Source organism: Haliotis asinina, chromosome 1 (genome assembly GCF_037392515.1).
Source record: "Haliotis asinina isolate JCU_RB_2024 chromosome 1, JCU_Hal_asi_v2, whole genome shotgun sequence".
In the NCBI taxonomy this organism is placed as follows: Eukaryota; Metazoa; Mollusca; class Gastropoda; order Lepetellida; family Haliotidae; genus Haliotis; species Haliotis asinina.
Window position 1 is genome coordinate 47,874,448 of NC_090280.1, and position 144,179 is coordinate 48,018,626.

At 39.6% G+C, this 144,179-nt stretch overlaps 4 protein-coding genes and 1 pseudogene across 6 annotated transcripts; 3 read left to right on the forward strand and 2 right to left on the reverse strand.

Moving 5' to 3' along the window:
• Window positions 1–19,418: 19,418 nt before the first annotated feature.
• On the reverse strand, window positions 19,419–23,214 carry LOC137279760 (uncharacterized). The gene is made up of 5 exons (XM_067811837.1): window positions 23,138–23,214; window positions 21,734–21,810; window positions 20,798–21,097; window positions 19,863–20,162; window positions 19,419–19,624 (listed from the first exon to the last, which is right to left on the reverse strand). Exons 2-5 carry the CDS (start codon window positions 21,798–21,800, stop codon window positions 19,497–19,499), a joined length of 795 nt encoding a protein of 264 aa, XP_067667938.1. The 5' UTR covers window positions 21,801–21,810; window positions 23,138–23,214; the 3' UTR covers window positions 19,419–19,496.
• Window positions 23,215–26,602: 3,388 nt separating this feature from the next.
• On the reverse strand, window positions 26,603–31,244 carry LOC137279777 (uncharacterized). The gene is made up of 5 exons (XM_067811838.1): window positions 31,186–31,244; window positions 29,181–29,257; window positions 28,249–28,548; window positions 27,322–27,621; window positions 26,603–27,082 (listed from the first exon to the last, which is right to left on the reverse strand). The coding sequence occupies exons 2-5, from the start codon at window positions 29,245–29,247 to the stop codon at window positions 26,955–26,957; spliced, it is 795 nt and encodes a 264-aa protein (XP_067667939.1). The 5' UTR covers window positions 29,248–29,257; window positions 31,186–31,244; the 3' UTR covers window positions 26,603–26,954.
• Window positions 31,245–60,199: 28,955 nt separating this feature from the next.
• Window positions 60,200–66,957, forward strand: LOC137279793 (uncharacterized). Its single transcript, XM_067811839.1, has 5 exons — window positions 60,200–60,255; window positions 62,185–62,261; window positions 62,898–63,197; window positions 63,951–64,250; window positions 64,492–66,957. The coding sequence occupies exons 2-5, from the start codon at window positions 62,195–62,197 to the stop codon at window positions 64,617–64,619; spliced, it is 795 nt and encodes a 264-aa protein (XP_067667940.1). The 5' UTR covers window positions 60,200–60,255; window positions 62,185–62,194; the 3' UTR covers window positions 64,620–66,957.
• Window positions 66,958–70,942: 3,985 nt separating this feature from the next.
• On the forward strand, window positions 70,943–116,383 carry LOC137292352 (uncharacterized). 3 transcript variants are annotated; one of them, XM_067823826.1, is made up of 14 exons: window positions 70,954–71,118; window positions 73,532–73,684; window positions 74,276–74,380; window positions 76,348–76,846; window positions 78,177–78,218; window positions 79,942–80,076; window positions 82,154–82,272; window positions 83,177–83,411; window positions 89,977–90,123; window positions 90,651–90,771; window positions 97,737–97,849; window positions 111,812–111,933; window positions 113,667–113,696; window positions 116,170–116,383. In XM_067823826.1, exons 1-13 carry the CDS (start codon window positions 71,072–71,074, stop codon window positions 113,668–113,670), a joined length of 1,842 nt encoding a protein of 613 aa, XP_067679927.1. In that variant the 5' UTR covers window positions 70,954–71,071; the 3' UTR covers window positions 113,671–113,696; window positions 116,170–116,383. The 3 variants fall into 3 exon arrangements, with proteins under 3 accessions (XP_067679928.1, XP_067679926.1, XP_067679927.1); XM_067823827.1 differs by lacking the exon at window positions 79,942–80,076 and having other exon boundaries at window positions 70,943–71,118; XM_067823825.1 differs by having other exon boundaries at window positions 70,952–71,118; window positions 113,667–116,383.
• On the forward strand, window positions 98,656–100,688 carry LOC137258305 (putative nuclease HARBI1; annotated as a pseudogene).
• Window positions 116,384–144,179: the final 27,796 nt, after the last annotated feature.

The window sequence follows — 144,179 nt, forward strand, 5'->3', positions numbered from 1 at the left end:
ACGTTTCAGTGTACCTACTATCATCTTTATCATCACTTGCTTGATAGCGATGTTATTGACTACACCGAAATGTCACTCATATTGCAATGAAAACGTTGTACATCGACAATAATATCCAACTTCCTCATTGAAGAAGTATGTTGTTCATGTTTACGAGTTGAATTCATGCTTGCATTATTACACAAACTAAGAAAACTGCAATGTTATTACAATATGCCAGAAGAACAAAAGCTTTGTACACTAGATCAATATTTGTCTCACAAACTAATATTATTGTTTCATCCATGCGTCCCAGCACTGATGTGGGATCTAAGAACCCATCTCACCTTTGGTGTGTCAGGTACATCATCAGATTTTGTACACGCAGCTCCTGAAATTGTTGTAGATACTCGTCTCATCAGTGAGGTCTTCAAAGGGTGTGTGCACCTGTGGCACAGCACACACCATGTTGGACATTTACTGAAGTGCCACTTGTCCCCAAAGACAGCAGAAAGTGGTCACATGAGCACAATAGAAAAGTATGGGTTTGAATCCCGATTCTAAGCGAACACATTCCCAGGTGGGTGTCGCAGAGTGGTAAAAGACTGAATCCTGCACTATTTTATTTCGTCAAACATTAAGCTGTCATGCTGTGTTATAACTGCTTTAAATCCGTGTTGAAGCTAATTGCCATTTTCCTGTATTTGTGAAAAATTACAATGCTTCCTCTCAATAAAACATATTCATAACCAACAGATGTTAAGTGTTGTGCTGGTTTTGAGATTCTGGAACAATAACTGAGTGAGTGAGTTAGTTTAGTTTTACGACGCACTCAGCAATATTTCATCTATATGGCGGCGGTCTGTAAATAATCGAGCCTGGCCCAGACATTCCAGTGATCAAGTGCATGAGCATCGATCTGCGCAATTGGGAACCGATGACACGTGTCAACCAAGTCTGACCACCCGATCCTGTTAGTCGCCTCTTACGACAAGTATAGTCACCTTTTAAGGCAAACATGGGGTGCTGAAGGCCTGGATAAGATGGTACAATGATACATGCCATTTTGTGAGAGGATGTGACATGATGTTATTTGTGACTCAATCACTCGGTGAATGTAGTACAATGCAGTAAAGTGACATGACGCGGTTTACATGCAAGATTTCCTTGTCAGTTGTTGGTGTCAACAATTAAAACACTTCGGATTTGGTTTTCTTGAAGGTCAATGTCGAGTGATTAGACTTGGATATGTTGATGTTGATAAGTATGACTACATATGGATTTACCATATCTAACTAACATAACTGTGTTCCACGGGAGATATTGCTTGTGTGAGATCAGTCGATAGCTTGTAGGAGACATCGTTTAGACATTAGATATTGTACAATATCCTGACAATGCTTTAATGTTATGAAGTTGATGACGTCACAATGCTATGACATCTCTGCACTGGAGGTACTGTGTTCAGTGTTGTACATTTTTTACTGATAGCTGATGAATAATGGTTTTGGATAATAAACAAAATCTCACCCTTGTGTCTATTGATATCAGTTAGATGACCTCGTGTTGATATGTTTGATGTCAGTAGAAACTTGGGTGAGATTCTCTTTGTGTTCGTATCAACTTGGTGTGAGGTGGTGTTAGGGGCAATAAATGGGTTAATGTCGATGCAGATGGGGTGAAAATGGCAATGGAGAGGTTGATGTAGATGAGGACGTGGTGTAAATCCCAATGGATGGATTGATATCGATGGAGTCGTGGTGTAAAGGACAATGGACGGTTTGATATCGCCATGATGTAGATGGGTTGATGTAGACGAGGCTTGGTAGGATATGGATTTGTTGAAAGGGGTAAGGATTGGTTTGTGTGATAAGGCGTGATGGGATGTGGATGTGATGATGTAGACGCGGTATAAAGGGATACAGATGGGTTGATATATGTCTGACATACAGTTGCATTTCAGTTGGCAGTGTCTCGCATGACGATCTTTGTCAACAAGCGATATAAACCAGTTGAACTTTCCTGGTGTGTTGTTCCATGTATTGCCGACATTGTTCGTATTTCCTACATCGTGTTCTGGCCCTGCTGTTTCCTCTGATGCTTTCATTTCAGGTCTGATGACCAGCTTTGATGACGACAATACAGGCGATACAGATATGCCACTTTCCATCGATGGTACAAATATTTTACCTTAAACAACCATAAACAAACAACTATCATTCACGTTTAATGGTGGCAGATCATGAAATAGTTCATAATATTGAGAGAACACATGTAGTCTCGTCTTGTATTTTTACCAAATGTGTTGGATTCTGGTCTGATTGCCATCAACTGTTTCTTTGATATAAACGTGTAACTTGTCCACTTCCCCTCTATGTCACTGGTTATGATATGAGTGTCAGTGTGAGATACTGTCAAAATCTGCTTACAAACGTATGGTTTATATTTGGTTTTCATTTGATGCCATGATGTTTTACCTAATATATGAAAGGAAAAAAGAAACACAAGCTAACCAGGTTATTTAATACATCCTCCATCTGGTGTATAATGTAAAAAATGACGGGAGTTATTTGAGTGGATCGATCACTAGACGAAAGTAATTGTGTAATGTGACATGACGTGATATGACGTGACGTGATATGACACATCGTGATTTGACGTGACATGATGTGATATGACGTGATGTGATAAGGGTGTAAATGCAAATACTCTTTACATTCATTTCAGTGTATGTACTGTTTGAATTGGGACTAGATTATGCGTTACAACATACTCTTAAAGAACATAGTGTAAAATAAGGTTTAACAGTTATTTAGGTGGATCACTGAAAATCAGTGATGACAGTGGATGTTTGCAAGTGTGTAAACACACGCCCTCCCACAGCTGAAATATACTGAACAGTAAAAGAAATTGTCAAACGTTGAAATAGAAGACATAAACACTTTTAGGAGCTTTCATTCGTTCGATAATTGCGTCTGTTTTGCTATTCAATATATTTTGTAACCAATTCTGTAGATATCTCTGACAGATGTTCATTGTTTCAGAGGATCATTGTCGCTCCACATCTGTCCTTGCCGGAAGTCTAGGTGTTGTCGTTATCCTCCTCAACGTTTTCACTGTCGTCATATGTCTTCGGAGGCATCACTTGTGTCTGAATAGACGAGTACCTGCAGGTTACCTTGGCGTCGTGTACGTAGAGGACGAGATTTTGGTGGTTGAGTGCAATGGGAGCCTGGAACCGTGTTCCTCTTACCAAACACACCACTTTGGTCCTGACTTCTTCTAGACAGATGCACGGAAAAATGGACCGATTCTATCAATCGGCTGGTCATGTCACGTTCTGCTTATTTGAAACTGCATTAAATATATCTTCGATTTAATCTTTGAGAGAGTGGGTGAGTTGACTTTTACGCCGAACTGACCAATATTCCAGCTATTTGGTGGTGGTCTGGAAATAATCGAGTCTGGACCAGACAATCCAGTGATGAACATCGATCTGCGCAATCGGGAACTTATGACATGTGTCAACCAAGTCAGCGAGCCTGAACACCCGATCCCTTTAGTCGCTTCTTAAGACAAATATAGCCACCTTTAAAGGCAAGCATGGTTGCTGAAGGTCTATCCTACCCCGTATCTTCACGGGTCAGAAACAAATACAGACAATTCTCTTTTTGACTAAAAGATTGCCCAGGTTTCCTCTCACAGCACATTGAAATTTAGCAGAAGTATTGTCCGTGATGCAATACGTTGCCACTCGGACATGACTGAAGCAGACACAACAAGGAGTCACTGATATAAAATGTGTTGCATTTAAAAGAAACAATGAAAATGTAAAATGCCCCTATTTCTTTACATTGGGTAAACTCCTAACTCGTCCAGAAATTGTCCCGTGTTAGGGGTTTCGACGATGTATGACAAAAACGTTATTTTTATTTTTGATATCATGTGATGTTTCGATTTGCCAGTATTTAGTGAAAAAGATATATTCATCTATTTCATACAACAAGATCCTGTGTTTTCTATACAAATATTGTTGATGACATCGTATCGGTGAAAGAGTATCAGGTTGCCACATCCGAGTATTTTGTATGTGTTTTTTTCAATGATGACTCATACTTTTCCCTCGGCATTGCGAGAGAGTGTCTTGATCACGTGGCAAAATAACGCCACTAATAAGATGCATGTGCAGCTATAAATGCCGTCTTAGTAGGAAAAGCCTTGAAATTCTGTACAAATCGTTCATTCTACCCGTATTTGATTACTGCGACCATATTTGGCACAATTGCACTAAAGACCAAGAATTAACATTAGAAAAATTGCATATGGATTCTTATAATCGGTGCAGTTCGGCGAACTACTTATGAAAAATTACTGAGAGAAATTGGATTAAGCTCCCCTGCTGAACGCCGATAGTGTCATCGTATGACTTTATTTTACAAAATGAAAAGCGTGATAACAACCTCATATCTATCACTGTTAGTACCCCTTTCCGTTGTAGAAAGAACTCGCTATAATATGCAGGACTCGACCCAAACCTGAGAGCAGATGGCTCAAGGTCAGTCAGCCTCGTCCGCTCCTTTATCCCCTCTGTTGTTCATGACTGGAATATTTTAAGTGACACAATAAAAAATGCACGAAATGTAAAACACTTTAATCTTCTTATGAACCAGGATAGACCTCTGACACAAGACTTCAAAAGGTATGCTAGCTATGGCCCACACCACTTACAATGTGCAGACAGACAGACAGACAGACAGACAGACATTCAGACATTAAGGCCTCATGGAGACCCCAGAGAACATCAGAGACATTATTCAGAATTTAAAGCCTCATGGCCCAGAGAACATCACAAAAGCACTACTGTGTCAATACGGTGTGTTACGTATACTTATTTAAATACTTGTGCTCTCTTTAAAAATATAGCAATATTTTTATCAATGATAGATCTTTACATTCTAGCAGCTTATAGAATTTCATCCTTGATGGGTTATTGGCATAAAAGGGAGGGACGTGCAACTTCCCAAGAGACTTACTAGATGGACAGATATTATTGCTCAATTTTGTGTGCTTCTGGATTTTTGAGATTATGAGACTGACATCTTAATTTAGCAAACAGCCTTGGGGTAAAATATCTGAGACATTATATGATTCAGCTTCAATAGTTTTAATGGATTTATAGAAAGAAAGATACTGTGACTTGTTTAATCTTGTATACCAGTCTTTGATATTTATTTCAATACAGCGCTTTTCGAATGCGGACGCAAGCAGAGAACAATCGTCAAACTCTTGATTTTCCACGCATATAAAAAACCTGCTGTACATAATATAATGTACGTACATAGGAGACCCAATTCTGGCTACCATTTCCTTCATGTTGCTCTAGCATTTGATAGCACGCTGCTGGATATCGTGAAGGGTGTAAGCGAATAAACCGACACCATCATCTAACACGATGACAATGCTATCTAACACACAGGTTGTATCTGTCAGTATCCACTAAAACAGCGATAAAATGATGGAGTTTGAACCTTTTCTACTTAATCTCTGAAACAATCACCCCAAATTTCACTGCCATATAAGGCTATAGGAGCCATTTTAGTATCACAAATATTGATAATAGTTTTAAAGCCAATATTTGGATAGTTATGAAGCCAACGGCAAAGCGGAAAACATGCACGCTGTGCTTGTAAAGCTCTTGTTTCACAATTTTTAGACCAGATTAAACGAGATGAAAAAATGACACCCAAGTATTTATAGTATGTTGTAGCAACTATTTCCTGTCCCGTAAAATATCATTTTTCTGAACTTCTTAAGTACCCTCCATTTCTATAAACTATAACATTTGATTTCTCAAGAATTAACTTCAAGACCCCACGTAATACAAAACTGCTCTAATATATCTAACTTTCTTTGTAAGTTGATTTGCGAGTCTGCAACTAGGACTACATCATTTGCAAACAGTCGTATTCTAATCACCTCAATGCAGTCATTTATAAATATACCATTACTATTACTTTCATCAAGTTCTTTAACGAGGTGATTTATGAAAAAGATAAACAGAAGCCGACTGAGCACACTGTCCTGTCTGACTCCAGCGGAAGTGTTGAACGACTGATTTCTGATTTGACGTGATCGAATACAGGACAACACGTTAGAATACATACTTTCCAACACCTCACAGAACTTACCATGGACGCCATTTTTCCACACAAAGTTCAGCAATTTCTTCCTGTTTACAAAATCAAAAGCCTTTTTGAAATCTATATAGAGAAGATGTTTTTCGGTTTTCTCAAGCACCTTTGCACAACAGCAGTCAGTTTAAGATATTATCAACAGTAGAATAGTTATTACGGAATCATGCTTGTCCTTCATCTAACACTTTATTGATTTCAACGAATTGTCGCAGTATGTATTCCAGAATGGATGTAAAAACTTTGCCTATTACACTTAAAGGAGAAATTCCTTTATAATTGTTTGGATTGGAAGAGTCACCGCTCTTATACAATGGCACCGAAAGACCAGTACTCCATGATTCCGGAAAGAGTCCGGTGTCCATGATAGTAACAAACAGAGTGTGTAGATAAGGAGCTATAAATGAGGAGTGTTTAGTAAATTCTGGTGGAATCGCATCCATTCCAGCGGCTTTACCTGCTTTTAACAGTAAACTAGCTTTATTTACTTCATCTAGAGTGATCTGATCAGATAACTTGTCAGCCTCAACACAATCCCTTCAGTCTGCTGGATCATGTTGCAATCTGGTATTATCATCGTCATCATACATAGCATCTGACGTCTCTGCATTAAGCAGATTAATAAAATGTTCATACCAGGTACATGGGCTAATTGTGTTTTTCACATTTTGAGACGAGATTTAATTGTTTTCCAAAACATTTTGCAATCTTTACCTGACACAGCTGTGTTAACAAGCTCGCAAGTCTTTGAATGGTATAAATCTTTCTTGGCTTGACAGGTCATACGAAATAATTTTTCTTAACTTTAAGGTAATTATCTATGTTTTGGGGGATTTGTAGAAACGTAGTTTAGAGTCCTACATTCAATATCAAACCAAGGCGGTTGTGAATCAGTCTTTGGTTTAGGACTAAAATTTTCCCTCAAATTAGAGCATACAGAAAAAATATCTCGCAGATCGTATCAGTGGTTCTGTTGACATCCAGTAATTCAATGACAAATATGTAACGAGATTTCAATTTATTAAAGTCACTTTACACCTTTCCATGAAAACACTATCAATATTATTTGGAATGTTAAAACGTGGTATGTTCATCATTGTAACATTTTATCATTTTCTATAAATCTAATATCGTTATTAAGATCACATTCACATTAAGATCACATCAGTCACACTGGCGCCTTGTTTGTTTACAAAAGTCATTGAACCACCACAGTTACAGAGGCTTAGTAGTGCGACACCGTATTTATTTAGCTAACAATCCGACGCGGTTCTTTTTTTGACAAAAGCTATCAACTTCGTACAGACACCCAAGGTTCAATAGATCAATATAATTTCATCTTCCATAAGAAAATCATTATATGATGCAGTCCTAGCATTAAAATCTCCCAGAAGGAATATTTCCGGTTTGAATCCAAGCCCTGTGACTATAGAGGCGATATTCTCCTCAAGTGTATCGATACCTTCTGAGTCAGTATGACAATAGTAACGACTCCCTTCTTGAGGGATATATAACCCAATAATCAGTACAGGTTTCTTTATGAAATTCCACAGCAGAACTTTGCAGTTTTCAAGTTCTGGTTCTATCCTGCTAACTAATTGTTCAAACTGTCTGAGTACATACAGTGCTACGCCAAATGAATACCGACCAACATTGGATTTTCTAGATGCTCTGGTAGCAAGAGATACATAATTGTGGAAAGCATGTTCAATCTTAGTACAATCAAGTTGCATGGTTTCAACTAGACAAAATAATTCAAACCTGTTTAAAAAGAATAGAAAGTCACAATTTCCAAGCTTCGACATCATTCCCTGGACATTCGAGGCGCACACGTGGAACTTCGACGAGACGCCATCTTTCCTAAGTACACGACTCGTACCCCGGGAGGGTGCCTATTCAGTGGAGTGGGAGTCGTGTGTGCCTGATCTCATTTCGGACGGGGTATTCCCCTCTTCTTCAGATTCCAGCCTACCTGCATGAGGAAACATCGTTTTCATCGTAGGAAAGGTAAGCTCTATGTCCCTCCTTCCGAGCGTTTAACATCATGAGGACAAGAGCTGCCCGCGTGCATCTCGTTGTTTCAGTGAAGTCGTCGCTGACCTTGAGTCTCTGTTGCCCTTCAACTCTGTCCTGGCAAGTTCCCGCACGTTTCTTTTATCCTTGAAGGTCGACAACTTCACTACCAGGGGTTTGGGACGTAACTTGGACGGCAGACGATGCGCACGTTCAATCGGTATTGTTTCTGCATCTATGTACCGCAGCTGGTCTTAAATTATAAAGTTCCAAACAGCCACTTCAGATTGCTCTCAAGATTCACGGGAGTTGCCATTAACTCCATATATTATTAGACTGTTCCACCTGCTTTGAGCTTGACTTTTATCCAACATTTCTTCCAGGAATTTCACCTTAGTTGACAGTTCAGTAATTTCGTCACGTAGTTTAGTTTGTTCAGCAGTGAAATTATCAAATTTAATGTTCATCGCTTTTATATCATTTTTAATGTGTCGAAACATTTCATGAATATTGGTCCATGCAGGTAGCAAAGGTACTGTAAGTCCCCATGGTCCCTAGTATGGTGATCTACCTTCAGTTGTTAGCAATCTATAGCCCATTTTTACATTGTATTGTCCTGTATAGATAAATTGTTTTAGGTATAGTTACTAGTTTTATATTCTACTCTGTGATATCCTAGTTGTTTTACTGTCCTTCGCTGACAGGTTTTATAATAGACATATATTTCATTTTAGTATTAAATGTTCTCGTCACGATATGGCTGAGATATTGCCGATGTGACGTTAAATATTAACTCACTCACTCACTCATGAATATTGTGTCGTCGTCATACTCGGCAAAGGGAAGTTTTGACTGCTTCTGCTGAACATTCCTTCTAGGTGGACCGGGGTTGAGTTCAAAGTCACAACACAACATTACCAGTCTTGCAATAAACGGGTAGGCGATGCACTCACTGTTGGGCAACATACTTACACATGCGCGATGGTTACTTATCACATGCGCTATATAGACGCAATCACAGCGGTCGCTGGTAAGAAGTGGCCACTCAGATACAAAACTAAATTAAAGCACATGAAGCACAACATCTGGCGTTTCAGTAGACTGCCAAGCAATGTCAAATGTCGTTGAGACTGCTTCTGTCGATGTGAAACAGCCATAGTGCTTTCAGTTTGTCGTTAGAGCCGATGCACAAAATACTTCTTTGATGAACATTTTGTCAAAACATATTGGTATTCTCCATAAACATTCACCTTTCAGTGTCCATATGCCATTTACGTTTAGCTGTACATGAGCTGGCCGGACAGTGCAGAGATGTACGGTTTCACTCACAGACACGAGAGCACTCGGAAACACGCCTTACCGGCTTGCACACCACACCTTTAATTCTACACTATGTGTAGACTAAGATTAGAAAGTAGTAACTTAAAGGCAGACATGCACAGAAGATTCTTAGTTGGAAACCCTTCGTGCCAGTGTGGCCATTCAACCGAAGATGTCTGTCACTACATCTTCGTCTGTCCAATATACCAACACATATGCAAAAATATATATTTCTTTGCTCATAACATAAGCATCATCGATATCCTACACGGGAGAGGTGCCCCTAAACAGGACTCTATACAAATTATTGACTCTGTTACTCAATACATTACAGCAACTAAACGATTTCCTGAATGACAAGATTCCGTTTTCATTTCTCGTCGGCACGTTTGTTACCAAGTTCCAAGTTTTACTCTTTCCTGTTACAACGATTAAAACAGAATACAAGGATACGTCAGCCGTCCATTTACCAAAATGTGTGCTCGTTACAACTTGTAACACTTCAGTTGATTCCGCTCATCTAATATCCACTATTGATAAAAAAGATCTTCCATATCTAGAATTCATGTGTATGTTTGTGGTGTATGTTTGTCTTATTACATTGTATATGTAGTGTACACACATTGCATATCCTGCATCACATGGAAAAGTATTGATATAAGCCTCTGGCTTATTTACCAATCCACTACATTTCAACACAGTATTATAAGCACTTGCTCTATTGCATGTTAAATATCGTTTAAAACACTTCCGGATTTCAACTGTCAATAAAATGTCTCAGAAAAGAAACTGCACATCCGCTCTATTGATGAAACTGTTTGTGCACTCCGATTGCGTACATACTTCCTCGATATAGGGCTAGCAATGCAGTCGTCGAAATCAACATAACGTCGAATGCTTGCCTGGGGATAGAATATGTATGAGATAATAGTTTTCCGGCATCTAGTAATAGACTCTGGATAATAGTACTAATACTAACGAGATGTTAATTTAATCTTGTAACATGTCATGAGTGATGCATTCTTCAAATCAAACGCTGCCGTCACACACAACAAACAAGTCAAGGTTAAACCTTCACTGTTACGAATAACATAACATTTCCCGAAAAGGTTATGATTATTTTTCATTTTTATGTTAATATTTGTCTTGGACCTAAAGTCAGCTCTGCTGCTCAACACGTTATGTCTTCCCCTCGATCTTTGGATGCCAGACTCAGATAAAGGTTTCAAGACATGGTATCTATTAACAGTTCAGTCATTATGAGCTGACTGACGCATAACGTTGAGTCAATATTCACAATCAAATGGAGAACGAACGAAACCTGGGGTGACTAAACACCCGTTAGGGAGAAGACGGAAATAAAAATGATGTTGATTTTTTATTTGTGGGTTGGAGAGTGCAGCCTAGTATTTAGTAGTTTCTATTTCAGACAGGACCCGACAAGCTTGAGGCCAGGGGAACACGGTTTGGTCTCTTGGGAAGAACAGCAATTGCATCCAGTTTCGCCGAATAAGTATGTATTTACACATTATTTACACATGCTACTGTTATTTAATGAAGAAATATGATAATATGTATATGCATATGGAATTAATTGAGCAACAGCGGAATCCAAGGGTAGGTTTTTCGTCCGGACATGCGATCACACTGTAAAGCACATGTAAAAAGGCTGTGTCATCCATTACCTCAAAGGCTGCATGCTGAAAACTGTCCACTACATTTTTTCTTAACTGACGCATAGCATGTACACACATGTTGTCATATAGACGTTTTGCTTTGAATGTTGGTTGTTGATTACAAGAGTATTTTTTACATACGACGATGTGGGTATAGGTGTGATAAAGTACTTCTCTGACGACAATTTCTCCGTACATCAGTAGTCTATTATATACGTACAAGCCTGTTGACTGAATGTGATTATATACAGCTTATTTACTGATAGAGGCACCTGCACCAGTGATGGATTTCATTATCCTGTTGCTTATGGTGACTTTAACAGCCAATGGTATGTTGTCAGTAAACATTCATGAACGTTGTACAGTGCAGATAATAAATGACCACGATTGAAATATGACATTGTACAAACACTATTTATGATCGATTACCCAGAAGTTAATTTCGAATTTATTTCTTACAAATGCTGCCAAGATGACTTCCTTAAATCAACATTTTTTAAAACATAGTCCTCATACAATGACAGTGCACAGGGAGAAGGATATTTCCTTTAGCCGATATATGTCTTTTTACTTTCAATAATACCTGAAGTGGCACTGGAGGAACGGATATTGTGTCCTGAAATCGGTCTTCTTGGGTCGCCAACAAACCTGACCTGCATTGAGGCTAATGGACACCATTCCTTCAAAACACCCAGCGGAACATCGACAGCAGCATGTGAAACATCAACTGGGAAATGTATATCCACTGGCAACTTTACAGCCTCTGTCATTAATACCACCGCCAGTGTTCTCACTATACCTGCCTTATTGAAATCACACGCTGGCATCTGGAAGTGTAGCAGTGATGGAGATAAGCCTGATTCACCTAGCTGTCAGATGACTGTGGCAAGTAAGTAGACATGAATGTGTCTTGATTTTCTACCAAGCAAACGACTCGTTGTCCAACCTCCATAAGCTGTATTCATATTACCGAATCCTGCCTGACGTACACAACCGTGGCATTTAATTTAACGTTATTTTATTTATATTCTTAAATTCGATGATTAAACTGTCTTTGCTTCACCTCACCATTCCAAATTTGAACATGAAATGTATGTAATCACACGCTCAGTGATAATATGAAAGGAAATTATCTCTGCAATTGTCTCGTGGCTAGGGGTCCAGATTACTGGTTCAATCAACAGCTGTGTTACGCTTCAGTATACTGGTATGCTAAATGGTGTGTATAAACTGTATAAAACCGTCTTTAGAGAAGGACTAATACAAACAATTGTACGTTAACGTGCATACAGTCAATGTGTAATATTAGGCATTTTGTAAACAGACTGAAATTTTCAGTCAATTTATAATTTGTCTGGGAAAAGGAGTTAGACTAATCGACAGACTGACTAAAAGTCAGTTATAATGTGGATTATTACTTGGCATCCCTATTTCCTCTTTTTCGCAAAACAGTGTGCGGAAAGGTTCTTACATTGTATCTGCCATGTGGGAACTTAGACATATGGTGGGTGTAAACTGAGATGTCTACTTGCACTGGTTTAGATTGCAAATTAATAACTTCAGAAGTGAGAGAACACAAGAGAATAAAGCAATCTGTTCCAATCACACAACCTTGGAGGTCATCAGACAATTTATAAACTGAAACGGCACATTTACAAATTGAATGGTTCTACACACTGACTGTTCCACATACATGTTGCTATATAAATGCAATACTCCCGATCAAGAAGCTGGACATTGTTCCCCATCGTTCAAACTTTGAACGTGTAAACTGAGGAAATGAATGTGGAGGAAGACAAAGCATATTCCTTGATGTGTTTTAGATTTGCCAACCTGCACCATAACAGGAAGGCAGTATGATGACAGTAACTTCACCGTGGACGAGGAAGTGGCTTTGAATGTGAACGTAACTGGATACTACTGTTCTGAGTCAGTCCAGTTTCAGTTGCAAACAGGAAACATTCAGACGGGGTTGGACCATTCACAATGGAACGCTACCAGATCTGTCATATTCAATCTGACTGAGTCTCACCTCGGGGAAGTGAACCTGGTCTTCAAGTGTGGTGGATACAGACAAGCGTTAACATGTGAAGGGATTCAACAGCTGGGTGAGTGTAGTACATTTTGAATGCTGAACACAGGATCAATTGAAGGATGATGATATTCGATAAGGTGGTAGAATGACGATACGTGTGATCTGGCGAGAGGACGTGATATGGTGTTATTTGTGACTGAATCACTCGATGAAAGTAGCACAATGCAGTAAAGTGACATGACGTGTTGCTCATGCAGGATTTCTTTGTCAATTGCTGGTGTCAATAACTAAAACATTTTGGATTTGGTTTTGTTGATGTCGACTTAGTGTGAAGGGATATGAATGTGTCGAGGTCAATGTCGAGTGATTATACTTGGACATGTTGATGTTGATAAGTATGACTAGATATAGATTTACCATTCCAAACTGTGTTCCACAGGAGATATCACTAGTGAGAGATCAGACGATACCTTCTGGGAGATATCGTTTAGACAGTAGATTTTGCACAATATCTTGACAATGCTGTGACGTCATGAAGTTGATGACGTCGCAATGCTATGACATCGCTGCACTGCAGATCTAATGTCAGTACTGTGTTCAGTGATGTACATTTTCCCCCTTGTGTCTACTGATATCAGTTATATCAACACAAGTCATCCGAGGATATTTCTACCTTTATCAACTCGATATGTTTGATATCAGTAGAAACTTGGGTGAGATTCTCTTTGTGTTCGTATTAACCCGGTGTAATGGGATATAGCTGTGTTTACAGACTGGTTCGAGGTGAATATGAACTAGTGGGCAGAAGAAAGTGAACACTTTTATTAATGATCGATAAAATCAAAGCAAATTATATGTTTTAAAGTGATAGTACATTTAGTGAAGCCATCATTTGGGACAATTCACCAACAGTGTCTATGAGAAACACATCACACATGAAGAGCACGTGTCATGTTATGGACAGAGGGGTAGGAATAGCACAGTTCTCAGATACAACAAGAGTCAATCATAGAATGTCTCAGTCATTTCAGGTCTCTGGTCAGGCATACGCACCCTTAGTTACGAGAGTGACCACCTCTAGCAGCACTCATCGTCTCGTCGATGTCGCCAGCCTACGAATGACGTCATTCGAAATCCTATTCCACTCGACCCCGATCGAGTCTGCAAGTTATTGTCAGCTAGCTTGGGGTCAGAGAAAATGAAGTGCAGTAGTTCAGTCTATCCTCAGTTTCGCATGTGAATAAGGTGTTCAGAATTCGAGTCTATGACGGCATATAGTTTCATGCAAATCATTTCATCCTTTGTGAGTGTGAGTGAGTGAGTTTAGTTTTACGTTATTTTTAGCAATATTCCAGCAAAATCACCGCAGGAAACTAGAAATAGTCTTCACGCATTGTAAACGTTATGCCCGCTTGTTTTGTCAGTCAAGACGTGATGAGGAAGTTTTACAACGATGTCGAATTGGCTATAGGCGTTATACACATGGCGGCTATCAGTTCAAAATGGGTGTAGACAGACCTCCTGTGTGTGTCTCTTCGATGAAGTGTTCACCATCAAGCATATTCTGCTTGACTGCATGGACTTTTCAGCCACATTTGAATCGCATTACGAAGCGACAAAAATGAAAGACCGGACACGTCATTGTCAGCTACCAGAGGGACGTCGACCTGTATTATAAACTGTCGCTTTGTCATGTGAATAACGGATAGCCTGCTTTTCAATTTGGTGCAGCGATATTGTCTGTTTTTAGATGATAATGTAATGAATATATATGTTTTCAAAATAAAACTCATTTGTACTTTGTACTTAAATGTGTATGCATTAACGCAGGCTTGATCTCGTCACTCTATGGCTGGAATAATGCCGATATGTGACGAATATTCCACCTCAACTCAACTATAAATCAGCAAATATGCGAATCAGGTAAGTAAACATATACAGTGGAAGCTGTCTAAACCGGCACTCATTGGGACTGAAGAAATAAATCCGGTTTACTTCCGAAGTAGCCTGTTGTTAGGTCAGTTAGTCAATTAATTTTCCAGCGACGGGGACAGGTGAGTCCATGACACAAGACGAGAAGAATATTTAGGTTAAGAGCGCATTCTCATTCTTCACTGTTTCTCTCCACGAATAGGGACGATGGGATAACGAAATGGTTAAAGCGTCAGCTCGTCACGCTGAAGACGCGGGTTCGATTCCCCGCATGGGTAACAATGTGTGAAGCCCATATTTGCTGTTCCCCACCGTGGTACTGCTGGAATACTACTAAAAGCGGCGTAAAAACGTACTCATTCTCTTTCATACTCATTCTCTTTTCACGAATAAAACCTTTAGCAACAATATTGATTATTCAGTTTCGGTTTTAATGTCAGTGTGACCGACCCGAATCATTTGTATACATCGTGACTTCACTTCCCCTGAATGCGGGATTTTACAAAGCATGTTTGTGCTAAAACCGCTATTGCCAATTTCAACAGATGACCCCCATGAAGGAAATGAAAACTAGAGACGGACTATTCATGTTTTAGTTTCGGCTAGATGTTTTTTGTTTCTGTTTTTATTTTCTGGGGTTTCTGAAGTGCATTTCGCGAGGTCATGAGTCTTACGAAAGCGTGCATAGAACTTTGACCCAGGATAACTACCGATACATTCCTCCTGTTGTCGCGTGATTGGCTGATGTGATGTGTGTTCTTGTGTATCCATTTTCCAGTTGAGTAAGTGAGTTTATCGCCGCACTCAGCAAATATTCCAGCTATACGGTGGCGGTCTGTAAATAATCGAGTCTGGACCAGACAATCCAGAGATCAACACCACGGGCATAGATCTTCGCCATTGGGAACTTACGGCAAGCAGAGTCGCCTTTTATGGCAAGCATGGGTTGCTGAAGGCCTATTCTACCCCGGACCTTTACGGGTCATTTCCCAGTTGAAAGACTACTTCAACTAAAAGTCTCCACAATAGCAATATGTTAACTCGATATGTATATTTAACCATGAAGATTCAGGTTAGAACTTGTCTTCATCGACCCATGCCGGGATTGGATGGTCATGCTGGGTGACTTGGTTGACACATGTCATCGGTTTCCAGTTGCGTAGACCGATGCTCATGCTGTTGGTCACTGAACTAGACATGACTCGATTATTTCCAGGCTGCCGCCATATAGCTGGAATATTGCTGAATGCGGCTTAAAACTAAGATTACTCACTCACTCAAAAAAATTAAACAGAAAAAAATCCACGTGGAACTATCAAACAATAAACTTTATACAGATAGCATATACATTTTTAAACTGAGTTTACATATCAATATAACGTTCCGCAAAAGCATTACTATGGTAGAACATAAGACGGCAATTCAAATACAAATGCAGGGTTAAATACACTCAGTAATTACAGCCATATCGAGACGAGAACAATACATGATTACAAAGTGTTTCAGGAAAATTAGAAACTAAAAACCTGTTGGCGAGAAACAGTAAAACCACTTGTATACAACAGATAAATACAATACAGGACAATACAATATAAAGAGGAGCCATATAGATTGCCAACAAGTGAGACAGTTAGTGAGAGTTTGGTGTGATGCCGCTTTAAGAGAGCATTATCACGCCCGAGACACCAGAAATAGGTACCTGTGAGGGGAATCGAACCCCGTGTCAGCGTAACGAACACAGACAGTGAATGTAATAATAAAAGTATTCACATCGCTGTCAAGCTTGGGGATCTAAGTGAAAAGGGATATTCATACAGTTGCTGTTCCATATTTGTGGAGTCTCCATAGTGATACTGCTGGAAAGTTGCTAATGGCGGCGTAAAACCATATCCACTTTCTGACTGATACACTCACTCACCCACTCTATTTACTCGAAAGAGCTTCCGGAAATTTCTTTTTATAACTGATATTCTCCACTCCTAGTCTAACATAATTTAGTAACTACACTCTCCAAAAAAGAGAAACGCAAAATAGAATTAAAAAATGATACTTAAAGGTTTGTACACATTCGTAAATTCATTTTTTTCTAGGACTGCGCATTGTTTCTGGAATGTTTTACAAGACCACGGTGTGCGTGGATGTCATGCAGCACGAATATCAGGCACAATGATTGTTTCTCACGTGGAAAGCATGAGTACAGCATGTGACTATAAAAAACCCAAATGAGATCTCATACACCCGCAGATTGGAACTTGCGCTTGCCCAAGGCAATCTGACGGCCAATCGATACATCGACCAGATTATCCGTCCGCGCGTCCTTCACCTTGTTGACCGTCGACGGCAGCTCTCCCAACAGGACAACGCCAGGCCCCACACAGCACGTGCCCCCGTGGACTACCTGTCCAATAATAACACCAATACCCTCCACTGGCCCCCCAGATCCCCTGATCTAAACCCTAAACACCTTTGGGATCAGAACAACAGACGGGTACGTCGACGTCGTAATCCACCACAGAATATCTTCAACAGTTGTTCCACATGCTGCAGGAGGAATGGAGGAGGAATCCACAACAAAATATCCAACGACTGATCCGATCTGTACCCGGGAGATGTCGGGCAGTGGTAGCAGCTGGAGGTGGTCATACGAGGTACTAACTTCAGCACAACTTGGTGGACAGCAGTGATGACTGTGATGACTGCTGTTCTCGTGAAATATGGACAAGATAGCAATGCATTGCTCCACAAAATTTCATTCATTTATCTTTATTTTCCGCTTCTTATCTACACGTCCTTGCAAAACACCTAATTTTCATTGATATTTGGGTTTTGCGTTTCTTGTTTTTCAAGAGTGTACACCCGATCTGAAGTCTGCTGAATCTTAACTTAAACTATGTAATGAAAACATACAACGATTTACACTTGCAATAGTCTTTCAAAGTTCATCTTAATATAGCTAATAGAGTTAATATTAACTCTGAGATTCTATTACACGACAATCAAAAAGATTTTCTTAATTATTGTAGTTGTTCCACTCTTTACCACCTTGTCTGTACTTCTTGCATTATGATTCTGAATACAATACTAAGGCTGGTCAAAAAGATCCAGGCCTACGTAACTTCTAGACTAATGTTAGGAGTGTGTTCTAACGGTGTTCTTCATCAACATTTCCAGTTTTGTTACTCAAATAGATCACCTAGTTCAAAAGCAACAGGTTCTTGAAACATACTGGGGTATACATACCAAGTACAGCAGATTAAACTCTTCATTATCAGCATAGCGTTTTCCACGGAGATGTCCCTTCAATGTTGGAAATAGGTGAAAGCTGCTCGGGGCCAGGTCATGTGAATATGGCGGATGAGGAAGTTCTTCAAAGCCACATTGATGTACTGCAGGCCTTGCCATGCGTGAGACGAGGTATGAGACGAAGCATTGCCATATAAAATCAGAACTCCAGCCCTCAACATCCCTCTCGTCGTATTATGTAAATACAACGGAGAAGGTGTTCTAAGTTGTAATGCTTGTACTCAATCCCTTTCTCATTAATAAAATGTGTTTAAAACTAAGTTCATCATTAAATGCTTTAACGACACATGCAGGTACGAAACACAGATTGGTCTTCAACCACCCGTGCTTGTCCTAAGAGGCGACGAACGGGATCGGGTAGTCAAAACTTGCCGACTTCGTTGACACATGTCATCATATTCCAGTAAGTCATGTTGCTGACCACTGCATTGTTTGGTCCAGATTCAGTTATTCACAGATCGTCGCCATATAGTTGAAATATTGCTGACTGCGGCGTTAAACACCCCACCAAGCGGGAAATTAGCGACATTAGCTATAGCTACAAACTATCTCATAAACAACACCAACATCGGGCCGACGGCTAGCTGAAGCAGTTTGTTGTTGGGCTTATGCTGATGAAAAGTACTGGCAGAAACTTATACGAGATGTATGACACAGTATTGTCTTGACGGAGCGGTGGGGTAGGACAGTGGTTAAATCGTCTACCAAAGTGAGTGAGTTTGATTTTACGTCGGTTCCAGCAGTATTCCCGCAAAGTCACAGGGGGGGGGGGGGGGAGGGGGGGAGGGAGGGGGGGGGAGGGAGGGTACACCAGAAATGGGCTTAATATATTGTACATATATGGGGAATCGAACCCGGATCTTCAGTTCAGTGTTGGATATCCTATTCCAAATGTACAAAGACCTGTTTCAGTGCTGCTACACCTGTGAATCAGACTCGGCCTGAGTATCAAGGAATCGATATGGGTGAAAGAGTGAATAATTCATTAGCTGACATGCTTTGACATGCACGTTGTTGTGGATATTTGTATTGGATCAAATATTCTGATTACGTGAGCGTAAGCAGGAAAGCAATGGAGATGGCGAGCGAGGACACTTCTCCCCTGGTGGCTGGTGTGTCGCTGCTGTCACATATCTGATTTGATGGTGGAGAAGATTCTCCTGTTCCTGTGGTTGCTGTAGAGAAAAGAACACAATTAGAAACCATTATATAATGCACTGCACAGTCTTAAACCTCTTCTAGCGTTAAAAGGGCGGGGAAACCAGCAACGGGCTTCACACATTGTACCCATGTGGGGAATCAAAACCGGATCTTCCGCGTGTCGAGCGAACGCTTTAACCACTAGACTACCCCACCACCTTTCTAGATATGTAGACTTGAGGTCAAAGAATCCACAGCAACAATATATCTCACCCGAAATAAGTTGGCCAAGGCTGCCGCATCCTTCACTGTGTTTCGTATCTGCGCTTTCGAAGACTATGGTCACATTTCCGGAATGCCCTTCACGTAGTTGCAGCGTTGTCACAAGTGTCTCCTTCGTCATTTCCCTAACGGATTTACTTATGGAGATGATCTGAATATTTCCAACAACCAGGGTAATCCTTGCAAGATCGGTGGAGAAGTAGTCTGTGATGTTTACCGTCAGCGTGATGACGTCATCAACTCGAAGTGTACTTGTATTCCTATTGACAGCCATGGTGCACGATGGTCTCTCTGAAATGAGTGGCATGTTACTTTGGGTACCACGATCACTTTATTTACGTGGATACAAGGGATTTGACAGTAAGAATTACACAGACTCGTAACACTGATACCCTTCTGTTGGGTGATGTATAATTAGGAGATAAACATGTGTTGGTCAATTTCCAGCAATTACTGAGTATTTGAAGGACGGAAATTCATTTTGAACCGACGGCAATAGCCGGAGGATTATTATTCAGATGAAGTATTCCCGTGCTTCAAATACTAAATTACACCTGGAAATTAGCCAACACATGTTAATGGACATTGTAAAGACAAAACTACAGGCCCACGAGGGTTTTACTGTGTGTACTCATGGACTTTGAGTATGGGTACAGCAGTGAAGTGTCATCAGCGGGTTCCCCTGGTGGCGCCAGAAACTGTTTATTTGTGACGTCAATCCGATCATACGTCACAATATGGCTTGAATGACATCACCACGCAACAATACAACTGTGCGCGATATTTGTTCGGTAATATCTGGGAATCGAATACCATCCCATCATTTTTTTAAACAAATATCAAATTAAAGAACACGTTGACTTTTGGTTACAATTATCTGTCAACAAAACGGGTTTTACGGGTTTCCCAGGGTAACTTATACGTACTTGCAATGACAACGTCACACGTTGTTGGCGTTGAGGAGTCTGCATCGCTGACACACTTCCACGCTCCTGCGTGTGTCCTAAGAGCATGGGGTATTGTGAGGACACTTTGACTGGCATTGAGGACAGTCGAGCTGAAGTTTCCAAAGTCTATACACAGTCTGCCAGTCAGATCGCACGAGGCAGCAGTGTTTCCATCAGGTGTCGAGTAGGCATGCGCTTTGGTCGCACCAGCTCCAATGCAAGTCAAAGTCACAGGCGACCCCAGCTCGCCGATTGGTGGACATATAAGTTCAGATGTACCTGAGATTTAATAATTGACAGTAACTGTACGAAGAGGTTGGAAAGCAAGTGTAAGGTAAAAGCTAGCCTCTTGTAAAGACAAATAAAACCGCAAACCATATGTTCATGTTTACATCTGTATGAGTGAGTGAGTGAGTTTAGTTTTACGCCGCACTCAGCAATATTACAGCTATATGGCGGCGGTCTATAAACAATCGAGTCTTGACCAGACAATCCAGTGAGTAACAGCATTATCATCGATAACACGTGTTATAGTTGAGCTTTTACAAGAAGCATTCGTTCCTGACGACTTATAATTATTCTAACCCGGTTTTCCAAAGGTGAAGGTTGCACTGTAGACAACATGACCATGGATATTGATAATGGCGTGCAAAAGCAATATAAATAGGCACGAAATACAATATTACTTTATTTTATTTGATACTTGATCACAAAACGAAAGCAGTTTCTTGGACCATTTTTCTGTCAAGGAAGGACGTTTGCTCTTCAGGATGGTAACCTAAATCTTGAAACTTAATGAAAGTATTTTTGTCTTCTCGTGAAAAGATATAATTATCATCTTTCTCCATGAAAGTAACCAGATATTATCGTAGCTGGATTGTCCGTTTTCTTTGAATACAAACGATTGGTGCTTACTGTAGACTGTGGCGACTGCCTTCAACATGAAGACGATTGTAAAGGGTCCACGTCTTTGTTCTTCCATGGATTATCAGCTGTGAAATAAGAACATCAGAATTATGTCTGTATGATTTTATCATAGTTAATGATGCTCATGGCCGGTGGGTGCGTGCGTGGGTGCGTGTGATGTGCGTGTGTACTGTGTCTCTTGACTTACGGTGAGAACAAACAACACGTGATCAAATGTGTACCAATAGTGTCAGATGTTCATCCGTACATTGCTGTATCAGTGGAGCTCAAGAACGCAGCTATTATATTCTAATCGTGCATTTTGACTCAGAATTAGGTAATTACTTTATGTGCTTCTCTTCTCGCACCTCAACCAATCAGAACAACGGAGAATATATATATTAATACAGAAACGTTTTTTCACAAAATGTGTAATATATGTAGTGACGAACAGTAGCTGTTAACAGCAAGTATTTATTTGTAATAATGACATTTTAAAATTTAGATCACTAAACAGGTACTAGTGTATGATCAGTGCATGACAAAGTGAATCCAGTTCATGTCGTCTCTCATGATAACACCCGTAGGTGTATCTCCACTTCGCAAAAAACATCACGATTGCAGGATGAATGCTCGAAATACCGATCAAGACATTCAGCATATCCTGGTCTGGTTTCTGTATATCCAGGTACTAGAGACTATAGTTAATCTCGGTGATCCATTACCGGATGGTAAATATTTTAGTAAAATCTTTGAATTTGCCTAGTTTCTGTTTCATCGAGTGCTAGATAAAATACCTGTGTTGGCTGCATGATGACAGACAAAACTAAATCTGCGATGGTGGTTTGAAAGCACTCAGTAAACCCTTCGTCGTTGGTGTACTAGACCAGACACACGATGTGATTATCACGTCCGAAAATAATTATTGTCTGCAGTGTTAATGCAGAGCTTCTACTGCACGTAAAAGCAGCAAGGAAGGCGATATTTATGGAGCCTCTAATAACCCTCACCATTTCGCCTCTCATACCATTTTCAAATAGAACAAAGACTTCCGTTCTCCCCATGTACATGATGGCTACTTTGTAGGAGAGTTTCTTATGTGCCATGTTTGTACAATACCAATGGGTATCAGCACCTTCAGTATTTCACCTCTTGATTAATTTCCTGAAGCGGTATCTTACTAATATAATAAACAGATACACAACAGTAATCGTCACCATTTCATGCTTTGTTTTACTACGTTCCGCCATTACCAAGGCATATATGCATGCGACTTGCACTGCAGTGGTGACTGAGCTGGTGTCTAGGTTCAGATAGCTAATGAATTATGTAATTAGATTGTAGATTAGGCCATGATGTATGCTTTCACACGCCGCACTCAGTTATAAACTGATGTGATAACAACGTACTCACCTCTATGACGCCACGACGCTCGTTTCATACAGTGCAGTCAAGGTAGAACTTGCTGTCAGGGAAACACTGGACGTAATCAATATATAACCGCTGCTGTAATTCCAGGAACCCCGACTTGCCAGGAAAGCGTTATGCCACAATGACTGTGAAAAGCATGAATATTTCATCCAAATCATTAAAGATCAATTGTGCATATGGAGGCAATGTGGAGCGGACCACCCGATCCCGTTAGTCGCCTCTTGCCGCAAACATTTGTTCCTGAAGACCAATTCTAACCTGGGTCTCCAAGGGTAAAATTGTACTGGAGGCAACATGATCATATTTATTGTTAATGACGTGCAAACAAGTAATATATACATATGGAAATTAATTAAGCAACACCAAATTCAAAGACACATAAAAACTTAACAAAGTTTAACGAAGTAATTTTGATGATTGATTATTCAATTTTGATGTATTGACATACAGCATGAGCTTTTCATGGGTTGATATGACGTGCGTGAAGCTTGCACAGCGCACGTGCATTGCTTTAACCTCAACTTTCGAAAAATGCACTTTTTCCCTGGGGTGTTTACAAGCGCAGGTTGTCGATTGCATTCGGTTTTTCATTCATTTCAATGTCATGGCACGTAGGAAATTATCAGAGGCCACTCGTTGGCAAATAATCGGCATGAGGAATGCTGGTATGTCTCTAAGACAAATCGGGACTCAAATCGGACGACATCATTCCATAATTTCAAAACTTTTGAAAAAATACCGGGCCACTAATGAAGTTAAAGACCTGCCTAGACCAGGAAGACCCAGGAAGACCACAGTCCGGGAGGACAGAGCTTTACTGAGACTTGTACGGCGCAGGTCCTTCGACTCGAGCTCTCGGTTGAGACAGGAGTGGCTTCCAGGGAGACCCATCTCGAACAGGACTGTTCGGAATCGTCTGAAAGCTGCAGGATACCGGGCAAGGAGGCCAATCAAGCGACCCAGACTGTCTCCAGCCCATAAGGCAGCCCGACTGGCCTGGTGTAATGACCGTTTGCACTGGAACATTGCCTCTTGGAGGAAGGTCCATTTCTCAGATGAGAGCCGGTTCTTGCTGCACATGGTGGACGGTCGTACTCGGGTCTGGAGGCAGAGGAACACAGCAATGGCTCCACGGAACATCCAGGAGACTGTGGCCTTTGGGGGAGGTTCCGTTATGGTATGGGGGTGCATTTCCATGAAATGCAAGTTGGATATCATTACCATCCGTGGCAACCTTAACGGTGTTCGTTACCAACAGGAGGTTCTTGACAGGGCTGTGGTACCTCATTTTGAGAACCATCCTCTGGCAACGAGACCCATATTTATGGACGACAATGCTAGACCTCACAGGGCGCATGCTGTAAATGATTTTTTGCGGCAAAATGCAATTGACAGAATTCCATGGCCTGCCATGAGCCCTGACCTCAACCCCATTGAACATTTGTGGGACTTTATTGGCCGTCGTGTGAGGCAGAGAGACCCACCAGTCCATAATCTCAACGAATTGACGGCTGCCCTGCATGAGGAGTGGAACAGGATCCCCCAGAATCAGATCCGGAGACTCATCCAAGGAATGAGGAGGCGTCTGGAATCGGTGGTGCGTGCGCAGGGAGGACACACTAGATATTGATGAAAGTCGGTGTCAAACTATATCAACCCGGCATATTTTGATTGTCAGAACACTTCAAAGTTGCTCCAATAGAAAAAATTGGGGTGTTGCTTGATTAATTTCCAGGTGTATAGATAGACCTGAAATACAACATCATTTTATTTTATTCGACACATAATCGTAAACCTAAAGCCCTTTCTTATGCCATTTTTTTCTCTCAAGGAAGGAAGTTTATTCTTCAAGACGATAACATAAATCATGAAACTAATTAAATTAAAGTATTTAGTCATTCGCGTAAAATGATATAATAAATATATTTCTTCCGGTGGATTACCCGCGCACTCTCCTGATTTGCGCCAGGAGAACAGGGTGTAACAAACCAAAAGCACCGAGAATAATGAGGACTTTGACGACGGTGTACTTGGGATACAAACGAAACATTTCAAAGTCGAAGTCATTTTTTGTGACGTGTGATGTTGAAAAGGATGTATTTTTCAGCTTTTCGAAAAGTGGCTATGAAATAGAAATGTCATGAAATTCGAATACCATGTTGATTTGGGGTAAAGCTCATCAGGTTTATTCTACCTTACCTATTGACAGGAGTTGTCGTTATCAGATTGTCCGAAAGTACGCAGTTTGGAGTCTCATAGGATGGTTCCGCAAGCCCACAGGCACAAGTTTAGGTGTGCTGAGGAGAGGGATATTGTGCTTTACTGAGTTTGGTAGGGAGATGGAAATTATTTGATACTATCAAATTGATCCAACTGAGCGTTATATTTAGACTTCACAATTGTTGTTTGAACATTACATTATATCTTATCGCAAGCTCAAAAAACATCATTACAATTACCTCTAAAAGGTTCTAACTAAACAGTGAGTTATTTTCTTTGGATTGTCTGGTCTGCTTAAATCCATTTGGGGCCTGATGTCTGGCAAGACTTCTGGCTTACTAGTATTTCATACAATGTTAATAGCTGGTATGAATGAAGTCAGTTGTAAATGAGACAGTCTGAGGCACTTCGGCTTGAAGATTTCAGGTAGTGTGTGTCAGAAGACATCATGGTGAACAGAAGGTTGACCACATCCCCCAGGATGCGACATTAGTCAAAGATTATTCGAAAGTGATATAGTTAGTTTTAGGCAATGTGCGGTTTAGTTAGTACTTACCAGTACCTGGTAAAGTGCCAGGCTTGTGATCCAGTGAGATTGAAGTGTGTCGTGATCGAGCCCAACTGTGTCAGGGTGTGAAAATCTTGGAGTCAGCATTATGTGCAGACTCTTTACGTGTTGTCACAACCCCTAATGTACAGTACACAACCCTTTTGCACTTAAGAGAACCCACGAATCTGCTGGTATATGGCTAGATGGTGGCCACATAAATACGTACACACATGCATCTAGTTGCCGGTACACCAACGTGCAGTAAATTTGCACAAAGTACTATGACTTAGTGTCCCAGTCAATCCTACGGAAACGTCCTATTGCCTACAGCCCGATTTTTTTTATCTCCTAATTAGGACTTAATATTTCCTAATTATTACTTAATATCTCCTAATTAGTACATAGTATCTACTAATTAGAACTGAATATTTCCTAATTGGTACTTAATATCTCCTAATTAGTACATAGTATCTCCTAATTAGGACTTAGTATCTACTAATTAGGACTTAGTAGAGTGTAGAGGTTTGTACTGGATCGGAGCAAGATGGTTGCCTTTGTTGTTTCAACATTGATTGGAACAGAGTTTTTAATTGGAATTGGTTTTCATTTGTCCGCGCTTCACTGTATTGGGATTCTTGAGAGGCATTTAGAAGCTGCTGAATATAATAAGACGAGTATACTGATGACAACTTCCTTTTATTGTCTCACACGACGTCTCGGTTCTATTTCTTGCCCCTTCTTCAAGTGATAGAGACAGGAGTACGAGGCACATTATATATAACAGTACTTACAAGAAGAAGACAAGTACACGTATATACAAACAAATCACACAGGACAGATCAAATGCAGTTATAAAAAACAATGATAACATTGATTAAGTGAAGCCAGTTAACAGATGTGTACACAGCAGAGTCATATACAGCCTGAGTATCAAGGAATCGATATGGGTGAAAGAGTGAATAATTCATTAGCTGACATGCTTTGACATGCACGTTGTTGTGGATATTTGTATTGGATCAAATATTCTGATTACGTGAGCGTAAGCAGGAAAGCAATGGAGATGGCGAGCGAGGACACTTCTTCCCTGGTGGCTGGTGTGTCGCTGCTGTCACATATCTGATTTGATGGTGGAGAAGATTCTCCTGTTCCTGTGGTTGCTGTAGAGAAAAGAGCACAATTAGAAACCATTTATATAATGCACTGCACAGTCTTAAACCTCTTCTAGCGTTAAAAGGGCGGGGAAACCAGCAACGGGCTTCACACATTGTACCCATGTGGGGAATCAAAACCGGATCTTCCGCGTGTCGAGCGAACGCTTTAACCACTAGACTACCCCACCACCTTTCTAGATATGTAGAATTGAGGTCAAAGAATCCACAGCAACAATATATCTCACCCGAAATAAGTTGGCCAAGGCTGCCGCATCCTTCACTGTGTTTCGTATCTGCGCTTTCGAAGACTATGGTCACATTTCCGGAATGCCCTTCACGTAGTTGCAGCGTTGTCACAAGTGTCTCCTTCGTCATTTCCCTAACGGATTTACTTATGGAGATGATCTGAATATTTCCAACAACCAGGGTAATCCTTGCAAGATCGGTGGAGAAGTAGTCTGTGATGTTTACCGTCAGCGTGATGACGTCATCAACTCGAAGTGTACTTGTATTCCTATTGACAGCCATGGTGCACGATGGTCTCTCTGAAATGAGTGGCATGTTACTTTGGGTACCACGATCACTTTATTTACGTGGATACAAGGAATTTGACAGTAAGAATTACACAGACTCGTAACACTGATACCCTTCTGTTGGGTGATGTATAATTAGGAGATAAACATGTGTTGGTCAATTTCCAGCGATTACTGAGTATTTGAAGGACGGAAATTCATTTTGAACCGACGGCAATAGCCGGAGGATTATTATTCAGATGAAGTATTCCCGTGCTTCAAATACTAAATTACACCTGGAAATTAGCCAACACATGTTAATGGACATTGTAAACACAAAACTACAGGCCCACGAGGGTTTTACTGTGTGTACTCATGGACTTCGAGTATGGGTACAGCAGTGAAGTGTCATCAGCGGGTTCCCCTGGTGGCGCCAGAAACTGTTTATTTGTGACGTCAATCCGATCATACGTCACAATATGGCTTGAATGACGTTACCACGCAACAATACAACTGTGCGGGATATTTGTTCGGTAATTTCTGGGAATCGAATATCATCCCATCATTTGTTTATCAGATTAAAGAGCACGTTGACTTTTGGTTACAATTATTTGTCAACAAAACGGGTTTTACGGGTTTCCCAGGGTAACTTATACGTACTTGCAATGACGACGTCACACGTTGTTGGCGGTGAGGAGTCTGCATCGCTGACACACTTCCACGCTCCTGCGTGTGTCCTAAGAGCATGGGGTATTGTGAGGACACTTTGACTGGCATTGAGGACAGTCGAGCTGAAGTTTCCAAAGTTTATACACAGTCTGTCAGTCAGATCGCACGAGGCAGCAGTGTTTCCATCAGGTGTCGAGTAGGCATGCGCTTTGGTCGCACCAGCTCCAATGCAAGTCAAAGTCACAGGCGACCCCAGCTCGCCGATTGGTGGACATATAAGTTCAGATGTACCTGAGATTTAATAATTGACAGTAACTGTACGAAGAGGTTGGAAAGCAAGTGTAAGGTAAAAGCTAGCCTCTTGTAAAGACAAATAAAACCGCAAACCATATGTTCATGTTTACATCTGTATGAGTGAGTGAGTTTAGTTTTACGCCGCACTCAGCAATATTACAGCTATATGGCGGCGGTCTATAAACAATCGAGTCTTGACCAGACAATCCAGTGAGTAACAGCATTAGCATCGATAACACGTGTTATAGTTGAGCTTTTACGACAAGCATTCGTTCCTGACGACTTATAATTAATCTAACCCGGGTTTCCAAAGGTGAAGGTTGCACTGTAGACAACATGACCATGGATATTGATAATGGCGTGCAAAAGCAATATAAATAGGCACGAAATACAATATTACTTTATTTTATTTGATACTTGATCACAAAACGAAAGCAGTTTGTTGGACCATTTTTCTGTCAAGGAAGGACGTTTGCTCTTCAGGATGGTAACCTAAATCTTGAAACTTAATGAAAGTATTTTTGTCTTCGCGTAAAAAGATATAATTATCATCTTTCTCCATGTAGGAAAGCACATATTATCGTAGCTGGATTGTCCGTTTTCTTTGAATACAAACGATTGGTGCTTACTGTAGACTGTGGCGACTATCTTCAACATGAAGACGATTGTAAAGGGTCCACGTCTTTGTTCTGCCATGGATTATCAGCTGTGAAATAGGAACATCAGAATTATGACTGTATGATTTTATCATAGTTAATGATGCTCGTGGCCGGTGCGTGCGTGGGTGCGTGTGATGTGCGTGAGTACTGTGTCTGCTATCTAAGGGTGCGAACAAACAACACGTGATTAAATGTCTGCCAATACTGTCAGATGTTCATTCGTACATTGCTCTATCAGTGGCGCTGAAGAACGTACCTATTATATTCTAATCGTGCATTTTGACTCAGAATTAGGTAATTCCTTTATGTGCTTCTTTTCTCCCACCTCAACCAATCAGAACAACGGAGAAGATATATATGAATACAGAAACGTTTCTTCACAAAATGTGTAATATATGTACTGACGAACAGGCATAGTAGGCATAGTTTATTTCGAACTTCTTTAGTTGGTTTCACAAGACATGACAAACAAGTACACAAGAATGAGGTGAGCGGACTTCCAGTTCAACCCCAGGGCCTTTCCTACGAGAGGCATAATCCTGCTCGCGGTCGTCCCTCTCGCTCGTGACTCCACTCACACCTTCAGTATAGATGTGAGCATACATATATATGCAGTTTTTAACAACAATAGACAGGCAAAGATTCAACAATGGACAGATAGAGAAAAATAGTACTTCCTTCTACAGTTGATGTGGTGACAGACAGAGCCAAGGGGGATGGCCAATAAAGGCCATAAATGTCCTACACAGTAATTAATGGAAGTGACAAAGAGGAACAGGGTAGCTGACAAAACAAAGTATTCTGCCGTAATGATAAAGATTAAGAATGCAGATTGAATAACAATAACTACATCTAGTTACATAGGTTTTGGTCTTTAGAAATATTTGGTCCTGAAGTAAACACTATAACAAAGACATTCAGCATATCTGGTCTGGTTTCAGTATATCCTGGTACCAGAGACTATAGTTAATCTCTATGATCCATTACTGGATGGTAAATATTTTAGCAGCATCTTTGAATTTGCCTAGTCTCTGTCTCACCGAGTGCTACTTAAAATACATGTGTTGGCTGCCTGATGACAGTCATAATTAAATGTTTGAAAGCACTCAGTAAACCTTTCGTCATTGGTGTACTAGACCAGACACACGATCTGATTATCACGTCTGAAAATAATTATTGTCTGCAATGTTAATGCAGAGCTTCTACTGCACGTAAAAGCAGAAAGGAAGGTGATATTTATGGAGCATCGATAACTAATTACCCTCACCATTTCGTCTCACATACCATTTTCAAATAGAACAAAGAGTTCCGTTCTCCCCATGTATATGATGGCTGCTTTGTAGAAGAGTTCCCTCTGTGCCATGTTTGTACAATACCAATGACTATATAAGCACCTTATGTATTTCACCTCTTGATTAATTTCCTGAAGCGGTACCTTACTAATATAGTAAACAGATACACAACAGTAATCGCCACCATTTCATGCTTTGTTTCACTACATTCCGCCATTACCAAGGCATATATGCATGCGACTTGCACTGCAGTGGTGACTGAGCTGGTGTCTAGGTTCAGGTAGCTAATGAATTATGTAATTAGATTGTAGATTGGGCCATGATGTATGCTTTCACACGCCGCACTCAGTAATATTTCAGCTATATAGCGACGGTCTGTAAATGTCCGATGTCATGTGTCAGGCAAGACAGCGAGCCAAAGCACCCGGTCCCGTTAGTCGCCTTTTACGACAATCATAGTCTCCTTTTGTTACTGAAGGCCTATTCTATCTCATATCTTCACTGGTCTGATATGCAGAGATCGATGAGGCAGTTGTTTCGTACCACGAGAATCACTTCTCAAACTGCCTTTACTATCTATAGCGTTTACACCCGGATGCCTCATATAAACATAGATACACTGAAGTATGGTTGTACTCGAACCTCCAAATATCTCACAACTGATGTAATAACATCTTACTCACCTCTATGACGCCATAACACTCGTTTTATACAGTATAGTCAAGGTAGAACATGCTGTCAGGGAAACTATGGACGTAATCAATCGATAACCGTTGCTGTGAACACACGAATACCCGACTTGCCAAGAAAGCGTTATACCACAATGCCTGAAAAGCATGAAGGCTGAGTTGATCCGAATCATTAGAGATGAATTGCCCATATGGAGGCAATGCGGAACGGACCACCCGATCCCGTTAGTCGTCTCTTGCGACAAGCACTGGTTACTGCAAACCAATTCTAAACCGGGTCTCCAAGGGTAAAAGTTGTACTATAGACAACATGACCATGGATATGGTTAGTGACTTGTAAAATATAGATAGACCAGAAATACAATACAATTTTATTTTATTTGACACATAATCGTAAACCTAAAACCCTTTCTTATGCCATTTTTCTGTCAAGGAAGGAAGTTTATTCTCCAAACCGATAACATAAATCATGAAACTAAATTATAGTACTTTTGCCCTTCGCGTAAAATGATATAATAAATATATTTCCACGATGGATTATCCAGGCACTCTCCTGATTTGCGCCAAGAGAACGGGCTGTACAAACCAAAAGCACGGACAACAATGGGGACTTTTACGACAGTGTTCTTGGGATACAAGCAAGACATTTCAAAGGCGAAGTCATTTTTATGACGTGTGACGTTGAAAAGAATTGTACTTTTTTCAGCATTTCAAAAGAATTTTAAATGTCCTGGAATCCATGTTGTTTGGGGGTAAAGCTCAGCAGGTTTATTCTACCTTGATAGGAGTTGTAGTTATCAGATTATCCGAAGTTATCGGAGTCTCATGGGCTGTTTTCTCAAGCCCACAAGCACATGGTGTGCTAATCAGCGGGATTGTACTATGATTATGGTAGGAATTAGGACATTATTTCATACTATCAAACTGACCTATTTGAGCGGTACCTTTAGACTTCACAATTGCGTGGATATGTGCGCTATATAAATATCCTACATATACATTATGTGCCAGCTGAAGTGACACTTTCCCTGTTACCAGTTTAACGGACACTAGCGCTCTTCAACTCTTTGGCATAGTGTTCTGCCACTCCTCTGAGGAGTCCACTTTCATGTATGTTAGAGGGATTATGGACTTTACACAAGTGCACATTTCCATTTCTTGAAACTGAAGATTGTTTTGATGTCTAGATTCAGGTGGGGGCTATATAAGCTCTCCATATCAAAGAAGAAAACCTGCTTATTGGGAATAATTTGGTAGGGCAGAAATAATTGTCTGATCAGATTATGAGCCTAGCTCTTCTGAAAACTACTGAAAATCTTGAACAGGAAATTCCGGATATCTTGTGTTGGTACTTAAACAAAGTACAAGTTTGGAGAATATTTTGATTCCAGATAGCACTTGGTTGGCACTTTCGCGGTTCAGATGAAGGCATTCATATACTGTGTTGTTCTTGGTTGTGTTTGAAGTTTCACAGTGTGTTTTGTCCATACGTGAGCCTTTAATGCAACAGAAATGTTTTGTACACTACTCATCCTACCTCATGTGATTGTTCTTTCTAAAGTTTGATGGCACTGCTGACAAGTTACGTAGTTCTGAATTTTCAACTAAGTTATATTTGGCAAACGACTTATTTCAAGAGGATCATATGTTTAATTTGTATACAGATTTAAGTGACACTGTCCCAATGAAGCAGTATCCATGACAGATGAATCCAACCAAGCTCGAAGACTTGAAGAATGAGGTACACTACAGGCTTGAGAATAACACTAATAAACAATATCAAAGAGCCTGGACTTCAAAATGCATTCTTCATGCTGCACTGATATGAAAAGTAAGAGACTTGTTTCTGAAAGTGGCTTTATCCCAAACAATTAACAATTAAGTTCCATGTTTCCCCGAACTAAAAGGAATCGAAAAGGAAAAGATCTTATGGTAGCCGCAACAAATATTGAAGACAATGTCCAGCAGATAACAGAGGCCCTCAGCTATCGAATGGTTTATATCTAATAATGTTAACTGTGAGTGAGTGAGTGAGTGAGTGAGTTAAAAGTTATCGTCACATCGGCAATATTCTAGCCATATCGTGACGAGAACGATTAATTACAAAACTATACATTAATCATTGGCACATTATAAAAACCTGTCAACGAAGGGCGGTAAAACCAACTAGAATATCACAGAGAATGTAAAACTAGTATTTAGGTCTATAACATTTCAACTACGGAGGACAATACAGTATAAAAATGGGCTATAGATTGCCAACAACTGAAGGTAGATCACCATACTAAGGACCATGGGGACTTACATTACTTCTGCTACCTACGTGGACCTTAGTTGGATTTACACCATCTCTTCAACCATTGGCTTTTATGCGGTGAATCGGCCATACATTAAAATGACAAAAATAGTACGATTAAAAACCCTGGAAAACGTAAATTTACATCAAGTGTTACGGGACGTATGCACCCTCTGAGGAGGGCAATAATTTTAGAGTACTTTAACCCCCTTTGAGGATACAGCCACTAACAAATTGAGTTACTAATTTAAACTTCCAATCAGAAAATACCTAATATCTATTTACAAATCAGTTAACAGATCTAATTCTTTTTGAAATGCAATAGTTAAATGAGAACTAGTATTGTTTAAAGGGTTCTTCATAGTCCTTGATTTGAAATAGTTTTCGCTCGTGATGGAATACTCAACACAGTCAAGTAAGATATACTTGACTGTGATTCAAATCTGGACTGACATCCCAAGTAGGTGTAACCAATATACCGTTTTATTTCATGTAATTTATTTATACCTACTTGGGTGTCCCACTTCTTTTGCCTCAGATCACGGATATACGACCTAACTGTAGCTTTATAATCAGGTTATGGAATAAGAAGTGGAGTCACAGATTTGTTGAGTGCTGCCTTGGCAGCAAGATCAGCCAGTGTATTCCCTGAAATGCCTACGTGGCTGGGTAACCAACAAAAGACGATGTCGCACTGGTCAGTACCAAGATCATTATACAGTTCAATAATCTCAATCAAAAGTGGATGTTTACAAGAAATACGTTTTATAGCCTGAAGGCAAGAAAGAGGGTCAGAAGAGGTTATATACTGGTTATGTTTAGGGTGTCTTTCAATATATTTAAGAGCCTTTAATATGGCACAGACCACTGCGCCACCGTTCTTGGACCCATCTGTAAATAAGGAGTTATAATTACTATATTTGTGTTTTAATTGATTATATTCTTGTTCATATTGTAATTCATTAGTTTCTGATTTTTTAAAAGATGTTAATGTTAGGTCAACTTTTGGCCTAACCAACTGCCAAGGCGGAGACGAAAGACCGAAAGAGCTATATTTTCAAGCTCAATGCCGGCAGCAGAAATAAATGGTTTAATGCTGTGCCTGAGAGGCAGAACAAGAGACGATTTCTTGTTGTATAAATCCTCATAAAGAGGATTGAAAACACAATTGTAGGCAGGGTTAGATTCATTAGAGTGTAATTTAGTAACGTACTGTAAAGCTAATTTTACACGGCGCTGATGAAGAGATGGTTCGTCAGTCTCAATGTAGAGACTTTCAATAAGTGAAGTTCTGAAAGACCCAAGACGAAGTCTTAAACCTTGGTGATCAATCAATCAGAATCAGAAGTTTAAGGTTGCTTTTGCAGGCTCCTCCATATACGATGGAGCCATTATCAAGGTTTTAACGGATCAGTGATCGATATATGTGTAAGAGGGTAGCTTGATCCCCTCCCCACCTTGAGTTGGAAACAACTTTCAATAAGTCAAGAGCCTTCAGGCATTTAGCTTCAAGGGATCTAATATGAGACCGAAATGTTAAGTGTGAGTCAACGATTAGGCCCAAGTGATAGTTCAGGGTCTTTATGTGGTTTATATTTTTTTGTATAAATGTATACAATTAGTTTTGGATTTAGGAAATTTAATGCCGTTTTCAAGACACCATTTATTTATTTTGTTTAAGCACAGCTGCAGTTGCCGTTCAATAGTATGCATATTTTTACCATGACATGAAATATTAAAATCATATGCAAATAGTGATCCATCAATTGAGTCACTTAAAACCTTCGATAGACTGTTGATCTTGATACTAAAAGCGTGACAGACAAAATACTGCCTTGCGGAACACCCTGATCCTGATTCTAATGGTCAGACAGGGTTGAACCCACTCAGACTTGAAATTGTCTGTCTTGTAAAAACTGTGATAAAAAATGAGGCAAACAGCCTCTTAAACCAAAAGCATGCAGGCCTTTCAAAATGCCATGCTTCCAGGTTGTATCGTAAGTTTTCTCGAGATCAAAGAAAATTGATACTGCATGTTGTTTACTCACCATGGCATTTTTAACAAAGGATTCCAAACTTACCAAATGATCAATGGTACTACGATTTTTCCTGAAACCACACTGTATATTTGTTATCAGGTTGTTGGTTCAAGATACCATGTTAATCTATTATTCACCATTCGTTCCATGGTTTTACAGACACTACTCGTTAATGAGATTGGTCTGTAATTAGAAGGATCAGTATGATCCCGGTCAGGTTCGGGAATAGGGACTACAATGGCATTAAGCCACGAAGCTGGGAAATTCCCGGTGGTCCATATGGTATCAAATATATTTAGCAGAGTTTCCAAAGACGATTTGGGCCAATGTTTCAAGAGCTGATAGTGGATATTATCATCCCCTGTTGCTGTATCATGAGCCTACTGAAGGGCAGTATGGAGTTCATTCATTATAATCTTCACCATTGTCTGAGGTAAAATTGATCTTTTTCTTTTCCTGTTGTTTCTGATACTTTTGAAACTCAGGGACATAATTTGATGAAGATGAATGCTTGGCTAAAATTTCGCCAAGTTTGTTTGCAATGTCAGCTTTATTAGTTAAAAGATTTTCACCATCCTCCAGGTGGTGTACAGTAGATTTGGAACCTTTGCCCTGAATATTCAGGTGTTGTGAAATTTTCATTTACGCTAAATTGATGCCAGACAGGTGCGCATGTTGCTCACAATAAGATACCTAGTAAACCGTCTAATTGTTGATATATTCAGGTTACTATTTCAGTGGTAAAGCCATTCATTTTATGTTTTGTCTAAAAGGTGTTGCATTCTGACACAGAAGCCGAGATCTTTTACACATTGAGTAGGAATTAGGTTAGATATATACTACTCAGCAAACCAGTGTCCTCTTTTTCCGACATCACAAAATGCACAAAAATGCCATGACGTCAACTGAAATGTCACATTATTTTCGGTTATTTCATTACATTTGAAAATGTTTCTGTTACTCCGTAAATAATGATGTAAAATTAATCAAAATACATTTACACAAACAGGAGAATATGGGAATCTAAGAACATAATAATGATATGGTAAGATCATCCAAATCGATATTACCTGCTTTCTCATGTTGTACATAGGCATCTTTTCTTACAAATTGTGAAACTAACAAAAGGAGAATATGGGAATCTAAGAACAAAATAATGATATGGTAAGATCATCCAAATCGATATTACCTGCTTTCTCATGTTGTACATAGGCATCTTTTCTTACAAATTGTGAAACTACCAAAAGGTATCCTCTCATATTGGGGAACTTTGTATTGGGATAGTTCGGTTCACTGTGAACAAAGCATAACGAAAGTATACTGTCCGTATCCACAGCAAATTCACTCCATGTGATCTGAGTTACATTGACCTAATCTAAGCATAGAGGAGTTATGGCCGCTTATCATTATATGTGTGCATGACTGCTTTGTCGACGTTTCACGTCATAAAAGAAAATCGATTTTTGACATTTATGGCGGGTCATTTTTTATTTTATGCGTATGACGTTATGCATTAGCACATAAATCCATTTCATGTACACCTATGTCGTTCAGATATCAAGTTGTATTTTCTTTGCTCACACTTTCCGTAAAGATGACAAATTTTAAAAACTCGTAGCAGAGTGCTTTTATTGATGCACGCAAAACAAACCCGGAGAAACTTTTCACACAGTTTTTGGACAATATTTTGGACAACATTTAGCAGTGTCTATTTCTCAACCCCCTGAGGTAGTCGCAGTTGTATTTATATCAACGGATAGGAAATTAAATATTCTACATTTCCGTGTGATTTTATACCCGTACGCAGATCAAGGACCACTCGACCGCAATTCTCGCACAACGTTCACTTTTCAAACCTTACGAAAATGTGGCCCTGAAAAAAACCTCGATATCTAGTGGGTTGACGGTAACCCTTTTGTCACTCGGTGGAACGTGTCTTGCCATTATGAATCGTTATATGAAGGGGATTGGGTCCAGCTCTGGTGGGCGTATCAGTGGAAGTAATCAGGAACAGTACTGGCGATGGCAATATCAGTAACAAGAGCTGTGACAGTTAGGACTGGGCTGAATTCTTCATACTATTGCACGAAATCTCCTTTATTGTCAGGCCCTTGAAGATCCGGGGTAGAATAGACCTTCAGCAACCCATGCTCTCCATAAAAGGTGACTATATGCGTAAAAGGCTGCTAACGGGATCGGGTGGTCAGACTCGCTGACTTGGTTGACACGTGTCATCGGTTCCCGATTGCGCAGATCGGTGCTCATGCTGTTGGTCACTGGATTATCTGATCAAGGTTCGATTATTTACAGATCGCAGCCATATAGCTGGAACATTGCTGAGTGCGGCGTAAAACTAAACTCACTCACTCACTCCTTTATAGTCACAGACCTCAAAACCAGCACAACACCTAACATCTACTGTTTGTGAATGTGTTTTATTGTGAGGAAGCATTGCATTTTTTATACAAATACAGGAAAATGGCAGTTGGGTTCAACGTGGCTTTAAAACAGCTATAACACAGTATGAAAGCTTAATGTGGGAGGAAAGCAAAAGAAATGCAGGTTTGAGTCTTTGACCACTCTGCGATACCCACGAGTGTGATGCTCCCATCCCGGGAGCGTGCTCAGGGAGAATCGGGATCCAAACCCATACTTTTCTATTGTGCTCATGTGACCACTTTACACAGAGAATTCTGCTGTCTTTGAGGGCAAGTGACTCTGTACTAAATGTCCAACATGGTGTCTGCTGGACCAAAGGTACATGCACCCTTTACAGACAGCACTAATGAGACTAGTATCTACAACAATTTCAAGAACTGCATGTACCAAAACTGATGATGTACCTGACACACCACAGCTGAGATGGGCTCTTAGATCCAACATCAGTGCTGGAAGGCATGGATGAAACAACACTAGTAGCTTATGAGACAGATATACGCAGGGTCACGTGTACAAAGCATTTGTTCCTTTTACATATTGTAATAACATTGCACTTTTCCTAGTTTACGTAATAATGCAAGCATGAATTCGACATGAACAACATAGTTCTTTAATGACGAAGTTGGTGTGAAGAACAACTAGATTATTATGACTGAAACGTCTCTCATAATAATATTAAAGTCGTTGTATGCTCATAGAGCTCTCCTCGTTGTTTGTGGTTTATTAAGGCCTGGAGGTATATGTCCGGTAGGTCCACTGCATCTTACACTAGTCTAGAACAACAACTGAAACGCCAGACTCATCCGGTTCTGCTGTGTCTCGTGTCTTAACCGCCTTCGCATACAGCTCAGAAACATCTGGTGTAGTACCATTGCACTCATTCACGTGAGTGTCCTCATGAATTACAACTGGGCTGGTTCCTCCTGTGCAAGAAGCCCTTGCAGAGGTTGACCTTGACCTTGTCACAATAACATCTCCGACCGAGGAGTAGCCTGAATCCTGAAACGGAATGGACTGACTCTGAGACTCAGAGTTCAACCCTTTGTTATCAGACGTTTGTTTCCCTTCAGTGTCAAATTCAAATAGAGGAGTTGACCTAGAATCCTCAATGGGAGTTGACAGGCCTGGTTTAACGTTCAGGAGCTTGCTAAGGGGATTAACACTCGGGCTTGATCCTTCAGCACAGCATCTATCCGTTGTCAGTGGCTTTGGATTGCTGGCAGCGCCTACTGCCATGGTGGCGTATCCAGGATCGATGATGGTATCTTGAACTTCCGGTGTAGGTGAAAGTAACCTGTTCGTGATGTGAGCCCAAGAAACTGCTCCATCCACGACACAGATGGTGGAATATCCCGCGTCACCAGACATGTGACTATTTGCTGTCTTTGACGCACGATGTCTGTGGTGTCGCCTATACAAAAAAAAAACTAAATTCGAGACGACGGTAATCAAGGCAAGGAGGACGCTGACACTGCATACAAGGACTGTATAAACTGACGATGTCCATAAGTGATTCCCATCCGTAGAAGAGGAAGCAATTCCTGGAACATGAGAAGAAGCTTATTGCTTCTAGTAATGGGCATTTCGTAACGAAATAAATACAGCAACTCAGTCAGAGCAGTTTTAATAGCGTCCATGATTTACACTTAAAAGCAAGGCCAAACTTTAAATACTATACTTCCTTGTACAGACTAGACTTATTATTGTAAATACAGCCATTTACTTCCGAGAACTATTTTACTAAATTTTGCTGAACATTTACATGTGAACCGATGTATTGTAAAACAAATTCGTAAAGCTGAAAAGATTCAATGAATGACGAAAGTCAGTAAAACTTGGCGAAGTCTTAACAAAACTTTATAGCTAAATATATGCACTCAGCTTGCTGCATGATCATGCATTTCATCTGCATAGGGTTTGCGGTTGCTTCCCCAAGTTGGTGAAATTCATCTTTGATGCAGTCAATATTATGAAGTTTCTTAAATATTCAAAATGCACCAGACTCACTCAGCTGTTGAATCCCTTCACATGTTACCGCTTGCCTGTATCGACCACACTTGAAGACCAGTTTCACTTCCCCGAGGTGAGGTTCAGTCAGAATAAATATGACAGGTGTGATATCGTTCCATTGTGAATGGTCCAAATCCGTCTGAATGTTTCCTGTTTGCAACTGGAACTGGACTGACTCAGAACAGTAGTATCCAGTTACGTTCACATTCAAAGTCACTTCCTCGTCCACGGGGAAGTCACTGTCATTATACCGCCTTCCTGTTATGGTGCATGTTGGCAAATCTAAAACACATCAAGGAATATGCTTGTTTTCCTCCGCATTTATTTCCTCAGTTTACACGTTCAAAGTTTGAACGATGGGGAACTATGTCCAACTTATTGATCGGGAGTATTGCATTTATATAGCAACATGTATGTGGAACAGTCAGTGTGTAGAACCATTCAATTTGTAAATGTACCGTTTCAGTTTATAAATTGTCTGATAATCTCTGAGGTTGTGTGACTGGAATAGATTGGTTTTATTCTCTTGTGTTCTCTCACTTCTGAAGTTATTACTTTGCAATCTAAACCGGTCTAAGTAGACATTCCAGTTTACATCCATCACTTGTCCAAGTTCCCACATGGCAGATACAATGTAAGAACCTTTCCACACACTGTTTTTGAAAAAAGAGGAAATACGGATGCCAAGTAATAATACACATTATAACTGACTTTTAGTCAGTCTGTCGAATAGCCTAACTCCTTTTCCCGGACAAATTATAAATTGACTGAAAATTTCAGTCTGTTTAGAAAGTGTCCAATATTACACACTGACTGTACTAATTCTTCTCTAGAGACGGTTTTATGCAGCTTATACACACAATTTAGCATACCAGTATACTGAAGCGTAACACAGCTGTCGATTGAACTAGTAATCTGGCCCCCTAGCCACGAGACAATTGCAGAGATAATTTCCTTTCTTATTATCACTGAGCGTGTGATTACATACATTTCATCTTCAAATTTGGAATGGTGATGTGAAGCAAAAAGAGTTTATTCATCGAATATAAGAATATAAATTTTTCCTGGACTAATGGCGGTTTTGTAACGCTGATCAAACAAGGTGTCGTTTAAAGGTGTTACTGACTCCCTGTTGCAGCTTGACAATTTTTAGTTTGTCTTCCACTCTGCAGGCAAGTAATCTTTCATCTAGACCACGAAAGAGATATTTTTCTCACAAACACTCTTTCTCCATAACATTAAATAAAATGCCACTGTTGTGTTCGTCAGGCAGGATTCGGTAATATGAATACAGCTTATGGAGGTTGTACAACGAGTCGTTTGCTTGGTAGAAAATCAAGACACATTCATGTCTACTTACTTGCCACGGTCATCTGACAGCTTGGTGCATCAGACACATCTCCATCACTGCCACACTTCCAGATGCCAGCGTGTGATTTCAATAAGGCAGATATGGTGAGAACAATGGAGGTGGTATTAATGACAGAGGCTGTAAAGTTGCCAGTGGGTATACATTTCCCAGTTGATGTTTCACATGCTGCTGCCGATGTCCCTCTGGGTGTAGAGAAGAAGTGGCGTCCATTAGCGTCAATGCAGGTCAGGTTTGTTGGCGACCCAAGAAGACCGATTTGAGGACACAATAGCCTTCCCTCAGTTTCAACTTTTGGTGTCACTGAAAGTAAAGAGGCATATATCGGTTAAAGGAAATATCCATCTCCCTCTGCACTTTCACTGTATCAGGATTATGTTTCAAAAAATAAATGTTGATTTAAGGAAGTCATCTTGGCAGCATTTGTAAGAAGTAAATTCGAAATTAACTTCTGTTAAATCGGTCATAAATAGTGTTCGTACAATGTCGTATTTCAATCGTGGTCATTTATTATCTGCACTGTACAACGTTCATGAATGTTTATTGACAACATACCAGTGGCTGCTAAAGTCACCATAAGCAACGGGATAATGGAATCCATCACTGGTCCAGGTGCCCTTATCAGTCAATAAGCTGCATATAATCACATTCAGTCAACAGGCTTGTACATATATAATAGACTTTTAATGTACGGAGAAAATGTCGTCAGAGAAGTACTTTATCACAGCTAAACCCACATCGTCGTATGTAAAAAAATACTCTTGTAATCAACAACCAACATTCAAAGCAAAACGTCTACACGACAACATGTGTGTACATGCTATAAAAATGTACTGGACAGTTTTCAGCATGTAGCCTTTGAGATAATGGATGACAGCCTTTTTACATGTGCTTTACAGTATGATCGCATGTTCGGATGAAACGTACTTTTAAAAACCTGTCCTTGGATTCGGGTGATGTCGGCTTGTCGGGTCCTGTCTGAAATAGAAACTACTAAATACTAGGCTGCACTCTCAAACCCACAAATAAAAAATCAACATCACTAATTTTTTATTTCCGTCTTCTCCCTATAACGGTGTTCAGTCACCTCAGGTTTCGTTCGTTCTCCATTTGATTGTGAATATTGACTCAACGTTATGGGTCAGTCAGTTCATAATGACTGAACTGATAATAGTTACCATGCCTTGAAACCTTTATCTGAGTCTGCCATCCAAAGATCGAGGGGAAGACAAAACGTGTTGAGCAGCAGAGCTGACTATAGACCCAAGACAAATATTAGCATAATAATGAAAAATAATAACAACCTTTTCGGGAAATGTCATGTTATTCGTAACAGTAAAGGTTTAACCTTGACTTGTTTGTTGTGTGTGACGGCAGCGTTTGCTTTAAATAATGCATCACTCATGACATGTAACAAGATTAAATTAACAGCTCGTTAGTATTAGTACTATTATCCAGAGTCTATTACTAGATGGCGGACAACTATTATCTCATACATATTCTATCCTCAGGCAAGCATTCGACGTTATGGTGATTTCGACGACTGCATTGCTAGCCCTATATCGAGGAAGTATGTACGCAATCGGAGTTCACAAACAGTTTCATCAATAGGGCGGATGTCCAGTTTCTTTTCTGAGACGTTTTATTGACAATTGAAATCCGGAAGTGTTTTAAACGATATTTATCATTCAATAGAGCAAGTACTTATAATATTGAGTCTAAATATAGTGGATTGGTAAGTAAGTCAGAGGCTTATATCAATATCTTTCCACGTGATGCAGGATATGCAATATGTGTACAATTACATAATACAATGTAATAAGACAAATATACACCACAAACATACACATGAAGTCTAGATCATGGAAGATCAATTTTATCAATAGTGGATATTAGATGTGCGGAATCAACTGAAGTGTTTAATGAACACATATTTTGGTAAAAGGACGGCTGACGTATCTTTGTATTCTGTTTTAAAATTTAATCATCGTAACAGGAAAGAGTAAAACTTGGAACTTGGTAAGAAACGTGCCGACGAGAAATGAATTAAAAGGGAATCTTTTAATTTAGGCAATCGTTAAGTTGTTGAGCAACTGAGTCAATAATTTGTATAGAGTCCTGTTTAGGTGCACCTCTCCCGTGAAGGATATCTATGATGCTTATGCTATGAGTAAAGAAATATATATTTTTGCATGTGTGTCGGTATATTGGACAGACGAAGATGTAGTGACAGACATCTTCGGTTGAATGGCCACATTGGCATGAAGGGTTTTCAACTAAGAATCTTCTGTGCATGTCTGCCTTTAGGTTACTACATTGTAATCCTAGTCAACACACAGTGTAGAATTAAAGGTGTGGTGTGCAAGCTGGTAAGGCGTGTTTCCGAGTGCTCTCGTGTCTGTGAGTGAAACCGTACATCTCTGCATTGTCCGGCCAACTCATGTACAGCTAAACTTAAATGGCATATGGACACTGAAAGGTGAATATTTATGGAGAATACCAATATGTTTTCACAAAGTATTCATCAAAGCAGTATTTTGTGCATCGGCTCTAACGACAAACTAAAAGCACGTGGGTTGTTTCACACCGGGAGAAGCAGTCTCAACGACATTTAACATTGCTTGGCAGTCTACCGAAACGCCAGATGTTGTGCTTCATGTGCTTTAATTTAGTTTTGTATCTGAGTGGCCACTTCTTACCAGCGACCGCAAGTGCAGACACATTTGGTACAAGTCGTGTACTTAGTAAAGATGGCTTCTCGTCGAAGTTCCACGTGTGCGCCTCGAATGTCCAGGGAATAATGTCGAAACATGGAAATTGTGACTTTCTATATTTTTTAAACAGGTTTGAATTATTTTGCCTAGTTGAAACCATGCAACTTGATTGTACTAAGATTGAACATGCTTTCCACAGTTATGTATGTCTTGCTACCAGAGCATCTAGAAAATCCAATGTTGGTCGGTATTCATTTGGCGTAGCACTGTATGTACTCAGACAGTTTGAAAATTTAGTTAGCAGGATAGAACCAGAACTTGAGAACTGCATTGTTCTGCTGTTGAATTTCATAAAGAAACCTGTATTGATTATTGGGTTATATATCCCTCAAGAAGGGAGTCCTTACTATTGTCATAGTGACTCAGATGGTATCGATACACTTGAGGAGAATATCGCCTCTATAGTCACATGGCTTGGATTCAAACCGGAAATATTCCTTCTGGGAGATTTTAATGCTAGGACTGCATCAAATAATGATTTTCTTATGGAAGATGAAATTATATTGATCTTTTGAACCTTGGGTATCTGTACGAAGTTGATAGCTTTTGTCAAAAAAGAACCGCGTCGGATTGTTAGCTAAGTAAATACGGTGTCGCACTACTAACCCTCTGTAACTGTGGTGGATCAATGACTTTTGTAAACACACAAGGCGCCAGTGTGACTGATGTGATCTTAATGTGAATGTGATCTTAATAACGATATTAGATTTATAGAAGGTGATAAAAATGTTACAATGTTGAACATACCACGCTTTAACATTCCAAATAATATTGATAATATTTTCATGGAAAGGTGTAAAGTGACTTTAATAAATTGAAATCTCGTTTTATATTTTTCATTGAATTACTGGATGTCAACAGAACCACTGATACGATCTGCGAGATATTTTATTTGTATGCTCTAATTTGAGGAACAATTTTAGTCGTAAACCAAAGACTGATTCACAACCGCCTTGGTTTGATTTTGAATGTGAAACGCTAAACTACGTTTCTACAAATCCCCCAAAACATAGATAATTACCTTAAAGCTAAGAAAAATTATTTCGTATGACCTGTCAAGCCAAGAAAGATTTATCCCATTCAAAGACTTGCGAACTTGTTAACACAGCTGTGTCAGGTAAAGATTGCAAAATGTTTTGGAAAACAATTAAATCTCGTCTCAAAATGTGAGAAACACAATTAGCCCAGGTAGCTGGTATGAACATTTTATTAATCTGCTTAATGCAGAGACGTCAGATGCTATGTATGATGACGATGATAATACCAGATTGCAACATGATCCAGCAGACTGAAGGCATTGTGTTGAGGCTGACAAGTTATCTGATCAGATCACTCTAGATGAAGTAACTAAAAATATTTTACTGTTAGAAGCAGGTGAAGCCGCTGGAATGGATGCGATTCCACCAGAATTTACTAAACACTCCTCATTTATAGCTCATTATCTACACACTCTGTTTGTTACTATCATGGACACCGGACTCTTTCCGGATTCATGGAGTACTGGTCTATCGGTGCCATTGTATAAGAGCGGTGACTCTTTCAATCCAAACAATTATATAGGAATTTCTCCTTTAAGTGTAATAGGCAAAGTTTTTACATCCATTCTGGAATACAGACTGCGACAATTCGTTGAAATCAATAAAGTGTTAAATGAAGGACAAGCATGATTCCGTAATAACTATTCTACTGTTGATAATATCTTTAAACTGACTGCTGTTGTGCAAAGGTGCTTGAGAAAACCGAAAAACATCTTCTTTATATAGATTTCAAAAAGGCTTTTGATTTTGTAAACAGGAAGAAATTGCTGCACCTTGTGTGGAAAAATGGCGTCCATGGTAAGTTCTGAGAGGTGTTGGAAAGTATGTATTCTAACGTGTTGTCCTGTGTTCGATCACGTCAAATCAGAAATCAGTCGTTCAACACTTCCGCTGGAGTCAGACAGGACAGTGTGCTCAGTCGGCTTCCGTTTATCTTTTTCATAAATCACCTTGTTAAAGAACTTGATGAAAGTAATAGTAATGGTATATCTGTAAATGACTGCATTGAGGTGATTAGAATAATACTGTTCGCAAATAATGTAGTCCTGGTTGCAGACTCGCAAATCGACTTACAAAGAAAGTTAGATATATTAGAGCAGCTAATTGTGTTTCTCACATTTTGAGACGAGATTTAATTGTTTTCCAAAACATTTTGCAATCTTTACCTGACACAGCTGTGTTAACAAGTTCGCAAGTCTTTGAATGGGATAAATCTTTCTTGGCTTGACAGGTCATACGAAATAATTTTTCTTAGCTTTAAGGTAATTATCTATGTTTTTGGGGATTTGTAGAAACGTAGTTTAGCGTTTCACATTCAAAATCAAACCAAGGCGGTTGTGAATCAGTCTTTGGTTTACGACTAAAATTGTTCCTCAAATTAGAGCATACAAATAAAATATCTCGCAGATCGTATCAGTGGTTCTGTTGACATCCAGTAATTCAATGAAAAATATAAAACGAGATTTCAATTTATTAAAGTCACTTTACACCTTTCCATGAAAATATTATCAATATTATTTGGAATGTTAAAGCGTGGTATGTTCAACATTGTAACATTTTTATCACCTTCTATAAATCTAATATCGTTATTAAGATCACATTCACATTAAGATCACATCAGTCACACTGGCGCCTTGTTTGTTTACAAAAGTCATTGATCCACCACAGTTACAGAGGGTTAGTAGTGCGACACCGTATTTACTTAGCTAACAATCCGACGCGGTTCTTTTTTGACAAAAGCTATCAACTTCGTACAGATACCCAAGGTTCAAAAGATCAATATAATTTCATCTTCCATAAGAAAATCATTATTTGATGCAGTCCTAGCATTAAAATCTCCCAGAAGGAATATTTCCGGTTTGAATCCAAGCCATGTGACTATAGAGGCGATATTCTCCTCAAGTGTATCGATACCATCTGAGTCACTATGACAATAGTAAGGACTCCCTTCTTGAGGGATATATAACCCAATAATCAATACAGGTTTCTTTATGAAATTCAACAGCAGAACAATGCAGTTCTCAAGTTCTGGTTCTATCCTGCTAACTAAATTTTCAAACTGTCTGAGTACATACAGTGCTACGCCAAATGAATACCGACCAACATTGGGTTTTCTAGATGCTCTGCTAGCAAGACATACATAACTGTGGAAAGCATGTTCAATCTTAGTACAATCAAGTTGCATGGTTTCAACTAGACAAAATAATTCAAACCTGTTTAAAAAATATAGAAAGTCACAATTTCCATGTTTCGACATTATTCCCTGGACATTCGAGGCGCACACGTGGAACTTCGACGAGAAGCCATCTTTACTAAGTACACGACTTGTACCAAATGTGTCTGCACTTGCGGTCGCTGGTAAGAAGTGGCCACTCAGATACAAAACTAAATTAAAGCACATGAAGCACAACATCTGGCGTTTCGGTAGACTGCCAAGCAATGTTAAATGTCGTTGAGACTGCTTCTCCCGGTGTGAAACAACCCACGTGCTTTTAGTTTGTCGTTAGAGCCGATGCACAAAATACTGCTTTGATGAATACTTTGTGAAAACATATTGGTATTCTCCATAAATATTCACCTTTCAGTGTCCATATGCCATTTAAGTTTAGCTGTACATGAGTTGGCCGGACAATGCAGAGATGTACGGTTTCACTCACAGACACGAGAGCACTCGGAAACACGCCTTACCAGCTTGCACACCACACCTTTAATTCTACACTGTGTGTTGACTAGGATTACAATGTAGTAACCTAAAGGCAGACATGCACAGAAGATTCTTAGTTGAAAACCCTTCATGCCAATGTGGCCATTCAACCGAAGATGTCTGTCACTACATCTTCGTCTGTCCAATATACCGACACACATGCAAAAATATATATTTCTTTACTCATAGCATAAGCATCATAGATATCCTTCACGGGAGAGGTGCACCTAAACAGGACACTATACAAAGTTTTGACTCAGTTGCTCAATAACTAAACGATTGCCTAAATTAAAAGATTCCCTTTTAATTCATTTCTCGTCGGCACGTTTCTTACCAAGTTCCAAGTTTTACTCTTTCCTGTTACGATGATTAAATTTTAAAACAGAATACAAAGATACGTCAGCCGTCCTTTTACCAAAATATGTGTTCATTAAACACTTCAGTTGATTCCGCACATCTAATATCCACTATTGATAAAATTGATCTTCCATGATCTAGACTTCATGTGTATGTTTGTGGTGTATATTTGTCTTATTACATTGTATTATGTAATTGTACACATATTGCATATCCTGCATCACGTGGAAAGATATTGATATAAGCCTCTGACTTACTTACCAATCCACTATATTTAGACTCAATATTATAAGTACTTGCTCTATTGAATGATAAATATCGTTTAAAACACTTCCGGATTTCAATTGTCAATAAAACGTCTCAGAAAAGAAACTGGACATCCGCCCTATTGATGAAACTGTTTGTGAACTCCGATTGCGTACATACTTCCTCGATATAGGGCTAGCAATGCAGTCGTCGAAATCACCATAACGTCGAATGCTTGCCTGAGGATAGAATATGTATGAGATAATAGTTGTCCGCCATCTAGTAATAGACTCTGGATAATAGTACTAATACTAACGAGCTGTTAATTTAATCTTGTTACATGTCATGAGTGATGCATTATTTAAAGCAAACGCTGCCGTCACACACAACAAACAAGTCAAGGTTAAACCTTTACTGTTACGAATAACATGACATTTCCCGAAAAGGTTGTTATTATTTTTCATTATTATGCTAATATTTGTCTTGGGTCTATAGTCAGCTCTGCTGCTCAACACGTTTTGTCTTCCCCTCGATCTTTGGATGGCAGACTCAGATAAAGGTTTCAAGGCATGGTAACTATTATCAGTTCAGTCATTATGAACTGACTGACCCATAACGTTGAGTCAATATTCACAATCAAATGGAGAACGAACGAAACCTGAGGTGACTGAACACCGTTATAGGGAGAAGACGGAAATAAAAAATTAGTGATGTTGATTTTTTATTTGTGGGTTTGAGAGTGCAGCCTAGTATTTAGTAGTTTCTATTTCAGACAGGACCCGACAAGCCGACATCACCCGAATCCAAGGACAGGTTTTTAAAAGTACGTTTCATCCGAACATGCGATCATACTGTAAAGCACATGTAAAAAGGCTGTCATCCATTATCTCAAAGGCTACATGCTGAAAACTGTCCAGTACATTTTTATAGCATGTACACACATGTTGTCGTGTAGACGTTTTGCTTTGAATGTTGGTTGTTGATTACAAGAGTATTTTTTTACATACGACGATGTGGGTTTAGCTGTGATAAAGTACTTCTCTGACGACATTTTCTCCGTACATTAAAAGTCTATTATATATGTACAAGCCTGTTGACTGAATGTGATTATATGCAGCTTATTGACTGATAAGGGCACCTGGACCAGTGATGGATTCCATTATCCCGTTGCTTATGGTGACTTTAGCAGCCACTGGTATGTTGTCAATAAACATTCATGAACGTTGTACAGTGCAGATAATAAATGACCACGATTGAAATACGACATTGTACGAACACTATTTATGACCGATTTAACAGAAGTTAATTTCGAATTTACTTCTTACAAATGCTGCCAAGATGACTTCCTTAAATCAACATTTATTTTTTGAAACATAATCCTGATACAGTGAAAGTGCAGAGGGAGATGGATATTTCCTTTAACCGATATATTTTACTTTCAGTGACACCAAAAGTTGAAACTGAGGGAAGGCTATTGTGTCCTCAAATCGGTCTTCTTGGGTCGCCAACAAACCTGACCTGCATTGACGCTAATGGACGCCACTTCTTCTCTACACCCAGAGGGACATCGGCAGCAGCATGTGAAACATCAACTGGGAAATGTATACCCACTGGCAACTTTACAGCCTCTGTCATTAATACCACCTCCATTGTTCTCACCATATCTGCCTTATTGAAATCACACGCTGGCATCTGGAAGTGTGGCAGTGATGGAGATGTGTCTGATGCACCAAGCTGTCAGATGACCGTGGCAAGTAAGTAGACATGAATGTGTCTTGATTTTCTACCAAGCAAACGACTCGTTGTACAACCTCCATAAGCTGTATTCATATTACCGAATCCTGCCTGACGAACACAACAGTGGCATTTTATTTAATGTTATGGAGAAAGAGTGTTTGTGAGAAAAATATCTCTTTCGTGGTCTAGATGAAAGATTACTTGCCTGCAGAGTGGAAGACAAACTAAAAATTGTCAAGCTGCAACAGGGAGTCAGTAACACCTTTAAACGACACCTTGTTTGATCAGCGTTACAAAACCGCCATTAGTCCAGGAAAAATTTATATTCTTATATTCGATGAATAAACTCTTTTTGCTTCACATCACCATTCCAAATTTGAAGATGAAATGTATGTAATCACACGCTCAGTGATAATAAGAAAGGAAATTATCTCTGCAATTGTCTCGTGGCTAGGGGGCCAGATTACTAGTTCAATCGACAGCTGTGTTACGCTTCAGTATACTGGTATGCTAAATTGTGTGTATAAGCTGCATAAAACCGTCTCTAGAGAAGAATTAGTACAGTCAGTGTGTAATATTGGACACTTTCTAAACAGACTGAAATTTTCAGTCAATTTATAATTTGTCCGGGAAAAGGAGTTAGGCTATTCGACAGACTGACTAAAAGTCAGTTATAATGTGTATTATTACTTGGCATCCGTATTTCCTCTTTTTTCAAAAACAGTGTGTGGAAAGGTTCTTACATTGTATCTGCCATGTGGGAACTTGGACAAGTGATGGATGTAAACTGGAATGTCTACTTAGACCGGTTTAGATTGCAAAGTAATAACTTCAGAAGTGAGAGAACACAAGAGAATAAAACCAATCTATTCCAGTCACACAACCTCAGAGATTATCAGACAATTTATAAACTGAAACGGTACATTTACAAATTGAATGGTTCTACACACTGACTGTTCCACATACATGTTGCTATATAAATGCAATACTCCCGATCAATAAGTTGGACATAGTTCCCCATCGTTCAAACTTTGAACGTGTAAACTGAGGAAATAAATGCGGAGGAAAACAAGCATATTCCTTGATGTGTTTTAGATTTGCCAACATGCACCATAACAGGAAGGCGGTATAATGACAGTGACTTCCCCGTGGACGAGGAAGTGACTTTGAATGTGAACGTAACTGGATACTACTGTTCTGAGTCAGTCCAGTTCCAGTTGCAAACAGGAAACATTCAGACGGATTTGGACCATTCACAATGGAACGATATCACACCTGTCATATTTATTCTGACTGAACCTCACCTCGGGGAAGTGAAACTGGTCTTCAAGTGTGGTCGATACAGGCAAGCGGTAACATGTGAAGGGATTCAACAGCTGAGTGAGTCTGGTGCATTTTGAATATTTAAGAAACTTCATAATATTGACTGCATCAAAGATGAATTTCACCAACTTGGGGAAGCAACCGCAAACCCTATGCAGATGAAATGCATGATCATGCAGCAAGCTGAGTGCATATATTTAGCTATAAAGTTTTGTTAAGACTTCGCCAAGTTTTACTGACTTTCGTCATTCATTGAATCTTTTCAGCTTTACGAATTTGTTTTACAATACATCGGTTCACATGTAAATGTTCAGCAAAATTTAGTAAAATAGTTCTCGGAAGTAAATGGCTGTATTTACAATAATAAGTCTAGTCTGTACAAGGAAGTATAGTATTTAAAGTTTGGCCTTGCTTTTAAGTGTAAATCATGGACGCTATTAAAACTGCTCTGACTGAGTTGCTGTATTTATTTCGTTACGAAATGCACATTACTAGAATAAGCTTCTTCTCATGTTCCAGGAATTGCTTCCTCTTCTACGGATGGGAATCACTTATGGACATCGTCAGTTTATACAGTCCTTGTATGCAGTGTCAGCGTCCTCCTTGCCTTGATTACCGTCGTCTCGAATATAGTTTTTTTTTGTATAGGCGACACCACAGACATCGTGCGTCAAAGACAGCAAATAGTCACATGTCTGGTGACGCGGGATATTCCACCATCTGTGTCGTGGATGGAGCAGTTTCTTGGGCTCACATCACGAACAGGTTACTTTCACCTACACCGGAAGTTCAAGATACCATCATCGATCCTGGATACGCCACCATGGCAGTAGGCGCTGCCAGCAATCCAAAGCCACTGACAACGGATAGATGCTGTGCTGAAGGATCAAGCCCGAGTGTTAATCCCCTTAGCAAGCTCCTGAACGTTAAACCAGGCCTGTCAACTCCCATTGAGGATTCTAGGTCAACTCCTCTATTTGAATTTGACACTGAAGGGAAACAAACGTCTGATAACAAAGGGTTGAACTCTGAGTCTCAGAGTCAGTCCATTCCGTTTCAGGATTCAGGCTACTCCTCGGTCGGAGATGTTATTGTGACAAGGTCAAGGTCAGCCTCTGCAAGGGCTTCTTGCACAGGAGGAACCAGCCCAGTTGTAATTCATGAGGACACTCACGTGAATGAGTGCAATGGTACTACACCAGATGTTTCTGAGCTGTATGCGAAGGCGGTTAAGACACGAGACACAGCAGAACCGGATGAGTCTGGCGTTTCAGTTGTTGTTCTAGACTAGTGTAAGATGCAGTGGACCTACCGGACATATACCTCCAGGCCTTAATAAACCACAAACAACGAGGAGAGCTCTATGAGCATACAACGACTTTAATATTATTATGAGAGACGTTTCAGTCATAATATCCTAGTTGTTCATCACACCAACTTCGTCATTAAAGAACTATGTTGTTCATGTCGAATTCATGCTTGCATTATTACGTAAACTAGGAAAAGTGCAATGTTATTACAATATGTAAAAGGAACAAATGCTTTGTACACGTGACCCTGCGTATATCTGTCTCATAAGCTACTAGTGTTGTTTCATCCATGCCTTCCAGCACTGATGTTGGATCTAAGAGCCCATCTCAGCTGTGGTGTGTCAGGTACATCATCAGTTTTGGTACATGCAGTTCTTGAAATTGTTGTAGATACTAGTCTCATTAGTGCTGTCTGTAAAGGGTGCATGTACCTTTGGTCCAGCAGACACCATGTTGGACATTTAGTACAGAGTCACTTGCCCTCAAAGACAGCAGAATTCTCTGTGTAAAGTGGTCACATGAGCACAATAGAAAAGTATGGGTTTGGATCCCGATTCTCCCTGAGCACGCTCCCGGGATGGGAGCATCACACTCGTGGGTATCGCAGAGTGGTCAAAGACTCAAACCTGCATTTCTTTTGCTTTCCTCCCACATTAAGCTTTCATACTGTGTTATAGCTGTTTTAAAGCCACGTTGAACCCAACTGCCATTTTCCTGTATTTGTAAAAAAATGCAATGCTTCCTCACAATAAAACACATTCACAAACAGTAGATGTTAGGTGTTGTGCTGGTTTTGAGGTCTGTGACTATAAAGGAGTGAGTGAGTGAGTTTAGTTTTACGCCGCACTCAGCAATGTTCCAGCTATATGGCTGCGATCTGTAAATAATCGAACCTTGATCAGATAATCCAGTGACCAACAGCATGAGCACCGATCTGCGCAATCGGGAACCGATGACACGTGTCAACCAAGTCAGCGAGTCTGACCACCCGATCCCGTTAGCAGCCTTTTACGCGTATAGTCACCTTTTATGGAGAGCATGGGTTGCTGAAGGTCTATTCTACCCCGGATCTTCAAGGGCCTGACAATAAAGGAGATTTCGTGCAATAGTATGAAGAATTCAGCCCAGTCCTAACTGTCACAGCTCTTGTTACTGATATTGCCATCGCCAGTACTGTTCCTGATTACTTCCACTGATACGCCCACCAGAGCTGGACCCAATCCCCTTCATATAACGATTCATAATGGCAAGACACGTTCCACCGAGTGACAAAAGGGTTACCGTCAACCCACTAGATATCGAGGTTTTTTTCAGGGCCACATTTTCGTAAGGTTTGAAAAGTGAAAGTTGTGCGAGAATTGCGGTCGAGTGGTCCTTGATCTGCGTACGGGTATAAAATCACACGGAAATGTAGAATATTTAATTTCCTATCCGTTGATATAAATACAACTGCGACTACCTCAGGGGGTTGAGAAATAGACACTGCTAAATGTTGTCCAAAATATTGTCCAAAAACTGTGTGAAAAGTTTCTCCGGGTTTGTTTTGCGTGCATCAATAAAAGCACTCTGCTACGAGTTTTTAAAATTTGTCATCTTTACGGAAAGTGTGAGCAAAGAAAATACAACTTGATATCTGAACGACATAGGTGTACATGAAATGGATTTATGTGCTAATGCATAACGTCATACGCATAAAATAAAAAATGACCCGCCATAAAAGTCAAAAATCGATTTTCTTTTATGACGTGAAACGTCGACAAAGCAGTCATGCACACATATAATGATAAGCGGCCATAACTCCTCTATGCTTAGATTAGGTCAATGTAACTCAGATCACATGGAGTGAATTTGCTGTGGATACGGACAGTATACTTTCGTTATGCTTTGTTCACAGTGAACCGAACTATCCCAATACAAAGTTCCCCAATATGAGAGGATACCTTTTGGTAGTTTCACAATTTGTAAGAAAAGATGCCTATGTACAACATGAGAAAGCAGGTAATATCGATTTGGATGATCTTACCATATCATTATTATGTTCTTAGATTCCCATATTCTCCTGTTTGTGTAAATGTATTTTGATTAATTTTACATCATTATTTACGGAGTAACAGAAACATTTTCAAATGTAATGAAATAACCGAAAATAATGTGACATTTCAGTTGACGTCATGGCATTTTTGTGCATTTTGTGATGTCGGAAAAAGAGGACACTGGTTTGCTGAGTAGTATATATCTAACCTAATTCCTACTCAATGTGTAAAAGATCTCGGCTTCTGTGTCAGAATGCAACACCTTTTAGACAAAACATAAAATGAATGGCTTTACCACTGAAATAGTAACCTGAATATATCAACAATTAGACGGTTTACTAGGTATCTTATTGTGAGCAACATGCGCACCTGTCTGGCATCAATTTAGCGTAAATGAAAATTTCACAACACCTGAATATTCAGGGCAAAGGTTCCAAATCTACTGTACACCACCTGGAGGATGGTGAAAATCTTTTAACTAATAAAGCTGACATTGCAAACAAACTTGGCGAAATTTTAGCCAAGCATTCATCTTCATCAAATTATGTCCCTGAGTTTCAAAAGTATCAGAAACAACAGGAAAAGAAAAAGATCAATTTTACCTCAGACAATGGTGAAGATTATAATGAATGAACTCCATACTGCCCTTCAGTAGGCTCATGATACAGCAACAGGGGATGATAATATCCACTATCAGCTCTTGAAACATTGGCCCAAATCGTCTTTGGAAACTCTGCTAAATATATTTGATACCATATGGACCACCGGGAATTTCCCAGCTTCGTGGCTTAATGCCATTGTAGTCCCTATTCCCGAACCTGACCGGGATCATACTGATCCTTCTAATTACAGACCAATCTCATTAACGAGTAGTGTCTGTAAAACCATGGAACGAATGGTGAATAATAGATTAACATGGTATCTTGAACCAACAACCTGATAACAAATATACAGTGTGGTTTCAGGAAAAATCGTAGTACCATTGATCATTTGGTAAGTTTGGAATCCTTTGTTAAAAATGCCATGGTGAGTAAACAACATGCAGTATCAATTTTCTTTGATCTCGAGAAAACTTACGATACAACCTGGAAGCATGGCATTTTGAAAGGCCTGCATGCTTTTGGTTTAAGAGGCTGTTTGCCTCTTTTTTTATCACAGTTTTTACAAGACAGACAATTTCAAGTCCGAGTGGGTTCAACCCTGTCTGACCATTAGAATCAGGATCAGGGTGTTCCGCAAGGCAGTATTTTGTCTGTCACGCTTTTAGTATCACGATCAACAGTCTATCGAAGGTTTTAAGTGACTCAATTGATGGATCACTATTTGCATATGATTTTAATATTTCATGTCGTGGTAAAGATATGCATACTATTGAACGGCAACTGCAGCTGTGCTTAAACAAAATAAATAAATGGTGTCTTGAAAACGGCATTAAATTTTCTAAATCCAAAACTAATTGTATACATTTATACAAAAAAATATAAACCACATAAAGACCCTGAACTATCACTTGGGCCTAATCTTTGACTCACACTTAACATCTCGGTCTCATATTAGATCCCTTGAAGCTAAATGCCTGAAGGCTCTTGACTTATTGAAAGTTGTTTCCAACTCAAGGTGGGGAGGGGATCAAGCTACCCTCTTACACATATATCGATCACTGATCCGTTAAAACCTTGACAATGGCTCCATCGTATATGGAGGAGCCTGCAAAAGCAACCTTAAACTTCTGATTCTGATTGATTGATCACCAAGGTTTAAGACTTCGTCTTGGGTCTTTCAGAACTTCACTTATTGAAAGTCTCTACATTGAGACTGACGAACCATCTCTTCATCAGCGCCGTGTAAAATTAGCTTTACAGTACGTTACTAAATTACACTCTAATGAATCTAACCCTGCCTACAATTGTGTTTTCAATCCTCTTTATGAGGATTTATACAACAAGAAATCGTCTCTTGTTCTGCCTCTCAGGCACAGCATTAAACCATTTATTTCTGCTGCCGGCATTGAGCTTGAAAATATAGCTCTTTCGGTCTTTCGTCTCCGCCTTGGCAGTTGGTTAGGCCAAAAGTTGACCTAACATTAACATCTTTTAAAAAATCAGAAACTAATGAATTACAATATGAACAAGAATATAATCAATTAAAACACAAATATAGTAATTATAACTCCTTATTTACAGATGGGTCCAAGGACGGTGGCGCAGTGGTCTGTGCCATATTAAAGGCTCTTAAATATATTGAAAGACACCCTAAACATAACCAGTATATAACCTCTTCTGACCCTCTTTCTTGCCTTCAGGCTATAAAACGTATTTCTTGTAAACATCCACTTTTGATTGAGATTATTTAACTGTATAATGATCTTGGTACTGACCAGTGCGACATCGTCTTTTGTTGGTTACCCAGCCACGTAGGCATTTCAGGGAATACACTGGCTGATCTTGCTGCCAAGGCAGCACTCAACAAATCTGTGACTCCACTTCTTATTCCATAACCTGATTATAAAGCTACAGTTAGGTCGTATATCCGTGATCTGAGGCAAAAGAAGTGGGACACCCAAGTAGGTATAAATAAATTACATGAAATAAAACGGTATATTGGTTACACCTACTTGGGATGTCAGTCCAGATTTGAATCACAGTCAAGTATATCTTACTTGACTGTGTTGAGTATTCCATCACGAGCGAAAACTATTTCAAATCAAGGACTATGAAGAACCCTTTAAACAATACTAGTTCTCATTTAACTATTGCATTTTAAAAAGAATTAGATCTGTTAACTGATTTGTAAATAGATATTAGGTATTTTCTGATTGGAAGTTTAAATTAGTAGCTCAATTTGTTAGTGGCTGTATCCTCAAAGGGGGTTAAAGTACTCTAAAATTATTGCCTTCTTCAGAGGGTACATACGTCCCGTAACACTTGATGTAAATTTACGTTTTCCAGGGTTTTTAATCGTACTATTTTTGTCATTTTAATGTATGGCCGATTCACCGCATAAAAGCCAATGGTTGAAGAGATGGTGTAAATCCAACTAAGGTCCACGTAGGTAGCAGAAGTAATGTAAGTCCCCATGGTCCTTAGTATGGTGATCTACCTTCAGTTGTTGGCAATCTATAGCCCATTTTTATACTGTATTGTCCTCCGTAGTTGAAATGTTTTAGACCTAAATACTAGTTTTACATTCTCTGTGATATTCTAGTTGGTTTTACCGCCCTTCGTTGACAGGTTTTTATAATGTGCCAATGATTAATGTGTAGTTTTGTAATTAATCGTTCTCGTCACGATATGGCTAGAATATTGCCGATGTGACGATAACTTTTAACTCACTCACTCACTCACAGTTAACATATATTAGGTATAAACCATTCAATAGCTGAGGGCCTCTGTTATCTGCTGGACATTGTCTTCAATATTTGTTGCGGCTACCATAAGATCTTTTCCTTTTCGATTCCTTTTAGTTCGGGGAAACAGGGAACTTAATTGTTAATTGTTTGGGATAAAGCCACTTTCAGAAACAAGTCTCTTTTTTTTCATATCAGTGCAGCATGAAGAATGCATTTTGAAGTCCAGGCACTTTGATATTGTTTATTAGTGTTATTCTCAAGCCTGTAGTGTACCTCATTCTTCAAGTCTTCGAGCTTGGTTGGATTCATCTGTCATGGATACTGCTTCATTGGGACAGTGTCACCTACATCTTTATCATGACCTACTAAATCTGTATACAAATTAAACATATGATCCTCTTGAAATAAGTCGTTTGCCAAATATAACTTAGTTGAAAATTCAGAACTACGTAACTTGTCAGCAGTGCCATCAAACTTTAGAAAGAACAATCACATGAGGTAGGATGAGTAGTGTACAAAACATTTCTGTTGCATTAAAGGCTCACGTATGGACAAAACACACTGTGAAACTTCAAACACAACCAAGAACAACACAGTATATGAATGCCTTCATCTGAACCGCGAAAGTGCCAGCCAAGTGCTATCTGGAATCAAAATATTCTCCAAACTTATACTTTGTTTAAGTACCAACACAAGATATCCGGAATTTCCTGTTCAAGATTTTCAGTAGTTTTCAGAAGAGCTAGGCTCATAATCTGATCAGACAATTATTTCTGCCCTACCAAATTATTCCCAATAAGCAGGTTTTCTTCTTTGATATGGAGAGCTTATATAGCCCCCACCTGAATCTAGACATCAAAACAATCTTCAGTTTCAAGAAATGGAAATGTGCACTTGTGTAAAGTCCATAATCCCTCTAACATACATGAAAGTGGACTCCTCAGAGGAGTGGCAGAACACTATGCCAAAGAGTTGAAGAACGCTAGTGTCCGTTAAACTGGTAACAGGGAAAGTGTCACTTCAACTGGCACATAATGTATATGTAGGATATTTATATAGCGCACATATCCACGCAATTGTGAAGTCTAAAGGTACCGCTCAAATGGGTCAGTTTGATAGTATGAAATAATGTCCTACTTCCTACCATACTCATAGTACAATCCCGCTGATTAGCACACCATGTGCCTGTGGGCTTGAGAAAAAAGCCCATGAGACTCCGATAACTTCGGATAATCTGATAACTACAACTCCTATCAAGGTAGAATAAACCTGCTGAGCTTTACCCCCAAACAACATGGATTCCAGGACATTTAAAATTCTTTTGAAATGCTGAAAAAAGTACAATTCTTTTCAACGTCACACGTCATAAAAATGACTTCACCTTTGAAATGTCTTGCTTGTATCCCAAGAACACTGTCGTAAAAGTCCCCATTGTTGTCCGTGCTTTTGGTTTGTACAGCCCGTTCTCTTGGCGCAAATCAGGAGAGTGCCTGGATAATCCATCGGGGAAATATATTTATTAAATCATTTTACGCGAAGGGCAAAAGTACTATAATTTAGTTTCATGATTTATGTTATCGGTTTGGAGAATAAACTTCCTTCCTTGACAGAATAATGGCATAAGAAAGGGTTTTAGGTTTACGATTATGTGTCAAATAAAATAAAATTGTATTGTATTTCTGGTCTATCTATATTTTACAAGTCACTAACCATATCCATGGTCATGTTGTCTATAGTACAACTTTTACCCTTGGAGACCCGGTTTAGAATTGGTCTGCAGTAACCAGTGCTTGTCGCAAGAGACGACTAACGGGATCGGGTGGTCCGTTCCGCGTTGCCTCCATATGGGCAATTCATCTCTAATGATTCGGATCAACTCAGCCTTCATGCTTTTCAGGCATTGTGGTATAACGCTTTCTTGGCAAGTCGGGTATTCGTGTGTTCACAGCAACGGTTATCGATTGATTACGTCCATAGTTTCCCTGACAGCATGTTCTACCTTGACTATACTGTATAAAACGAGTGTTATGGCGTCATAGAGGTGAGTAAGATGTTATTACATCAGTTGTGAGATATTTGGAGGTTCGAGTACAACCATACTTCAGTGTATCTATGTTTATATGAGGCATCCGGGTGTAAACGCTATAGATAGTAAAGGCAGTTTGAGAAGTGATTCTCGTGGTACGAAACAACTGCCTCATCGATCTCTGCATATCAGACCAGTGAAGATATGAGATAGAATAGGCCTTCAGCAACAAAAGGAGACTATGATTGTCGTAAAAGGCGACTAACGGGACCGGGTGCTTTGGCTCGCTGTCTTGCCTGACACATGACATCGGACATTTACAGACCGTCGCTATATAGCTGAAATATTACTGAGTGCGGCGTGTGAAAGCATACATCATGGCCCAATCTACAATCTAATTACATAATTCGTTAGCTACCTGAACCTAGACACCAGCTCAGTCACCACTGCAGTGCAAGTCGCATGCATATATGCATTGGTAATGGCGGAATGTAGTGAAACAAAGCATGAAATGGTGGCGATTACTGTTGTGTATCTGTTTACTATATTAGTAAGGTACCGCTTCAGGAAATTAATCAAGAGGTGAAATACATAAGGTGCTGATATAGTCATTGGTATTGTACAAACATGGCACAGAGGGAACTCTTCTACAAAGCAGCCATCATATACATGGGGAGAACGGAACTCTTTGTTCTATTTGAAAATGGTATGTGAGACGAAATGGTGAGGGTAATTAGTTATCGATGCTCCATAAATATCACCTTCCTTTCTGCTTTTACGTGCAGTAGAAGCTCTGCATTAACACTGCAGACAATAATTAATTATTTTCAGACGTGATAATCATATCGTGTGTCTGGTCTAGTACACCAATGACGAAAGGTTTACTGAGTGCTTTCAAACATTTAATTATGTCTGTCATCAGGCAGCCAACACATGTATTTTAAGTAGCACTCGGTGAGACAGAAACTAGGCAAATTCAAAGATGCTGCTAAAATATTTACCATCCAGTAATGGATCATAGAGATTAACTATAGTCTCTGGTACCAGGATATACTGAAACCAGACCAGATATGCTGAATGTCTTTGTTATAGTGTTTACTTCAGGACCAAATATTTCTAAAGACCAAAACCTATGTAACTAGATGTAGTTATTGTTATTCAATCTGCATTCTTAATCTTTATCATTACGGCAGAGTACTTTGTTTTGTCAGCTACCCTGTTCCTCTTTGTCACTTCCATTAATTACTGTGTAGGACATTTATGGCCTTTATTGGCCATCCCCCTTGGCTCTGTCTGTCACCACATCAACTGTAGAAGGAAGTACTATTTTTCTCTATCTGTCCATTGTTGAATCTTTGCCTGTCTATTGTTGTTAAAAACTGCATATATATGTATGCTCACATCTATACTGAAGGTGTGAGTGGAGTCACGAGCGAGAGGGACGACCGCGAGCAGGATTATGCCTCTCGTAGGAAAGGCCCTGGGGTTGAACTGGAAGTCCGCTCACCTCATTCTTGTGTACTTGTTTGTCATGTCTTGTGAAACCAACTAAAGAAGTTCGAAATAAACTATGCCTACTATGCCTGTTCGTCAGTACATATATTACACATTTTGTGAAGAAACGTTTCTGTATTCATATATATCTTCTCCGTTGTTCTGATTGGTTGAGGTGGGAGAAAAGAAGCACATAAAGGAATTACCTAATTCTCAGTCAAAATGCACGATTAGAATATAATAGGTACGTTCTTCAGCGCCACTGATAGAGCAATGTACGAATGAACATCTGACAGTATTGGCAGACATTTAATCACGTGTTTGTTCGCACCCTTAGATAGCAGACACAGTACTCAAGCACATCACACGCACCCACGCACGCACCGGCCACGAGCATCATTAACTATGATAAAATCATACAGTCATAATTCTGATGTTCCTATTTCACAGCTGATAATCCATGGCAGAACAAAGACGTGGACCCTTTACAATCGTCTTCATGTTGAAGATAGTCGCCACAGTCTACAGTAAGCACCAATCGTTTGTATTCAAAGAAAACGGACAATCCAGCTGCGATAATATGTGCTTTCCTACATGGAGAAAGATGATAATTATATCTTTTTACGCGAAGACAAAAATACTTTCATTAAGTTTCAAGATTTAGGTTACCATCCTGAAGAGCAAACGTCCTTCATTGACAGAAAAATGGTCCAACAAACTGCTTTCGGTTTGTGATCATGTGTCAAATAAAATAAAGTAATATTGTATTTCGTGCCTATTTATATTGCTTTTGCACGCCATTATCAATATCCATGGTCATGTTGTCTACAGTGCAACCTTCACCTTTGGAAACCCGGGTTAGATTAATTATAAGTCGTCAGGAACGAATGCTTGTCGTAAAAGCTCAACTATAACACGTGTTATCGATGCTAATGCTGTTACTCACTGGATTGTCTGGTCAAGACTCGATTGTTTATAGACCGCCGCCATATAGCTGTAATATTGCTGAGTGCGGCGTAAAACTAAACTCACTCACTCACTCATACAGATGTAAACATGAACATATGGTTTGCGGTTTTATTTGTCTTTACAAGAGGCTAGCTTTTACCTTCCACTTGCTTTCCAACCTCTTCGTACAGTTACTGTCAATTATTAAATCTCAGGTACATCTGAACTTATATGTCCACCAATCAGCGAGCTGGGGTCGCCTGTGACTTTGACTTGCATTGGAGCTGGTTCGACCAACGCTCATGCCTACTCGACTCCTGATGGAAACACTGCTGCCTCGTGCAATCTGACTGACAGACTGTGTATAAACTTGGGAAACTTCAACTCGACTGTCCTCAATGCCAGTCAAAGTGTCCTCACAATACCCCATGCTCTTAAGACACACGCAGGAGCATGGAAGTGTGTCAGCGATGCAGACTCCCCAACGCCAGCAACGTGTGACGTCGTCATTGCAAGTACGTATAAGTTACCCTGGGAAACCCGTAAAACCCGTGTTGTTGACAAACAATTGTAACCAAAATTGAAAACCAAAAGTCACTGTGTTCTGTAATCTGATTGGTTGAAAAACATGACGCCGTCGGTTCCAAATGCATTCCCTTGCTTCAAATACTCAGTAACACACGGAAATTGGCCAACACATGAGGTTTATTTCCTAAGTCAACGTGTTCTTTAATCTGATATTTGTTAAAAAATGATCGAATGGTATTCGATTCCCATAAATTACCGAACTAATTGTATTGTTGCGTGGTGACGTCATTCAAGCCATATTGTGACGTATGAGCGGACTGACGTCACAAATAAAGTTCCTGGCGCCACCAGGGGAACCCGCTGACACTTCACTGCTGTACCCATACTCGATGTCCATGAGTACACACAGTAAAACCCTCGTGGGCCTGTAGTTTTGTCTTTACAATGTCCATTAACATGTGTTGGCTGATTTCCAGGTGTAATTGAGTATTTGAAGCACGGAAATACTTCATCTGAATAATAATCCACCGGCTATTGCCGTCGGTTCAAAATGAATTTCCGTCCTTCAAATACCCAGTAATCGCTGGAAATTGACCAACACATGTTTATCTCCTAAGTATATATCACCCAACAGAAGTGTATCAGTGTTACGAGTCTGTGTAATTCTTACTGCCAAAAACCCTTGTATCCACGTAAATAAAGTGATCGTGGTACCCAAAGTAACATCCCACTCATTTCAGAGATACCATCGTGCACCATGGCTGTCAATAGGAATACAAGTGCACTTCGAGTTGATGACGTCATCACGCTGACGGTAAACATCACAGACTACTTCTCCACCGATCTTGCAAAGATTATCCTGGTTGTTGGAAATATTCAGATCATCTCCATAAGTAAATCCGTTAGGGAAATGACGAAGGAGACGCTTGTGACAACGCTGCAACTACGTGAAGGGCATTCCGGAAATGTGACGATAGTCTTCGAAAGCGCAGATAAGAAACACAGTGAAGGATGCGGCAGTCTTGGCCAACTTATTTTGGGTGAGATATATTGTTGCTGTGGATTCTTTGACCTCAATTCTACATATCTAGTAGGGTGGTGAGGTAGTCAAAAGCGGTTAAAGCGTTCGCTCGACACGCGGAAGATCCGGTTTTGATTCCCCACATGGGTTCAAAGTGTGAAGCCCGTTGCTGGTTTCCCCGCCCTTTTAACGCTAGAAGAGGTTTAAGACTGTGCAGTGCATTATATAAATGGTTTCTAATTGTGCTCTTTTCTCTACAGCAACCACAGGAACAGGAGAATCTTCTCCACCATCAAATCAGATACGTGACAGCAGCGACACACCAGCCACCAGGGGAGAAGTGTCCTCGCTCGCCATCTCCATTGCTTTCCTGCTTACGCTCACGTAATCAGAATATTTGATCCAATGCAAATATCCACAACAACGTGCATGTCAGAGCATGCCAGCTAATGTATTATTGACTCTTTCACATCGATTCCTTGATACTAAGGCCGAGTCTGATTCACAGGTATAGCAGCACTGAAACAGGTCTTTGTACATTTGGAATAGGATATCCAACAATGAACTGAATCCAGTCAATATTGGAATCATGAGATGTGATTGTCACCAGCTTATGTAATTATGCTACAGTGAATTACGTGTAATTCCTGAAATTTTCAGTGATTAAGTTTAATGTCTGATTCACTCAGTGATTATACATCATCGCTGGAAAAAATGACTACATGTTTAGACACATTCACTTTTTGTGAAGTTTGATTTGTTTTTCGCCCCACAAAGATGTGGAATTAGACTTTTTAATTTAGCAGAATCGAGACATTTCGAGTTTAGGTGATTGGCGAACAGAGCTGGTGGGATGGTCTTGGGGTTAAAGCATCCGCTCGTTACGCTGAAGATCCGGGTTCGATTCCCCATATATGTACAATATATTAAGCCCATTTCTGGAGTAGCTAGTTTGTAGTTTGTAGCTATAGCTAATTTCGCTAATTTCCCGCTTGGTTGGGTGCTTTCACCTATTTCCAACATTGAAGGGACATCTCCGTGGAAAACGCTATGCTGATAATGAAGAGTTTAATCTGCTGTACTTGGTATGTATACCCCAGTATGTTTCAAGAACCAATTGCTTTTGAACTAGGTGATCTATTTGAGTAAACTAACTGGAAATGTTGATGAAGAACACTGTTAGAACACACTCCTAACATTAGTTGGTGTCACCAGTCTAGAAGTTACTTAGGCCTGGATCTTTTTGACCAGCCTTAGTACTGTATTCAGATTCATAATGCAAGAAGTACAGACAAGGTGGTAAAGAGTGAAACAATTGCAATAATTAAGAAAATCTTTTTGATTGTTGTGTAATAGTATCTAAGAGTTAACATTAACATTGAACTATATTAAGATGAACTTTGAAAGACTATGTACAAATGTAAGTGTAAACCGTTGTATGTTTTCATTACATAGTTTGAGTTAAGATTCAGCAGACTTCAGATCATGTCGGGTGCACACTCTTGAAAACAGGAAACGCAAAACCCAAATATCAATGAAAATTTGGTGTTTTGCAAGGACGTGTAGATAAGCAGAAAACAAAGATAAATGAATGGAATTTTGTAGAGCAATGCATTGCTATCCTGTCCATATTTCAAGAGAATAACAGTCATCATAGTCATTACTGCTGTCCACCAAGTGGTGCTGAAGTTAGTACCTCGTATGACCACCTCCAGCTGCTACCGCTACCCGACACCTCCTGGGTACAGATCGAATCAGTCGTTGGATATTTTGTTATGGAATCCTTCTCCATTCTTCCTGCAGAGTGTGGAACAAGTGTTGAAGATTCTGTGGCGGATTACGACGTCGACGTACCCGTCTATCCATCTGATCCCAAAGGTGTTCGATCGGGTTTAGATCAGGGGATCTGGAGGCCAGGGAAGGGTATTGATGTTGTTATGGGACAGGTAGTCCACGTTGGCACGTGCTGTGTGGGGCCTGGCGTTGTCCTATTGGGAGAGCTGCTGTTGACGGTCAACCAGGTGAAGAACGTGCGGACGGATAATCTGGTCGATGTATCGATTGGCCGTCAGATTGCCTTGGGCAAGCACAAGTTCCAATCTGCGGGTGTATGAGATCTCTTTGATTCGCCAGCTTGCAATCGTCCAGTTGCCTGATTTCGCTCGGCATCGTTGAAACGTCCCATTTTCGTGTACTGTGCAAAGATCGGTTTTGAAATTGTGACATTCATTTGGGTTTTTTTTATAGTCACATGCTGTACTCATGCTTTACACGGGAGAAACAATCATTGTGCCTGATATTCGTGCTGCATGACATCCACGCACACCATGGTCTTGTAAAACATTCCAGAAACAATGCGCAATCCTAGAAAAAATTGGCGGCGTCACACCAAACTCACTCACTAAATGTCTCACTTGAAGGCAATCTATATGGCCCCTCTTTGTATTGTATTGTCCTGTATTGTATTTATCTGTTGTATACAAGTGATTTTACTGTTTCTCGCCAACAGGTTTTTAGTTTCTAATTTTCCTGAAACACTATGTAATTATGTATTGTTCTCGTCACAATATGGCTGTAATTACTGAGTTTATTTAACCCTGCATTTGTATTTGAATTGCCGTCTTATGTTCTACCATAGTAATACTTTTGCGGAACGTTATATTGATATGTAAACTCAGTTTAAAAATGTATATGCTATCTGTATAAAGTTTATTGTTTGATGGTTCCACGTGGATTTTTTTCTGTTTATTTTAGATATCGTGAGTGAGTGAGTAATCTTAGTTTTACGCCGCATTCAGCAATATTCCAGCTATATGGCGGCAGCCTGGAAATAATCGAGTCATGTCCAGTTCAGTGACCAACAGCATGAGCATCGGTCTACGCAACTGGAAACCGATGACATGTGTCAACCAAGTCAGCCAGCATGACCATCCAATCCCGGCATGGGTCGATGAAGATCAGTTCTAACCTGAATCTTCATGGTTAAGTATACATATCGAGTTAACTTATAGCTATTGTGGAGACTTTTAGTTGAAGTAGTCTTTCAACTGGGAAATGACCCGTAAAGGTCCGGGGTAGAATAGGCCTTGCTAACCCATGCTTGCCATAAAAGGCGACTAGTGGCTGAGATCTATGCTCATGGTGTTGATCTCTGGATTGTCTGGTCCAGACTCGATTATTTACAGACCGCCACCGTATAGCTGGAATATTTACTGAGTGCGGCGATAAACTCACTTACTCAACTGGAAAATGGATACACAAGAACACACATCACATCAGCCAATCACGCGACAGCAGCAGGAATGTGTCGGCAGTTATCCTGGGTCAAAGTTCTATGCACGCATTCGTAAGACTCATGACCTCGCGAAATGCACTTCAGAAAAAAACAAAACGAAGAAACCCCAGAAAATAAAAACAAAAACAAAAAAACATCTAGCCGAAACTAAAACATGAATAGTCCGTCTCTAGTTTTCATTTCCTTCATGGGGGTCATCTATTGAAATTGTCAATAGCGATTTTAGCACAAACATGCTTTGTAAAATCCCGCATTCAGGGGAAGTGAAGTCACGATGTATACAAATGATTCGGGTCGGTCACACTGACATTAAAACCGAAACTGAATAATCAATATTGTTGCTAAAGGTTTTATTCGTGAAAAGAGAATGAGTATGAAAGAGAATGAGTATGTTTTTACGCCGCTTTTAGTAGTATTCCAGCAGTACCACGGTGGGGAACAGCAAATATGGGCTTCACACATTGTTACCCATGCGGGGAATCGAACCCGCGTCTTCAGCGTGACGAGCTGACGCTTTAACCATTTCGTTATCCCATCGTCCCTATTCGTGGAGAGAAACAGTGAAGAATGAGAATGCGATCTTAACCTAAATATTCTTCTCGTCTTGTGTCATGGACTCACCTGTCCCCGTCGCTGGAAAATTAATTGACTAACTGACCTAACAACAGGCTACTTCGGAAGTAAACCGGATTTATTTCTTCAGTCCCAATGAGTGCCGGTTTAGACAGCTTCCACTGTATATGTTTACTTACCTGATTCGCATATTTGCTGATTTATAGTTGAGTTGAGGTGGAATATTCGTCACATATCGGCATTATTCCAGCCATAGAGTGACGAGATCAAGCCTGCGTTAATGCATACACATTTGAGTACAAAGTACAAATGAGTTTTATTTTGAAAACATATATATTCATTACATTATCATCTAAAAACAGACAATATCGCTGCACCAAATTGAAAAGCAGGCAATCCGTTATTCACATGACAAAGCGACAGTTTATAATACAGGTCGACTTCCCTCTGGTAGCTGACAATGACGTGTCCGGTCTTTCATTTTTGTCGCTTCGTAATGCGATTCAAATGTGGCTGAAAAGTCCATGCAGTCAAGCAGAATATGCTTGATTGTGAACACTTCATCGAAGAGACACACACAGGAGGTCTGTCTACACCCGTTTTGAACTGAGAGCCGCCATGTGTATAACGCCTATAGCCAATTCGACATCGTTGTAAAACTTCCTCATCACGTCTTGACTGACAAAACAAGCGGGCATAACGTTTACAATGCGTGAAGACTATTTCTAGTTTCCTGCGGTGATTTTGCTGGAATATTGCTAAAAATAACGTAAAACTAAACTCACTCACTCACACTCACAAAGGATGAAATGATTTGCATGAAACTATATGCCGTCATAGACTCGAATTCTGAACACCTTATTCACATGCGAAACTGAGGATAGACTGAACTACTGCACTTCATTTTCTCTGACCCCAAGCTAGCTGACAATAACTTGCAGACTCGCTCGGGGTCGAGTGGAATAGGATTTCGAATGACGTCATTCGTAGGCTGGCGACATCGACGAGACGATGAGTGTTGCTAGAGGTGGTCACTCTCGTAACTAAAGGTGCGTATGCCTGACCAGAGACCTGAAATGACTGAGACATTCTATGATTGACTCTTGTTGTATCTGAGAACTGTGCTATTCCTACCCCTCTGTCCATAACATGACACGTGCTCTTCATGTGTGATGTGTTTCTCATAGACACTGTTGGTGAATTGTCCCAAATGATGGCTTCATTAAATGTACTATCACTTTAAAACATATAATTTGCTTTGATTTTATCGATCATTAATAAAAGTGTTCACTTTCTTCTGCCCACTAGTTCATATTCACCTCGAACCAGTTAAAAGTAAATGATATTATTGGAGTTTTAACAGTCTATATTTTATGCGCATAATTAGATTTACAAATAAATAAATAAATAAATAAATAAATAAATAAATAAATAAATAAATAAATAAATAAATAAATAAATAAATAAATAAATAAATAAATAATTAATAAACAACGTCAAGACGAAAAAGGCAAGTGTAGGAAACCAGTATTACACTGGTAAGAAAATTATGTAACACAAGAGCAAAACAGAACAAAAATAAAATATCACACACACCAAAATGAGAAAACAGGTACAAAGTCGAAACCAAAACACGTGTGTGCGGCTCTACACACGTGTATGTACATTCCCAGAATTCCAGGTACCATTTGGCGTAAAATATATAGTGTGACTTTCAGCACACGGGGGTTTGTATTGCTGAAAATAATATATTACATCAATAATAAATTACAGTGAACGAATGTACGTAGGAGCAAGGACGTATTATTTTCTGCTAGTCAAGCAAGTGCGTCGCAGCGTAATCATTAATATCGCCATACGTGTATGTACATTCCCAGAATTCCAGGTACCATTTGGCGTAAAATATATAGTGTGACTTTCAGCACACCGGGCTTTGTATTGCTGAAAATAATATATTACATCAATAATAAATTACAGTGAACGAATGTACGTAGGAGCAAGGACGTATTATTTTCTGCTAGTCAAGCAAGTGCGTCGCAGCGTAATCATTAATATCGCCATACGTGTATGTACATTCCCAGAATTCCAGGTACCATTTGGCGTAAAATATATAGTGTGACTTTCAGCACACGGGGCTTTGTATTGCTGAAAATAATATATTACATCAATAATAAATTACAGTGAACGAATGTACGTAGGAGCAAGGACGTATTATTTTCTGCTAGTCAAGCAAGTGCGTCGCAGCGTAATCATTAATATCGCCATACGTGTATGTACATTCCCAGAATTCCAGGTACCATTTGGCGTAAAATATATAGTGTGACTTTCAGCACACGGGGCTTTGTATTGCTGAAAATAATATATTACATCAATAATAAATTACAGTGAACGAATGTACGTAGGAGCAAGGACGTATTATTTTCTGCTAGTCAAGCAAGTGCGTCGCAGCGTAATAATTAATATCGCCTTTTTTTTTAGTCCAGCCACGTCATGTTTCGTTCCCACTATCAGGGAGACTATATGTTGTAGATTGTCACTGCTCCGATTTACTGTGTGTCATTGAGAATTTGTCCTGAAAACTTCTTTCTACCTGAAAACTAACGAAGACGCCATGGACAAAAACATAACCTTCGAATAAAAAAACAACAAAATAATACCTCAAGTAATATTACCTGATGAGTTTTACCTGATGGTGGGACCAGAACAAGTCCTGAAACGTTGTATATATATTCATTGATAAAAGAGAAGATTATCTGTGCCCAAAGTATTAGCAGAGACCATCTACTATATGGTCTCTAGTATTAGTGGATTGTGATTTTCCTGATGCAGAGTTATTCCCCTTTGAGCATACCAGATGGCGCTTCGGCATCCATGGCGGCATGTAAACAACTTTACGAGATACTTTCTTGAGTACTTCGACTTTATCATATATGCCGCTTGTGACATCGTCGATGATGTGACACCCTTGGGTTATGTCGGTAGAAGCTAAGGAACACTTTTGGAGGGAACACCAAGATTCGTAAGTGTAAAAGCATAGCTTGAATCGAATCGCTTTTCTTCGCGCATTCCAGAGGCAGAGCTGTGGTGCACAGCGACTCTCACAGTCTCAAACTAACAGTCTGTGTGTGACAGTTTAGACCAGACGAACATCCCAGGTAGCATGGCAGCATTGGGCCAGCATTGGGCCACTGCTGTAAAAAAAATTGGGCCAATGCTGGCATTCAGCATTGGGCCAGTGCTGATTATCAACGTTGGCCCAGCATTGGCCCAATGATGGCATGCCAATATGTAGCCAATAGTGGACCATCATTGGGCCAATGATGGCCTGCCAGCCTGTAGCCAATACTGTGCCCTCCTTTTGCCAGTCATATCATCCTGGCTTTTTAATCTACATATATGATTCTTCATTGACTAATGCCAAGAAATCGTATCTTGGTTTTCTCTGCCATCCATCCCTTGTCATAGTGACAATCAGCATTTGTAAAGATACAGTAAAACACTTTAAAACACTGTATTTACCAACTGTAAGTTAAATTCTAAGGTTTCTTAACAAGAATGTTTAAGAAAAGATGTTTAATTAAAACGTTATGAAACGAAACATGTGTTCACATATCATTATATATCTTACAAAAAATAGAACTTTAACAAATATCTACGAATTGTCTTAAGATATGCAATTCAATAGTACTAAAATGTGTGTATGTCATAAATAGTTGAATCTATGGGGTTGAAAAGAGAAAACAAAATAATTAAATGTAACTTCTTAACTTTAATTCTCTCTTTTATAATAATATGTAATGAAATGAGATTCTATGCATCATCAAAAATCATGCTTCATTAGTTTTCAGTGAAAATGTACAACTCTCAAAACTGTATTACCATTAGACTTGCAGTGCAGTGATGCCACAGCATTGTGACGTCATAAAGTTCATTGACAGGGCACTGTACAAAGTCCACTGTCAAAACGGAGCTGACACACGATCTCATACAAGCGATATCTCCTGTGGAACACAGTTTTTGATGATGGAGTTGTTTATTGTACGTTTGTTGCAGTTTTATGAGGCTTTCCAGTTCGCAATCAGACGCCATTGTGCACACTGGGTTCTCCCGTGCTGCTTCTGAAATGGAAGTTGAAATTGGACGTAAAAGTACATAAAACTGCTGTATCAATAATTCTCTAATTTCATTAAACATTTCAATGTATATTATTGTGTATTGTCATATATAAAGTCACAAGTTTGACAATTCTAGATTGCCTTACCTCTGAAGCTCCTTTCAATTTTGATTAATATTTAACTATATCAAGTTTGTATGTTTCAAACACTTTCCTTTCATAATATAATTTGAAATTTTAACAATCCCAGTCAGTCAAGTATGCAGTTGTTACCAAATGTGGTATTGATCGAAAAGCATATGTATTTCTGATTACAGAAAACAGTGACAAGTAAAGTAGTGAAATGAAATGCTGCTGTAAATCGTGAGGATGGCCATGTTTAACTCAGTGGCACTTACGTATCAAATTACAACCATTTCCAAATAACCCATTTATCCTTTAGTAACATGTTTGCATATATTTTAAAACTGTGAAAATATAGTAGACTATACCTTTCTTTAATGATCCTGGTATATCACGTGGAAAAGGGACTTGAAATCTGTAAATCCTCGGACAAGTGCAAGAGTGAACACTGGTGTAAGATACCGCTCTAAGGAGAAATTCTTCAGTTGACAGTCTGCAGCAAATACCTGTTTCAAATGTTTCCATTGTTTGTAGTTTCTATTAAATTATAATTAGACTATAAACTTTTATCTTTAGCAAAAACACTTGTGCACTGATTGTGTGAAACTGGACAAGGGCTTTTTAGATATATTTGTAAGTTAATCTTCAAGTTTCACAACTAAAAGTAGCTCCGGGCAGATGAACTGATAATGAGGTTAAATTTAGAACACATGGGTCAGTGCTGGGAATCTGCTGGTACCAGCTGGTGGCTGAGAGACAGTGGCTCCCCAGCGGTGGCCCAGTGCTGTGCCAATGCCATGAGCCCCGTTGCCGGCACAAGCGTAACTCGCGGCAGTAATACAGCATTGGGCCAATGCTGTCATGCTACCTGGGATAACGCCAAGAATCTCATACCCGCACTGAAAGGAACAATGCGGAGAGTTCAGCCTGTAATCCCCTCTTTTTACTGTAAATTTGGTCGAAGTATCGTACAGTTTGTTATGACTGACTTTAACAGCGGAAGTATTGCTATTTATTAACAATGCATATGAATGACTATACAACACGAAACAGTACAATCTTTTAAAACTCTTGCCTTTTCATTTACCAAAAGGAATATTAAATTTTCATGTCATATCGTGAGTCACCACCAACACACATTCTGTGTAAAGGTCTGGATTCTTTCTATGCTGAAAGAAAACATCCACTTTTTCAGTTTACGTCGAATCAGGACCCATTTAGTGAGTGGGAGGAAAAGCTCTGCCCCCAAGTCCCGGGCCCCGGTCTATGGCCGGAGGTCACCAGCTGCCAGAAATAGCCATCCCCCTTACGGCAAGTACAGGCGAGCCACACCCCCAAACTTACCCAGGTAACATTTAATTTGTACTGCTAATCACTGTCCAAGAATAACCACAGGGCCACTAGTGTGTGGCTAGCAAAAATCTCCAATGTCACTGGCCTGACTGACTGGTGAATAATCAGAGGGTCATGGTGTAAATATATCACTCTCTCCATCTTGTTAAGGTTTAATACTCTTTTAAATCATGCAAGATCATGGCCTGATAAAAATGTTTGTTGTATTAGCAGCTTATGATGAAACCTGTTTCCTGCGGATAATATCATATTCTCATCTTTTTGTGTAATCTTTTGCCCAGTTTCTACATTCAAATTTTGAGCTAGTGAATTATTTCATGGGCTAGTAACTTTGAGGTATAGTTAGCTGACTGGCTAGTAAACATTGGAAACTACTATGGACACTTCTGCTAATCTGTCTTTCTGTCAAGTTTGGTAGATGAAATTAGTGACTGAGATTATTTGTGCCTGTCATCTGTAATGTAAATAGTATTTGACATGTTATTGTTTGGGTTGGTTATTTAAGTATAATTTCTGTTGTCATACATAGTCCCACCTGACTATTCCATCATTGCTGACAGTGGTGTACTTTCTGTTACTGTGATAGGCTCGACACACCTCCAGAACATGAAGAACGCAGCACTCACAGAAATTTACGGAAAGGAAGATACGAGGAAGTGCCACCAGTAAAACCAAGGAAAGCTTTTGTCAAGTATGTCAGATGTCACAACAGTAGTGTCATTTCACTGATGTTACACTCTTCCTGTCTTCTTCTTCCACTAACAACTTACTAACTGCTACCTTGGCCAACAACCTTTGTCAGGGCTCGAAAAAATTTAATATCTGCATTCGCCCTACAGGGCGAGTAATATGAACTTTCCACTTGTCCTTCATACTTGCCCTGTAGATCATATATAACAATGAATGTAAGTTTAAATCATTTTATTTCAAATATTTGCACAGAAAAAAACTACAATAAAATTTACTTACTTTGTCTTCTGTACAAACTTAGACTTAGACAAAACTGAATTCGTTCACCATTTAAGATCACTGAACTTCAAAGAAAAAGAAAACTGTCACTTTTAGTTTGGACTGGAACTTTAAGAGTCCGTCGTATAAGTAAGGGAAACACTTCAAGGACTTCTGCTCGGCACTTGTCATGGCAAACTCAGTCATCATTGCTGTTTGAACAGAATGCTTTCGTTTTCCAGTGTCATATTTGTTTTGACTAAGTTGGAAGCAGATGGTATGGTAGGGTATTGTGAGACTGATGAAAAAAAATGTAGCATACTTGATATGCAAAGGACCAGTTCTTCGCAGTTTCAACTGTTTCTTTGTCATCTCTGTTCCTTAAAAGTTTCTCCATGGTCTAGCAGATACAGCACCTACTCACAGAGAGGAAGGTCAGGGTTTGATGCTGGTATGCCAAAATATGGTTGACTCTGATAGGTCCAGTCAGTCTGCTGTCTCTGAGTTAGATGACATATTTGCTTCAGAGAATATGAGTAGACAAGCACTATAGTGACTAGTAGTAGTCAGAACATGCAGACACACATCAATGTGAAATAAGTCTCAAACCCAGCCAGACATCAGGGCTGGTAACTTATAAATGTTACTTCCTCAAAAGGGATTTAACCAGACCAGATGAACCAAATAAAATATCTCAGTTATTAGTAACACAAAGAAATCTGACTCCAAGTTTGCGAACTCTGCACGTTGAAAGGCGTCACTGTTTCAGTGACAATATATGTCAATGTGGTGCTTTGAGTTGGCAATATGATAGTTCAATGTATGAAAGTCCAAACAGAAATATTCATCTAATATCAAGTTTAACTGTAAAATTCAATTTGGAAAAATAGATTTTAAGATATGTTGGATGTAGTCAGATGTATGGAACACGTTAACAAAATATTTCACCAAACTGTCAGGCTGCCTAGCTGTAAATTGAGACCATTCAGAAATCTGGCCTGTCTCAGGCAGTTGTACAGGCCTTATTCAATACACTGCACAAATGCATGCATTTTGCTTGAAATGTGCATTATTCCTGAATGGGCCATTCTCAACTCACAAGACCAAGTAATCATTAAAGGCACACTGTCATATGTTTTTGACAATGTTATGGCCGATATGATACATACGCTTCGCTCGATACAATAAAAGACTTATTATATAGTCTATCAATTGTCTGTGATTGGTAATTGAAACTAAGATGCAAACAGCTTCCAAACAGATAACACTTGCCATATATGGAATGTAAACGATTTCTCTGTACCTAAAAAACTGTTGCACATGGTGATGAGAGTGTTTGCCAAACTGGCCTCAATCGCAAGTTGTGTTACATGATATTCGTAAGAGCTTCCCAAGGGACATAACTCTGTTGGGTTTGTTTGAAATAATGCTTGGTTGTTAGAGAACCTGAGACTCAATTTAATGCATTGTTGCATTAATGCAAGAGAATTTTTTAATTCAATATTGTTATCTAAATACGTAAAGTTTTTTGTTGAATAAATGTTATGAGAGCCCTGCTGAGGGATGATAGTTTTGTTGAAAGAAATGCATTATATTTTTTTAAGGGAAGTGTGGTGCATCTGCCTTTGTGAGTATGACTGTGTCTATGAATACTGTTAAATGCAATATTCATTTTCTGAAGTTTATACCATCTTGTTGCTATGGTTACAGACCACCTGAATACGACAGCTGGGGAGAAGAAACTGACGATGATGAGGATGACCAACTTAAGCCCCACCCCTTACCTTACCCCATGTATGCCCCGCCCCCTGTGGTCTACGGTCAGCCGTTCCCCATGTATTATCCTCCCCCACCCAAGGGAGCAGGACGCCACCAGAAGCGCAGAGACAAGAAGAAGAAATCTGACAGAGGGTATAAGGACATTCACAGAGATCGGTTACGCCTCTCTGGATCCACTTCCAAAAAGAAGGGCCGCAAGTCGCGTCATGATCCTGCCAGGAATTCGGTACCTTTGAATAACGGGTATCCAGTCCCCATACACAGCTACCCAGGGCCGATGAATGGATACCCGGTACCGATGTTGAATGCTTATGTGATGCCTGTACATACTGTACCAGATGGATCAGATTCCGAGGATGGTGGGGAACACTCGGATGAAGAACCAATACCGCGACGAAGAGCCTACACCCCACCCAGGAGGTCTTACCAGGTATATAGAGCCACAGAACTTACAGTAAAATATGTCCAATCAGATCGCTGGTTATTGTCATTGCGGGACAGGTCAAGGCCAACGCCTTCTATTGCAATCGGGCATGACACAGGCCTGTTTGCTATGCAAAAATATATGTAAAATCATTATGATAGTTAGGTAAGTCTCTCCAAATGCCAATTAGCACAATCACAGGTGTCATCAATTCAGTCTGGTTTGCTCATTTGTGTTTGTGATGAAATAAACATGATAGTCAATATGTTGGTAAAGGTTCTGAGCAGGGATTTTGTCCTGGAATCTAAAATTTGAGGTTGTTAGAGCTTCCGAGGATGCCAGCTCCAAAAGTTCTGCTTCGAATGTGAAGACAAATCTATTCATCTGGAGTGCATAACTTTAAAGGTGCATATACAGTGAGCATTGTTGACTTCCCTGAAATGAATTTGGTGTGTTACAGTCCTTTCCTCTTATATAGTGTTAAGACCCCAATAGTGATACTATATATCCGGTACCTTGGTACCATTTTTTGCGTTGCAAATCTATTCATCTGGAGTGCGTACCTTTAAAGGTGGATATACAGTGAGCATTGTTGACTTCCCTGAAATGAATTTGGTGTGTTACAGTCCTTTCCTCTTATATAGTGTTAAGACCCCAATAGTGATACTATATATCCGGTACCTTGGTACCATTTTTTGCGTTGCAAATCTATTCATCTGGAGTGCGTACATTTAAAGGTGGATATACAGTGAGCATTGTTGACTTCCCTGAAATGAATTTGGTGTGTTACAGTCCTTTCCTCTTATATAGTGTTAAGACCCCAATAGTGATACTATATATCCGGTACCTTGGTACCATTTTTTGCGTTGCAAATCTATTCATCTGGAGTGCGTACCTTTAAAGGTGGATATACAGTGAGCATTGTTGACTTCCCTGAAATGAATTTGGTGTGTTACAGTCCTTTCCTCTTATATAGTGTTAAGACCCCAATAGTGATACTATGTATCCGGTACCTTGGTACCATTTTTTGCGTTGCAAGCCCCTTACACCCACTTAAGATGTCGTAACCGTTAGGAACACTGTCTTCTTCTCTCATGATACTAATCTCCAGGTTGCTGTTGAAGAAAATCAAGATATCCCACCGATTGCCCACATCACATCCCGTTTGGTAGAATTCATAAAACTGATACCTTGAGAAAAGCTTAAAAGGGAACAGAAAATATGTGACAGTTTTTTATATGTAGAGTCCACACCCCTGGGGGGTTAAGACCCAGCAGTCGTTGTTTGGCTTCCAATTCCAGGAATTGAGAACTGTGTATGATGTATCTTGTTTCAGTATGCCAAGCCACTACTGGACATTGAGCCTGAAGATGTGTCGGTAAGTTGTGATTTAGGTTCTAGGAATCTGTTTGAGGTGGCCTGTGGTGATGGAACTAGGTTTAAACAGATGCTGGATTGCAATCTTTTCTTGAACTTCATTTTTGTGGTGATGTGTGCGAGTGAATGACTTCTATGCTGTTTGGGGCATTTTTCCATCCATGTTATGGTGGTGGATATCAGAAAAGTGTTTCACACTCTGTACTTGTTTAGGGATTTGAAGCTGGGTCTTTGGCATGAAGAGTAGTGTGCGAAATAGCCACGTGCCCACTTGCTCGTATCTAGTGAAAACCCAGTCAGACCAGTAAATTTCCACAATCACTGGCCTGACTGGCAAGTGAATTTTTATGAGGGTCATTTTATAAATAAATATATGCCTCTCTCCAGCTTGTTAGACTACAGTACGTTTAAATCATGCATGATTATGGCCTGGTAGAAATATTCATCATATTAGCGACTGAATGAGGAAACCTATGTTTATATGACAAATTTGGGCTAGTGGAAAATATTTGGTGGGCTAGTAACTTTAAGACTATATAGCTTGAGTGACTAGCACAATTTGAAAACTATTTCGCACACTGAAGATGAGTGAATGCTTTAGTCACTCAGAGAAATGAGTGTATTAATTAAAGAAATATATTGTATGGTGTTTCCATCTGTTGTGTTGCTAAATGTTTTATGTAATATGTTGTGTAATGTGTTGTGTAATGTGTTGTGCTGTGTAATGTGTTGTGCTGTGTACTGTGTTGTGTTGTGTAATGTGTTGTGTTGTGTTGTGTTGTGTTGTGTTGTGTAATGTGTTGTGTTGTGTAATGTGTTGTGTAATGTGTTGTGCTGTGTAATGTGTTGTGTTGTGTAATGTGTTGTGTTGTGTAATGTGTTGTGCTGTGTAATGTGTTGTGTTGTGTAATGTGTTGTGTTGTGTTGTGTAATGCGTTGTGTTGTGTAATGTGTTGTGTTGTGTAGTGTGTTGTGCTGTGTAATGTGTTGTGTTGTGTAATGTGTTGTGTTGTGTAATGTGCTGTGTTGTGTAATGTGTTGTGCTAACAATCAGTAAATATGTTGGTAAGGTGAGCAAGTGACTGAATATGGTTTTAGGAATATTCCAACAATATCACAGTGGACAATATCAGATATTGGCTGGATACATTGTATCCATGTTTGCTGATCTAACCCAGGATTTTGATGAGAAAAGCAAATGCTGTAACCACTAGCCTACCCCACCACTCCATTGAGGATGTAATGACGATAAATGTTTCTTCATGTGCGGATCTGTATACTGATCCATGTGTAAATAATTAAGGCTGGATCAGACAATCCAGTGATCCACACTGTAAGCTAATCTGATCACAGGATGTCAATTTGAGCATTGATCCTTATGTATCATCAAGCTTCCAATCTTTGTGTTTTATCTAGGTGTTTTGTGGAGTAATGATGATGTTGTGTTGTGTTGATGTTTTCTTGTGTTGATGTTTAGTTGTGATATTGTGTTGTGTTGATGTTTTCTTGTGCTGATGTTTTGTTGTGATGTGTTGCTATGTTGATGCTTTGTTGTGTTGTGATGATGTTTTGTTGTGATGCTTTGTTGTGTTGTGATGATGTTTTGTAGTGTTATATGATGTTTTGTTGTAGTGGTGAAATGTTTTTTGCATTTTGTTGACATGTTTGAATGTCTCATTGACGTGTTGCTGTGTTGGTGATGGTTTCTAACACTCTATTTTCAGGACGAAACGCACACATTTTTCATTAAACATCCGCTGTTTGCTGAGGACTTTGTCAATTGGTTTATAACAGATTGTTTAGAGGAGGAATTTGTACCTGATGTTTTAATCGATGCTCTTACGGAGGTTGACAAGTTGGTGTGTATAAATACCATAATGCCTTCACCCAGCACATAGACCCATCCTTCACACCTGAGTAGGCTTGGCCATGTCTGTTTGCCAAATAATATTTCTGATGTGTCTGAAGGGAAGTAACCCTTGCACTAGAATTTCACTGTTTCTAACAAACCACGTAATGTGTCATGAACTCCCAGCAATTGCAGGTTTCAGAGAGTAAGTAACTTCATGTTTTGATGCAGTTGAATAAATGATATCATGGAAGTGACTGAAGTGACCAAGTTTGACACTAAACCCTTACAGTACATTCCTACGTTCCTAGTCAGCGTAAAAAAGATATATCTTTTTCTGATAATGTACCAGTTTTAACTTAACAACTGTGATACTGTGTAGTGTTATTGACCATTGAAAACAGGTCTTATGTTCTAAATATATTAACTGCAAAAAAAGTATAAACTGTCATTGTCACCAAATGGCCAGAATATTGCTGACGTGACGCTGATTATTACCTCACTCTTCGTAACTCTGAATCCTTATAGACATATGTAGACACCCTTTTCTTCTTAACCCCTGACACAAACTAACAGCCATGTTGATATTCGTTTTCTTTCTTACCCCAATTCTTAAATCTTAACAGGCATGCCACTGACTAGTTGCTATTGAAAGTTGAAATTTGTTTCCTTCACTGTATTAGCTTAGTGCTGCTATTGCCAGTATATATATTGTTATTTTAAGTTCTAGATTGTAAATTCTAGTCTTGCAAATTTTCACAGTATTCAGATTTCAGGTAAGTTTCAGACAGACAAACTGGAAAGCGTTCTTTGTACACTCTATTGAATATTATAGACAAGTTACTACAGTGTATGAGACAGAATACTTTTAAAGACTGTAAGTGACAAAAAACAGTCTGTTGTGGAGAATCATGATTGCTGACTTTAAAGGCGCAATGTCACATTTTTTTGACAATATTTTGTTCTATATGCATTCTCTTTTAAAGTTTGGCTTCCTGCTGATACAGGTATCATCATTTCCCACTTGCCAGAAATAGATAATTGAGACTTAGATGCAACATTGTAACAGCTTCCATACAGACAACGCTTGCCATATATGGAATAAAAAAATTGCTGCGTACATTGAAAACTGTCACACACGGTGTCGTCAGTGTTTACCAAACTTGCCTCAATCACAAGTTGTGTTACAGCTTATATGTAAAGAGTGTTCCAAGGGACATAAATCTATTGGGTTTTCTTGAAAGAAAGTTTGGTTGGTAGAGGGCACGATAGTTGATTTGATTCAACGTTGCTTTAATTCATGAGAACTTTTTAAGTTAACATTGTAATATTAATGCATAATTTGTTTTAGAAATAAATAATGTGGCAGCTTGCTTGAGGGATTATAATAGGTGTTAATGAGAGAAATGCAATATTGATTTTTTGAGAAGTGTGGCATGATTGTATCCGTTTGATGACATTATTGTTATTAGTGCTAACATGATGTCACATTACTTTCGATGAGAGACTTCACAGAGGTAATGGGTTCCAACATAAACTGTGTAGAGTTTTGTTTCTTGTCTACTCCAGGATCTGATGCTAGTTGGTTGGACAGACAGTAACTCAGCCCTTTATCTTAAGTGCAGTCTCTGTATGTGTGATACATGTCTATAATATTCAATATCAAGATTCGGCTTTGCAAATCTTGGAAAGTTTTCTGTGGACGTTGATTCTTTTTCTTTTATGTAGGGTACAGATGAACAACAATCTCTATTTAAGGGCACTCAGAATCTGAAGTTCTCGTTCAAATTACTACATTTTGATGTTCTTACTTTAAAAGGTCTTCAGAGTTAATAAACAGAGGCCAGTCTTCAGCAGTAAAAGATTGTACAGGGACCCGTTTCACAAAACTATCGTAAGCCTAAGATTTCATAAGTTTTCTCATAACCGTTGTACCTCCTATGCTGTAACACAGGAGCTACGGATGCTACTAGGAAAGATATGAGATCTCAGGCTTATGAGACCTTTGTGAAACAGGGGCCAGGTTAGTACAACTAGATGATGATGATGATGATGATGATGATGATGATGATGATGATGATGTGCAGCCAGCAGAGCATCCATGGTTCATGCCGGCACTGCGAGCATGTGACGACATCCTGTCACGGGAGATCGAGGAGATGATGGAAGAGATTGCTCGGGAAGCCATGTTGGAGCAGGCAAGACCGTAGGTCATCCTTCCTTATTATAGGTTATACATCTTGATACAGGTGGCTTATTTTCAAATTTACTTCACTTAGCTGTACAGAGTTTTCTGTACAGAGTTTTCCCTTGAGTGTCCCAGAATCCTTGAATGTGGGTTCTTAACCTTATCTCATGTTGTGTTTGTCAGCGCCTAAGCCTAGTCAATGTGCCACTGTATAACCTAAATATTGTCTAAAATGATTTTAAATCCAGTCACTGCTTTCTCAAAAGGTATTATTGTCACAATGGAACCTCGAAACATTTTTGTTCATAAAATATTTGTAATAGCAGAAATTCTGTCAAAATATAAAAGACGTTGAGAAATTATTTGTTTTCTCTCCAAATGGTCCACATTAAAGTGAGTGAATGATGTTTTATGAATGACACAATTAGCAATCCTTATCTATATCCAGTAAATAATCATCTCTGTGTCTGGCAACATGATGGTTGCCAGCATGAAAACCTAAAATGAGTTCATATGTTCATATTTATTGGAACAAGAACTGGGTCAAGAGCATTTTTGTGGTTTGGTGGATGGATAAAATGTGTCACTTGTTGGAATAATTCAGGCCAACTGAATCTTGAACCTTAAATGTGTATTAAGATTCCCCTTGTCAAGTTAATCAAGGGCCAACCAGTGTCTGTTCTAGCTTAAATTTTCCAGGGTGCAGTTAGACCTTCAACACAAAATCAGGGGTCCTCCAAACAAACCACTCATATTTGTAAATCAAATCAACTCATCTTGATATATTTGATGTCAGAAGACACTCGGGTGTAATTCTTTATTTCTTGATCAAAATTCTTACATCACTACAAAACCCAAACTCTTCAAGATGATGGATTGTTGACAAATAGGTTGAATGTGTTGACATGTCTCACCTCTACAGGTACACCAAAATCAGCCTCCCCCTCACACCCCCAACACCCTACTACATCCCTCCGCCAGATCCCCTGGATGAGTTCCTGGATGACGTTGTTGAGACAGCTGTGACAGAGCAGTGTAGAGAGGTGGTGCGCGAGACTGTGCTGGAGCTTGCTCACAACTATTTGGAGGATGTCATGGCTGACAATATCCTGGATGAACTATTGGCTGAGGAAGTCCAGGACATGAAAAGCGAGCTGGTGAGAAACATTGCATTGCATGTGAGGTTGCATCCTTTGTTGTTCAATGCCGCATACAGCAAGATTCCAACTATATGGACCAGACAGGCCAGTGATCAAGTGCATGAGCATCAATCTAGGCAATTTGGATACGAATACATGCATCAGTTTTGTCAGTGAGGCTGACCACCTGATCCCATGGGTCCCTTTCATGACAAGCATGGGTTTCTGAAGATCAATAATTATTCCACTTCTGATCTTCAGGCTTCCACTGGTTGTGTGATGAAGAAAGCCTGAAAATAGAGCTTTTGTCACTTGTGGGAATAAATTCAGGCCAACTGAATCTTGAATCTAATACTTGTGTATTAATATTCCCATTTCTTCCGTTAGATTTCACTGAAACACTTACAACACTAAACAACATATATGCAACATGATTTTGTAAACATGCCAATATATGGCTGAAAATTCATTTTGTCATTTTGATTGCCCATATTCAAAAACATTCTCAGTGATTCATGGTTCATCAACAGTGTTTAAGAATGAGCAGTGGTGTTTTTTTTTTTCTTTCATGTTTCATTCTCGGAAATAAAAGTTTGACATTCGACTTAAGACATGCTATAAATTATGAAAAATGCACTGAATGGTGATTTAGTAATGTGCCCAAACTGGTGAGATTTATAATTCATGTAATTTAATTTTCAATCACTATGCCCTACAATGAGCGGATGAAATCATAGGAAAACAAATTATAACAGAATTTAAAGTATGAATTGCATACATCTTTGTGATGTATCTGGATATGATTTCAACATCAAAGTGAAAGTTGAAGTGGAGGAACATGTACTGTATGGCTTATGAGGGGTGGGGTGTAACAAAAGTGGTCGGCCCCACCTAGACAGTTATTAAAATGCATCTGTTTTTATGTTTTATTTTTCTATATATTATCTGTCAAGCTCAAGCAAATTGTTTTTGCCATGTTCCAGCCTCACGATCCCCATTTTTTGTTACTTTTTATCTTGGTACCCCCTGAAAAAACCCCACAAAATCAGCAATATATGCATCACCAACTTCCGGAAACAAAATATGAAAGAAACATTTCCTCTAGAATCTAACGTAGATATTAAAGTGCACAGAAATGCAATTTGAAACTACAATCGCTTGTTAAAGTGACTCCACCATGAAATGCTGAATAGTCACACAAATGTCAGCTCAATATATTGTAAACAGTAACTTTTTTTTTTTTTTTTTTATTGGTTCATGTGATTACACATAGTACAAAACACAGGTACATATCGATGGATGATATACAGAAATCATATCAACATTTTGGTAATAGACATATACAGGTTGATATAGGTGATTGGTAGGTATATAGGGAGATTCAAATTTATCCAAGTACTGGGAAAAGAGGGCCCCATTTATGACTGAAATGATCTATCTTATTAGTTTTTTGGCATATATGTTTCTCAACAAAGAATATTTCTTTTAGGGTTTTTGTTAATGACGTCATATCAGGATGTATATTCTTAATACTACATATGTAAATGTGTCTTTTGGCTGCAATGATGATGTGGTTTAGTAATGTATTTCGGTGTAGAGTACCAAACCAAACCATATGTTTTGTAAAGTGAAATGGATGAGGGAATGAATTGTTGAGCCAAATTTGTAATTTTCTCCAAAATGTTTGTGTCACTTGGCATTCCCAATACACATGACAAACAGTCTCATTTATATCCTTGCAGAAACAGCATGTACCACTATCAACTTTCTTCATTTTAAGCAATTCTCTTTTAGTATAAATAGCACCTTGTAGAAATCTATATTGAAAATCTATGAGTTTTGTGTCTTGCAAACCTTTTCTGTATCCTGTGAATATTTTTTCCCAGTCAAAGTCTGTTTTCGGGAAAAAACACTGCCACTTTTTACAAACATTTTGGTATATATCATTGGAAATAAGTTTATCATAAAAAGTTCTGCATCCTTTAGATGTTTTTATGAGACAAGTCTGGCAATGGTTAATATTTAAATCCCAGACTGGTATTGAATGACATTGATTTAGAGTATTTTTCCAAGAGTCTGGAAATGTGTGTAGTAAATATCTATAATCTAAAAAAGTACCTTGGATATCATGTACTTCTTTTAAAGATTCCAATGACAATAATCCATTTTCATCACAAAGATCCCTAATATTAATAACCCTTTATCTGCCCAATTCTTTATATAGTTTAATGAATTTTTGAAATTGTGATTAAACCATAATGGTTGTGATAGAATTTCATTGATGTTATTTGGGTCAATATAATGTTTTTGGTGAAATAGTTGCCATGCTTTCAGTGCATCCTGCCAAAAAGGGTTTTCAATCTTAATGTAGGCACCAGAATTTGCTCCTAAATTAAATATGTCTTTGAAAGGTATGTTGCAACTTGACGGTCTGGACAAAATGTTTTTAAAAGATTAAAATGGGAATGTCCTTTAAAAACACACGTGTCTAATATAATTCAAGCAATTCAAATCTTTGAATGGTGATTATGACATGAAGTCATCCATACTATGCTGGACATATCTTATATCATATTATCTGAGGGCATGCCAACATTCAGGAAATACCAAATGATAGATTTTTTTATTTCACATTCCACATTCACACAGAATGTTTTTCACTTTCTGCAATGTTAAAAGAAATATTACACCCCCAATGTGTTGTGATGACAAATGTCTCGTAAATAAAATGGAAGCTTTTCTAAAGTTGGGCTAGAGAATATAGTGAGGTTGACCAGTTTTGGGACACCCCTCGTATGTAGGAATTAACTACGAAACGGAATGCCGACACATTCACCCATAGATGTATTGCATTTACGTTTTAGTTTGGGTGAAAGTAGATACTGTCGAAAAGGTGACTGACTCCAGGTGAATGTTGTAAAATTTGGTTACTTGGTAACTGTTTGTACATTGTGTATGGTTTTTCACAAATGCAACTTCATCACAGTGTGGAACTGACCACATAGCCAGCTGATGGCCAGGCAACAGCTAGATTAAAACAGTAGCCTAGCTGTGAATTGAGTTAAGAGAACTACACCTATACCTGCACCACGTGAAATGGGTCTAATAAGTTCTAACAACATCATTCATGTATCAATCAGGCACAATGACGTCATTTTCAAGGGACGCAAGCCATGGTGTGTTTATTGTGGACATAGAACTCTTGGCTAATGAGAAAAATTTGAACTGACGTAACACAACAAATGAATTAGTTACTTCTGATATCTGTAATGTTTGGGCTGCAAAAACTATGTGACAAACATATTTTATGATGAAAAAGTGCAAGACGAAAAGGTATATTTTCACGTCAACTTTCCCTTTAGTCTGGACTAGTCACACATGTTCATGCACATCGTCATGTGAGCGAAATATTCTCTAGTACAGTAGAAGCTCCCTAAACTGGCATTTTGAGAAGGCAAAAATGTTGGTAAAGTGGTTTGCCAATTTAGAGCACTATCCCCATTTCAACCAGAGAATGACCTTCGATGTGCCATAAAATATGCCGGAACAATCTGTTTATTGTCATCCTATTGTTGACTGTTCACTCTGTTTTTGAACTGATGTTTTCTTCGAATTTAGGTTCATACACTAGAGGCTTTTTCAAAATGTTTGGACACGTTTGCCTGCCAATTTGATACATTGTACAACAAAAGGAGAGCCGAGATACAACAGGATACTGGTTTAGGGAGGGTTAATTACTGTAAAACTGACAATTGGGAAGTCTTTGTTGTGTCGAAAGATCAAGTAGACTGACTGGATTAGAAAGTGTGTAAATCATCATAAATTAACTAGCTTCTGCTGGGACCAAATTCTAGTGCCGATATTGAGTGCATGCCGGATTGGAGGTCAACTGGTTTTGAGAGCTTCTACTGTACAATGTTACACCCCATTTCACCTCTCCTTGTTACAGGGGGGGTGATCATAGATATAAAATCGTCAAACCAGTGTGAAGTGCAGTGAAACAACAGACCAATTCCAGAAAACGATAACTTTTGTCACAAAAATAAAAAAGAATGCTTAAGAAACTGTGATCACTTATTTGTGAGTTCTCCCAGTTTGTTACAAGGGCGTAGTAGCAACTGAAGGAACTGCACGAAATGCGAGATGCACATGCACATGTGTTAGTGCTAATGTGGATGAGGGATTTTGTCAAAATTTTGGTTTTGAAATACATAGAAACTGGAATAAGTGGTTTTTAATATGCGCTTTTTATACGTCTTTGTTTTCGTTGAAATGAAACTAAACAGAGGTCATTCTCTCAGGAATGTTTTTATGGAAAAAAGATGGACAAGGCTTATTTTGACTACAAAATACTGCAGATAAGCTCAGTGGGACTCAAATCACAGTGGCACAGTGGTCATCGGAAAACCTGGTGACCTTTGGATGTAAGAAACTGGTCAACTTTATATACAGGAGCAGTTTTGTTAGATTTGATGATCTCGTATGAAATAGGTTTCATCGATTTGTCAGGAAATGGTATTTACTCCCTGTAGGGTTCAAATCAGAAGCCAATCAACATTCTTCTGAATGGGAGTTCAGGGCCGATCTATACCAGAAACATGTCAAAACAGAAGACTGTTATAATGTTTTTGGTTTGAATTTATGGAGAATTTCTAATTGAATTTCACCCAGAGGAGCGATAACATTAGAAAAGGATTTCTTGTTGTGTTTCGGATTTGGGACAAAATGGATCAATTGGGCATTTCCTATCATGTTTCAATAAGAGGAGAGAACAGGTCAGTTGAGGATTTCCTATTGTGTTTCAGACACAGGAGGGATAGGGTTAAATGAGGATTCCTTTGTCTATTTCAGTCACAGGAGGGATAGGGTTAAATCACAATTCCTTATTGTGATTCAGACACAGGAGGGATAGGGTTAAATGAGGATTCCTTTGTCTGTTTCAGTCACGGGAGGGGTAGGGTTAAATCAGGATTCCTTATTGTGATTCAGTCACAGGAGGGATAGGGTTAATCAAGAATTCCCTGTTGTGTTTTGGCCCTGGAGAAGTACAGTTAAAGGTCACATGCAACCAAAAAATCAAACATAATTAAGATACAATTATCAATTATTCATGACATATACTATACATTGCTGCTTGTAAAAAAATAAATAAACAAAATTATAAGCGTACAATCATGATTCAAAAGTGCATGTTTTGTACTTGGGCTTACTTCCCTCGAAAGGAAGCCCTTGGGAGACTGAACCCAATCATAGTGGGTGGGTGTTCACTCAAGTGTAACAATGGCTTCCAATTGACTGGTTCATTTGCTGATACGCTGAGGGCTCATTGTGAAAGATGATCTGTTTGATGAGTATTTTATAAGTATGGCGAGTCACAAGAAAGGAAGATTCTTTATGGATAACAACTTCTTTTCTTGTACTTGATGCGTCGTTTCAGTGTAGATTTATATATCGTTGTCAGTGAGTGAGTAAGTTTAGTTTTATGCCGCACTCACCAATATTCCAGCTATATGGCGGCGGTCTGTAAATAATAGAGTCTGGACCAGACAATCCAGTGACCATCAACATGAGCATCGATCTGCGCAATTGGGAACCTATGACATGTGTCAACCCGATCCTGTTAGTCGCCTCTTATGACAGGCATAGTCGCCTTTTTATGGCATATCGTTGTCAAGCAAAATCATCTGCAGTAGAAGAAGTTGTTATCCATAAAGAATGTATATAGATATGTTGGGTTTTGTAGATACATGTTCTCTGAATTTGTGTTCGATCCAGTCAAAAATCATCTCTGTAGAGATGGTGAACTACTGAACGGCTGGAAACTGTCATTCGTCCAAGTACAAAGCAGGACTTGAAACTGACAAGAGTTTGCACCAGTTTCTGTCAGATTCAGTCATCCAGGAAAAATGGATGTAGTTTGTTTGCAACCCACAATCATAAAAACATGTCATGTGTACAAGTATCACACCTGTCTAATTACTTAATGTGGCAGAGACAGGACTTGGGTGCACGAGTCATAAATGAATTTATTTTGTTTATTGCGTATACACTGATAGGTGTCAAGTTCAAATTGCATGTGGTCAATGACTGAAGCTGTGTTGCATATCGTCATTAGCAGGCAGGCAGGCAGACATATACGTGTCAATAAAATAGACATTGGGCTTTCTCTGTGACAGAGGCTGCTTACCACAATCAACAAGTTTTTTTAAGTAACAAGTAGATTATTTACTTGTTTGTGTACACAACCAAGATTAGACTACTGCTCACGACCTCATACTCCGCGCATGCATCGTGGGTGCAGCACAGCACAGCTGGTGAAACCACTTTTCCCCCAGCGCTGGGGGAAATTTAGTGAATAGCTTCAACTCCGATTTCGCTGGCTTTTTTTTCATCGCGTTTTTTTTCAACTTTATAGGTTGAATTGGCATATTTAATGATTTGTTTCGGTAAGTGCATACCAAAAGGTATCAGACTCTTCAAAGTTGTATTTTAAGGTGCATGTGACCTTTAAGTGAGCATTCTCTGTTGTGTTTTGGCCCCAGGAGAAGTAGGGTTAATTGAGAATTCCTCATTGATATTTCAGCTGGACGAGGCCGTGTTTGACATTATAGCAGAGGACTTCTTGGAGGAGGAGGTGATTGGTCCGGAGGTGGAGGATGAAGCTGTGGTTGTTGCCAAAGATATCATCCAACACTATGACAGTAAGATCACACGGCGTGAGATGAAGGCAGTAAGTACAGTTTTATACATCCATGTAGAGATGCTAACCTCTATCGAAGTTGTGTTTTTGAACCATGCATATGACACAAAACTAATGGAAATAGCAAACTTGCTGATTGCAGTTATTGGATATACATGTTCAGATGAAAAGCTGCAATTATAGTCGACTAATTTTAGTGGTGTCCCATTTGAATTGTAATGATTTTAATTTACTGGTGGGCATTCTCGGAGAATTTGACACATGTCTTTGAGTAGGAGTGGTGAATATAGTTAACAAGAGACTGTGACTGAACATTTTAGTATTTTTTCTCTGAATGTTATCAAACTTTTAATTTTGCTCCGAGATTTTTTCAGGTACCTTATGTCTGTGTGTGTCTGCGTCTGTGTGTAGACATTCTCCAGGTGTGTCATGTCTGCGTCTGTGTGTGGACATTCTTCAGGTGTCTTGTGCTTCTGCGTCTGTGTGTAGACATTCTTCAGATGTCTATGTATGGACATTCTCCATGTGGTGTCTCATGTCTGTGTCTGTGTCTGTAGGTGAAGGGAAAAGCTGGAGACAGACTGGTGGAATCTCTGTGCCTGGACTACCTCTTGACTCTCATTTCACGACAAGGCAAAGTGTGGACTGAGAGTGACTTCGCCAACAGATTTCTTGATGGTAAGAGTGATAGCTTGTTTTCCCTCCTTCTTGTTTCTTCTGTATTTCATCCTCCTAATACGTCATTTCCAGCTGGACCAGTTGAAATAATTAGGAGAATTATATGTTGGTAGTTTATTCACTCATATCACCTTGCAGTATCCTTTAGGAAATAGTAACATTTATGATGCAGTCCGTCCAGGATTCCATGAGTGTGTGGTTGCAGTGTAAATCGTGGAAATGACCTTTTACTGCAAAAAGATGTCTGGTCTGTGGAAAACATATTTTCATGCAGAATGCCTGCAGAATTTATGATTTTTCTGCTGCAGAATTCACTTACATTGAAATTTAACTCAAGAATGACTGTCAAATGAAACAAATCTTTAACTTACCTTACCATAGGTCTTATGCATATTACCTCAAGCTTCGCTAGAAGAGATCAGACAGTCGTTGATTCGCCATTCCCTAGATGGCTACCTCATGTAATCTACGAATGTAGTCACGGAAGTGACGTGATCTCCCCACTCGCGCAAGCGCGAACAATCCAAAAATCACTTTTACTTCTAGCGTTCGTCTGTTCGGACGTTTTTGGTTCGCTTAGTTTACCTACTTTGTGGTTCAATAAAGTTGTTTCCTCACGGGTAGGTATGGTTTGTATCCCTTAGGTGTGCGTGTTAAGGTAAGTTATCTTTTAACTGCACTTACTTTGCTACCTCGTGTTGTTTTTTCTCTCACTTCGGGGTGGGTTCGCCCGCGTCATGTGTGAGTGCGACATGGCGTCCGTGGGGGTATTATATCTTGCTGGTTTTCTCCCTCCATGTGGTTTTCCATGTCGATTAGTATTTTTGCCAGGTTTCACTGCATTTATATGTTTTTTCGTGCCACGTTGTACGCAGGCAACCTTTTTGGTTGTTTGCCCTTCGCTGTCACGAGCTTACGGGCGTGCCTACTTTATAGTGGGGGTGCGTTGGTGCTGCATTTCTGGTATAGGGGTGTTTTTTCTACCGCCTAGCGTTGGTTTCAACGCATTGTTTTGTTTTGTATGTTGCACTTAACTGTGTATGTCTCGCCAGTTTAGCACCGTCTGCTAGGGGCAGGAATCGGCGAATTTCCCCACCCTTGGTGCCCGGATTGTGCGTCTCTGGCCTGCTCTTTTGACGGACGCTGCCAGTACTGCGAGGCGTTGTTGGTTGCTGGTTTCAAGGCTTCTTTTGCGGCTAAGAGGAAGCATTTTTCACAGCGGAAGAGAAGGTTGTCGTCTCCAGCGTCGTCGTTGGGATCTCTGCCGGACGACCCTGACTTACAACCGCCTTCAGCGCCTGTGCCGACGCCTGGGATGGGGCGTTCGTCCATGACGCCTGTACGTTTGTCCCCGGAACCACCTCGCTCGGATTCCATCGTGGATCTGTTTTCGTCCGGAGGCTTATCTCATCCGGAGGTCCAGAGGTTCTTGCGCTCCCTCCTCACGCCCGGTGCTGCTGCGATGCCAGCGTCTGTCTCGACACCAGCGCCTATGCCGACACCAGCGCCTATGCCGACACCAGCGCCTGTGCTTACGCCAGCACCTATGTCTGCGCCAGCGCCTAAGCCTACGCCGTCGCTTACACCAGCGCCTGTGCCTGCGCCAGCGCTTACGCCAGTGCCTATGCCTGCGCCAGTACCTATGCCTACACCAGCGCCTATGTCTACGTCAGCGCCTGTCCCGACACCAGCGCCGACGCCGTACCCTGTGCCAGCGCCAGCACCTGCATCTTACCGTATACCCAGGGTGTTGCATACGTTGTCCAGGGAAGAGGTTTTGCAACGACAGTTGGATGAAGGGCGCGCTCGGCGCTTGGAGGCAGAGAGCTCTCGGCGCAGATCGCGCTCCAGGTTCCCTGGGAGTCGGCGATCCTGTACCCTCCACAGTAGTCTTTGTCGGAGTTCTCGGTCCCCGCGACGCCCTTTGAATGTGGACTCTTGCTTTACTACCAGGTGAAGATGTTACTTGCTCCCCCAGTCCATATCACCTCGACGTTCCTCTAGAACTCGGCGTTTGCGGTCACCGGAACCACCTTGGATCCCGTCCAAGGAATCTGCTGCTCATGCATCGACTCCGTCTCTTACACTGCGGCGTGATTCGAATTCCATGTCCTGGGAGGACCTGGAGGTACAAGGTTTTTGCCCGGACTTCGACGAGGAAGTAGGAGGCGACGGCGATGGTGATGGCACTTGACTACCCTTATCAGTCGTCTTCGAGTGGATTGCTGACAGGCTACCGGACTGCCCTTCGCCTTCGGCTGATTCCAGCAACCCTGCAGCAATTCATTTATCACCGGAACTACTCATCCCGCCTCATCCTATGGTGGCGGACGCCATGGTTGTATTACATGCGGTCTATGCGAAATTGTCAACTAATCCGAATTTCTAAGCGTGTAAGTCGAGGAAGTCAGATTACAAGATAGACAGCCTGGTTTTCGCGGACAGCGTGGCTGTCTTGGTTGTATCTCTGTAGCGGTTATTGGGCTCCTCGCGGCTCTCTCATAGAGTGCAGGATTCTAAGCAGGTGGCCATTGAGACTGAACTCAAGCGGATGCTTAAGCCGTTGTCTGCGCTGGCGTCAGCTACCTCGGCGGCGGCGATGGACTTGTCTGAAGACAACGCCTCGAGGATCGATCACCGTACCAGATATTCCTACGCCGGTAGGTGGGAGGGACTGGTCGCATCCCCGTAGATCCTTACGTTACAATTTGTCTACATATACTTCAAGCGGAGAAAGTTTTCTTTCACTGCTTTATTCATTTCGTCACGAAGATTTTTCGAGACAACAACAAAGTGACACGCCTAACTACACCTCTTATTACAAGAGAGGACGGCATTTATCTTCGGGGAAAATTCCAACACATCTATCTGGAAAACAATTTGTCTACGTCAGTTTCAAGCGGCGGAAGGGTTTTCGCGCGCTTTACTCATTTGGACACGTGCTCGCAAACAGCATGGTTACGGTCAAGCCTATAGGCTAGCAGGGTATCACCGTTTACAAGATTTCATGATGATCAGTTACCTGCTACACCGGTGACGTCACGTCTACATTTTGATTGGTGCCCGAGAGACAACGCCCTGCAAAGGATCCCAGGGTCGTTACATCTACAATTTGATTGGTCATCGAGGGACAACGCCCTGCGCAGAATGTGTTGTTATGATTCTAGTGTAAGGAAGTTGTCTGCAGTGACTTACAGTCATTTTACAATGGAAAGATGTCGTTTACACTCTAGACTAGCAGTCTACAGCGGCATTGGATTTCTCTAGTCGGCATAGAAATCCTCTAACAGTAGTCTCAACGCTGCTTATCAGGAGGCGTGCAGCGATGTATGGCAGTTTCTGATCGGACAGACGGCCAGTTATAAGTAGACTTCTTGAAATGTCAACACATTCATAATGTACAGCGTGGTTGTTTTGAAGTCGAAGAATGACGCATTTTTATGGCATACAAGCTTATCTTGAGAGAGTTGTACTTCATTATCAGGCTGTTAAGTCAGCTTCAACTAACTCCGCGGGATTTGATTCATCACATCGCCGTCCCAGGTTCGGGGGTCGAAGTTCAAGGCGATGTTAAAAGCAAGCTGTACTCTGTCCGTTATCACTATGTCAGTGATAATGTCTACTCGATTTGCTCACGTCACCTTAGGATATGATCAGACGTAGACGTCTACTATTACGTCTATGACAGTGTTTTCTTGATCATGATTTCAAGACAGGTTTACGACATTGGACGTCTTGACTCCACACCAGTGGCAGACTCGCTGGTCAATGTTTGGAACTTGCATATTAGAGCCGTCATTCAACAACCATCTTTAGGTTGACACGTCTCTACCAGGATTGAGTGCCTATCTAGTCAAGGAGGTTGCAGCAGGATTCTGGGGGAGTGGAGCTCTATCTCTTCACATCACCCAGTTGAAGATAAAAGCGGTGATGCATGTCTATTATTGGTTGACAGCACCGAGAGACAAGCTACTGATGATCCATACGGTCAACTCAATAGTAGCCCTCTAGGTAACAAGGGTCAAGGAGGCCTCGACCTGTACTACACTTGTCGTTTCTACCCTTCGACGTGGTCGAGTCTGATCCTCCAAATAAAAGTATCTCACATACCAGGAGCCTGCATCTTCATGGCAGACGCCTTATCTCGCCCCCTATGTCTATCTCCAACAGAGAATATGTTGTGTCGAGAGACGTTTCAAATAATCAGCTTCCAGAGTGGGACCAATTGTTGTACCATCCTCACAATTGGACACTGCACCTGGATCCGTCACGGTTTCATCTTTGCGCCTGGACCATCTGTGATAGTCTTGAGGGCCAAGGGGTACTCATCTCAAGTGGCGAAATTAATCACCCTGGAGCACAGGATTTCCACTCAGTCACTTTATGGACCTGCAGGCGTGGGCGATCGACACGATCCTGCGACTGCTTTTGGTCGCACCTTGGTGGCCAGCCAGGCCATGGTTCCCCGACCTGCGTCATCTCGCCAGCGGAGAGTCATACCAGCTCCCAGATTAGTTACGTCTGCTTCGACATCCGCACAGTCGACAGCTGCATCCGGACCCACTGAGATTTCATCCTCACAGTTGGGTCATCTGCAGAAGGCAATAAGAGTTAAGGGCTACTCCTCGTGCGCGGCAAGCGTCCTAGCTTGTACGCATCGAATGTCCACTAGGTCCTTATATGACGACAAGTGGCGCTCATTTGAGAGTTTTTGCGCTCAAAGATCGCAAGACCCTATGACAGCTTCTCCACAGTATTTAGCGAACTTCCTCCTGTTCCTGCATAACTGCAAGCATCTTAGAGGCAGTACCTTGGGGACTTATCTGTCGGCTTTGAACTCTATTCGATTAAAGCAGATAAACAGATTTCCAAGGTACCATATCTTATTGCGCTACTCAAGGCCTGCAAATTGGAGGACCGGAAAGTTAAGCTTCGTCCTCCAGTTTGGGACCTCAACATCGTCCTACAACATCTTAGAGGACCTCCGTATAAGACTTTAGAGGAAGCCTCCTTCGTGTATTAAAAAAAAAAAAAAAAAAAGGACGGTCTTCATTCTAGCGTTAGCTACCGCAGATAGAGCTAGTGAAATTCATGCCCTGGACGTCACGCAGGTTCGCTTGGATCAGTCGAGGCATGGACCAGCCCACTTGGGTCTCCTGTGAGATTTTGTGGCCAAGAATCAGCTCCCTGGACAGCCAGACAGGCTGTTCTCCATTCCTCTGTCATCTGCAGTCTTGGGACAACATGACTTGGAGGAGGAGCTGCTGTGTCTCGTTAGAGCCCTCAGATGTTACATCCGGAAGTTGGCCTCTAAGAGACGTTCCCCTAAAAGACTGTTCATCCCGCTTTCGACTACCTGCAAAGGGGAGGTGAACAGGAACACAGTCGCCATATGGCTTCGATCTACGATCCTGGCGGCTTTTGATGCCAAGCGTCTACCTCATCCAGTGGCGAACAACCCACACGAGATCAGGGCGTTGGCATCTACCATGGCCCTCCATAGAAATTGCACAGTGCCACAAACTATGGAATGCTGCTTTTGGAAGTCGTCGTCTACTGCCTTCGCTTCCCACTACCTGAGGGACTTGGCAGTTGAGGACATGGAGGGGGAGCTGCTGTGTCTCGTTAGAGCCCTCAGATGTTACATCCGGAAGTTGGCTTCTAAGAGACGTTCCCCTAAAAGACTGTTCATCCCGCTTTCGACTACCTGCAAGGGGAGGTGAACAGGAACACAGTTGCCTTATGGCTTCGATCTACAATCCTGGCGGCTTTTGATGCCAAGCGTCTACCTCATCCGGTGGCGGACAACCCACACGAGATCAGAGCATTGGCATCTACCATGGCCCTCCATAGAAATTGCACAGTGCCACAAACTATGGAAGGCTGCTTTTGGAAGTCATCGTCTACTGCCTTCGCTTCCCACTACCTGAGGGACTTGGCAGTTGAGGACATGGAGGGACTACAGTCTTTCAGTCCGTTGGTGGTTGCCCAGCAACTTACCCGGACGTCTGCCCATTAGGTAATAACACTGTTACTTACCGTTGGTCTTAAGATTAACCTCACCCTCAGGGTGCGTCGGTTTTTCTTTGGAGTTCCCTTGGGTTACTCTTTGTCCTGCTTCCAGGTTTGTCCTGTGACTGTTGGCATTGGTCTCCCAGGTTCTCCTAATGCATGTGCACTGGTTGCTGAGGGATGGTCCTCCGGAGTCCACACCACCATCCATCTGTCGAAGCCATATGCATAAGACCTATGGTAAGGTAAGTTAAAAATTTATTAAAATCTAAATATTTTAGATATTTAAATACTTACCTTACCATAGGGCGGTGACTCCCTCCCAACGCTGGATGCTCCTCCCCACTCTGGACTCTTCGGACCTTCCTGTTGCCAGTAAAAGTGATTTTTGGATTGTTCGCGCTTGCGCGAGTGGGGAGATCACGTCACTTCCGTGACTACATTCGTAGATTACATGAGGTAGCCATCTAGGGAATGGCGAATCAACGACTGTCTGATCTCTTCTAGCGAAGCTTGAGGTAATATGCATAAGACCTATGGTAAGGTAAGTATTTAAATATCTAAAATATTTAGATTTTAATAATATTCTGTATGTCATTTCTGATCACATATCATCTTTCTGAATCTAAAATAAAAAAACATCTTATAAGATAAAACAAACTGCTGTCTATACATTGAATGTCTCTAAAATAGTGTTTAAGAATTAATGTTAGAATTTCTTTATCTTGTTGTTTTTTCAAGTATTTAACTGCGGAAATTTTTTAATGGGAGGCAGGTTTTACTTATATTTGCCACGGAATTCTTAAAAACTTGCCTTGCAATCCACAAGGGAATGACGATGTGGATGCTTCTTTATTAGAGGGACGATGACTAACTGTAAGCAATGGCCCAGCTGTTCAAATACCAGTGATATATGCAGGACTAATGCAACAGCGACTCATTCATTGTTTCAGAAATGATGGGCAACATTTTACTTCGGCAGTATTTTGGAGTGAAAACAAATCGCGAAAAGACAATTCAGTGCAAGCCCCTCCGTAAACTGCATGAGAAGGTGGTCACAGATGTGGTAAGTGTCTTCAGTGTGTGTACTCCGAGGTCAAAGGTGGCCTTCATCTGAGAGCCAACACAGACTCAGAGGGCCATTTTATGATGACGGTTTGGACCTAGTTTTACACCCAAGTCCAGTTTTGTGCGGGTTACAGTTTAAACAACAGTTCTTTTGCAGGTATGCCAGTGACAGTAGTTTTAACCAAGTTGTAGAGACCAGGTCTGATGATTTTGGTGTTTTTGCAAAACGTTGAATATCGTCAGCATGCCTCTTACTTTGACTTAACAGAGCTGGGATCATATTGTTTCCTATCAAAATTACATGGATATTTTCCCCTTTACTGTGTAAGTGGAAGAGCTTTTGCTCCCTTGTCCATTTATTGACTTTGTTTTAATCACCCATTCACTTTTACGCATGACCTCACCTGCTGAATACAGTGTAAATGTATCTATAATGTGAACCGGAACACATGTGCAACTAAAAAGAGGACGCATAGGGTGAAATTTCAAAATTATTTTCACAATGAAACACAAAAGGTAATATCTTCAAATTCCAGACTTGGTCTACTCTTACCATTGGTAAGAGGAGCTTTCTGTAGTACAGTTTAACTTAGATAAGAGGTCCTATTTTACATAGACCTGGGCCCACTTGCACAAAAACGATCGTAGAGCTACAATTATTGTAAATCCTTAAGATCGCAATCTCAGGCTTCGGCTATAATCGACATTCATTTGCACAAAGCAATTGTAGGCTAAAATCATTGTAAGCTACAATCAAAACCTACAATTGGTCGGACCTATTGTAAGGTCTTACAATGGGCCAAAATGGCGTCCACGGTGCTATTTTGTGAAGAATATGACGGATTTTTAAGGAGAGAACGGGTTTTCCGGGACAGAACCAAGCAACTTGAGATTTTGAGTGATGAGGAGCTATATGCGCGATATAGAATACCTATTTTTGTTGGTGTTTCAGTTACTGGACAAAGTAAGTCCATTGATTGAGCACCCTTCCATGCCCTTAACCCAGAGACACAATTTCTTAAAAAGATGATATTTTTAAGTAAGGGTAAGGTTTTTGATCAAAATGGGCGACCTCCACAGCGTACATCAGTCCAGTGTATTGAGGTGTTTCCATACCACAGTGTCTGCACTGAGCAGTGTGCAGGAGAATATAAGCTTTCCTAAACCTGCGTCATTTCAATACAATGTCCGATTTTCACAAAATCGTTGATTTATCCTGAGTACTAGGCGCTATTGTTAGCGCACTTACACCCATCAAAAGACCAAGCGGAGACGACTAATCGGCGTGTGTGCTGGAAAGGTTTCCATGTCGTCAACGTCCAAGCCGTGTGTGATGCAAGCCTTAGGTAAGAACACATAATTATTGAAATGAAATACAGAGACATACATCTGTCTTTAGCAAGGACTTGTTATCAGATGATTCCACTAATGTGTGTGCATGGAAATAGGCTGTCACACCTACTTTACTACATCGAACTGAACAGCTGATTAGTGTTTACCTTGGGATTGACCAATCACAGATTGAGGCCTTCAATGGGTTATATAAAGAGGCACGACTGGGGATGAATAAGGTTTCGGCGTACAGTTATTTTGATGAATAAAGTCACTAAAGTCTTTGCGTATATCTATGAGATTACCATAATGTTTTCTAATGAAGAGAACAGAATGCCACAAATAGTTGCACTCATGCATTTAGCAGTATATGATGAATCCTTAATGAACTTGTTTATTTTGATACACAATAATATGAAATGCATTATCTCAAATCAATGGGAAATTGAGTACAAGAGGGAAATTTTATACCAATTGGTGGCAGTAAAGATGTGGCACTTGATGAAATCTAATGGTGTTAAGCTGTGTATGCTTTCCAGATATTATTAGTGTTTTTCATGTAACTAATCAAATCCTAAATTATTCATTCAGGTTCAGTAATGTTGTTGCAAGGTGGCCAGAAGCGAGTCGTGACTCCATGATCCTTAGCAACAGCCTCATGGGACAGTCATTTAAATCATCTCCTCCAGATGGATGGCCTATAGGAGATTCTAGGTTTGTTTACTTGTTATTATTGAAAAATGCCTAGTTTTTGAGTCACAGTATCATTTTTTGAGTCACAGTAGGCCTATTTATTTCCTAAGGAAACTGCCAAAGTATAAAAATATATCACACATAAATATTTAAGTGAACAATTAGTTGACTGACTTTTATCTGTTTACAGATATGCATGCAGGCCCTATGGCTTCTAATAGCCATAGGTAACCCGCAGATAAGGCCAGAAGTGCGATATACGTGAAGATAAGAAACACCATTGAAAGGGCATTTGGTGTTCTCAAGTCAACATTCAGGTCAGGAATTTTGGAAAGCAAATACAATGAAATTTATCAGGTTGTCTGGTAGGATCTAGTAAATCTAAATGTATTGATATCTTAAAAATAATGACACTGCATAACATGCATTAAGAGACAATTAAAATTACTTCTTTTCAACACCATGCAAAAACAAAAGTTTACCATATTGTTGATGTATTGTGAATAAGCCTTTTTTGATGTTTCTTTTAATATGTAAATTCTATAATTTAAGAATAATGTATAAAGTGCCATGCTTGAATTATTTTCAGATGCTTGCACAAGTCATCAGGAGGCCTTCAGTTTAACCCCACAAAATGTGCACAGATTATTGTGTTGGCATTTAAGCTGCATAGTTTGTGCATAGATTCAAGGCTGGCCAACCCACCGCTTCTTGAAGAGGAACATGCCCCAGAATTTGAATATGTGTACCAAGGACCTCTGAATGATGGCTACAGAATAAGGAAGGAGTTAATTCAGAATAAATGTGCCTAAATGCTTCAGCCAACAAATAAAAAAATCAATAATCTTAATGCTATATATAGCTGGCAGTGAATTTGACCTTGTCCAAAAAGCATCTGTGTATGATGTTATTTCGTCAAATGATACAGTAAGCAATGTCCTATTAATGAAAATGTAAGAATTTATCTTTAGCATATGGGCTATTTATGTGAATTTTAGCATGGGGTACAGAATGAAAGGTGAACTCATAGATTTATTTCTTAGCAAACTCAAAATTTCCTCATCAAGTGCCAGTCTCTTTTCTTCAACAGCTTGTCTTTTCTCCTCAATGGCCAATCTCTTCCAATCAATTTCTAGCCTGTCACTCCTATCACACAGTATTTTATGCAATACTTCCAGCTTCTGCCTTATGTATACAATTGTATAAACTGAAATTCATTTATTTCTAACTTACCTTACCATAGGGCTTATGCATATTACCTCAAGCATCGCTTAAATCAGACAGTTGTTGATACGCCATACTAGGGAATGGCTACCTCATGTTACGATGAGTGTATAGGAATGGAAGAGACGGGATCTCACTATCTGCGCATGCGCAAACAATCCAAAAACTTCACTTTTACTTCAAGCGTCTTGCATGTCAGACGTGTTTTTTTTTTAGTACGGTATTTTGCTACCTGCTTTTGCATTAAAATTGTATTTTTGTTCTGGTAGGTGTGGTTTTCTACCCTTTTCCCTTATTTGTGGTGAAAATTACAGTAATTTATCCTCACTTACTTGGCTACCTCGTGATTTTCGATGCACAGCGATATCCCATCGGTTGCATGTTGCTTGTCCATTTTTTCTTTGCTCATGCTGGTAAATATTGTACACCTGTATGTCTTCTTTATCAGCTTGTGTTCTGTGTACATAATTTTGCTTTAGGCATCCATTTGTTGCCCACCTACCTCCGTCTGCTGTGTATGATTGGATTGCCGACAGACTTCCAGATTGTCCCTCCCCATCTGCCACCACTGATGATCAGAAGGCTATCCTTTTTTCGCCAGAGTTACTGAATCCTCCCCATCCAATGGTGGCAGATGCAATTGCTTCTCTCGATGTGGACTTTACCAAGCTTTCTCTTCCAGAATTAAAGCACTGAAGGGTGACTGTAAGATTCACAGCCTGGATTTTGCCGAGAACGGGGCAGCTCCTGACGAATCACTTAAACGCCTGGCTAGTTCACCACAGAATAGGTACAGGGTCTAGGACTCCATTATGTTGGCCAAAGACTCAGAGTTAAAGCGCATGCTTAAACCTATCTCAGCTTTAGCCTCAGCTACGTCTGCAGCCGCGTGGGAACTCACTGAAGACAACACTTCTAGGGTGGACTATCTGTCGAGTTTGCTCCAGTGGCAGGGGAAAGTTTTACAATTTTTATTGGCACATCTGAGAACGGCATTAGCTATGACTACTGCAGTCCGGCGTTCAGGCTTCCGTAACCCCTTTACATGGCAGGAAGAACTTAAGTGCAAGTTATTTAGGGCTCCTTTTGTGTCATGTTTTCTCTTTGACGACTTGATCCCTGAGGTTTACAGACAGTCCAGCCTCTAGAGGACGAGGGTAGCGTCGCTACATCCTGAGACGTGAATCAGTTTGTTCAGTGTTCGTCAGAGGATGTGGCCGTGGTAGGGCCGACATCAATGGACAGCGCTGTGCGCCTGAGCGCATCAGGGACCCTCCTACCATGCCTAGTAGGGGCAGAGGCAAGTGTAACTACTCAGCCCGTTGAAGATTTGGTCTTGTGCTACTGGGACCTCCTGCCCCCAGTCCTGATTTGACCCACTTGGAGACTAGGGATCTTCAAGAGAAACTGGACTTTTCTATGGGATCTTTTCGCTACCAATATTCCTCCGACCGGTTACAAGCTGCCCAATACCGCGTCGCTGCCTCTGACAACGACGTTCCAGTCACTCTCCATCCAAAAGTGTGCTTTTAGCCAACAGCATTCAGACCCTATCAGACAAGAATGCTCTAGAGATAGTGCTAGACCCCCAGCAGTCCCTGGGGTTCTACTCACCCATCTTTCTTGTGCTCAAGAAAGATTCTGAGAAAATGACTCAGCATTGGATGTCTCAATTGTGGAACACATGCTTTCTCATAGTGTCTGACAACTCCACAGTCGTATTGCTGATCTGGAATCAAGCACAACAAGATCCCAACAGCTGTTGGACCAGATGTTTCAGCTCGCCGATATTCTCAACGGCAGCAACATTCGAGTTCCAGTTTGTCACATCCCAGGTTGCAAGAATGTTCTGGCAGATGCCCTATCCAGACCAGGCAGACCACCGCCGACAGAGTGGATGCTGCACCCGGAAGCTTTTCGCCTACTGTGTCAACAACACGACCGCTCATTGACCTGTTCGCGACATGTCTCAACAGTCAGCTTCCCCTGTACGTGTCTCCCGTACCGGACCCACAGGCCTGGGCAATCGACGCCATGTCCCTGTCGTGGGAGGGGCTGGACACTTAGTTCTTCTACCAGCGGTTGTGGCCAAGGTCAAGCAGACTCGGCAGATTCATCTGCTTTTGGTGGTGCCCTGGTGGGCGTCCAGACTTTGGTTCTCTGACTTGCGCCACCCCACCGACAGAAACCAGTTACCACTACCAGATTGGCCGCATCTACTATGTCATCTGCACAGTCATTTTCCGCATACCGATCCGGCGAGGTTTCATCTACATGTTTTACCATCTGCAGAAAGCCTTGAGAGCAAATGGTTACACTACCCGGGTGGCAAAGGTTATTGCTCTTACGCACCGGGTCTCTACTAGATCTCTTTATGATAACAAGTGGACATCTTTTGAGACCAAAATCCTTTAACAGCTTCTCCTCAGTTTTTCGCGGAATTTTTCCTCTACCTGAGAAGGTCCAAACACCTATCGCAATGTACTTATCGGCCCTTAATTCCGTTTTAGCAGTCAAGGTGTCCAAAGTGCCTGAACTCCTCTCCATGTTGAAAGTGTTTAAGTAGGAGGTGAAGTTTCGTCCTTCTGCTTGGGATTTGAATATCGTCATAGACTATATCCATGTTCCCCCTTATGAACTTTTGGAGAAGGCTTCATTCGAGCATCTTTCGAAGAAGACAGTTTTCATTTTGGCGTTGGCAACTGTGGCAAGGGTCAGTGAGATTCATGCTCTGGATGCAACCCGTGTGAAGTTTGAACAAGCTCGTCTTGGCCAGGTGTATTTAGGCCTATTATGGGACTTTGTTGCCAAAAAACAGCTTTCTGGACAACCGGGCAGATTATTCTCTGTCATCCATTTTACGCCCTCAGGACTCCAACAAATTTCTTCTTTTTCCAGTGCGGGCATTGATGCAGTTCATTTCCAGGTCAGCATCGAGAAGACAGACCTGTAAAAGACTTTCCATCCCGTTTTCTTCATCGATGAAAGGAGAGGTGTCTAGGAATACCATGGCTTTATGGTTACGGGCGACTATTTTGGCGGCCTATGATGCAAGACACCTACCACACCCATCAGTCAGCAACGCGAATGAGATTCGGGCCTTAGCATCCACCATGGCTCTTCACAGAAACTGCTCTGTACAGAGGGATGTTTCTGGTGGTCCTCCACTGTGTTTTCAAGCCACTACCTTCGCGATATAACAGTTGAAGATATGGAGGGCTTCCGGTCTTTCGGTCCATTGGTAGTGGCCCAACAACTCACACGACCTTCCACCCAGTGGGTAATTTTAATTATTTTTTCACCTTGGGTTTTAAGGAGGCATACAATCTGGTGAATTTTGTTTTCTCTTAGGATTACTGTCTGTCTCTTGTTCCAGTTACCCGGTTCTCCAGCTTCAGCTGGTTGTGTCGGTTTTTGGTTTCTTCAGACACGTTTGGTTTCTTCTTTGGTTGGTCCTCCGAATCCCAACACCACCAACCTGTCTGTCGAATTCATTTGCATCAGCCCTATGGTAAGGTAAGTTAAAAATTTATTAAAATCTAAATATTTTAGATATTTAAATACGTACCTTACCATAGGGAGATTACGCCCACCCGACGCTGGATGTTTTCCTCCCCACTCTGGACTTCTTCGGACTTATTTCTTTTCAGTAAAAGTGAAGTTTTTGGATTGTTCGTGCATGCGTGGATAGGGGGATCTTGTCCCTTCTGTTCCTATACACTCGTTGATACATGAGGTAGCCATTCGGTAGTATGGCGTATCAACAACTGTCTGATCTCTTTTAAGAGATGCTTGAGGTAATATGCGTAAGCCCTTTGGTAAGGTAAGTATTTAAATATCTGAAATATTTAGATTTTAATGAATTTCCAACTTTGCATAATTTTTCTATACAGAAGTATTACCATTGATCAGCAGCAATTGAATAACTTTTGCACATTATTCTGAATCAGTAACTGATGTTTGATAGATTTAACTATAACATACATGCTATTATTGAAAGTGTAAATATACAACATTGAACATAACAGCCTGTTGGCAAAGCTGTTAGTGATCTTGAACTTTCAATGTCTGCTGATATGCTTGCATCAAGGTCTTGAGTGTCAACGTGGTGAAAGTATGTCCCATCTGAAGAAGAACTGAACATTGAGCATTTACTATCTTTGGCGTAGGTGATTTTTATGCTGTGAGTACCCTTTCCTTATGTAAAAATCAATGTGCCTTTTCCAATGAGAGAATGATAACATGTTTTACACTTACTGTCACTTAAACCACTTTCAACTCCACCAGGAATGACATCTATTTGACAAGCAGGTACTGTTTTAGTACAGTATTAATTTGGTAACCTGAAATAAGATTTGAAGGTAATGAATAGGTTTGAAATGTTAGCACTACTGTGATAATATAGATATTTAAAAATGCTCAAACACTCTCTTATGGTCATAAACATGTATAAAAGATTCTGAATTTACCTTAGACTCCAAATCTGAGAGAGGAGTTTGAGCAGGCTCCTCTCCTGTTTTCTTCATCTCCATTTTTGTTGTTTGTGCCTTTTTCCTTATTTGAAACCTGTATTTATGAAATAAATGCCACTATCATGCACAATATAAATGCACATGAACATATAAGAACTTAACCTTTTTCATGTTCAAATGTATGTCTTGATGGTTTTGAAATGACTTTGTGCCATGTATGTACAGAACTCAGGTGGTTGTGTTTCATGATAAGTGCAATGTATAAACTATTAGTGGTGGCTGGTAAATGCGTAGCTCTTTGAGCTGTGATTTATTTCTGTGATTTTAGTGCTTAAAGGAATTCACATGAAACTGTCTGCATGTTTCCATAAAAAAAGATTTGTCTGGAATTCCTGACTTTGTATTTATAAGGAAAACTGAATCATCACATTTTTTGACTAATAATTACAACAATAAAAACTCGATCTTCGTGTTCTCACACAGTGGTTACATTAAATGTTATGAACATTTCAGTATTATTGATGTTTATGCTGTATTCAATGATGCTTTTGCAAAAACAGTACATTCCTGTACAAGTCTTACGTTATATATATGTATCATTTTTAAACTACTTCATTTCGTTCGACTTCTTCCTAACATCCGCCCCGCTTGGCCTTGTGGAGCTGATGGCGGTGACACTTTGACACGGCGGTGTAAACTAATGGAAACATGGCAACATAGTGGTAACGAATATTGTTTAATGACTACCTGCTTTTGGGAATATTACATCCAACTATTGAGAAAAAATATGATCAGTATATTAAATGGTATGCAGAAATGTTCTAGTACCTATTATAAACTGTACATTTGGAAATTGTGATTGCTTTTAGACTTAGCATTGGACTTACTTTTCGACTATGTTTTCCCAAATGTCCGCCTTTCACATGGTCATCACTACTGGGGAGAAAGGTGCGAACAAAACATCATTATTGAGTGTCACTTCATCCGTCAACATGGACAGCTCTTGTTCAGTAAAATTACTGCCGTGCACCCTCTTCTCTGTTGACATTTTGACAAGATGCAACAATGTGTCGTCTGCTGATACGGCAAGGGAGGTAACTCTACACTGTAACCATTGAAGTGTGACTCAGCTGTTTCTTTACCTCAGTAGCTGAAGAGTTCGATCTTAAATTCATGCCATCTTACAATTGCGCTAAGATCGTCCTTGTGCAAGTGGCATGGGGCAATTGTATGGTGATTGTAAAGTTGATTGTAGGGGCCTAAGATTGATTGTAAATAAGATTGCTCTGTGCAAGCGGGCCTAGGTCTCCCCTTACACGTGGTTCAAATTAAACTTCCTCAATAAATAAGACCCATCAGGTCCCAAAACAGGTTATGCTGATGTTGAATCTGGCGAAAGTCAGTCAATATTCCCATTTGTTTGGATGTGAGTCTTGTCCAGACTGTAGGTCTTGTGGGGTAGCCTAATGGTTAAAGTGTTGGCTTGTCATGCCAAAGACTCAGGTCCATTTCCCCAAATGGGTACAATGTGTGAAGCTTATTTCTGTTTTCAGCTTGCGTGATATTGCTGTATGATTGCTAAATGCAGTGTTAAACCATATTAACTCTCTCACTTGTAGGTTTCGAAATTTTGCTGATTATTGACTTCAAAATGAGAGATTTACTGTTTGATTGTTTGTGTTGATGGAGGTGTTGGGACTGATTATGAAAGTAGAAATCTGAGGAAAACAGACTAAGACAAGTTTTCTTTGGACAACATTTTTGTCAGATCATACATTATGCAGATGAACTTTGTTGTTGATAGGTTAGTAATTGTTATTATCAAGGATATTTGTAAACAGGACTGGCACTATCTGCGTCATTTTCCACACCTTAGATGCCTTTGTCACTCAAACATATCTATGTGGTTTCCTCTAATATGTAAAATAAACTTTCTAAAAACTTGACAGTAATCTTTTTCCCCTAGAAATACAGGATTTTATTATTTCGCTGTGACATACATTCATTATGCAAGCATGACAGTTAAGTGTTTAGATGTGTTTCAAGGTGTACCTGTTGATGGTGTATTTGCTTGCAAACATATAACTGTTGGCTGAGGGTCAGCATACTGTGTCTCACCTGACCCAGTTTTGTTTTATAAATATTTTTTGTGACTGTCCAATGTCAGCAGACCTTTTTTCTGTTGATGGAATGCCACCTCAATTACTTACCAACTTTCAGACTTATTTTTTGCTTATTTTTAAGCTTGAAGTGTTGGGATCAAGCCCACCTGTGACCAAGTGTAAAAACCAAGGAGTCAACTTTGTATGCAGACTCTTTCAGTGTTGTCACAACCCATATAGTTGGTTGAGTCAGAAATGAACCGATGAATTGCAAATTTTATCATTCTATAAAATTGCCACATAAATATAAGTAGTACACAAGTTTATCATTTACTAATACCCAACAGCTTTTTGATATTTGAACATTTTCTGGACTCCAAAAAGTTGTTTAAGATACTATCATCACTGAAAATGCAAAAGTTGTTATTTGTCACAGCAGGGTGAAACCGCAGAAATGGAACAACCACTGTCTCATTGTGCACTGGATACACAAGCCTGATGAAAAATGAAGTTGAAAGCTGACGTGAAACAGTTGATGATTCAAGTTTATGACTTTTTTTTGTGCTGAAGCCAAAAGGGGCAAACCATTGTATGCCATTAACAAATTCTGTATGTGGGCATCAAAAGCTTTAGGAGTATGACCAAGAGTTCTGACAAATGTTCTGAAACACAAACATTGTGAGGGTGGTGCAAAGCAGGGAGGTGTCATGTCAAAATCACACAAATGAAAAGATTTGGACAACTTTCAAAAGAACCTAGTAAGGCAGTCTATCAAGAAGCTCTATTCTGAAAACAAATACATTTTGCAGAAAATCTTTAAAAAACATTTGAATCAAGAGCACAACATCAGAGTATCCAAGCACAGACTCTGGTGACTCTTACTGTCTTTTAGGTATCGTTATAAGAAAATTTGGGGCAGAATAGGTCAGCACTCTGTGAACACCCTGATATTATTTGCTTGAGAAAGAATTTTTTCAGAGTAATAAAGAAGAAGCGTGAGGAAGGTTCGAGCCAGTGTACTTGGACAAGACCTGGGTCAATGCCTCCCACACTGCCAGCAGCCAGTGGGTACCTGACGGGGGTTATAAAGGGTTACATAGAAAGCTGCCTCTAGGGAAAGGAGAGAGACTAATCATTCTCCGTGCGGGTTGCTCCAACAAAGGTTTTCTCACTAGGCTGTGACTTGGTATTCAGTGCAAAGTCCACAGATAACAGAGACTCTACCATTCAGAGATGAATGGTGCAGTTTTCTTTGATTAGGTTAAGAACAAGTTGGTACCAGCTGTACCAGTGAAGTCTTTTATTGTAATAGACAATGCCCCATACCACAGCGTGCACCACCCTGACAATCGAACAGTCGAAAAGGTAATATGATATCATGTCTCAAAAAATTTCAGATCTCACAGCCTTCAATGGCAACAAAGCCTCAGCTATGTGAGATCATGTAAACCCACAAAGGTGAACCTTTCTACAAAGTTGACAGTTACATAAAAAGTAAGGGTCACAATACTTCTACGTTATCACTGTGACCTTAACCCCATTGAAATGATATGGAGTGTTGTCAAAGGAGATGTTGCCATATATAACCTGAGACAGTGGTTGTTCCATTTCTTCGGTTTCACCCTGCTGTGACAAATAACAGCTTTTGCATTTTCAGTGATGATAGTATCTTAAACAACTTTTCTGGAGTCCAGAAAATGTTCAAATTTAAGAAAGCTGTTGGGTATTAGTAAATGGTAAACATGTACACTATTTATATTTATGTGGCAATTTTGTACAATGATAAATTTGCAATTGATCTGTTCGGTTCTGACTCAAACAGACTATGGTGGCCACAAGAATACATGCAAGCACCTAATTGCAGAACAGCAATGTGGAGTAAACTTGCACAATGCACTGTGACATGTGTCCCAGCCCACCCAGCTGTGAATGGGTACCTCGTCAGGATGACAAATCCGCAATAACTTGGTGTGCCTATTGGCAGCAAGAGTTGTATTCTCCGACATGGAGTTGACATTGACTTCGGGCCGAGTATAAATCTTGTTTAAAGAAAATCTGGAGTTCAGAGCTAAATGCTCGAAACAAGGTCAAAGCCACTAACACTTTTGCTGTGCCAGTCCTCTCCAGTTCCTTTGGAGTAGTGGATTGGTGCAAAGAAGACATCCTCAGTCTTGACCGCCTGACCAGAAGGATCATGTCTGATGACAGAGCACACCACACTCGCTCGTCTCTTAATCATTTGACCTGTGAAGGTCCCAGGGTAGAACAGGCCTTCAGCAGCCCATGCTAGCCATAAAAGGTGACTATGCTTGTCGTAAGAGGCAACGATCGGGATCGGGTGGTCAGGCTCACTGACTAGGTTGACACATGTCATCGGTTCCCAATTTCACAGATCGAATATCATGTTGTTGATCACTGGATTGTCTGGTCCAGACTCAATTATTTACAGACTGCCGCCATATAGCTGGAATATTGCTGAGTGCGGTTTAAAATTTAACTCACTCACTCACTCACTCACTCACTCACTCACTCTTAATCATTTACATATGCCAATAAATTCTGAAGGTCAGGGTTTGATTAATGTGGAGGCTCTTGATGATAGAATTTTATTGTGTACTTTTGAACATCTTGATTTATCGGATGATCCTCTGGTGATGCACATGAAGATTCATGGATAAAAACACGGAATTCCACAGCTATTTTAAGCGTACCAAGATTGTTGGACACAATCTGAAATCTGAAGTTGATTTTGTTGATGGCGATGTACTGCTGGACGGTACAGCGTTTGGAGTAAACCAGGTGAAGTCCTTCACCAAGTCTGCCCAGAGTCGGTCCTTTGTGGAGAAGCTGCCTGAGAAGCCATTGCATCGTGTGTACATGCAGTGTGTGGAACAGAACAGCAATCCAACCGACTCCTTCGCCTGGATGAAGATGGCTGGTCTCAAGTGTGAAACTGAGGGCTTCCTTTTTGCTCAGGACCACTCACTTCCCTCTCACAATCACCAATATCAATATGAAAAGTCGTTTTTGCAAAGAATTTACAGAGACTGTCCAACACCTTGTGAGTGGATGCCCTTCCTTGGCACAAACAGCATATCTTAAAAGACATGATGGCTGGCTCGCTGCTTTTACTATCGTTTCCGCCATGCTTGTGGCTTTGACCCCGAGGTCCATCCATGGTATGACCGTGAACATGTCTGGGGCGTCCTGGAAAATGATGCTTTTAGACTTCTCTGGAATAGGCCAATATACAGCCTGAGACAAATTCCAGCCAACAAACCTGATCTTGTCCTTTTTGATAAATCCAATGAAATTGTTTATATCATTGAATTTACTGTCCCTTTTGACAGCAATGTGATTGCCAAGGTTCAGGAAAAGCATTATAGATATGCGGACCACACCTTGGAAATGTCTTGCTTGCATCCCAAGTACAGTAGAATACTTTTATAACGAACACGGATATAACGAACTGACGGCTATAGCAAACTGTTTTAAAAGTCCCGAATAAACCACTATATGTTATCATATAAAAAAGTCGTGAATAACGAATTCTCTATAACAAACTTACCGGCTGTAGTGAACTGATTAGCAATCCCCGCGGGTCCCAGGTAACACTAATTAACGGTGTGAATAAGGAACTAAGCGAACTCAATCAGTGTCATTGCCACTTAGCGATGCTCACTCCAGTTAACACTAATCAATGGTGTGAATAGTCAATTGAGCAAATTCAATCAGTGTCAGCGGCGTTCACTGTGAAATCTGACAAATAAGTTAGATGTCAGGGTCCCCATTGTTCTTGGTGCCCTTGGTTTGGTACCTCCTGATCTCTTGGCACAGAACAGGAGAGTGCCCGGATTATCCACCGGGAGCACAGCCCTTCTGACAGTCTGGTTAATGCAGAAGGCTCTCGTGATTGGGAGCCTTCATATCTCCAGAAAGTTCTTGGTGGGTTCGACTAGGCAGTGTTTCCTGGGAGAAGTTCCATTCGCTGTCTGGGCTGGGTGTAGATGGGGTGAGGGCCCTGAGCTGATGATGAGCTTTACCAGGCTGACTGTGCCAGGATAACCCAAACCCTCTCTGCTGCATTTCAATACTAATCTGTAGAACATAATAATAAGAATAAACACTTGTTGTCAGGCCCTGGATGTGCTGCTCCAACAACTTTCCTCCTCACTGGATGAAGACCTTGCTGATGTTGATGAATATGAGAGAGGAGTTAATGATGGTATTGACTTGCCACACGCCCCAGCTATTGTAAGGTAAGCAGTTTAACGTGATCACACCACAGATGACATTTGTATAACATTATTGTTTTTTCTCCTCAGTAAGATCCTCTAATGGTTCATATGCCATCATTTTTGCAGTCATTTTAATTGTCCTGTTGTTTAATGACTCATGTAACCATTGAGTATTACAAAAATGCAGTGACCTAAAGCAATTTTAAGTCAAATGGATATCTAGGTTAAGGGGCCAAATCTCATATAGAGGAACAAGTGTATAGATCGACAACTTCTTTATTACAACTACTGCTGGAACAACTTGGTATATGGCATGCAGTGATATGAGTCAAGCAAGATATTCTGAGGTGCAGCCTTATTGGGTGATGGCAGTGGGATACGCTTAGTTGTCAAAGTGTTCGCTCAACTGTGCAAAGACCTGGGTTCAACTCCCCACATGGGTACAAAGTTTGGAGCTCATTGCTGAAATATTGCTGAAACAACGTGTAAAACTATACTCACTCACTTATTCAATGACATCATACTGTCAGTCAATAATAATGACCATCTTACACTTGAGGACAACTTGAGTTGGTATGCTAGAATTTCAATCTAACAGAGATTTCTTTGAATGGCATACTAGAAGTTGAAGGGATAAAGAATGAGGACATTATTTTATCGATGAGTTCACCACTAACTGATCTGCTACTTCTTTATTCTGCATAGGTGACTATGTGACAGAATTGCTTGACAATGACATAAGAATTTATGTCGAAATGTCCCCAATAGAGAATAAAGAATTTGTATATGTATTATTGGTTCACTGATCGATAAGATGATCGGTTTATTGATTATTTGACAATCAAACATTGATAATCGATTGAAAAAAAATTCCAGTCGGTAACATTGGAATGGTTGGTGTTTTCTTCTTATGCAGGTTGTGGCTTGCAACATGATAACAGTTCTAGTGTGGATACATATTGTATTTAGCTCCATGTTTAATTACATGTTTGAATATGCAAGCACTGATTGTAAATATCATATGATATTTGGTTCTTGGTGGTTCGTTCTAATAACAATGAATACTCTTGACAATATAAGATGTGATCGAAACAAGCGATTTGATGGCTGGTCAGACTGTCAACAAAATGCTTGATTTTGAACACATGTGTTTGCTTCGAGAAAAACTTTTTGTGTCTGCGAAAGGCTCAATTCTTGGTGATTCCATGAACAAGGTTGGAAATGGATAGATTTATTGCTATTTTTCACATCTTTAATGTATAGCCATTCTATTCGGATTTCTGCATTGAAGTCGACACATATATCTTGAGTTCAAAGTTTCTCAGTTTTCATACACACAAATAATTGACATATGTATTGTTTATTTGGAAAAATAGTGGTCTAAATATATATTTGTTGTCAAATACTCCATGAGTTTCAATATCATTTGTCAAAGTGTTTTTTTTAATCTACTGCTAGGAAGAATGGGTTATGATCTTGTGACATATGTATATATATGTGTGTGACATATCTTTATTAAAAGTGTTTTTGTAGTAGTCGTCTCATCAGCTGGATATGTGTTCATAAATCCATTCTTGTAGTTGATCAGTTATCAATAGTTGATTGACAGAAGACATCAATAATTGATTATGGTTTTAGAGTCCGATTTCCAACACTAATATCCATAAAATAAAAAACTCCTCATTCTTGTCAAAGAGATGTTTTGCTTGGAGCTCTATCTCTGTTGAAAGCTATGTTTTGGGTTTTTTTTCCAGGTGACATGACTTCCGTGACTGGGCAAGATGGTGAGAATCCAATCAACTCAGAAAATCAAAGGACAATTGTGTTGCATTTCCGTGCAGTGTTGTGACACACTGACATGATGGTACAAAATGTCAGGGAAATAAAATATATGTGTTGGACGGGGTAGACAGACAGGTACAAGACATGTTTGGATATTACAAGGACTGGTTGAAAATATTTCACAAATATATTACTTACTTGGTAAAAGTATTGATTCAAGTTTTACCTCACTTTGATTTTTTTGAAAAATATGGCCAAGGAATTGAATGATTGTGTGTCATTTTTACCTGAGTGTTTGGCACAATGCTCATTTTGTCAACCACATTTTGGCCATTTCTGGATGTGATTTTATATACCAGATACCATCATCTTATTGTTCCTTGAAACAACATTTACTCAACATTCCTTGCTTCCTTTCTCTCATCTTTTCCTGATCTTCCCTTGATCTTCTCTTCTCTTTCCCTTCAGAAAGAGTAACAGTAGGAACATGGAATCTAAACCAACACACATATAAATACATCTCTTTTGACCCCAGCTGAGATATTGTGGAGTCTTGTAGACCAATGAATCTAAACCAACACACACATAAATACATCTTTGGTGACCCCAGCTGAAATATTGTGTGGACTCTTGTAGACCAAGGGATCTGAACACCAACACACACATAAATACATCTCGGTTGACCCCAGCTGAAACATTGTGGACACTTGTAGACCAAGGAATCGAAACCAGTCCACACAAAAATACATCTCTGGTGACCCCAGCTGAAATATTGTGTGGACTCTTGTAGACCAAGGAATCTGAACACCAACACACACATAAATACATCTCTGTTGACCCCAGCTGAAATATTGTGGACGTCTGGAGACCAAGGAATATATACTATCACACTCATGAGTAAGGAAACTCTTCTGATGCAACGTTTCGGTATCATACTTTTTGTATTATACATCAATGTCAGTCAGACAGATTATATCCTTCACCCTTGTGAAAGACAGAACTAGGTGTTGTTATGCTGGAACTCTCTATTATCGCCGCAAAGGAAACATCGGAAAATCAAAAACATCACAACCCCAAGCATGTTTACATGTGGAAATTACGTAAAATAAATATATCGCTCTTGAAAAGGGCATTTATTTTATTGGAACTTGTCTAATCGTGGAAACATAAAAATATTCACTTTCTCACTAAGTTCTTGAGAATTTTGAAACTAGTATCTAGCATGGATGAAAACTTACTTCATCACCAGTAATCCTGCAACTTTTAGGTTATTTGCTTATTTCCGCCCAAACAATATAAAATAAAGTGACGTATTTTGCACACGGCAGCAAATTGTATGGTACGGTTGAAAGCGACAAAACAAAAATATTGTTACCCTGTGTCCAAATTATTAGAAGTTGCAGATGTTTTGGTTAAAACCATGATGATGTTACTAATGTGGATGGAATTCCTGAATACCTTTTACTAACAAAACTGTTAAGATTCGTTACTTAACGTTTCACAGTGTCATTTGCTTGTACCACCTGCCATAGTAAGAAAATGTCAATACCGCCTTTTCAGCTGGAGAGTCGCTTCAATGTCCGGGTCAGACGAAACACACGTGATATCCACGATCGTTTTGTTCTAGTTGCGACAATGTACCACATTTTGGCGACAAATGAGGATTAAACATCAGTCAACACAAAATAAATGTAAAATGCAAGATATCAGTAGACTTTCCTAATCCCGATGGCAAAATCAACTTCCGCGATAATAGAGGATCCCTTGACAGTATACTACATTTTCTCATTCATTTTCCCTTTGTGTTCTCTTTATTCAGTCTCTCATCACGTGGGTGCCTGTTTTATGACCATGTCAAAATAAAATCCAGTCTCGCCAGTTTGCCAAACCAATATTTATCTGTAAATACAGGTTTATTATATGCATGAACGGTTCTGATGTTTATTTGTACATATTGTATCAGTGATATTTCCAATGATAACTTTGTTGTGTGTATGTGCATGATGCCAGACGACTCTCCGCACTGCCTTGCTGTCTTGAGTGTTATGGGACAAACGAGTAGAAGTTGACAAATTATAGAATCTCCTTCATTTGCAGCTCTCAGTACTGGTACCAATGATTGAACCAGAAGATTTGTGTGGACAGTGTGTTTTTTTGTGTTAACTTTCAAAATGTAGGACCATATTCGTGAGATTTTTAGCCCATGTTCCTCTGCCCAGCTGTGTTAACCTCTCTGGTTCATATCGATTCTTGTTACATGATGCTCCAGTCTGAGGTGAACTCAAGTCGCTTGTGTTTAAATAGGAGTGACTAAACCCTTTCCGTCCATACCCTGAGAGAAGGCTGCTGATAACCATGCACTTGCATTTTGAAGAATGGTAAACGTTAACCAAGTGCTTCTGTGTAGTCTTGGACCTTGTGGTTCTAACGGTTATAAAGTGTTTAGTAAAATTTTGTTTTTCATTGCTTCTGCAGAAAGAACATTGCCTGACAAACAGCCATCCGAAATAAGACTTTCTTCCTGACAACTGTACCCATTGTCCAATCTAACGTACATGTCAAGAGGTTAAAATACTTTGTAGCCATGTATAGAAATGTGATGATATCTGCCAAAAGTTTCTCTGTTAGATGTTTAACACTAATAATGTAAACGTTCAAAGCTTTCACTAATAAAATAACATTGACTTAACTGTTTGCGTCTTAATCAAGAACAACTATGCATCACAGGCCATATCTGGATGTAGGACTTGACACAAAGTTTTGTTTCAGTTTACAAATCGGCACTTGTGAAGTGACAGGTATTACAAACATGTGGAATATCCCATCTTTACATGCGTTACAGGAAGCTGCAGTCGTGGAATTAATTCATCAAGTGATATGGAAAGTACATTTCAAGAATGCTTCATGGATATTGGTGTGAAAATGACTCATCTTTAATAAATCAGAGACATAACAGGCATTTATTTTCTAATATGCTGACGTTGCAGTCACGCTTGAACCACAAGGCTAAAACCATCAAATCCTCTTTCATTTCTGTCAGCCAGTCCTGGTGAGAAAGATACCTGACCTTGACAAGGAAGCACATGTTATGTTGTTTAACTCCACACACAGCAATATCCCAGCTACATGACGGCGGTCTGCAAATAATCGAGTGAGTGAGTTAATTTTCAACGTCATATCGGCAATATATTTCAACCACATCGTGAAAAGAACATGTAACAATGAAATGACATACATGTATATTATGAAAACCTTCGACGAAGGAGAGTATGACAATAGAATTTCACAGATTTAAAACTAGTGTGGAGAATTAAAACTAGTAGCACTATTGGACAATACAAAATATAAACAGGCTATAGATTGCCAACAACAGAAGGTAGATCACCAGACTAAGGACCATGGGGAATTTCATTACCCTTGATACCTACATGGACCATAGGTGGATATACACCATCCCTTCAGCTGCTGGTGATTGTAGGGCATGCTAGTCACAATTAAAATACAAGACAATAATCCTGGTAAGTTTAAATTTAGTTCAAAAGTTCCATTTACCTTTGAGGCATTTAATATGTGACAAGAATGTTAAATGAGAATCAAAAGGTAGACCCAAGAACTTTACCTCTTTCACAACTTTGAAGGGTGTGCTTTCGGGTTATATCATCAGCTTTCTCAAGATCAAAGAAAATTGATACAGCATGTTGTTTATTTACTTGCATTATTAACGACACAATCTAAACGAACCAAATGATCAATGGTACTACGATTTTACCTGAAACAACAATATCGGTTTTAAGGTTATTGGTTTTAAGATACTATGGTAATCTATTATTCACCATACGTTCCATGGTTTTACAGACACAGCTAGTTAGAGACATCCGTCTGTAGTTTGACGGATCTGTATGATCCCTGTCAGGCTTTGATACTGGAATCCCATTGGCATTACGCCAAGGAGGAGGAAATCCCCAGACGTCCATATTTGATCAAGTATTTCTAAAAGTGTCATCAGGTATGGTTCAGGTAAGTGTTTCAGCTAAAGCTAGTAATGGATATTATCATCACCAGTTTCAGTGTCATGAGCTCTGGTCAAGAGCAGCATGTGGCTCAAGTAATGAAAACACTTCATTGTAATCAGGTCGCAGTTTTGATAAATAAATAGTTTGATATAAAGACCATTTAGCCTTTGAAACGTTCCATCTAGTATACGATGGAGAATGAGATGGAGTTATTTCCACAAGTACAGCTGGAAAATGTCCACTTCCACAAAGGTCATTATGAACAGACCAATCAAATTCATTAAGGAGGGAAGAATCTACAAGAGACAAACCTAGAGAAGAATAAATGCCAGTTGGAGGATACAGATACATGCTGAATCATCGTTACATATGCTCAGGTCATTACTGGAAATGAAATCTTCACGTATTTTGCTTTTTGTATTTGTGTTAGTACTGCTCCAGAGTGGGCTGTGGCCGTTTAGGTCACCCACAATAACACATGGCTTTGGGAGTTGATAGAGTGATTGAGGATTAGTCTGCTGAAGTGGCGATGAATGTGGAATATACAGAAAGCATAATGTAAAGCTAAAATTATCTGTCTTTTTCAGATACGTTTCTTGCAGACAGAACGCTGATGGTGTTAGATCCTGGATTAATAGTTCTATTTCATTCAGATTTGTCTGCAGTCCTCTACTGTTCCACTGCACAATATGTTTAGATAGACCTATCTTTTAGGTGGATTAATAGGGGATCTACCCTGTATCTCTTGCGAGGGCGACAAGCTGTGTGCCATAGAATGGAGGTTTTCGGACATGTCCATGACCTCAAGTGATCCGTATTTGTGAAAGAGTTTGACTTTTTCATCTGACCCTTTTGGGGATCTGCCACTTTGCTTGTTCGAAGTATCAGCCCTCAGTTTGATTTTACTTTTGATGATTTGTTGAACGTTTCTGTTTGACTGAGTCATCTGAGATGCCTGGGAAGATGTATCCCGATCACAAGTTCATACTGATTGGATTTGTGCCGTGCCACGAAGTGATTCCATAGTTTGCCTAGACACTGCAGGTGATATCATCTTAGGAGACTCGGTTTTGATCCACGTCAAGTTCGTCGTCTGACCGCTTGCATGGTTACTCCAGTGGTTACACCAGACGGTGTTTCAGCAATTGATGCATACGCTTCCTTGATCTCAGATCTTGAGACAAGCATTTTTTTGCATCAACGAAGCTGATGCTTTGAGCAAATTTGATCTTATTGATCTCCATATATTGTGTTGCCAGATTGGGCAATCTTTGGTGGATGATGAGGATGATTGTACAATCAATTTCTTAAAATCATCATCACAATCTTCTGTTGTATGGGTCTTCTCTCCTCAGTGAGCGCATACAACAAACAGCGTGCACATACTAACACCATGGCCACACTTCTGGCATTTAAAACACCTTAAAGTATTTGGTATGTAGGTGTCGACATTAATGTGGCAATATCCTGCCTTTTACTGATATGGGAGCTGTTGGAGAGACAAACGAAAACAGGTACGTGTTAATCTGAATTGTATCCTGTTGTGAAACTCTTAACGCGTGTGACCCCCCTGATCTTTAATTTATGAAACAATATCAAGTTCAGACAAGTCGGTGAACAATCGATTTCTATCTCAGATGATTCCTTTGCTTGTGTTAAGTGTTCTATGAGGAGACACCGATACTGGAATGTCTAAGAAGGTTTAGATAGTCATCAACTTAGCTGCCTGTTGCTGCATTCAACAGTGAGTGAGTGAGTTAATATTTAACGTCACATCGGCAATATTTCAGCCATATCGGGGCGTGAACATAACACGGAAATGGAATATATGTGTATTACATTAACCTGTCAACAAAGGACAGTAAACAACTAGATTGTCACAGAAAAGAATGTAAAACTAGTAATTATACCTAAAATAGTTTATGTATAGAGGACAATACAATATAAAGATGGGCTATAGATTGCTAACAACTGAAGGTAGATCACCATACTAGAGACCATGGGGACTTACAGTACTTTTGCTACCTGCATGGACCCTAGCTGGATTTACATCATCCCCTCAGCAGTCAGTAGTTTGGGAACTCTAGCCATATAATAAAATGACACTTATTCGACGACTAAAAACATGGAAAGTTTGAATTTACTTTGAATGTTTGTTGACTTACGAATCCTCTCAGGAGGACAATGGTTTTACAGTACTTCAACCCCCTTTGAGGATACAGCCACTAACAAGCACAGTTATGAATTTAAACTTTCAATAATAAAAGATTTATCTATTTACAATTCAGTTAATGAATCTAATTCTTTTAAAAATGCAATGATTAAATGAGAACTTGTGTTATTAAAAGATCCTTCATTGTTCGTGAATTAAAATACATGGCTGGGTAACCAACAAAAGACGATGTAGTGTTGACCAGTAGCAAGATCATTATACAATTCAATAATTTCTATTAAAAGTGGATGTACATAGTGGAAGAAATATTTTTAATAGCCTAAAGGCATGAAGGAGAGTCTGAAAAGATTATATACTGCTAATGTTTAGGGTGTTTTCGAATATATTTAAGAGCTGTTAATATGGCGTTTGCTTCAGCAGTGAAAATAGAGCTATTATCACATCTGGAAGATATTGTTCTGGATCCAATGGCAGTGGTACAACCCACTGCACCACCGTCCTTGGACCCATCTGTAAATAAGGATTTATAATTGCTATATTTATGTTTTAATTGATTATATTCTTGTTTATATTGTAATTCATTAGTTTCTGATGTTTTAAATGTGGTCAGTGTTAGGTCCACTTGGGGCCTAACCAATCGCCAAGGAGGAGAAGAAAGAAGACGGGAAGTGGCTATATTGTCCAGCTCAATGCTGGCAGCAGAAATAAGTGGTTTTATTCTTAAACCAAGAGGCTGAACAAGAGATGTTTTCTTATTGTATAAATCCTCATGCAGAGGATTGAAAACACAGTTATATGCAGGATTTGACTCATTGGTATATAGTTTTGTTACATACTGTAAAGCTAATTTTAGACGTCGCTGCTCAAGAGATGGTTCATTAGCCTCGACATACAGGCTGTCAACAAGTGAAGTTCGAATGGAGCCAAGACAAAGACTTAGACCTTGATGATGGACAGAATCTAATAGTTTTAAGTTGCTTTTGCATGCTCCACCATATACGACGGAGCCATAGTAAAGCTTCGAGAGGACAAGTGATGTATATAGCTGTAGAAGGGTAGCTTGATCACCTCCCCACTTTGAATTAGACACGAGTTTCAATAAATCAAATGCCTTCAGGCGTATAGTTTTTAGGGATTTGATATGTGGAAGAAAATGTAATGTGTCGAAAATCATACCTAAGAACTTGGCTTCCTTGACAACGTTCATGGCAGTGCCATTTAAACACAGTTCTGAGTTCTTATGTGGTTTATATTTACGGTAAAAGTGTATGCAAGTGTATGCAGAAAAATTGAAACCGTTTTGAAGACACCATTTATCTATTTTGTTTAAACATAACTGCAGTTGCCGTTCAATAGTATGCATGTTTCTCCCACGACAAGAAATATTAAAATCATCCACAAATAATGATCCATCAACTGAATCGGTTAAAACCTTTGGTAAACTGTCAATCTTGATGCTAAATAAGGTGACAGACAGAATGCTGCCCTGTGGGACACCCTGATCCTGATTGTACTGATCAGACAGGGTAGAACCCACTCGAACTTGAAACTGGCTGTCATTTAAACAGTTGGATATAAAATGAGGTAAATGACCTCGTAATCCAAAGTCATGTAAATGTTTTAAGATGCCATATTTCCAGGTTGTGTCATAAGCTTTTTCTAGATGAAAAAAGATAGACACAGCATATTGTTAATTAATTAGAGCGTTTTTAACAAATGATTCCAAACGCGATCAACGGTACTTCTGTTATTACGGAAACCACATTGAATATCTGTAATTAGGTTATTTGTTTCCAAGTACCAAACAAGTCGATTATTGATCATGCGCTCCATGGTTTTGCAAACGCAGCTGGTAAGGGAAATAGGTCGATAGTTCCAAGGATCGGTATGATCACGTCCAGGTTTAGGGATAGGGACAACGATAGCATCATGCCATGAAGAATGAAAGTTTCCAGAGGTCCAAATATCATAAAAATGTTTAAGAGAGTCTATAAACATGATTCCAGTAAATGTTTCAGGACATTATTCATGTACATTATCAGCTCCTGTAGCAATATCATGAACTTGTTCCAGAGCAGCATGAAGCTCATGAATAGAAAATATTTCATTGTAGTCTTCCCCATTGTCTGAATTAAAATTAACAGTTTTCGGTTCCTGTTTTGTTTTGTTTTTGCAATTGAGGTACATAATTTGATGAGGAAGAGTGCTTGGCTAAAGTTTCTCCAATTTTATGTGCAACATCAGATGTACTAGTTAATAATTCGTCTCCGGCTTTGAGATGTTTACTGATAGTTTGAAAGCCCTTACCTTTTATTCCACACCTTTGATAACGGTGTTCGGGATTTCATTTTTGACACATAACTGCGCCAAGATTGGCACTTACTATGCTTGAAAATACGCCGTGCCTTATCGTTGAAAATCTTGAGATTACTCAAGTTATGGACCATGGGATGGTGACGGAAATAACGTTCAGCTTTCTTCCGTGCCTTCCTAGCCTGTTTGCACTCATCGGTAAACCAATGTTTTCGTATGTGTGGAACTGCAGAAGATTGAGGGATACACTCGTCAGCTATATTATTGAGTTCATCATAGAAATTCTTTATGGCATCAGGAACATCTGTAGAAAGTTTAGGTTTAAGTCTTTTAGAGCACAAAGTTCGATATAAGTTCCAGTTAGCTTTTTAAAAGTTCCATCTCGAAGATGGGGTAGCATAAGATGGGTTTACAGGAGTTAAGACCGTTGGAAAATGGTCACTCCCACAAAGGTCATCATGAACTGACCATTCAAATTCACCCAATAGTTCAGGGTGAATATGTTCCCATGCCAGAATGTAAATATGTGTTAGAATCGTCATTATATAAGCATAAATCGTTATCTGAACAGAACTCTTCCAATACTTTACCTTTAGTATTAGTAGTTGTACCACCCCAGAGTGGGTTGTGGCCATTCAAGTCTCCCATAATAATACAGGTTTTGGGGAGTTGATGGTATAGGGTTTGAAGATCAGTCTTCCGAAGAGCTGTAGACGGTGAGACATACAAGGTGCATAATGTGAGTGTAACATGTAATGTGAGTCGGACGGCAAGTGCTTGAAAATTAGAAGTGAGTATAATTGGGCTATGGATAACATTCTGTTTGACTAGGATTGAAGATCCTCCAGTGGCTCTGTCAACCCGGAGGTGAGAAACAATGATAAGCATTCAAAAGGATTTGTCTGCTGTAAATAAGTCTCCTGCAGACAGACTGCTGGTGGCGTACAATCCTGGACCAGTAACTGTAACTCATTATAATTATGCCTTAGTCCTCTGCACTTTCACTGTATGATATTGTGGGCGTAAGCTATCTTTTCGGTGGATTTATTGGGGACCTACCCCGCACTTTTTTGGTAGTAGTACTTCTTTACCTCGAATAACATTCAATCACATATGACGTACGGAAATGACCTACGTTTTGATAATGAAAATCGATGGAAGTGATATATCTCTAAATCTGTGGGTTTCTCTTGCTGCAAAATATAGCGATGGCTACAAAAGGATTTGTACCCGTGTTTCAAACAATTCAGAATTAACATTGAAGTGCTCAGTACAATAAATACGTGTTCTCGATGTTACACATGTTCTTTCAGTCTGTCTGCAAATACGGGTCTTTTTCTTTCAGATAACGAACAATTACTTTACTATCAAAATGTGAAAACCGATTGGCAAACCATGTAATAAAAATATATATCACTTGCCTTAAATTTTTATCGAATTGATTTGTGTGGTTTTGTTATTACATGACAATAGTTAAGATGCAAACTGTTTGTCTATTTTTCGGCGCCACATGGATCAATGACGAAAGCACGTAAAGTTCACGCATGTGCACAATTACAATATCAGTCTAACCAGTTAGTTACATCTTCATGGGGGCTGTTTATCAGCCTTTTATTCTATCATCGTAAGACCGTGGTATGTAAATGTGTGTAACTTGTAAAGTCACATGTGCACACATTAAGCCCCAAATCATCGGACTAATCATTATGTATTCCGTTTTTTTTATATTTGACAAAAGTAAAGTGCCATGAACACGAGCTCTGCAGTGAATAATGGTCACTTGTCACTTCCAGCCCACTCAGATATTGCCATAGAATGTTTTCTGTCATTTTACGATATGTCTGTATGATAAACGTTTAAACAGACATGGATACCATACGGTCAGACAATAAGAAATTGTCATACAGATGCTATTCCATGGTTATAAGCTATTATTTTCTCTCATATTTAGCAGTTAAGAAAAGCACACGTGAAGATCCGGGCTACAAATGATCTTCAGAAATCCATCTTTGTTTTAAGATTAGACTAACGGGTTTAGGCAAACAAGCTGAGGGGTGGAAGATAAAATAGGTCCCAGAGGTCTGAAAGGTGGTTGCTACTCCTGTACGTTTATGCAGTATCAGTACCAGGAAAAAACACGTCAATCTTTCTTTATTCATACTTATAGTTAAGTAGAAGGATGGTGGGTCTGAGTGTTGCATAACCAGTTAAAGGTCACTCTCTTATACCACCACCACGAAGGTAACAAAAGTCCCCATGGCTCCCCGTATGGTGATCTATCTTCAGTTGGCGATCTATAGCCAGGTTTTACATTGCGTCGCCCTCTATAGTAAAATAGTTTAGATTTCGTTACTAGTTTGAAAGTATATACATCTGTGATAGTCTACTTATTGGTCATTTGTCGACAGATATTGTAAATTGATTTTCTTGTTTTCATCGCTATAGGGTTAAGATTGCCGATGCGTTAGGAACTTTTTAACTCACACACTCATTATCATTTCATATAGATTTCGTCATATGTTGTCCTTGTCTAAACTTGAATGTCAGCCCACCAACATCTTCGATCTTGAATACCCTTAGCTGCCTCTGATTTCTCTGGCTTCACCGGGACTCCAACCCGCACTTCTCTACTTGTAGACACTTCCGCCATCTAATTTAGCTGTCCAATATATGATTTCCTTTCAACCTGTCAGATGCTACTTGTCTTTTGACAGGCCATTTTGGTCCTCTTGACTATAATTTTCCTTTTTCACCTGCCTTCTTCATGCATTCTGCATGGACTCTTATGGGAGGGAGATTCTCTTTTCAGGTGAGAAAGATTTCGATATTCGTATCTTTAAGAACTTTGTTTCAGAAACAAATACTATTTATTAAAGGGTATCTCACTACTTCATAATAGTAACATATATTTAATTACAAAACTATTTCAAACATTATCTTAATGTTTAACAGCTACCACATATTTTATAAGGAAATCCATTGGAAACGCATCATAGGAATGAGATAATCTCCAGTATATATGAAGACAAGTATTCGTCCCTGCTGGCATTGACATGAAAACACAAAAAAGCGTTGAAGATAGTTACACTCATTCGTCCCAATTTCGGTATCTGAAGCCAGATCTTTGCAAAGCGGTTTCCAACCCATGGACCTTATTTCGTGAGCCCCAGCGGAAAGTTTTCTCCACACATCTAGACCAAGAGACGGCCTCGACAGGACAAGAATGTTGTTTGCTGAATGATGTTTATGCTGTGTTTCAGTGTAAACTCTGTTGAGGATCTTTTAACAATTGTTAATTTTCATGTAAGTATTGTCTTTTGTAAAGGAAATAGATTCAACTGAGTCATTTTGATTATTATGTTTTGTAGAGAGATGCATTTTATGGCTGCTATAATTTAAATTAGCAGGTGAGATTGTTAGTAGCTATATCCTCAAAGGGTCTACTCTAAAATCATTGTTCTCCTAGGAGGATACGTACGTCCCAAAACTTAAAATTTATCCTGTCAATTTTTAATGTATGGTTACATTTGACTGAATTACTAACAACTTCAGGGATGGTGTAATTCCAGCTAGGGTCCACGAAGGAAGCAAATGCACTGTAAGTCCCCATGGTCTCTTTTGTGGTGATCTTCCTCCGGTTGTTGACAATTTGTACCCTGTTTTTATTTTGCATTGTCGTATGCAATTAAAATATTTCAGACTGAATTGCTAGTTTTACAAGGATATCTATTACTATCTGTAATAAAGCAGACATGACTGTACGCGACTATATCATCAGCATATATATCTTTCAGCAGTATGACATCTGTACGGTGTAAATAACTCATGTCTGGACCAGTCACCATGCTGTATGATGACAGAGCATATGTTAATAAATCGCTGTGAAATGTTACGATACCAGTTGTTCGCGACCCGTTATAATCATCTGCTGAATCTAATGAGTTACCTGAAATAATTCGGGAACGCATGGGATAAGTCGGAATAGGGAATTGCATCAGACGTCATTGTTGTCACTGATGCTACAAATTTGTAAATTTCTTCCACATGTCTACCATAAAACGTCTCGAAGTCTTCTTGGATCATAAAACGTCTCGAAGTCTTCATGGAGTCCTTGAATGTTGTAATTCTGATCAAACATTTATTTGGCAAGCAGTGCAGATGAAGGCAAGCGTGTAAAGCATCACCTACAATGCTTTGGGTGACTTTAGATACTGCAAAAGTGTTTAAAGCTGTCTTAACGTAAGTCTCATTCACCATGAACCTTGCCCAGGAGTAAACTCATTTGTGCGAATAACTTCATGATGAGGCCACTTTGTCTTAGTGGCAGTCTGCAGATTACTTGTACATCAGTTGTTTATTAATGGCTGTATTTTCTACATGCAGCACGAGACAATTTAGACTTAATATGACAGAAAAAATGAGAACCAGATCTGTCATTTTAAGTAACTTTGACGTGTAGTTGTGCCAAACTCAGTGTTTTGCAGATGTCTTCATATTTGCATCCTGCCTTCGTTCAAATGATGAATCCATGAGGATAGATGAGACGGGCAGATCCAGTGTTCGTCCAGAAAATTACCCCAGTGTAAGATATATTTATATTACTTAGATAGTGAGTGAATGAGTTTAGTTTAAAACACCACATTTAGCAGCAACATTGCAGCAGCGATCTTCACTTAGTGTACCCGTGTTGGGAATTGAACTTGGGTTTACCTCAAGGCTATCCCCGCCCCTTTTACTTAGATAAATGTAGATGTGTGTCTGTGTGTTGATTTAAATAAGAGAAACCTCACTTATGCTACAACAATCAAATACCTTTACACTAAAGTATAACAAAAAGATGGTTATGGAAGTAATGTTCACGGGGCCCATCCACAAAGCGTTTGAAGTGCTACGATATTCGTCGACCTATGCTAAACTATAGAATCACAACCGTTTCCAGATCAGACCCTAAGTAAACGCAGTAATGTTATATTTAAGTTAGTGAGTGAGTGAGTGAGTTAAAACTTTACATTGCATCGATGAAAACAAGGTAATCAATGTAAAATATTCGTCGAATAAGGACAATAAAACTAACTAGATTATCACAGATATTTTAGTGTTAAAACTAGTCATGAAATCTAAAATATTTTCATTTTAGAGGACGATGCAGTGAATAAATGAATTTAAAGAGGGAAATAAGACAATTAAAAGTGAATGACTTTTTGATTTCAGTTAATCTGAAAATGCTCAACTTATATCTCCTTAAATTGAGACCAGTGAAGATCAAGGTACAATTTGGTCTTCAACAAAGCATGCTTGTCGTAGAGGCTACAAACAGAACAGGATCGGGTAGTAAGGCTCACTGACATGTATCCAATATCAGTGCTCATGTTGTTGGTCACTGGATTGAGTGGTAAAGACTTGATTATTTAGAGACCGCCGCCATGTAACTGAAACATTACGTTTAGCTTTCCACCAGACTTGGCAATGGTCTGGGCATAGAATGATACCACTTAAAACCAGTGCAATCAAATAGAGCATTCTGTGGTACAGGGTTGTTTTGACACTGGAGCATTTGTTCATATTGTATGTTTTCGACTTAGAAATGGTCATTGTCACACCGGCAGTATTTCAACCGTATCGTGAGAGAAGAGTCTAATTTATATCAATATGAAACAAAACCTGTCATCGAAGGATACTAAAAATACACGAGTATCACAGATACAGTGAGTGAGTTAATATTTAAAGTCACATCGGCAATGTCTCAGCCATATCGTGACGAGAACATTTAATACCGAAATGAAATATATGTATATTATAAAAAACCTGTCAACAAACGACAGTAAAGCAACTAGAATATCACAATGGGATTAAAACTAGCGTGGAGTGAGTGAGTGAGTTAGAATTTAACGTCACACCGGCAATATTGCAGCCATAACGTGACAGGAAATGTTGTAGATGCACATAAAAAATACAAGTAATTGAAGAACCAGTCATCGACGGACTGTAAAATAACTAGAGTATCACAAAAAGAGTTAAAACTAGCTAGAATGAATATTTGAAAGCGGAAAACTACGTTAGCCTATACCACGTTAAAATTGGCTATTGATCACCAACAACTGAAGGGAGATAACCATACCAGGGAGCATGGGGACTTACAGTACCTGAGCTACCTACATGATCCCTCGTTGGATTTACACCATCCCTTCAGCTATTGGTGATTGTATGCAAGTTTACCCATTAAGTAAAATGACATTAATACTACAGCTAAAAGTGTGGAAGATTAAATTTTACTTCAAATGTTTTGGGACTTACGTACCCTCTCAGGAGGACAATAATTTTACAGTACTTCAACCTCCCTTGAGGGTACAGCCACTAACAATGTGAGTTATTAATTTAAAGTTCCAATCATAAAATATCGATCTATTTACAAAGCAGTCAACAAATCTAATTCTTTTAAAAATCCAATAATTAAATGAGAACTTATATTGTTAAAAAGATCCTTCATATCTTGTGATTTAAAATAGGCAGCCCTTGTGATGGAGTATTCAACACAGTCAAGCAGGACGTGCTTGACTGTCATTCTTTCATCACAAGGGATGCAGAACGGAGGATCCTCACCTTTCAATAGGTAGTTATGGGTATATCTGGTGTGACCAATACGACATCGTCGCATGATGACCTCTTCAAATCTGGACTGACAACCCAAGGAGGTATAACCGATATAGGGTTTTATTTCATGTAATTTATTGATACCAACTTGGGTGTCCCACTTCTTCTGCATCAGATCACGGATGTAAGTTCTAATGCTAGCTTTATAATCAGTGTATGGAATAAGAAGTGGTGTGACAGATTTGTTGTGTGCTGCCTTGGCAGCAAAATCGACCATTGTGTTACCAGAAATGCCTACGTGGCTTGGTAACCAACAAAAGACGATGTCGTATTGGCCATTAGCCAGATCATTATATAATTCAATAACTTCTATTAAAAGTTACATTTTTAATCGCCTGAAGACAAGAAAGAGAGTCAGAAAAAATGATATATTGTTTATGTTTGGGATGGTTTTGAATATATTTAAGAGCTGTTAATATAGCGGTTGCTTCAGCTGTAAAAATAGAGCTGTTGTCAGGTAATCTAGAAGAGATTCTTCTAGATCCAATGACCGTGGCACAAGCTACTGCGCCTCCGTCCTTGGACCCATCTGTAAATAAGGATTTGTAATTGTTACATTTATTTTTTAATTGGCGATATTCTTGCTTATATTGTAAGTCATTAGTTTCTGATTTTATAAATGTAGTTAATGTTAGATCGACCTGTGGTCTAACCATTTGCCAAGGGGGTGAAGAAAGAAAACGGAAGGGAGCTATATTTTCCAGCGCAGTACCGGCAGCAGTAATAAACGGCTTAATTCTGAGTCCAAGTGGCGGAACAAGAGAAGATTTCTTGGTGTAAACATCCTCATAATGGGGATTGAAGACACAGTTATGTGCAGGGTTTGACTGATTGGAATACAGTTTTGTGATGTACTGTAAAGTTAACTTTATACGGCTTTGCTCAAGAGATGGCTCATCAGCCTCTACGTAGAGACTGTCAACAGGTGGAGTTCTAAAGGAACCAAGACAAAGTCTTAAACCTTGGTGATGGACAGAATCAAGAAGTTGCAGGTTGCTTTTGCATGCTCCACCATATACGACTGAGCCATAGTCAAGTTTAGAACGGACTAATGATCGATCTAGGTGTAAGAGGGTCGCCTGATCCCTTCCCCACTTTGAGTTGGAAACAACTTTCAACAAATCGAGAGCCTTCAGGCATTTGGCTTTCAGAGATTTAATGTGCGGCAGAAAAGTTAAATGGGAGTCAAAGATTAGGCCCAAGAACTTGGCCTCCTTTACAACTTTGATGGGAGTGCCATGTAAGGATAGTTCAGGGTCCTTATGAGGCTTGTAATTTCTACAAAAATGTATGGAGTTAGTTTTGGATTTAGAGAATTTAAAGCCGTTTTCAAGACACCATTTATTTATTTTGTTTAAACACAACTGCAGTTGTCGTTCAATAGCATGCATATTTTTACCACAATAAGAAATATTAAAACCATCCAAAAATAATGATCCATCAATTGAATCATTTAAAACCTTGGTTAAACTGTTGATCTTAATACTAAATAAAGTGACAGACAAAATACTACCTTGAGGAACACCCTGATCCTGATTGTAATGGTCAGACAGGGTAGAACCCACTCGGACTTGAAATTGCCGGTCTTTTAAAAACTGTGATATGAAAAGAGGCAGACGGCCCCTAAACCAAAATGATGCAAATCCTTTAGAATACCATGCTTCCAGGTAGTATCATAAGCTTTCTCAAGATCAAAGAAAATTGATACGGCATGTTGTTTATTCACTATAGCATTTTTAACAAAGGATTCTAACCGTACCAAATGGTCAATGGTACTACGATTTTTCCTGAAACCGCATTGAATATTTGTTATAAGGTTATTGGTTTCAAGATACCAAACTAATCTATTATTCACCATACGTTCCATGGTTTTACAGACGCAGTTAGTTAGAGATATTGGCCTGTAATTTGACGGATCTGTATGATCCCTGCCAGGTTTAGGTACTGGTATTACGATGGCATTACGCCATGAAGGAGGAATTTCTCCAGATGTCCATATTTGATCAAAGATATCTGAAAGTGTCATCAAGAAAGGTTCCGGTAAATGTTTCAGTAGCTGGTAATGTATATTATCATCGCCAGTTGCAGTGTCATGAGCTTGCTCAAGAGTAGTATGTAGCTCATGTAATGAAAACACTTCATTGTAATCTTCACCATTATTTGAGTCGAAAATAAGTTTTGCCTTTTCCTGTTGTTTTTGATATCGCTGAAACTCAGGGATATAATTTGACGATAAAGAATTTTTGGCGAGAGTTTCGCCAATTCTATTGGCTATTTCAGATTTGTATGTAAGTACATTATCACCCTCTTTAAGATGGTGAACGGCAGATTTGGAACCTTTGCCCTTAATTCTTTGAACCATGTTCCATACCTTAGACATTGGCTTGCGTCAATTCAGTTTGGAGACATAATTTCTCCAGGATTGTCGTTTGTTTTGTTTGAAGGTACGACGTGCTTTTGCATTGAGCATTTTAAATTTGTTTAAGTTGTGGACAGTTGGGTGATGGTGGAAATATTTCTCTGCCTTTTTCCTCGCTTTCCTGGCCTGTCGACAATCCGAATTAAACCATGGTTTTCTTATATGTGGATTGACAGAGGACTTTGGAATACATCCATCAGCTATTTCATTCAAAACATCAGAGAATATATGAATGGGGTCTACAACACCACTAAACAATTCATGTTTTACTTTGCTTGTGCATAAAGTTTCAAACATCAACCAGTTTGCTTTTGTGAAATTCCGCCTTGTACATGGTGGAGTATCAGATGGATTTACTGCTGAAAGTATAGTTGGGAAATGGTCATTCCCACAAAGATCATTGTGAACAGACCATTCAAAGTCACTGAGAAGGTTCTCATCGGTTAGAGGAAAATCTAGAGAAGAGTAGGTGCCAGTAGCAGGATGCAGATAAGTATGGGAATCATCATTAAATATACACAGGTCGTTATTAGTGATGAACTCCTCCAGAAGTTTACCTTTAGTATTAGTATTTCTACCACCCCAGAGTGGATTGTGTCCATTCAAATCCCCCATGATAATACATGGTTTGGGAAGCTGATCATAAAGCTTTTGAATATCAGCTTGCTGGAGAGCTGCAGATGGTGGAATATAAAGTGAACAGAGAGTGAAAGCAACGTGAAGTGTCAGACGCTCAGCAACAGCTTGAAGATTAGTCTTAAGCACAACAGGGCCTCACAAGAATTGAAGATCCTCCAGTGACCCTTTCACCCGGAGGAGAAAAAGAATGGCAAAAAGCTATAGTATCGTTCTGCTTTAAATAAGTCTCTTGCAGGCAGAAAGCTGACGGTTTAAATCTTGGACCAATAATTGTAATTCATTGAAGTTGGTCCGCAGTCCTCGACAATTCCACTGTATAAGATTATTCGAAAACGTTATTATTTGGGTGGATTGATTGGGTATCTACCCCGCACTCTCCTTCAGGCGGAAACGCTGTGTGCCCTCGGAGGGATGTTTTCCATAACATCCATCTGTTCAAGTGATCCAAACTTATTGAAAAGTTGGATTTGGTCATTTGACCCCTTTGAAATTCTCGAATTTTGCTGTCCTTTTGATGATTCTGATGTTGGTTTAGGCTTGGATGGTTTAACATTATGCTGAGTTTGATATTTTTGTCCTTTTGAACGATCTTGAGACAGAGATGACGACTGTGGCTGAGCTTGAGAGTGATGTTGTGTGACTGAAATTGACAGGAATTGACACCATGGCCATACGTTTGACATTTAAAACATCGTAAGGAATTTGGAATGAAAATATCAACATTGATATTGTAGTAGCCGGCTTTAATTGATCTAGGGGCAGTTGGTGCTGAAAAGGAAAAGAGATAGGTGTTAGTGAGTTGAGTTTGAGAATTTTTCCTGGTTGAGAATCTTTTGACGTATAACACACCTTGGTCTCTCATTTCAAAAGCTATTTCACTTTCTGTCATGTCTGCAAACAACTGATCTCTATCACGTACTATTCCTTTGCTGGTATTGAGAGTTCTGTGTTCAGTGACTGAAACTGGAACACCGACAAGCGAAGTGATTGACAGAAGGTTAACAGATTGCTGTTTTTTACTGCATTCAATCAACAAAGAGCCTGATCTCAATCTTTTGATGTTTTTAACCTCGCCAGCTAATGGGTTCAGTTTAAGAGGTGTCTTGCCTTGTCTCGCCAGCAAATGGGTTCAGTTTAAGAGGTGTCTTGTCACTAGTCTCTACAACAAAAGAAAACGTGGCCAATATTCTGTTTGTTTTGAACTTGTGGTTCATCATCATTATGAAGTGGACGTTTGGTCTTTTTTGAGGGGGTTTCGTATTCCACGTTCAGGTTATAGTGGTTCGTTATCCGAGCTCCCCACCCACCACGGAGTATCACAAGGACAATGCTAAAAACAAGCGGATCTCCAGCTTGCAGCACCAAGGATACCCGGATGATATGCTCCAGCAGACAAATGTTAAAAATAACTATTCCACTAGATTGGCCCATGAGCCACCGCCTTCTGGGCATAAGACTCTAGACAAAAATATACATGAATTTGATGAGTTGAAATAGAGTTTGAAAAATCAGCCAAGACTTTAAAAATGTTATACTACATTACTCGTAATATTGTGTAAGGGAACATAATTTTACCAGAGGGCTTGGCGTGACCAGCCGATTGATAGAATCGGACCGATTCTACCACCCTTCTAGGTGAAGTAAGGCCCGAAGTGGTGTGTTGAGCAAAGGGAACACGATTCAGGCTCCCAGTGCCCTCAACCACCAGACTGCCGTCCTCCACCGACACGGGACGCAACCCACGGCAAACAGGTTGTCTAATTCGGTCGCCTCTTACGACCAGCAATGGAGTGCTGTGGACACGGATCCACACGGGAAACTAGCGTGGAAAGTTAAAACTAATATCACTATTCGGACAATACAATATAAAATCAGGCCATAGATTGACAACAACTGAAGGTAGATCACCATACAAGGGACCATGGGGACTTACAGTGCCTTTGCTACCTACATGGACACAAGTTGGATTTACATCATCCCCTCAGCTGTTAGCAATTTAGACATATCTAGCCAAAAATTAAAAACACACATATACTACGACTAAGAACAGTGGAATGTTTAAATTTACTGTGAATGTTTTTGGACTTATGTATCCTCTCAGGAGGACAATACTTTTACAATACTTCGACCCCCTTTGAGGGTACAGCCAACAACGATTCAAGTTACTAATCCAAACATCCAATAATTAAAATAAATCTATTTACACAACATATTTTCAAAATTCAACCTAAAAAATCATTTTTTTTATAGAAAAATAATAATTAAATCAGACCTAACGCTCGTAAAAAGATACTTAATTGTTTTAACTGGAAAATACTTATCCCTTGTGATGGAGAATTCAATACAGTGAAGCAGGATATGCCTGACTGTGACTCTCTCATTACAAGGGATACAAAATGGAAGATCCCCACGTTTTAAAAGGTATAAATGAGTACTAGTGTATCTAGTATGGCCAATACGACGGCATCGTCTTAAAATAACCTCTTAAAATCTGGACTGACAGTCCAAGTAGGTGTAACTAATATACGGTTTTATTTCATGCAATGTATTTGTACCTACTTGGGTGTCCCACTTCTTCTGCATCAGATCACGGATGTAAGTTCTAATGCTAGCTTTGTAATCAGTGTATGGAATAAAAAGTATATAATTGTATATAATTCCATAATTTCAATTAAAAGTGGATGTTTACAAGAAATATTTTTAATAGCCTGAAGGCAAGAAAGAGAGTCGGAATAGATTATATACTGTTTATGTTTAGGATGTCTTTGAATATATCTGAGAGCAATTAGTATGGCGTTAGCTTCTGCTGTAAAAATAGAACTGTTGTCTGGTAATCGAGAAGATATTGTTCTGGATCCAATGACAGTAGCACAAGCTACTGCGCCACCGTCCTTGGACCCATCTGTAAATAAGAACTTATAAATGCTATATTTATGTTTTAATTGATTATATTCTTGTTTGTATTGTAATTCATTAGTTTCTTTTTTATATAATGTAGTTAATGTTAGGTGCACTTGGGGGCCTAACCAATTGCCAAGGAGGAGAAGAAGGAAGTCGGGAAGGAGCTATATTTTCCAGCTCAATACTAGAAGCAGCAAGAAATGGCTTAATTCTGAGACCAAGAGGCGGAACAAGGGAAGACATTTTCTATACATATCCTCATAAAGAGGATTGAGGACACAATTAAATGCAGGAGTAGACTCATTAGAAGCTGATTCTGTAATGTATTGTAAAGATAGTTTTATACGGCGTTGGATGAGACTAGGCTCATCAGCTTCGACGTAAAGACTGTTGATAGGAGAGGTTCTAAAAGAACCAAGACAAAGTCTTAGACATTGTTGGTGAACAGGATCAAGTAATTTTAGGTTGTTTTGACAAGCTGCACCATGTACGATTGAGCCGCAATCAAGTTTAGATCGAATCAGTGAGCTGTATAAGTGAAGGAGGGTAGTTTGATCCCCACTTTAAGTTGGAAACAACCTTATATAAATCGAGTGCCTTCAGACATTTGGCTTTAAGGGATTTAATATGCAGCAAGAAGGTCAAATGTGAATCGAAAATAAGTCCCAAGAACTTGGCCTCCTTGGCCACTTTGATTGGGGTACCACTTAGATATAGTTCTGGGTCTTTTGTGAGGTTTGTATTTACGACAGAAGTGTATACAATTGGTTTTTGATTTAGAAAATATGGAGCCATTTTCAAGACACCACTTATCTATTTTATGTAAACACAACTGCAATTGCCCTTCAATGGTATGCATATCTTTCCCACGACAAGAAATATTAAAATCATCCACGATCGATCAATTGAAACTTTTGATAAACTGTTTATCTTTACACTAAAAAGTGTGACAGACAAAATACTGATCCTGACTATAATGATCAGACAGAGTAGAACCCACTCGGACTTGTTTGTTATTTAGAAATTTGGCTATGAATTCAGGCAAACGACCTCGCAAGCCGGAAGTCATGTAAATCTCGTAAAATGCCATATTTCCACATAGTGTCACATGCTTTTTCGAGATAAAAAAGATAGACACAGCGTGTTGTTTATGAATGAGTGCATTTTTAAGAAATGATTCTAAACGCACTAAGTGATCGACAGTACTTCTGTTTTTTACGGAAATCACATTGTATATCTGTAATAAGGTTATTTGTTTCCATGTACCAAACAAGTTGATTATTTTTCATACGTTCCGTGGTCTTGCAAACACAGTTAGTTAGTGAAATCGGACGTTTCATTATAATCTTCCCCATTATGTGAATGAAAATTAATAGTTTTCTTTTGTTGTTGTTCTTGATACTGCTGGAATGTTGGTACATAGTTAGAAGGGGAAGAATGTTTAGCGAGGGTTTCACCGAGTTTATTCGCAATATCTGATTTATCCGTGAGTAATTGATCTCCATGTTTAAGATGATGGACAGTAGATTTAGTACCTTTACCTTTAATTTTCTGGACCATGTTCCATGCCTTGAAGATGGGCGTCCGAGAATATATTTTAGATACATAATTTTGCCAAGATTGGCGTTTGTTCTGTTTAAAAGTACGCCGCGCTTTAGCATTTAAAATTTTAAATTTATTTAAATTATGCACCATAGGATGGCGAAGGAAATAATGTTCTGCCTTCTTCCTTGCCTTCCTAGCGTGTTTGCATTGATCGCTGAACCATGGTTTTCGAATATGTGGAACTGTAGAGGACTTTGGTACACACTCATCAGCTATGGAATTCAGCACACAGTGTTTCATATAAAGCCACGTTAGTCTTTTTAAAATTCCACCTTGATGATGGAGGAACATCAAATGGTGTTACAGCTTTTAATATAGTAGGAATGGTCACTTCCACAGAGATCATCGTGGACTGACCATTCGAATTCATTGAGTAGTTCTGAATTTGTCAATGACAAGTCGAGAGAAGAATAGGTCCCTGTACCAGGGTTTAAATATGTGCTGGAACCATTCTTATAAATACATAAATCATTGTCAGAACAAAAGTCCTTCAACAATTTCCCTTTAATGTGTGTAGTTACACTACCCCAGAGTGGGTTGTACCCATTTAAATCTCCCATTATAATACAGGGCTTCGGGAGCTGGTCATACAGAGCTTGAAGATCGGTTTTGGCAAACGTCGAAGACGGTGAAACATAGAGAGAGCATAGCGTAAACGCTACTTGTAAAGTAATACTCACTGCAACAGCCTGGATATTAGTATTAAGTGAAACAGGGCTTTGAATAACGTTTTGTCTGACTAGAATGGATGATCCGTCTGTAACCCTGTCACCCGGAGGTGAAAAACAATGACATGCATTAAAATGACGAAGGTCAAATGTATCTGTTTGTTTTAAATATGTCTCTTGGAGACATAACGCTGAAGGTGTAAAATCTTCGACTTTTGAGAAACGTCCATGTCTTCAAGAGACCCATATTTATTGAACAATTGAATTTTGTTTTGTGACCCTTAAGTGCTCTGCCACTTTGTTGTTTTGAAGCATCAGGCTTAGGCTTAGGTTTACTTTTCACAGTTTGTTGACTATCAGATGTCGATTGAGACTTTGAGTGTGACTGAGATGATGATGATTTGTGATCTGAAGAAGACATTGATGTACTAGGAAGTGATTCCTCAGTCTGAGCTGACATGGCAGGGTACCAAAGCTGTGGAGAATCGCAATTGATCCAAGTCAAGGTAGTCTTGCAGCCTGTGGATGATTTTGTTATTTTAGAGGTAGACTCCGATGTTGTTTTTGCTACTGTAGCACAACTCTCTGGAAGATCGGACCTCTTTACCATTTTTTGGCGTCACAAAAGGAGATATTTTGAGTAAACTCTATTCTGTTTATCTCCATTTGCTCTTTCAAAATAGAACACTGTTTAGAAAATGACGAATGGTCGCCTGAGCAGTTGGTGCATTTTTTAAAATCACTGTCACAATCTTCTATTGTGTGTGTTTTCTCACCACAGTGAGCACACACAACAGACAATGTGCAAGTATTTACACCGTGTCTATATTTCTGGCATTTAAAACACCTGAGCGGGTTGGGGATGTAGGTGTCAACTTGTATGTTACAATAGCCTGCCTTCACTGATTTAGGAGCATTTGTATTGAGCAGATATGTATTTGTTGGAATGTTTCATTATTTTTTCGAGTTGAAAAGCGCTTTACATACAGCACACCTTGATCTTTCATTTCTGATCCTATGTCAATTTCGGACATATCAGCAAACAGTCGATCACGATCTCTGATGATACCTTTACTAGTGTTTAAGGTCTTGTGGGCAGAGACCGTGACCGAAAAGCACACGAAACATTTCATGTTCATCAAGTTGCTTGCTTGCTGCTTTTTCTCGCACTCTACTAGCAGTGCACCCGAACGTAAACGTCTTATGTTCTTCACATCCCCAGCAATACATTGAATGCCCTTGAATACAGCAAACGGGTTCAACTTTAACAGTGTCTTGTCACGAGTCTCAATCACAACGAAACGCGGCCAATACTCATGCAGATGGTCTATGGTCAGTATCAACAGGATCAATATCAAGTGGACGTTTTCGTTTTTTTTGTTGGTGTTTCATACGCCATAGATTGTATAATATGGTTCATCATCCGAGCTCCACCACGGAGTATCACAAGGACAATGCTATGGACCTTGCTGACCCGGGTCCACACGTGGGTAGGCGAGCTCTTAGCGTTATCCAGCACCCACCACGAGGAGGTGGCTCGCCACGGGTGTCACGAATTAATGGAAGCAACGAAAAATATTCGAAATAACGAGAAAATACTCGACATTTTGTGGCTACAAAAAGATTAATATTTGTGTTAGAATTAACATTGCGGTGTTCAGTACGGTAACTACGTGTTCACAGGTCTCTCGAGACCCATGGGTTGATGTACCCTCGATGCCCAATATCAGTTACAAAACACTGATACGCATGTTATTTGAGTCTGTATGCAAAAATGGGTCGTTTTCTTTCAGATTATGAACACTTACTTCACTTTGAAAATGTGAAAACCGATAGATAAATATATCACTTGCCTTAAAGTTTCATTGAATTGATTTGTGTGATTTTGTTATATATGGCAATAGAAAAGAGCCAAACTGTCCATTTTTCGGCACCACATGGATCATTGACGTAAGAACGTAAAGTTCACGCATGTGCACAATTACAATATCAGTCTAACCAGTTAGTTACATCTTCATGGGGGCTGTATATCAGCCTTTTATTCTGTCATCGCAAGACCGTGTTATGTAAATGTGTGTAACTTGTAAAGTCACATGTGCACACATTAAGCCCCAAATCATCGGACTAATCATTATGTATTCCGTTTTCTGTATATTTGATAAACATAAAGTGCCATGAACACGAGCTCTGCAGGGAATAATGGTCACTTGTCACTTCCAGCCCACTCAGATATTGCCATAGAATGTTTTCTGTCATTTTACGATATGTCTGTATGATAAACGTTTTGACAGACATGGATACCATATGGTCAGACAATAAGAAATTGTCATACAGATGCTATTCCATGGTTATAAGCTTTTATTTTCTCTCATATTTAAGTTACTTGCATGTTCATGGGGGCTGTATATCAACCTTTAATTCTATCATCGTAAGACTGTATTATACAAATGTATGTAACTTCTAAAGTCACATGTATACACATTAAGCCCTAAATCCTCGGACTAATGTATTCCATTTTCTAGATATCAGATACACGTGAAGTTCCATGAACACGAGCCCCGTAGTGAAGTATGCTCACATGTCACTGCCAGCCCACTCTAATATTGTGATAGAATGTTTTCACCACTTAAACGATATGTCTGTATGATAAACGTTTTGACAGACATGGATACCATATGGTAAGACAATAGGAAATTGGCATAAAGATGCTGTTCTGTGGTTGTAAGCTATTATTTTCTCTCATATTTATCTGTTAAGAAAAGCACACGTGAAAATCCGGGCTAAACTTGATCTTCAGATATCCATGCTTGGTTTACGATTCGGGTTTAGGCAATCATACTGAGGGGTGTAAGATAAACATAGGTCCCAGAGGACAACATTGATGGTACTCGACCAAAGGTCTGACAGGTATCTGCGTCTCTTGTACGTTTGTGCAGTATCTGTAGCAGGAAATAACATGTCTTTCTTTCTTTGTTCGTACCCTTAGTTAAGTAGCAGGATGGTGGCTATAGCTCTAAGTGAAGGCATAGTCATAAACACTTTAAGGCCACTCTCCAATACCCACCACCACGAAGGTAGCAAAAGTAATGTAAGTCCCCATGGTTCCTAGTAGAGTGATCTACCTTCTGTTGTGGGCGATCTGTAGCCGGTTTTTATACTGTATTATCCAAATAGTGATATTAGCTTTAAGTTTCCACGCTAGTTTTAATTCTAACCGTGATATTCTAATTGTTTTACTGTCCTTCGTCGACAGGTTCTCATTATATACATTTATTCCATTTCAGTGTTAAATGTTGTCGTCACGATATGACTGAAACATTGCCGATGTGACGTTAAATACTAACTCACACATTCACTACCTTCAGTCGGCGATCGAAAGCCAGTTTTACATGGTGTCACTCTCTATAGTTAAAGTAGTTCAGATTTCATTACTAGTTTTAACATGTATACATCTATGATAGTCTAGCAAGTTTTCGGTCATTTGTCGACAGATAGTTTCAACTGCATACCTTGTTTTCATCGTTCTAATATTGCCGATGCGATGATGCGATGTAATGTTTTAACTCACTCACTCATTATCATTTTATGCTGTTTTCATCATATGTTGTCCATGTCTGAACGTGAATGTCAACCCACTAACAACTTCGATCTTGAATTCCCCTAGCGGCCTCTGATTTTCCAGCTCTCCAGCTTCACTAAAACTGTCTAGCATCTGAGTGCCTTTCATCCTGTCAGATATGCTACCTGTCTTTTGACTGACCTTTTGATCCTCTTGTCTAAACCTGTCCTTTCTCAAATCCCCTCCTCATGTATTCTGCATGAACTCTTATGGGAGGGAGATTCTTTTTTTTCAGGTGAGAAAGATTTCTATATTCTCATCTTTGTTTTGCAAACGAATACTATCTATTAAAGGGTATCTCACTACTTCATAATAGTAACATATATTTAATTGCCAAACTATTTCATATATTACCTAGATGTTTAGCAGCTACCACATATTTTATAACGAAATCCACTGGAAATGCATCACAGGAATAAGATGTTTAATCTCTAGTATAAATGAAGACAAGAACTCGCCCCTACTAGCATTGACATGGAAACACAGAAAGTAGTTTTTCATCATTTAGCGCAACCATTAATTACTGATAACACTGACAGAGGTCACTTAAATCTCACACGCGGTTAAAAGTTTCACACAGTCAGTGTCAGTAACTGGTGTTACTATTAATTGCGTTGAAGATAGTTACACACATTCGTCCCATGAAAACTGTCGGTATCTGAAGACAGATCTTTGCAAAGCGAGGTCCTGCCCGTGGACGTTGTTTCGTGAGTCCAAGCGGAAAGTCTTCTCCCAGTCCACACATCTAGACCAAGAGGCGGCCTCGACTGGACAAGGATGTTGTTTCCTGAATGATGTTCATTCTGCATTTCAATGTAAAATCTGTTAAAGAATCTTTTAACAAATGTTAAGTTTCATGTAGGTATTGTCTTTTTAAAAGAAAATTGATTGAACTGATTCATTTTGATTATTCTTTTGTAGAGAGATTTTTTATGACTGGTATAATTTAAATTAGCAACTGACGTTGTTAGTGGCTGTATCCTCAAAGGGGGTAAAGCTACTGTAAAATTATTGTTCTCCTGATAGGATACGTAAGTCCCAAAACTTTCAAGGTAAGTTCATTCTTTCTATCTTTTTACTTGTAGAGTACATTTAACTGAATGGCTAACGGCTGAATGGATGGTGTAAATCCAGCTAGCGTCCATGAAGAAAGCAAATGTACTGTAAGTACCCATAGTGTGGTGATCTACCTTCGGTTGTTGGCAATTTGTAGCCTGTTTGTATGCTGTATTGTCGTATGTAGTTAAAATATCTTAGACTGAACTGATAGTTGTAAATTGATATCTACTAGTATCTGTAATACTAGTTTGCTAAAAGCAGACATGATTGCACAGATACTGCATCATGGACATATATTTCTTTCAGCAGTATTATATCTGTACGGTGTAAATAACTCACAATTGGACCGGACAGTCACCATGCTGTACCATGACAGAGCATGTTTTAATGAATCGATACGAAATAGTTTAATAGTCGCGAAATGCTGAGTGTATCCTGTCCCACAGGTTTGTAAACCTATGCCGAGTCTGTTGTTTACCTGAAATAATTCGGGAACGTTTGGTATAAGTCGAAATGGAGAATTGCATCAGACAGCACTGTTCTCTTTGATGCTACATATTTGGAAATTTCTTCCACATGTCTCCATAAAGGTCTCGAAGTCTTTAGCGAGTCTAATCTTGATCAAACATTCATTCGGTAAACCGTGCACATGAAGGCAAGGGTGTAAAGGTTTGGGCATCACCTACAATGCTTTGTGTGACTTTAGATACTGCAAAAGTGTTCAGAGGTGTTTCATCTCGAGTCTCGGTCATTGTGAACCGTGCCCAGGAGTAAATTGACTTGAGATGTGCGTGTGTGTTAAAAGTGTATTCTGTCTATATTTAAAGTATAAGTGTAATCCGGGCCACCAAAGCACCACGGAGTATCATACAAACAATGCTAAAAACCTACGGCACTGTGTATGTAAATGAGACGCACTGCTGTCACTATAACAACCGCTTTATAAAATCAATAGTTTGTCTGCCTGAAGGTAGTCTATTTAGAGTGGTGCAGACTCTGATAGTCCTGTGACAAGTATTTGGAAATTTCAGTGATCTGTGAATAACTTCATGATGAGGCCACTTTGTCTTAGTGGCAGTCTGCAGATTACTTGTACATCAGTTGTTTATTTAATGGCTGTACTTTCTACATGCAGCACGAGACAATGTAGACTTCGTATGACAGAAAACATGAGAACCAGATCTGTCATTTTAAGAAACATTGACGTGCAGTTGTGCCAGTCTCAATGTTTTGAAGATGTCTTCATATTTGCATCCTGCCTTCGTTCAAATGATGAATCCATGAAGATAGATGAGACGGGCAGATCCAGTGTTCATCCTGAAAATCACCCCAGTGTAAGATATATTTATATTACTTAGACAGTGAGTGAGTGTGTGAGTGAGTTTAGTTTAACGCCACATTTAGCAGCAACGGCCTTCATTTAGTGTACCCATGAGGGGAATTGAACTTGGGTTTACCTCAAGGCTGCAAACAAAACCGGATCGGGTAGTAAGGCTCAATGACGTGTATCCATTTACGTACATCAGTGCTCTTGTTGTTGGTCACTGAATTGAGTGGTCCAGACTTGATTATTTACAGACCGCCGCCATGTAACTGAAACATTACTATTAGCTCTCCACCAGAATTGGCAATGGTCTGTCCATAGAATGATACCAGTGTGATCAAATAGAGCATTCTCTGGTGTTTTGACACTGGAGCATTTGTGTATCTTGTACGTTTCCGACTTAGAAATGGCCATTGTCATACCGGCAATATTTCAGTCATATAGTGAAGAGAACAATCTAATTTATATCAATGTGAAACATAAAACCTCTCATCGAGGGACAGTAAAATTACGAGAGTATCACAGACACAAATTGTAAACTAATGTTTTAGTACGTTGCCGAAAACGTTAAATGACTATAGACAATATAAAAGAAACACAGGCTATAGATCACCAACAGCAGAAGGTAGATCACCACACTAGGGACCATTGGACTTACAGTACCTTTGTTACCTGCCTGAACCCAAGCTAGATTTGCACCATCTCTTCATTCATTGGTGACTGACGACAAATTTAGCCAGAAATCAAAAGAACATATATACTGCAATTAAAAATAATAATAACTTTTCCTTGAAAGTTTTGCGACTTAATAGTTTTACAATCTTTTACCCCATTTGACGGTACAGCCATTCACACGATCAGGTGAAGCTGAAAAGGCTGCAGAGAAGCTTTAGGACTGCTGGAGAGTAGCAAATGCAATAGATCCTATTGAGGGGTGTATCAGGCAGTCGCACAATAGTCAGTTTAAAATATATGTTGACGAACGATATAAAAACTAACTATCCATCACGGATGAATATATATTAAAACTAGTAACGAAATCTAAAATACTTTAACTATAGAGGACGATACAATACAAAAATTGGCTATAGATTGCCAACA

Excerpts from the sequence above, each read along its gene's own strand:
- LOC137279777 (XM_067811838.1), bottom strand. The coding sequence starts at position 29,247 with ATGGCAGAACAAAGACGTGGACCCTTTACAATCGTCTTCATGTTGAAG. Across the intron at positions 28,549-29,180 it reads GATAGTCGCCACAGTCTACA|GTACATCTGAACTTATATGT; the intron begins GTAAGCACCAAT and ends ATTAAATCTCAG. Across the intron at positions 27,083-27,321 it reads CCTTGGCCAACTTATTTCGG|CAACCACAGGAACAGGAGAA; the intron begins GTGAGATATATT and ends TTTTCTCTACAG.
- LOC137279760 (XM_067811837.1), bottom strand. The coding sequence starts at position 21,800 with ATGGAAGAACAAAGACGTGGACCCTTTACAATCGTCTTCATGTTGAAG. Across the intron at positions 21,098-21,733 it reads GGCAGTCGCCACAGTCTACA|GTACATCTGAACTTATATGT; the intron begins GTAAGCACCAAT and ends ATTAAATCTCAG. Across the intron at positions 20,163-20,797 it reads GTGTGACGTTGTCATTGCAA|AGAGACCATCGTGCACCATG; the intron begins GTACGTATAAGT and ends CACTCATTTCAG.
- LOC137279793 (XM_067811839.1), top strand. The coding sequence starts at position 62,195 with ATGGCAGAACAAAGACGTGGACCCTTTACAATCGTCTTCATGTTGAAG. Across the intron at positions 62,262-62,897 it reads GATAGTCGCCACAGTCTACA|GTACATCTGAACTTATATGT; the intron begins GTAAGCACCAAT and ends ATTAAATCTCAG. Across the intron at positions 64,251-64,491 it reads TCTTGGCCAACTTATTTTGG|CAACCACAGGAACAGGAGAA; the intron begins GTGAGATATATT and ends TTTTCTCTACAG.
- LOC137292352 (XM_067823825.1), top strand. The coding sequence starts at position 71,072 with ATGTCGGTAGAAGCTAAGGAACACTTTTGGAGGGAACACCAAGATTC. Across the intron at positions 74,381-76,347 it reads CCAAGGAAAGCTTTTGTCAA|ACCACCTGAATACGACAGCT; the intron begins GTATGTCAGATG and ends CTATGGTTACAG. Across the intron at positions 76,847-78,176 it reads CACCCAGGAGGTCTTACCAG|TATGCCAAGCCACTACTGGA; the intron begins GTATATAGAGCC and ends ATCTTGTTTCAG.